At 39.7% G+C, this 121,896-nt stretch overlaps 5 protein-coding genes and 1 long non-coding RNA gene across 14 annotated transcripts in view; 2 read left to right on the top strand and 4 right to left on the bottom strand.

Annotated features, from left to right (window-relative positions):
• Positions 1-2,480: 2,480 nt before the first annotated feature.
• ankrd34bb (ankyrin repeat domain 34Bb) lies at positions 2,481-4,386 on the bottom strand. Its single transcript, XM_031300942.2, has 2 exons — positions 4,090-4,386; positions 2,481-3,978 (listed from the first exon to the last, which is right to left on the bottom strand). Exons 1-2 carry the CDS (start codon positions 4,290-4,292, stop codon positions 2,481-2,483), a joined length of 1,701 nt encoding a protein of 566 aa, XP_031156802.1. The 5' UTR covers positions 4,293-4,386.
• A 13,449-nt stretch (positions 4,387-17,835) lies between these two features.
• On the bottom strand, positions 17,836-27,544 carry gtf2h2 (general transcription factor IIH, polypeptide 2). Of its 5 annotated transcripts, none has more exons than XM_031300923.2 (16): positions 27,485-27,538; positions 26,774-26,784; positions 26,588-26,661; positions 26,426-26,503; positions 26,098-26,134; positions 24,848-24,934; positions 24,703-24,753; positions 23,708-23,762; positions 23,471-23,576; positions 23,294-23,384; positions 21,808-22,003; positions 20,115-20,178; positions 19,888-19,991; positions 19,596-19,698; positions 19,480-19,519; positions 17,836-18,383 (listed from the first exon to the last, which is right to left on the bottom strand). In XM_031300923.2, exons 3-16 carry the CDS (start codon positions 26,641-26,643, stop codon positions 18,273-18,275), a joined length of 1,179 nt encoding a protein of 392 aa, XP_031156783.2. In that variant the 5' UTR covers positions 26,644-26,661; positions 26,774-26,784; positions 27,485-27,538; the 3' UTR covers positions 17,836-18,272. The 5 variants fall into 5 exon arrangements, with proteins under 5 accessions (XP_031156783.2, XP_031156777.1, XP_035852279.1 ...); XM_031300917.2 differs by having other exon boundaries at positions 27,458-27,513; XM_035996386.1 differs by lacking the exon at positions 26,774-26,784 and having other exon boundaries at positions 26,588-26,738; positions 27,485-27,544.
• Positions 27,545-30,508: 2,964 nt separating this feature from the next.
• Positions 30,509-47,694, bottom strand: oclnb (occludin b). Of its 3 annotated transcripts, XR_004896118.1 has the most exons (10): positions 47,554-47,694; positions 46,194-46,258; positions 42,808-43,474; positions 41,435-41,593; positions 36,259-36,374; positions 32,458-32,562; positions 32,056-32,227; positions 31,459-31,500; positions 31,186-31,337; positions 30,509-31,125 (listed from the first exon to the last, which is right to left on the bottom strand). XR_004896118.1 is itself a non-coding variant. In XM_031300916.2 (9 exons), the coding sequence occupies exons 2-9, from the start codon at positions 46,244-46,246 to the stop codon at positions 31,239-31,241; spliced, it is 1,413 nt and encodes a 470-aa protein (XP_031156776.1). In that variant the 5' UTR covers positions 46,247-46,258; positions 47,554-47,694; the 3' UTR covers positions 30,509-31,238. The 3 variants fall into 3 exon arrangements, 2 of the variants coding, with proteins under 2 accessions (XP_031156776.1, XP_031156775.1); XM_031300916.2 differs by having other exon boundaries at positions 30,509-31,337; XM_031300915.2 differs by having other exon boundaries at positions 30,509-31,337; positions 46,194-46,264; positions 47,554-47,656.
• A 1,031-nt stretch (positions 47,695-48,725) lies between these two features.
• On the bottom strand, positions 48,726-73,343 carry marveld2b (MARVEL domain containing 2b). 3 transcript variants are annotated; one of them, XM_035996362.1, is made up of 7 exons: positions 72,929-73,343; positions 66,665-67,979; positions 65,164-65,199; positions 63,660-63,823; positions 52,709-52,880; positions 52,570-52,620; positions 48,726-50,373 (listed from the first exon to the last, which is right to left on the bottom strand). In XM_035996362.1, the coding sequence occupies exons 2-7, from the start codon at positions 67,907-67,909 to the stop codon at positions 50,278-50,280; spliced, it is 1,764 nt and encodes a 587-aa protein (XP_035852255.1). In that variant the 5' UTR covers positions 67,910-67,979; positions 72,929-73,343; the 3' UTR covers positions 48,726-50,277. The 3 variants fall into 3 exon arrangements, with proteins under 3 accessions (XP_035852255.1, XP_031156770.1, XP_031156769.1); XM_031300910.2 differs by having other exon boundaries at positions 66,665-67,930; XM_031300909.2 differs by having other exon boundaries at positions 66,665-67,921.
• A 3,964-nt stretch (positions 73,344-77,307) lies between these two features.
• Positions 77,308-81,215, top strand: sdf2l1 (stromal cell-derived factor 2-like 1). The gene is made up of 3 exons (XM_031300930.2): positions 77,308-77,590; positions 80,289-80,485; positions 80,661-81,215. The coding sequence occupies exons 1-3, from the start codon at positions 77,413-77,415 to the stop codon at positions 80,937-80,939; spliced, it is 654 nt and encodes a 217-aa protein (XP_031156790.1). The 5' UTR covers positions 77,308-77,412; the 3' UTR covers positions 80,940-81,215.
• A 37,038-nt stretch (positions 81,216-118,253) lies between these two features.
• LOC116050688 overlaps positions 118,254-121,896 on the top strand; it is a 16,994-nt gene continuing 13,351 nt past the window's right edge. Inside the window, exon 1 of the long non-coding RNA XR_004105137.2 lies at positions 118,254-118,265. This is a non-coding gene — a long non-coding RNA (uncharacterized LOC116050688). The remainder of the gene's footprint in view (positions 118,266-121,896) is intronic.

Raw genomic sequence — 121,896 nt, 5'->3', positions numbered from 1 at the left:
GCGTGTGTCAAGATAATAGCCTAGGCCTACCGTGCGCATATACTGCGCAAAAGCGCCACTCGCGCCTAGACTATTTAATTGTATAGCCATGTTAGGCTATGTGCAGGGTGTGCCAACTTTTTTTATGAGATAGAGAGACCCCCTTAAAGACAAAAAGATAATTCGAGCACTGCACTGATTAGCAAGCACCTGCAATTTAAAGTAATTAAACAAATTAAGGATAATTCTGGAAGAGTTATTATCGTTGGCTGAAATACAAGGGCAAGAACTAGTTCTGGCTAACATATATGCACCTAATGTAGATGATCAGGCATTTATTATAGATTTGTTGTATAGATCTCTTCTACAGGAGCCAGAAAATATAGAATGGTTTAGGTCTGAGCTAAAAGATTAATTGGCGATCAACTGGTCCTTAGTGTCATCTTCAGGGGTGGCATGGGAGGCCTTAAAGGCCTGTGTTCAGGGGGCACATTATGTATTTCTAACATGCTTCGTTAGAATTAGAAAGTAAAATCAAACACACTGAAACGGATATTAAGCAAGAATGTCGCAGGATGGCCTGAGAAACCTGACTCAATAAAAATACCAATGTAATAATATTCTATCTCAGAAGGTTGAATTCAATTTATTCAGGGCAAAACAACCTTATTTTGAATCGGGAGACAAAGCAGGAAAATTACTCGCTAGATACATAAAACAGGGAATTGGCTTCCACTATTTTTACAATTAGATCCAATTCTAGAGATGTTTTTACAGCAACTGTAGATATTAACAAGATTTTTAAAGAAAAAAACAATATCAGCTACATTTTTATTAATTACAAAAACTGATTGATAGAGCAGGTTTGGGTCTACCAAAGATTACCATGATTATACCTGGTAATTACCAGATTACCAAGTATTATTACCATGCTTTTAATTTAAGGCATCTAGCCCTTGGCCACACCCTGGTATTGCATTGAGTAATCTGTTCTTGCCCCATAATCGCCCTTACAAAGCCTGTCTGTCAAACTGTATGGTAAGGCAAAAACACATCCGATAATCTCTCACTTTATTTAAATCCAAAGTTATGTATTGATAAATCTCCCCTTTTTTGGAGGGATTGGTTGGAAAAGGGAATTGTCACAATCTCAGTGGTATATTGAAATCCTTTGAGGATGTGACACAGCAATTTGGAATCCCTAGGTCTCAATTTTTCAGATATTTGCAACTTTGCCATCTGTTAGTGGGGATTTCTGGATCCAGATCTTCAGCCCCGACAGCACCAGAATGTTTAGCTAAAGTGTTGTTGAAATATAGAAAAGGTAATGAGGCTTCTGGGTATTATTCTATGCTTATGCAGAACCTGGCAATGGAGCCCGGTCAGCCCTCAAGAAGACATGGGAAAGGGATCTGAGTATTACACTGGATGATGAGGAGTGGGATAGAATTTGTAGGAATAGTAAAACTATGTCAAGCGATGTGAGGGTGTGCAGTTCAAGATAATGCATCACTTCTATTGGACTCCCTCCAGATTGTTTAGACTTGGTTCGAAAGATACACCAAATTGTTGGAATGGAATGTAAGACAGAGGACAGCCAATTAATTCATGTCCTATGGTCCTGTGATAAAGAATTTTGGACCGTGATACATGATAACCTATGTCGGATTGCAGGGACCCAGGTTCCATTCATCCCAAGATTATTTGTTCTAGGAGATGGGTCAATCCTAAATGGAATAGATAAGCACATAAGAAGTTGGGTCTAAACTAGTTTAATAATAGCCAGACAGATTCTTTTAAGAGGATGGAGGAATGAAGGGGTGCCGTCAATTCAAGAGTGGGCTTGTGAGATGGCTAGGGTGGCGGTGTTTGAAAGATGTCATACAAACGATTTGCCAGATTGGATGTATCCACTAGAAAATAGGGAAAGTATTTGAGCTTTCTGGAGGGCTCCTAAGAAACTTTGTGCTTTGGCTCTCCAATAAAAAATACCAATGTAATATGTAAATGTGTATCATGGGCTTATGGTGTTGTCATTTATACATACGTTTCTTATGGTTTATAGTTTGTCTGTTTTGTTATTATTTTGTTGTATGGTATGTCTTCAGTGAGGTGTCAGAGGTGTCTGTGAACACCGGAGACAGCTGATCAGCGCAGTGCTTCAGTATACTTAGTTACTTGCCCTTTTCAAATCTTTCAACCACATTTCATGGCCTTCCTTAACGGATTGAGGTGTTCAGTTGTCATGGAGATGGTCCAGTTGTGAGAACAATCTTAAGTATGGAGTTACCTTTTTGTAATTTCCTTTTTGTATGTGTTATTACATGGAGCTCAAACTGTCCCTGGGGCTGATACAACAATACAAAATTTTGTAATGAGGTCTTAAAACAATGCAGGCTCAGAATGCCTAAACTGTATATAGCCTTGAAAGTGCATATGAACTGGCATTAGCGATGACATCATAGGAATAGTACAGCAATGTGGTACTGGTAAGAGCACATTTATTTTCTCCTGAGGCCAAAAGTTTCCTCAAAGTTGACCAGCTGTTTTATCTGCTCACTCTGCATTGAGTGTCGTCTCCACAGCATTTTATTGGCTTTTAGATCCCTTGGGAAAACAGGTGCACAAGGTAGAACAGGCTTTGACCCTGTAATAACGCCATTCAATGTCTTGCTACTTCCACTAAAAGAGTAGGAAGAGCTAGAACTGACCCCAATATTTGGTATAGGAGCATGGGGATTCAGAGGAGGGAGGTATCCAGGGCGAGTGTGGGCGATGTGATCCAAAAGAAGGGCCCCTGAGCCTCTTCGCTCCAGCCCGGCAATGCTTCGTCTCTGGACAGTACTATCCAAGGACTCTCTGGATCCTGACAGAGCAGAGGATCTGCTGTTGATCAGCTTGTGCTTTTCTGCTCCTACTTTAGCTCCATCACTATTCTTGGAGCTATTGTCTCGGCTGCCAAACTGTGGTAACTGAGAGTCAGAACTGTAGTGGTCAATACCAATGTTCTGCCGATGGCCCACATTTTGCAGACTGGAAACATTAAATTGTCTGAGACAGTCAGAGGAATCTTTATCCACAGGACTGGATTCATGGGGAAAGGGGAGACTGTCTTGATGTAAGTTTGGGTGTGAAGCAGAATGTTGTGAACTGTCATATGACATCTTTCTACCAAAGCCTCGTCTTCCACCTCCTCCCCTATTCTCATTTACTGACATGTTCTCTCGTGCTTTCAGAAGCCCTGTTGCATCTTTGACATTGATGCTGTTGTGCCGTGACACAGCTGGAGGTCTTCTGTGGAAGGTGAGGCCATTGACTATGAAGGACAGGTCCTCCTCAGGTGTTATTTCTACCGGCTCCTCTGTCAGAGAGGAGGCCTGGCTCTGCTGGAGCAGCAGGCAAGGACTTTTGGACCACTGCTCTGAGTAAAGCCTCTGAAGATTAAGTTGTTTATCTACACCAGGAACACATAAAGGACTAGGATGTTGGATTGGAGAACCTGGTCGAGATGGGACTAGGCCAGGCCCTGAGCCCAAACACTGGAAATCCCTGAGGCCAAGAAGGGGGCTACCAGGTTGGGAAGAAGCAGTTGCTGTGAAGCCCTGTGAAGGAGGTCGTAGCTGGAGCTCATATGGAGACAAGCAACAAGATGGTGGGGTGTAATGCAGATGCTCCTCAAGGTCTGGAGGTGGAGGAACATTGAGGTATTGCTTTGTCATCTGATGGCCGGATGGCAGTTTGTTGGTGGTGATGATGATTACATCCTTACCTTTGGCTTTACAGGCATCCAGGAGGAGCCTAAGGATGTCCCTGTTGCCTGAATTGACTGCATAAACCAATGCTGATAAGCCTGCATGATCCTCCAGAGTTGGATCAGCTCCACTGCTCAGCAGGAGTGACAGAATTTCAGCTCCAGTTTGTTCGAGGCATGCATGCATCAAAGCTGTTTTGCCTGTCTTATCTTGGATGTTTGGATCAGCACCATTTTCCAGAAGATACCTATTGGGAGTAAAGATCACATTTATTACACAAGGAAAGTTAAAGCTAGTAATCCTCAACAAATCACGTTTTCAAGAATCAATAGTAGACATATATCCTGATAGAACATACCAAACCATCTTGTGTTTGGGCACACTCTGTGAATCTGAATGGTGTGTCTTGCAGGCCACCATAAGTGGTGTTTCGCCATGTTCATTACTCTCGTTTATGTAGGCTCCTCCCTCCAGGAGCAGCCGAGTCAGACGCAGACGACTTAAATAGACAGCCTTCAGCAGAGAATTGCCATCAGTTCGAACCTCTCTTGACTCATCCATTGTAAGGATCTTGGCTGCCTCTAATCCACCTTCAGTGTCTTTGATAAAGGATTGTCACGTTTGTCCAAAGGTACACACAGCCCAGTCCCTGCAATAGAGGAAGAGGAACACTAAATTCTCGTCATTTTTCCCCTCATTAATTACAAACTCTTCCAAACCCATGCCCAGTCTTCACTGCACATAGTTATTCTGAGATCCTCACATACTTGCTTTAAATGTGTAAACAATGCTCTATGAAACCACAAACGTGCTTTTGCAACCTTGTGCTATTCTGGGTTTATGTGTAACATACGTTTTAGTAAACAATTACAAAATTGTAAAATCATGAACAGGAGTAAAGTAGCCTTTTACTTCTTAAACAAAAAATGCTCATATTTAGATCTGTTAATTAAGCTGTGTAAGTTAGTAACCTCCCTTTGTATAGCCCTTAAGCCGCCGAAATCGCTAACAAAACAATACAGTGATAGCAGCTTTAACTTCGCTATTTACATTTGGGCATTTATTTTTATTAATTGCATTTTTGCTTTGATCTGATCTCAGTTGTGCTGCGTGCCACACAGTGAGTGATACTTAAGACTGGAACAGATTGGGAGGTCATGTTGAACATGCATGACCACACTTTCGCTCGTCATTTGACTACCTTGACTACAGTGAGGAAAGACACCGGTGCCTAAAACCAAGAAGGTGTTAATGTTCCTGTGGTAGGCCTAAATGGCACATCAAAACAGCTTCAGGAAGATGTCTGTCATAGTCGTCCCAGTCATTCTTTAGGTGCTGACCATCATGTTGGGCATGGGGAAAACCTTTATCTCCTGGCCATATGCTATAGCTGTTTCTGCTGCTGCCTTCCGCCGCCTCTTTGGCCTTGATGGGGTTTGGGTGATTGATGGATACCACATCAGGGTCCAGAGGCCACTTATAACAGGTGGGTATTACATAAACCCGATGTGACGATACTGGTATCGGCTCATCTCTAAACCAGTTTAAACCAATTTGCGCTCTCTGCTGTCTTCACAGGCAAATGACGGAAGAAGTGGCAAGGGTCCCAGCTGTAACCAGTGGCGGTTTTTGGCACGGGCGACCCGGGCAGCCACCGGGGGCGGCATTTTATCATGAGTCATGGGGGGGCGCAACGAGCACTTGAAAAAAAAATCTTCTGCTCCGCGAAGCAGTTTTCTATTATCTATCATTTCACTGTGTGAGGAATTGGCAGATTGGCGCCCACTGCAGCTGCAGGCGCCCTGCTTGCACCCCCTACTTTCACAATGAAATGAGACTGATGCAGCAAAATGCAAAAAGCTCACAGAGCAAGAGGCTTTATAATAGGCTGCCTTTATCCCTATCTTAGCGAATTGCATAGTCAGCTAGCCTATAAACATGGGTGTGCGTCATGTTAATGAAAACGTGTTTAATAATTTCTGTTTTTGAAACAATTTGAAACAAACGCGATTTCACTTTGTTGTATATGAGAGGTTGTAGTGAGCTCACTTTTGCTGCTAGGATGAAGACTATGGTATTGAATTAAACGGGAAAACATCAGGCATGCATTGGTACCACTCTACATTTAGAGTGGTACCAATGCATGCCTGCTAACAAACAGGGAAGGGGGCTAAATAATTCTGTCTTCCATCAGAGTGTAGTTTTTCCTTGTCTTTCATATTTGCGCCTACTATTGTGGAACTGGCAAAGACCTGGTGGTTGTTTGTGAAAGCTTCAGAGACAAATTGATAGGGCCTAGTCATTTTCATCATTTCACAGCCTTAATATGAATCAAAAGTGTAATATGACATTGACAAAATATTAAATAGGTTATTCAATGCTAATTCTTTAACACAAAGCAAAACATTTACTATTATATCTGTGATGGTTGGGGTCGGCCTGGCTGTGAGTTTTTGTTTATTTTCTCGTTCTGTTTTGTTCTCCACGGTTAGTTTCTCTGTTGGTCCTGCCTCTCTCTGTGTTTCCTCGCCATCCTACCCTGACTATCAGTCCCTCGCCATCCTACCTCTGCCCTCCTGCCCTAGCTCCTGTCACTGGTGTCCGCCTCCCCACTTCCTTCCCTTTGACTATTATCTCAATAAAACTTTGTTTTGTGAGCCTTGCATTTGGGTCCGTTCTGTCTCCACCATAACAGAATGATCAAGCCAACATGGACCCAGCAGGCTCATCTCCCCCCTTCCAACCCCTCCACTTCCCCGCCTCAAGACCTATCCTTCGCTGTGGCCTCCCAGGAAGCGTTGCTCGGCCAGCATGCCTCAGCCATTCAGAACATGGCAGAGGCGCTTCGCTCCCAGGCCGAGGAGGTCAGGCACCTCGGTTCTCAGCCTCATCGCCCCAACCCACTCGATTCCTCCGATAATGTTTCTCAGCCCGCTTCCCCACCCTGCACTTCCGCGGTTAATCCGGTTCCGCCTGCTGTTGCCCCCTCTTCCCTCGAGTCTCCTGTTTCGTTCCCTGAGAAATTCTCCGGCGTGCTGGGAACCTGCGAGGGGTTTCTAGTGCAGTGTGCCCTGGTGTTTAGGAGGCAGACAGCAACCTTCCGCTCCGAGGAGGCCAGAGTGTGCTTCGTCGCCGGGTTACTCCGCGACCGAGCTCTCGCTTGGTTCACCTTGGTGAGTGAGGGGCAGCCTCACCTCCTTTCCTCATACTCCGCTTTCGTGGAAGAGATGAGGAGAGTGTTCGATCGCCCTGTGCGGGGGACTGAGTCGGCTTCCCGGCTCATGTCTCTCCGACAGGGGGATCGCAGCGTTGCAGGGTACTCGGTTGACTTCCGCATTTTGGCCGCCAGATCGGGCTGGAACAGTCCGGCTCTCCGCTGCGCATTCCTGGCCAGCCTCAGTGAGCGGACGAAAGACCTATTAGCCACCAGGGATGTGCCGGAGGGTCTCACTGAACTCATTGAGACTGCCACTGATTTAGATAATCGCTTCTTGGAAAGAGAAAGAGAAACCAAACCAAACCAAAACTGTCCCCTTCCCCGCCTCCTGCTGGAGGTCGTTGTGTCTTGGCAGGAGGTAACGCTTCCCCTGGGGGCGTTGGTCGACTCTGGGGCTGATGAAAACCTTTTGGACACTGAAATTGCCCGGAAACTCTCCATTCCCCAGATTCCCCTGGACACCCCCCTCCATGCCCCCGCCTCAACGGCCAACCCCTCACTACTATTACTCACTGCACCCCTCCACTCCGGCAACCATCATGAGTCAATCTCCTTTCACCTCATTTCCTCTCCTGCATCCCCCATTGTCCTCTGTCTCCCCTGGCTCACTACCCACAACCCCAAGGTGGACTGGGCGCGGGGGAAGATCAGGATTTGGAGCAACCATTGTCACACGTCCTGTCTGTTGTCTGCGCCTGCCCCCGGTAAGCCCACTCAATTCTCCGTTCCTCCCGTTCCCCCTGATTTGACTTCCATTCCCTCTGAATATCATGACGTCGCCCTGGTGTTCAGCAAAGATCAGGCTCTGTCCTTACCCCCCAGCCACCCCTACGACTGCTCCATAGCCATCCTCCCCGGCGCGCCCCTCCCGTCCAGCCAGCTGTTTAATCTGTCGCACCAGGAGAGAGAGGCTATGGAGCAGTACATCAAAGACTCTCTTGCCGCCGACATAATTCACCCGTGACGAGGAGGAAGAGAAGAAGCAAACATTACCAAAGCAACTTCAAGTGATAGAGTAAATTATATTGTGATCACTACAACATGACAGAGGTGGAAAATGACTGTGTCCAAAAGACTTCAGGCTGCTGGTTAACTCCATTAGATATGGCAACATTGCTGACACAGTGTCCAATGTTGCTGGTGAAAAGATAAGAGGTTTTGGGGTGAGATAGAGAAAATTTGGGGTTAAACACCTACACAAAAGTGTATGGTGGGGGTTAGGGTTATTGATTCCTCAAGTAAGAGTGTCAATCAACCAACAGAACACTAACCACACAGTGGGCCAAAAAAGACAAATCCCTTCGTCCATACTAGCGCTAGCATGCTACGGTTAACCACCTCGTTTCTGCTAGTGACGTAAAAAGCCCTGCCAATTTTGAACAGCTCACCCGGAGGCTGAAGACAGGACACATTCAGAAACCCGTATCTCACTCAAAACAGCATGGATGGTTTTTTTTTCCAAGTTTGTATGCATGTGGAAGCACCAGAGACACAAAAGAACACCCCAAATCCCAGAAAAAGTGTTTTTTTCATATATGGGCACTTTAAACAGAAAAAGCCCTGTCAAGAAACAAAAGCTCCACTCACACCAATTGTCACCCCTCAGCCATATGAGCTAGTATCCATTGAATTCTTACATCTAGAAGTGTAAAGGTAGAAATGTATACATATTGTTAATAGCAAATCATTACACGCGTTTTGCACAAGCCTATCCCACAACATCGAAATCTGCTAAAACTGTTGCTGATAAGATATTTAATGATTATGCGCTTAAGTTTGAGTTCTGACCAGGGAGGGAAATTTAAGAAGCAATTATGACAATGATTGATAACAATGAAAGGCATCAATTTCATAGTTATTATTATTTTTTGGTGTTTATTTCCATTGTGGTTCTTGTTGAAAAGTAATTTTAATATTGTTGTTTATTAAAGCCTTTTTTATGAATGCAGTTTTAATATGGTGCATTTAGTTAAAAGGTCTGTGTTTTCATTTCTAAGACACCCGAGTCTTTATCATTTGGGCATATGTATGATCTGAGTAAGTTTAATATTTTGTTGGAGAGTATATATATATATATATATATATGTATAATTAAAATATTGATGAATCCTAAATGTATGCGTAAAATGTTAATTTGCATGGTTTAAACATAGATCTGTGTGGAAACACAGTTTGTAATTGAGGCCGATTGTGTTGTGCCTTCTGCAGCTTATTGTGTGTGTGGCCTTGTGTTTCTCTCATCCAAGTTTGTGAAACTGTCACCGATGACATATTTTAACTGCGTAGGTGTGTGTGTTTCAGTCTGATGTAAAGCATGTACGTAGATACAGCAGAGGACAAGTGAAAGCATTGTAATGTACATTTCAATGTACATACTTACATCTACTTGTACTTCAGTTCATGATTTGACCTATCCTGTATAGTGTGTCATCATGGAAGATAATAAAGATTGTTACCTTCTCTCACTGACTTTGACAACTTTTACATCATCTTCAGTGACATTGACCAACAGTAGCACAGAGCTCCCTTCAACTAAGAAAGAGGAATGTGTTTTATTTCATTGAAGTGGGACTATAACTATCTGACTCACCCTCAGGTCAGGAGCATAATATCAAATTATTCAGAATCTTGTACCTGCTGTTGCTCACGCACACACTCACACTTTTTCTACGGAGGAAAAAGAACCCTCATTCACCACCCAGTCGCCATGAATGGTTCCAGCTTCACTTTCATTTACAAAACCCCAATTACATGCAGGAACATTTAGGAGCTGTCATTCAAGTCCCAAAGGAAGAAATTATTAGTTAGGGTCCAACATACCATGTTATGTTTCTCAAATATTGTGTTGTAGCTTAAAGGGATACTTCACCGATTAGCATTAAGCTTTGTATCAGTAGAAACCTGGTAGTATTTTAGAATGACCGTGCTTCCCTCCCTCATGTCGCCCTGAGACGACAGATCTCTCTATTGTGTCTTGAAAAAAGCCTCTGATGACACAAAAATCGTCATTTAGCGTCATCTGATTTTTGGCCCGAGGCTATTGACTACAGCCATAGTACAGCCAGCTAGTTCAGCATGTTTTCAACTCGCCCATAGGGGGTGGGACTGTCACTACCCGATGCAAGTCGAGTGTCAGCCATCTTGAAGCTAAGCTAACGGCTCTGTCTTTTCAGCATAGATATATAGAGTGGGGCAAAAAAGTATTTAGTCAGCCACCAATTGTGCAAGTTCTCCCACTTAAAAAGATAAGAGAGGCCTGTAATTTTCATCATAGGTACACTTCAACTATGAGAGACAAAATGAGAAAAAAAAATCCAGAAAATCACATTGTAGGATTTTTAATGAATTTATTGGTAAATTCCTCTGTGAAATAAGTCACCTACAAACAAGCAAGATTTCTGGCTCTCACAGACCTATAACTTCTTCTTTAAGAGGCTCCTCTGTCCTCCACTCATTACCTGTATTAATGGCACCTGTTTGAACTTGTTATCAGTATAAAAGACACCTGTCCACAACCTCAAACAGTCACACTCCAAACTCCACTATGGCCAAGACCAAAGAGCTGTCAAAGGACACCAGAAACAAAATTGTAGACCTGCACCAGGCTGGGAAGACTGAATCTGCAATAGGTAAGCAGCTTGGTGTGAAGAAATCAACTGTGGGAGCAATTATAAGAAAATGGAAGACATACAAGCCACTGAGAATCTCCCTCGATCCGGGTCTCCACGCAAGCTCTCACTTCGTGGGGTCAAAATGATCACAAGAACGGTGAGCAAAAATCCCAGAACCACACAGGGGGACCTAGTGAATGACCTGCAGAGAGCTGGGACCAAAGTAACAAAGGCTACCATCAGTAACACACTACACCGCCAGGGACTCAAATCCTGCAGTGCCAGACGTGTCCCCCTGCTTAAGCCAGTACATGTCCAGGCCCGTCTGAGGTTTGCTAGAGAGCATTTGGATGATCCAGAAGAGGATTGGGAGAATGTCATATTGTCTGATGAAACCAAAATAGAACTTTTTGGTAAAAACTCAACTCGTCGTGTTTGGAGGAGAAAGAATGCTGAGTTGCATCCAAAGAACACCATACCTACTGTGAAGCATGGGGGTGGAAACATCATGCTTTGGGGCTGTTTTTCTGCAAAGGGACCAGGATGACTGATCCGTGTAAAGGAAAGAATGAATGGGGCCATGTATCGTGAGATTTTGAGTGAAAACCTCCTTCCATCAGCAAGGGCATTGAAGATGAAACGTGGCTGGGTCTTTCAGCATGACAATGATTCCAAACACACCGCCCGGGCAATGAAGGAGTGGCTTCGTAAGAAGCATTTCAAGGTCCTGGAGCGGCCTAGCCAGTCCCCAGATCTCAACCCCATAGAAAATCTTTGGAGGGAGTTGAAAGTCCATGTTGCCCAGCGACAGCCCCAAAACATTACTGCTCTAGAGGAGATCTGCATGGAGGAATGGGCCAAAATACCAGCAACAGTGTGTGAAAACCTTGTGAAGACTTACAGAAAACATTTGACCTCTGTCATTAAAGGGTATATAACAAAGTATTGAGCTTTTGTTATTGACCAAATACTTATTTTCCACCATAATTTACAAATAAATTCATTAAAAATCCTACAATGTGATTTTTCTGGATTTTTTTTTTCTCATTTTGTCTCTCATAGTTGAAGTGTACCTATGATGAAAATTACAGGCCTCTCTCATCTTTTTAAGCGGGAGAACATGCACAATTGGTGGCTGACTAAATACTTTTTTGCCCCATTGTATACTGACAGTCTGTATATATATATCTATGTCTTTTCAGCAGCATCCTTGCAGACAGAATACTCAACACACTATGCAAGTTTTGACTGCTACGCAGACCAGCACCTCAGCCTGCGGTGACGCTTGATGCCGCTAGCCGGAGAATGGGACATCGAAAGCGGTGTTCGAGAAAGCAGAAATGCGGAACGAGGGCAGGCGTTCGAGCTAGGTGGAAAGCTAACGCTAGCTGGCCACCTGTCCCATCCATCCTGCTTGCAAATGTCCACTCATTAGACAACAAACTGGACTACATCCAACTTCAATGAAACTCCCAACGCGAGTTCAGAGACTGCTGTGGAAACATGGCTGAACAACAGTGTACCGGACTCCGCTATCCAGCTACCAGGCCTGCAAGCCTTCCGCAGATGCTGCTCTGTCGCCGGGTAAGACTTGTGGAGGTGGGCTGTGTAACACGGACACGGACTGGTGCAGAAATGCAGTGCTTGTATCCAACCGCTGGTGGATTTTGTGACTGTTAAATGGCGACTGTTCTACATTCCACGCAAATTCACGGTTGTGTTTATACTCGGTGTTTACATCCCACCAAGCGCTAATGTTACCAATGCGTTACCTGAACTTTACAGAGCCTATAATGAGTGTGCACTAAATGTAGCCTGTTTCGTATGTCGTTTTTATATAATGTTGTTTTTATATATTTTAAATGTGTAACACCACTTGAGCCACAGTGAAACGTTGTTTCGTGTATATGGTTGAAATGACAATAAAACACACTTGATTATTTGACTGCCTCTCTGTAACCGGTAGGCATGGCTTGGGAGTGGCCTCGTAGGGAAGCGAAGCAAGTGCATTCTGGGAGTTGTTGTCTTTCATCCACATGAGCCAAAAACACATTTTCTGTTTTTTCTCGGTCTAGAAGGCAGCAATTTCTAATTATATTTCTACTACATAAATGACCCAATTTAAATACATATTCATCTTTCCAGCGGTGAATTATCCCTTTAATGTGTAGGCATTAGGCTACGAGACCGGCAATGACTTGCACGTCAATCAAACAATTTCAACAAGTTCTGCTAATTTACTTTCAAGTAATGTTCAAATATAATATTTAAAGCAACTGTTGACTGAAAGCAGACTGTGTGGACCATAAACACTGTGAACTGAGTGCTCAATGGGTCTGTCATACAAGTAAGCCCTTTCAGATTACACTGTCATCTGTTTCAGTGTGAAATAAAAAATATCGATTAGTGCAGCTTTTAAGTAAGTACTAATCATGCAAAATGGCTTATTAGATATTACATTATTGGATTACTTGTATTAATTTAGTAGCATGTACATAACAATTTACTGTTGCAGCTGGTTGGGGTTGAGCTTGTTTAAACTGCTGTATATACTGTTGGTGGTTTAATCTATAACATTGAAAGTTTTGAAAGTTGATAAACATTTTTGTGTGTTAAATCTTATTTTGCAAAGTAACCAATAACTATAGTGGTGGAGTAAAAAGTACAATATCTCCCTCTGAAATGTAGTGGAGTAGAAGTTTCAAGTACCATAATTGTACAACGTAAAAAAATCCCTCAGAACTGTATAGTACTTGAGCAAATGTACTAAATTACCACCACTGGAGATTGGAAAGTACAAATTAATTACCAGGCAGGTGCAGTTTATTGTAAAGGTAAAGCTTAACTATTGATTGCATTATGGAAAATGTAGGAATCAACCAATTTTGGAGCTTGACCTATACAAGCAACTAGAAAATATCTCGGCCTCTGCTCAGCAGGTTTTGACCATTCTTCCTTTAATCTGTCTCTTGGAGTCCCCTAACTTTATGACTGTGCAGTGCTAAATAACTGCAGTATTTTTTTTATAATCTGTACAATGCTGTCATGGTTTGTTTGGGAGGACTATAAATGTAAGGAGGTTTTAATATGTTAGCAGCTCTTTAAGGGGCCATTCAAACCCCCATCTGTGCTTCTTTGAGGGGTCAGGCATGGCCTTCAACAAGCACCAACACAGACAGAATAGCTAATGATAGAGGCAGCAGAGAAAATGTCATTTTATCATGGTTTTTCATTTTATGTTCCCCTGGTAGAGACTGAGATAGTGTCATTATTATGACGTTCTGTGTAAAGAATGCTGCTCTACGTATATGTAAGTACATATGTCCTTGAATGTGTTAATACGAGCTACTAATGGATTTAGTCAGGTTCACAGGTAGCACTGGAACATGCTGTCATTTAATCACAAAAGCATAGTTCAAAATATGTGTTTAAGGAATTAAAATATTTCTCTGAACAGTGCAGAAATTACCCTGCAAGGACAAATAAATCAAATTAAAATCTTCTGCTGCCTTTCTTCCAGTGCATAAACATATTTTAAATTATCATTACAGCTATTAGATAAAGCAGATGAATACATCATAAGTATCTTTGTCATTGATATAGGCTACAATGTTGTCGTCTCATACAAGTTCACAAAATAAAAAATGAAACATCCACAGATAACTCCTGTTTCATAGCATACTGTAAATGTAGTATAGGATGCAGAGATATACTGTAACAAATAACACAATATGTTTAATATCATCCCCACTTGACTGTGCTGCTTTCTTTAAATATTAATATTTGTACTTTGATTGTTAAATAGAAACTCTTACCTTAGGGAAATATATGGCACATACAATGCAGCAACAAACTGTTACTAATTATTTCAAACCGATCAACTGAAGTGTAGAAATTCTACACTACAAGTTATTGTTGGTTTTTGCACAAACTTACCTGAATGTGTCTCATTCTTTATCGTGAAAGCTGTCCAAACTGCTGGTCCCTTCCAGTTGATAGAACATTGTCACTGTACAGGCAGAGGAGAAACCAGTAGGGAGAACAGACATCCGTGCAGGGGAGTGACCGATGAAAGGAGGTAGTGAAGACTAATATATGTCAGATGAAAGTGAAAGGCCAGCCTATGGCAGCTGAGAAGCAGGAAGCATAAAGCGAATGACAGTGTACCCTTTTGTGAGCAGCAAGAGCGCAGACATTGGTCTTTAGTAAAGTATTTGCGCAGGTAAGACTCATTGCTTTTCACTTTCAGGTATTCAAACTGTTGATGTGTGGAATGACAATAGTGTCGATGACGTCAATGAAAAGTTCAAGGCTGCAGACAGATTTATTTTGGTGAAGATTGCACAACAGAGAGCTTCACTCACTTTATAGAGAACTTATTATATTCAGAGAGAGGCTTAGTAAATAAGTGACTTGGATGTATGGTTGATTGATAAGGATTATGATTTCCTTCCTGGTAGTAGCATATAATTTTTAAAAGGCAAATTCATCCTGATGTCCTTTTCTATTGCGTGACTGATTATGTCTGTCTGTGTTATAAGAGGCAGTATAAAGTGCTCAAATTTACTGTTCTGGTGTACTATTCTTTTCCTCTTTCTGATTCATCAATTCCCGTTTGTAATTTTCCATTTACTGTGCTTTTGTAGAGTAGAGGTTTTGAAGATGTTGTCCATAAGATTTTCATGTATTTGTCTAGAAAGTAATCTATCTATCAAAAGGTGAGTTAAAATAATGGTGATTGAGCATATATTTGTGCTTGTATTTCCTACTTTGTCAAATAATACAATCTGAGTGTGTGGCGACTTTCCTAAATTTGAATGGAGCACACAGTTAGTGACGCTATTTACGTCAGTCAACAGAAATTGGGAACTTCCGACAAGGAAAGATGCAAAGAAACGGTACATTAATCAGGTGACTACATTTTATTAATACTAACTCATAATGGGGGACCAACAGACTCAATTTTGAGTCCAAATAAAAATAAATAAAAAACTAACCTCCCACACCCACAAGAAGACTTAGCTTATGCTGGCTGAGATCACATGTCAACCTTTGCCACTATGGAATGCCATTTTATTCAATATTAAATAAATGAACAAATAAATTAATAAATAGATGAATAAAAAAATAAATATGCCTTTGAAATACATCATGAAATAAATAAATAAGGCAATAAGTACACAAATAATTAAATAAATGTAAATATTCATATATATATGAATCAATTGGTTAAATAATAAAAAGGTTTTACTTTTACTTATTTCATGGTACTTTTATTTCATAAGTCCACGTTTATTTCAAGAGACTTTTATTTCATAAATCCACATTTATTTATTGCCGTGGACTTTTATTTCCTAATGCCACATTTATTGATTTCCCTCTCTATTTATTTCCAGTTCTTATGCAAATCAGGGGCCGTGGCTATTTCTCACATTCAGAACAGAGCCGTGGGAAAGAAAAGGCTGGCGAAGTGAGAGTGCGGACAAAATGTAAGACATCGGTGGGCTCCGAGATAGCATGCTATCATTAGCAGATCAAATTGATCAACATGGTTTATCAGCAGATACTATTTTGGCATATATTGAAGAATTTTTGGAAATACTAGGGCAGATAAGTGCTCTTCAAGAAATATACACAGACAACAAAGTTTTAAATTGTTTAAGACTGATTGAGCACCAGGTTTGTGTGGAAGATGTCCAAGTCCAAGAAGTCAACGTTACCGCTGGTACTACAAGCACAGGTGCTGGACGCCCGCCTATGGATATTCCAGGCGACATGCTGGCTAACTTTGTGTTGGATTGAATCCAGCACGATTCAGAGGAGATTGGCTGAAGAAGGCCTTAGGTGAGTTAACTTACTTATTCAGCTAAAGAGTAGGCTATGGTGGGCAAAAACATTTATAATACAGGCCGCATCTTACCCCCTCTTATGGGCTGTGGTAGTAGCTGTATATTTTATGAGTGGCATAATGGCTGGCATGCGGTGCTGCCGTGCTATCGCTAGCTATAGGTGGACAAATTCATTAACCCAGCTGCTGTTTTAATCACTGCAGGTTGACACAACATAAGCTGAGGCGTTGTTAAGTGAGCTAGTGGGCAATTGACTGCTCTAATTCACATTAAACTGAACATTTCCGTTGATGGTGAAGTGAGACAAGGTGAATGGGACTTCTTTGGGACTATTTATGTGCACGTTTCTGTCCTCATTCATCTTGTTTCCTTCTTGCACAGCTGCTGCAGTTGACACACCTGTAAACACAATATTATATAAAATAAACAATAAATACAGAAACGTCCAGCACCCCATAACAGCCCGACTCATAAAATATACAGCTACTACCACAGGCCGTAAGGGGGGGTAAAATGCAGCCTGTATTATATATGTATATTTCTTGAAGAGCACTTATCCTCCCTAGTATTTCCAAAAAATCTTCACTATGTGCCAAAATAGTATCCGCTGATAAACCATGTTGATCTATTTGATCTGCTAATGATAGCATGCTATCTCGGAGCCCACTGATGTCTTCCATTAGGTAAAATGCGGTCTGTATTATATATGTATATTTCTTGAAGAGCACTTATCCTCCCTAGTATTTCCAAAAAATCTTCAATATGTGCCAAAATAGTATCTGCTGATAAACCATGTTGATCTATTTGATCTGCTAATGATAGCATGCTATCTCGGAGCCCACTGATGTCTTCGATTATGTTGCACAGTTAAATAACATGAGGGAAATTCATCGCTATTAATCAGACTAATTTTATCTGTTCAAAATGTACCTTAAGTGTATTTGTCAAGTATTTGATACTCTTGTCAACATTGAAGTAGAAAATATGCTTGCTTTATGCAAATGTATCTATATTTATTATTGGACACCAATAATACAACAAAACAGTGTGGTCTAGACCTACTCTATCTAAAAAGTGTCCTGAGATAAATTATGTTATGATTTGACACTATAAATAAAATTTAAAACAATGACAAATATTGTCCAGAAACCCTCATAGCAGTGCTTCCGTTATCCATTTTGTTTCTTCAGGGAAACTCTGTTGAAGTAACTGCATATCCAACATTACTTTACCAATGTTAGGCTTAATGTGACAACATACAAGTACTGATTTATTTTACTGTGACCAGTCCTAGGGGCACCTCTTACCCTAAATTTAGCAAATGCAAGAGTACGGATTTGAAAGTAGAAAATCTGGGTTATTGAATAAAGGCCTGCTTTGAAACAAATGTCTCACTGGTTAAAACATTTTAACAAGTTAAAAAAATGTTTAATTGTAACTGTCATGTCACAAACAGAACCATAGACGGTGTATAAAGTAACCAGAACTGTTTTACAAAAATGTGTATAAACAATGCACACAAACCATTTCTGGCTCATATAAAAAAGTGTGTGATTTAAAAGCAGTAGTGCAGTGGCTCAGATGCAGTTCTCAGAGCAGAGAGAAACTTTAGCCCAACTCAGCACGATCTTAGCAAGAAGCAGCTTTCACCTGTAAACGATATGTATCAACTGAAACGGTCCAATATTTTGTGGCAATCTTTAACAACTTTGAAATGTAACAATCTGGATGGTCTATAGCCTGTGTGCATCATATCTATTCTATCAGAGGTGCACGACACTGATAAAATGGATATGGTGAGTCAATAAGATCACATGACCACTGAGTTTATTTCAGTCTCTGTCTGACAGTTAGCTTCTCAGCTTCAGGGGGCGCTCTGACTGTGAATACAGCAAGGGCAGCAGTGTAGCAAGTCATGGATGAAGAGATCACACTCCACACAGAACACACTGCGACATGATGGACAGGTGAATATCTAGAGACAGACACAGAGAGGGAGAGAGACCAGATAAATCAAGATGGATAATGTGACTAAAGTTGCAATGAATAAATTAATGCAAGTACACATTTTTACATTTAATATTAAAATGTATATATTAGGGCTGTCAAAATGAACGCGTTCATAACGAGCTAACGCATATTTCTTTAATCACCACTAATTCTTTTAACGCGCACACACGTTCTGTGATAAAAAAAAAAGTGATTAATTAAATAATTAAAAATAATAAAACAGCCCTAATATACTGTATATTAATCAATCCAGCAATTTATTATTGCAGTTCCACATAGTTGGGGGACTCATTAGACAGACCTAAAAAAGAATAGTCAAAATTGAAGCAGCAGAGGCCAAGAGAGCTCTAAGACACTGGATTTTTCAGTTCCTATAATGCAACATAATGGTGTCTCTATTAAACCTTCCCTTCCTTGTAAATATCTAATAGTTTATTAGACTGCCATACTACTACCACACATCTAGGTTGTAATGCAGGCATTTTGTTTACTGGAAGATTACTGGCAATTGTGACCGTAAATATGATAAAGATCAGGGTGGCCAAAGCATTAAAACAAAGACTATGGAATGGCAACGTCCATGGTTCATATCTGCCCAGGAACCTGCATGTCATTACCCATCGCTCTCTTCCCTTGTTTCCTGTCATCCCTCTCTGTCATTAGCTGGTAGTAGCGGTACTGTTGTTATTAAAATTAAGGCATAAAATGCCAAAAAACATTATAGTACTAATTTGTAATCCTAGATCAAATGTGTTTAAATCATCTGAGCAACCCCCCAGTACCCCTTGGTAACTGAAGACGTACACTCTGGGTTACATGTATCTCTGGTTGGAAATAACTGATACACCATCATCAGCATTATTTTCTCAGACTTGGAAAAGATCCTTCAGAGTTACAGAAGGTATTTTACAACAGTTTTTTACAAGCTGAATAGCACTTTCTGTGACGAGTAAACAGGACTTTTAAAAATATGGGGAGTGAACTGTTAAAGGGAAAAAAGTATGTTCTACCATCTAAAAGGCCTCTACAGATTCAGACATACACTCAACTACTGTACTTACACTTTTATCTTTCAGCTCCCCTTGACAAGCTTGACAGAACCTGAAACCAAATCACAACAAGTTTAGATACACAGCGGCACAGTATCTGTGTGATTGCGTGAGTGTATCAGAGTCACCTGTCTTCTTGAAACTCCTCCACAGGACTCTCTATAAAGGCTTGGAGGGGGAAGAGGTGGTGGAAAGATCTGGCGAGATGGGGAGCCGACACCAGAGTCAAACCTTTGAGAAAACACACCACACACACCAGTCAAAGCTACTTCTATTGGTTTAAACACAGTATTTTAAAAACGGCAAAAAAGAACTACTGTACTTTTTTGACACCTCAAGAAAATTAACCAAAGTTTCCTCTAATCTTACAATGACATACTGTACACACACAAATAGACTGTATCCTTCCATCACACATACCACAGACTTTACACTCTACAGGAAGCTCTGTGTACTTGGCGTGGCACTGCGGGCAGAAGTATCCTCCCAGAGACAGACCTGGAGCACTGCTGCTGTCCAGATGACTGGAAGACACACACACACCAGAAGCAGCTCATTGCAAAGAAAATTCATTTTACCTTTACTTTAATACACAGCGGCTGCTCACAGTTCTGGCCACAAGGTTAAAATCACAGTTTTCGACTCACGACATGCTGAATGAAGGCTTGGCATCCTGGTCAGTCAGAGAGGCGATGGTGTGCTGAGGAAAGCCTGAGAAAACAAGTGTGTGAGAAAAATATTCAACAGGTGCTCATTCATTTTCTTAATGGTTTGATGAGGAACAAGAATTAATGTATTTTATGGAAGAAAAAAAAAAACATTTTATTGGTGCCTTTATTGTCTAATAAGTAGGGTTGGGTACCGAAACGCGGTGCCAATAGGGCACCGGTTCTGACGTAAACGGTAGTAACGAGACCGAATAAGAACGAAAATTTTGGTGCTTCATATTTTTTACCGCCCCCTGGTGTTCCGGCATCAGTGCCACTACTCAGCACACTTGTTGATCAGAACTGATAGTGAGAGGATCAATGAAGATGCCGAAGGCAAAACGCTCCAAGGTTTGGCTGCATTTCACGTCTAAGGATGCAGACTCTGCGACATGCAACAGATGCCTTAAACCAATGTCATGCAAGGGAGGTAAAACGTCGAATTTGATGAAACATCTGGTGACACATGGGGCTTATTTAAAAGCCGAACAATGCACCGTGTTTGATAACCTACGTGATGCAAGGCCAGTGTCGGCATTGCTGTACAAATTGAAGAGAGTCCCAGCCCTGCCAGTGTGGTGGTGGACATCACAGATGATGATGATAACAGCCGTTTCGGGTAAGTCTAGTAATTTAATGCCAACCGCAAATCTTGCATATCAAGTAGGCTAGCAAACACTGTTGCCATTCAACAGCGTGTGTGACGTGTGCTATGTTCTATAATATGTCCCGAAATAAAAGGGTATTGTTTTTTGACAAAGTGTGTGCGGTTTCGTTTTTTGAAGTACCGGTTTGAGAACCGTTTAAGCACCGGAACCGTTTAAAAAATACAGAGTAGGCACCGGTATAACCGATACCCAACCCTACTAATAAGAAAATGGAGAGGGACTGTTCTTAGTTCAAAAGTGCTTTGCTCCAAACCTTTATCTTTTTCAAATAAATTATTTAAAATTCTAGCCAATTCAGTAATTTCCTAAAACAGCTAGGCACAATAGTTTTTAACAAACGTTTCTCAAACAGGAGAAAATACTACATTTGTTTAGGATTATTTTTAGCGGCGCAACAATCCACATTTTGTGCTTCAGTATTTAGGGCAGTAGGACGGTGCATTTGGGATTGAGCAAAAATAAACTATAGTGTGTGTGTGTGTGTGTGTGTTTTCGTGGTAATGATGGAACACATGGGATTTGGTGACTATAAGAAAAATATTTTATATTGCCAGCCTTATCGTTTAAGAAGAAAAACCAATGCTTTCACCATGTTACCAGTGGGATTTTACATTTGGATCCCTGCAATTAAAATAATTGCCAAATGTATCCCTTTGCGCTCACATTGATATCCTATGCCTACAAAAATCACATGTAAGCAACTTGGAGATCAAACAGAATACAAATTTCTCTTTGACATGTTTACCCACTTTGTAAGACGCAGTCCTAGGTCTGTGATGGCAGCAACATGCTGGTTTGTTAAGCCAACCTTACAGCCAGTTCATAAGTGCTGTTACATTTTTGTTTTTACCAATTGGTGTATAACAGCTCCGATGTGTTTTATGTTTCCAGTTTGTTTAGAAACAGAAGAGGAGCTGATTCTTTACCAAAGATGGAGAAAGATATAAACGCATCTGAATACTGACCCATGCGTATTAAAGAGCATTCAGATGAGGAGCTGGCTGGAGGAGGTTTGACATGCAGCATCAGAAGCTCTTTGAAGTGGCTCTCATCCAGGATAACGTGGTACGAGCCGCCCGTCTCCCTGGTCAATACTGTACACACCCTGACCTCTGCTGACAGGCCGATTACAGACACCCGCACCTTCAGAGACTTTAGGGTCTGACAGAAAAGGAACACGGTTATTCATAACAGTATTTTTTTTTGTATTTCTTTTGGAGCATGAGAGAAAGACAATACATGTGGGGAAAGACAGAGTTACATTAACATTAAGGCATTTATTCCATCTATCTATAAATCGGGATATCTCTGTGTGTGTGTCCTCACACATGTGCAGTAAAGCAGCAGCACATGCGCAGTACAGCAACGGGGGTGGGGAGTTGCTGAATCCCTACAAGGCTCATTGATTGCAGTTCACCAGCTACTGGTGTCAAAAACTGATCATCTGCCAAAAACTCACTCTACCCTACATGCAAATGATGAATTACTGAAATTGTTGGGTCTTTGTAAATTATAGAGTGTGGTCTAGACCTACTCTATCTGTAAAGTGTCTTGAGATAACTCTCGTTATGATTTGATACTATAAATAAAATTGAATTGAAATAGAGAACACGCTGAATCTCTAGATGAGCCGCAGCCGAGCTGATTGAGCCGCGCTGCAACATTTGTTACAGGTTGGGGCTCTCCAGCACATTGTTTTGCTGCGCACATTTCTCCAGCCATTCTGCACGCTGCTCAGCCGGGTTCCCTGCTTCTACCGCCAGGGCCACATCACCTAAAATACCACGATGTGAGACTGCTACACGAAAAAGCAGACACGTTGAACCTTTGCATGAACCGCAGCCTAACCATGACTGATTAAACCTGCAACGTGTTACAGGTTGAGTTTTATGAAACACAAATTACAAAATAACACACATTCACAAGGCGCTTTACTTATGCTATATAAAACCATCTGTGACCGAACAGTGCAAGATCTGCTTTTCAAATGTTTAGTAAGTAAAAAGAGATGGATTATCACTCATCACAATGTACTTCAAGGTGGAGATTTTCATCTCATATAGCATTAATGCTGGATAGTTTAATGCTTCATAATTTAATTGTAGTATTTTGTGAGTAGAATCTGAATCTGCAACGTTCTCCGTACCCGTTCCCGTACGTTTTCCTCTGAAGTACAAGTACACAGTAAGTCAGCAGTATAGGCCTACAGTTGCATATTAAGTGCTTTGGGGTCCTTCTGTAAGTTATTTCAGAGTACAATGGCTTTGAAGAACGCTGCAAGCAGCAATACAGGAGGCCAAGCAATCGGCCCATTCCAAACAGGCATGTTTTGAACGGACACTGCACTAGTAATTTAAATGCCAGATACTCAGTAAGCTTAGCAGCTGAACTGCATATCAACTAAGACTATGACTGTGCACCCATAGTTAAGGGTTCAAGGTGTGACTTCACCTTAATCAGCTCACAGATGTTGGCTGGGTCACATGTAGTAAGGCTGCTGAGGATTATCAGGATCTCCCGGCTTGTATGTCCAGGCATGTGCCTTCATACAAAGACAGACACCAGGTGAGGGACATTCAGTAATATTAAAAGGAACCAATCTAGAACATTAACACCTGCAAAACCTACTTGAGGGTCTGTATGGCCAGGTTGAGAGAGTTGTATATGGATGGCTCTCCTAAACACACAGTGTCCACTGCTTTCTTCAGAGCAGCAGCGTGCTTCTTTGGATTTCCTGGTGGTGAAACAAGACAACACATCAACCGCTGGGTAAAGTGAAGGGGGTTAGCCCCGAAGTGAGCATCTGAAGCAGGAACGGTTAAGGCCATAAGCATTTCAATAAAGGGTGGAACCTTGCATTCTCACCTGCCAGATCAGTAAGCTTCTCAGCCCTTTTATTCTTCGTGGTGATTAGGCCTAGCTGAAAACACATAACACATGATGTTAGGCCACTGGCAATCTGGTGAAGGTCCAGTCCACAACTATGTTTAAACTTACCCATTGCAACAAAATCTAGAGTACCAGTCGAGTTCTATGTCTTTGTTATCGGACCAAATCACCTCAGACAAACCTAATTTTATGTTTAGATAATGTATGTCTGCTTGTTGGAGAGCTAACTAGTGGACGACCAGCTGCTATGATCTCTGTCTTGTTGTAAATTATGGTTTTGAGACCGTCTTTATACATTCATATTATATGCATTACTTTACATTATTTACTACATGATTTATTACTTGATTTTATGAGACACAAGTGATTATTGGTTTATCTACATAATCTAATTTAAAATACTGGCAAATGACACCTGATACCTTGAGATATGCAATTGGTTATACAGAAATTACATTATTGGTTCTGATTTAGTGCATTGCTGATATAATATAGTTACAATCTTGGAAAATCAATCAGTTTAGAATCTCCATCTGCTGTTATCTACCTTCTTGAAGGTTTTGGCATTTGGTAGCCATCATCTACTTTTACCTCACGTGGAATATAATATTCAGGGAGGATTCAGGGACATTAGAACCTGTTAAATGTAATTAATTATACTACGGTAACAACTAATGAATATTTTTATTACGTATTCATCTCTGGATCATTTAACAATTGGTCTTAATTGACAAATGAATTGGCACCATGGCCAAAAGTAGTTGCCAGTGCAGTGACAGGGCCAGGAACCCTTCACTTCCTCCGTACTTACAACATGATGGTGCAGACCTACACTCAATACTTGTATCTTTATACAAGAAAAAAAATGTTCTCCAGTAAACTCACCTGAACCTGCTGTGTTTAAACAAGACCTGAAAGGATTTCAATGCAAGCGTAAAACATGCACAGAACTAATGATTGTATGAACATACCTGACTGATGGGGTTTTGGTCAAAATACTCATCAACAAAAGTTTCCAACAGCTGAAGAGGAAAGAAGAAAGGAGATGGTGCTTTACAACTAATCATACCAAATGGTTGCTGGTAAACAGTGTGATGGGTCTGCTACAGAATTTACCTTTAGAGTAGAGGTGAGGCGGTTTGGTTTCAAGTCCTGGTCTTCCATACTTCTTGAACAGTCAATCACCACATGGAGGTGCCGCATCTAGAGCACATGACATATTTGGTATAAATACATTTCCAAACATGAAATTTTATTTTACTAATAGCAATTTTCCACACACTTGCAATAAACTATAATACGTTTCGATGAAGGTCTAAGGAGACCTTCATCAGGACAATGAGCAAGATTTTTTTTTCCCTCACAAAAAAAAAAATCCCTTCAACTAGCTAAAGCCCCAATCATAATTTTTGTTTACAAAAACTTCTGGATAGAAAACTCCTGTGTCCCATACATTCAATTTAATGGTGCTGAGCAAACAGGGAGGAGGAACAACAGGATATACTGTAACTATAGAGTAATTGTATCCAAAAAGGAAGTTTAGAATGAGGGCAGCTAGCTTCTTCTGAACAACATGCCCAGACAGTGAAAATAACCTCTCACATGGTACGGAAGTACTTGCGTGCAAGGCAGGCCATCTCACTGTGTTCTTATCCATTTCTGCTCAAGGACGTTTGTTTCTGCTAGCCACCCACAATGTTACAGCTGCATCGCTTCATGATTTCCCAAACTACGGAGCGCCCCTAACCCATATAAAAGAACTTGTGTCCGTTAATCGCGCCTCAAAACATTTTGTGGCGTTAAAATGAATTTTCGTTTACTCTTTACTATCGTGTTCATTTTGACAGCCCTAATTATTAGTGGGAATGCTGTTCAGCAGCATTCCAACTATTGTTATTCGGTTCTTTATTTATTCTTATTCCGTACGTTTTTTGGCTCTCCGTAACTTCTGCATACGTTCAGCTATTAAAGACCCACACTCACACAGACACACACACACACACACACACACACACAAACACACATATGCATGCAGACACACACACACACACACACGCAAATACACATGCACACACAGACACCAAAACACACACATATATGCAGACAGCCACACAGCCACACAGCCACAGCCAGACACACAGCCACAGCCCCACACACACACAGCCCCACACACACACACACACACACACCAGGGGGACTGTAGGCTCTTCGCTGCCACTGGCTGATTCGGGCAAAACGCTGTTTTGTTGTATATATAGCAATGTTTTTTTATATGTTGTTTCCCTTTTTGAATGACGAATAGATTTATGTGATAAATGAATTGATTGAGTAAAAAGGTTCTGCATGAAGGAGGAGAACTTACTCACCATTCCAAGCCTTACTTGTCCATGGCTCTCTATCACCCTAAACGTATATATATATAAAAAAGAAAAAGTATGAAGGAAAACACTCCACAGACAATGTAGTAGTACATACATTGATTATAGAGGGAAGAGCGCAAAAAGAAAAATGCATTTCAAAAGTGCAATAGAGATTACGTTATGTTATTAAGTTGTACCTCCAACTGAGAAAAAAAGGGCTCAATTACATATAACAAAGAAGTGTCTAGGAAAATAGAAGAGTCTTAAGAATAATAACTAATCATTCTCACATGTTTTTGTATTTGTCAGACAACCTGCACCCACACATACACACCTTTTCCTTTTGGACTGGAACAGGATCTCTTCCACTGTGGCTTTTAGTGAGCCAGATTCGTCCTCTTTCAGCACCTCCCTGTTGTAGAATACCTACATTTTACCATGCTGCATCAAATGACATTATCTCAAGTTATAAATCTCTATAGTTTACCGGTCTTACCATGTCCTCTCATAGCCACCTTCCCAGCGCTTGGCTCTCTCTGGTTCTTCATCCATTATGTCTGCAAGCTAGAAATGTAACCAGTAGCGAAATGCAGCTTCACATTAATATATAAGTCTACTGCGCAGAGTGTCAAACTCCATTCACGCCCCTGGAATTGGAAGGAGTCACTCGTCATGCTGTCAATACACCTAACTCTTATTTTAATAAAACATTACATTTAAAACCGGTTTGTAAAACCCATTTATCAGAAGATTCCTAAAATACCGCGTTCAATAGTCTAGGCAGTAACGACTAAAGGGTCGTATAAATATTTAGCAAACGGAATCAAAACAACAAACATTTTAGGAGATTCTAGCGTTACCATAAACAATAACGTTAGCTAACAGACTTAACGTTAGCCGAATTATTTGATGACCTTACAGTTAATCAATAACATCATGTACATATGTTATGTCATGTGTGCCAAATACTGTATACATTAGCTATATCAGAACACGCTAATAATTCCTTAAAGACTGTTTTGCAAAAAGTATGGATTAATAGACACAGTTTGAGTTCCAAGTATACTGAATGGAGTTTGGAAAACAGAAAACATTATCGGATAAAATAGCTAACGCTATCCTTGCAGTAACATAGTCATTTCTTGGCCACAAGTGATTTACGTTAACGTTACTCGAAGTTATTAACGTTACCTAAACTTTAACTAACGTTAAAATAAAAGCTAACGTTATAGCTAGTTAGCTTTTATTTACAGCAAGCTAGCTAACAATTCAGTTTAAGAGCATCATTAGAGGTTGTTTAACTAGCTAACATTAATTCCTGCTGCTAACGTGAACCAAGTTATGATATGTATCATCTAGTTAATACCTTAATATTGTGCGTGATACAACTTACTTTCTCACTATGCAAGCGTTAACGTTAGTTAAAAATCAGTTGTAGCTACAATAATAGCCGGTATACAGTGCAACGGCGTTAAGGATCCCACGTAACTTCCACGCAAGTCCCGCCCTACGAAGCAGCTCGATTGGTTGGGGTTAGGCATTGCCCTCGAGTGGTTAAGGTTAGGATAGCCGATTGGTCAGGGGATAGAACCTGTACAAATCATGGACGCCTGGCCAATAGTAGTGTGTGAATGCTGTTGAAGGGCGGGTCTTGACTTGAAGTTGCGCGGTAGACCCTGTCGGTACACGATCCGTTCTGCACATGCGCAAGATAATACTGTTTTACCGAGGATACGACCTGCACGATCTGTTCCACGCTAGCCTATGGCTAGCCTCCACCGGGAAGCTAACGTTAGTTTAACTAACAGCTAATTCGGCTAACCGCTAGCTGACAGCTAGATTCAGTCTAATAAAATAACGTTAACTCAAACGTAATGGGAAAAGCAGGCTACAGTTAAATTAAGACTTCACAGTAATAACAATAAAGACAAGTATTGAGTGATTGTATTTTAAATGAGCACAGTAAAGTAGAACTGACGTAACAGCTGTTATATATGTTAGGTGTTTGTTATATATGTCAACGTTTATTTTCAAGTTTTATTTTGAGGGTCTTTTAAAGTTATTACATGCTGTCTCAGCTAGCAGTTAGCCGAATTAGCTGTTAGCTAAACTAACGTTAACTTGCCTGTGGAGGCTAACGGCAGACCGCTACAATCAGCTAGCGGTTAGCTGAATTAGCTGTTAGCTAAACTAACGTTAGCTTGGCTGTCGACCGGAAGCGTGGAACAGATCGTGCAGTGTCGTAAATCCTCGTACAACCGCGCATGCGCGAACATTTTGCGCATGTGCAGAACGGATCGTGCAGGCAGAACGGATCGTGTACCGACAGACCCATGGATGTATTGGGTAGACCCATAGACAGTAAAAATCTAGTTTAAACTTTGACCTGTGGAGGGCAGTAATACGCTTAGCAGTGTCTACACTGCCGGAATCTTAGAAGAAGAAGAAGAAGAAGAAGAAGAAGAAGAAGAAGAAGAAGAAGAAGAAGAAGAAGAAGAAGAAGAAGAAACGTCTCCAGCCTGCAGTTCAGTCTGGCGAATCTCTGTTTTTTTTCTCTCTTTTTTCCAAATGACTCGCGAAGCCAACAGCAAAGCCCAACTTTACTTTTAATGAAATCAAACAAAGAGAAATGTTCTCACCTCGTCTTAAATGGTCATAAATCGATAATAGTGTAACATACTTCCTTGTCCAGCTGTTGTAATGTGTGTGTGTGTGTATATATATATATATATATATATATATATATATATATATATATAGGCTGCTATATATGCAGAGGAGAAATCAGTCTGCACAAAATCATCTAAGTGTTTGATGTTTATTTATTTGCACTTTAGAATGTAATCACTGCAAAAAAAATTATAAAATAAGCTTTATTAATCTCTCTCTACTGTACTATGACAAATTCAAGTAGCTACAAAACATATTAGTTCTTGTGTTTACAGCTGAACTGGAGTGTGATGTTACTCTTCACTGAATATGACGTGCAATGCCCTGCCCATTTCTAGTACAAGGTAATTACTATGCAATGCTCCCGGGTTGTGACCTAGGAGAATTCTGAATTGTCATGACCAGGGATATACCCATGTTGACTGCCTTGGTTTACATTTCAACAAAAAGAGTTGAACACTGATCACATAACCCTGGCCCAACCCTGGTCATTGGTGTGAAAGAGGTATGACTCTGGCGGTCGGTCTGCGGAACTGGCGTGACCCGCACTAGCTGGGAATCAGACGAATCTGCCAAGCTCATGTTTTATTTGTGGGTGTATTAAGGTTTTATTTCCTTTGGCAGATCATGATAGGCTTTGATGCACTGATGCAAGGCAGGTTAGCTAGTTGCTTTTAGTCTGTGAGATAACCACATTTTATTTGAATATAACGTGTAAATAAATAGAGGAAAATAAAGGTGTACATATAAAATAAGAGTCCACTGAAATAAATAAAAGTAAAACGTATGTTGGGATTTTAACCCTGTGTACATGCTGGATATGTATTGGCCGCTTCAGGGCTCCTAGGCTATTGAACTATATTGACTAATTTATATCTTTATATTTATTGCCTAATTTATTTATTTCAGGATGTATTTCATAGCCATATTTTTGTATATGTATGTAAAGAGGTGCAAAATGGATCAGTTGCTCAGGAAGTTAGGCTACAAGTTTCCCTCAACTGCAGAATAGGTCGCTGTGAAGCGGAAGCTAACTTCAGCGTTAAGTTTCCCCTTTACAGCCAAGTTGGAAGCTTTGAATCGGAAGCTAACTTCAGGATTGTGTCAGTTTTGTCCCATCAAGACTGAGCCATTTTCAGTGCCAAATCTCACATTTCTTGTAGAAAAGCCTCTTGCACCCCCCACTTTCCTGTGATATGCGCACAGAGATTTCTGCAGATGACAGGCCTTGTTTCGCTATGTCTAAAATCACAGAGTAAAGCCATTGGGCTAAAGCAACACTGGTACCCAACAGCACCAATGAAAAAAACAGGCCATTATTCATTTTTTTTTTTGTGATTTTATTTTTTTAAAGGAAAAAACACCTTTAATTAATTTTTTTATTTTGTATTTTGAAACGAAAATCAAACAACCACTAGTTTTTTGTTTTTTAATACTGTTTATGAAAAGAAAATCAAATGACCAAAAGACACTGACCCAAAAAACACCTTACAACCGACTTCCAAGCTGCCAGTAGCCTACCTCAGAAAAAAAAACAATGAGACGAGGTCACTACTGATGACTACGGAACGGGAGGAACCACCAACGATGTAATCCTGGCTGCAATTGTAGCTCTTCAAGACATGGAGTTCTTCAAAACAAAGTTAAAGCAGATCACCCTAACCATATCTAACATGTATGTAAAGGGGGAAAAAAAACAAAGAATTAGAAAAAGAAATGAAACAACTCAAAGAGAAGAACACAGAGCTGAAAACCATAATTTCGTTTAATGTGCAAATGAGTAATGGAATTCATTAAAGGACAAATGTTAATGGAACACCTTAAAAGAAACAGAGCCATCATTAGTCATTTAATTACACTTGGGCTTCTCCATTTAATATCCACCATGACAAAGGTCTATGATAAGAACTTACAATCACAAATATATTTCACCATTTACTGAACTAAAGCACTAAAAAGTACAGAAAAAAAGCTTACTAAAGAACAATAAAAGTTGTATCTAAAGTCTAAAAGTGAACATTATTTACAAGGGATGGTCAGTGATTTAATGATGCCAAGCAAATCTTGTCTCATCTTAGCTGTTCCTTCATTGTAGGCCTACATGAAACTGTCAACATGTTTTTAAAAAGGCTATAAAAGAAGCACAATAAATGCTTCGTAAAAGTAACAAATACTGAAACAAAAACATCTCAATTTACATCTCTCACTTTCTAGCCTAAACATAAAATACACCTGGATTGTTCTTCATGAAACTCACAGAGGTTGAATAATTAATCAAAGATCCTTCAACCCTTATCCTCTGGAGAAAAAAAAAAAAAATCACAGTTGATTGGCTTGATACAGATGTAAATATAAAAGCAACAAACTTTCACTATAATAATCCCACATAGGTTTGTGATACACTCAAACACAATTGGGGGGGAATGCAAATTTGTCTCTGCATTTGTTCCCTGCATAAGGCGGTCAGAGGCGAAGGTTTAAGGCCGGCGGTCGTATTCACTGATCTTTCTCTTGATGTGTGACAGTTTGGACCTCAGATATTTACACCTCTTCTTCTTAATCTGGTAGTCTGGGGACTGCAAAGGATAGAACATAATTCAAACAATTAGATTGTATTCACCAAACCTCTACTCTTTTCAGAGGACTGTATTTCACTGTAAAGAACAACACTGCTAGAAATCACTGCATATGCCTTACCTTCTTAAGATTCTTCAGTCTGGTGTATTCATGCATGGCATCCTGAGATTAGAAAGATAGTGGTCAATGATCTGAAGTGACCACATAGAGGAAACCACCATCCCAGATTCACACACAAATTTGATTCATGATAAGCCAAGGTTTCCTGGTCCTTGATTCATACATTCTAGTTGTCCCCCAAATCAGAGGTATGTGGATTTGGCATACTTTTACTTTACTGTTATTGTATTATTAGTAACAGTAGGGAAAACAACTGGCCTAGACTAAATTTAATTGCTCAGCTTAGCTTTATCCCAATGACAAAAATCTAAGCAATGTAGCACGTTTTGGGTAGATGGCCAAGAACAGTTAGCCAAGAAGGCTAATTTTTGTTTGTAGTCCTTGGCCAAAGGTTAATAAAATACTCAAAACTCACTACCAGGGATATGTGGATTATTTTCTTATCAATGTTGTCATTACCTGACCACTTGTTTTTATCTTATTATCTAATTCTATTTGTAATCATAACCACACATCGTAGACAAGTCCTTTAAAGAAGGGTGGACTGTTTATCCTCACTTCAAGAGCCAAAACTCAAACTGGCACAGCCAAACTCACCAGGAACTGTGGACTGCCCTCAGGGTGTTGGTGTAGCTCTCTGTCCAGGCCAGCCAGGTCCTGGTTTATGCTGTCCAGCTCAGCCTGCAGGCTCTTGTATTCCCGGTGTTCCCGGTCAAATTCCTGTTTGTAGATCAGACGCTCTTGCTCATCCACAATGGAAGGAAACAAACTGCAGATGAGAACAGAATGAAATTTGGGTAATTTATTATGTGAAAACTAGCCATTTTTAGTAATACCCTCTATTAGATACATTTGGATAGTGCACACACAAGATGGAGTTATGGTGAAGAAATGCACATCAATCCCTGTCAAACAGTGTCATTCATTACAACTAAAAAGCAGCTTAATGCAGCTTTTCCTTATCATAATTGGCTATTAGATCGCTTCAAATCGACTCACACAGGTAAGTCCTCCTCCTCCAGGTCATTTCCATACTCCACACCAGTGTCATAGTCCTTCAGCCAGGGCTTTAGGACTCCCACAGAACTGCTGATGTCTGAGTCTCTGCAAATAGTAAGATTGATTTATACATTGTTGTACTGTAGCAGGCAGCTTTGACAAGTAGCTTTTATTTTAAAGCCATCGCTGCTTTGTAAAGTCTTTTTATTTGCATATCTGTGAAGCCTCTACATCTAAATTGACACTTAACATGCATGCACATTTCTCCATCGTTTTTATACAATGGTTATGGCTCTTTCCTAAGTCAATATCATATACACTCCATCTCTTCCCAGCTCACTTTGCAATAATTCTGTTTCGGAATTTTGATTTTGGTATTTATCCAGTAAAGGTTTGCTGACAGCAATGTATTTTTTCTTCTAGTAAAGCTCTGTTCACACTCACAGTTACACACAAACTGCATATAAACTCCAACTCACTTACAATCACTGGATACACATGCATACATTTACTTTAATTATGTTATATAATAAAGTTATCATGTGTTCATGATGGAACAACATACCATTGTTGATCTTTGTGTTTTTTGGCAAAAAGTCAAATTTTTATTGAATCTGAATTGGAATTTTCTGTAATTAGATTGCCTCTTAAAACAGTCAGCTCATCTGAGTCAAAAAGGTCTCAGGCAATTATCCTAGAAAGGTTTTATTAATTTTCAATGAAATTTGAAATGTCCTCTTTTAGGTCTGCCCTCCATGTCTCAAGTCTAACTGTCGATGTTTCTTTAGAGCCAGATTCAAGCCAGTTATATATTGATAAAATCAAACCCCTCTCATTGCAATTGTTTGTTATAATTTATTCTAAGGATGAGAGTGCAGGAATCCCAACTGATTTGTTTTGCATTGAAGAGATAAAGTTCCTCATTTGGAGATATTTATCCCTTATTTATTAATCCCTTCTTTAAATAGGTCACCTACTTTACTTATTCCTTTCTTTGCCCATATCTGGAATCCTGCATACAGCTTGACTGGTTTAAATGAAACATTGCCCCACACTGGGCTGAATTGTGATAGAGAGTCCAATATGTTCCATACATTAAAGGTGATGTATTATATAACATTTAATTACATTTTCAGGTTCATACTTGTATTTTGTGTTTGTACTACATGTTTACATGCTTTAATGTTAAAAAAACACTTTATTTTTCTTATACTGCCGATGGCTGCTGCACCTGTATTCACCCTCTGTCTGAGACGCTCTGTTGGAGCACCTGTCTCTTTAAAGGGTAACTACAGTTTTTTTCAACCCCCATTTCCCCATGCATTTGTGTCTAATAGACTGATGTGACCAAAAATCTTTGAATTTGGTCCAGCATTGAGCGACATCGCAATGATGGGCGGGCGTGAACCAAGCTGCAATGTAACCTAATAGGGCAATTGTGCAGCCTTGCTTTTTGTCCACTAAAAGTTTTTTTATATTTTTTATTAAAAGTGTCTGACAACATTATCGATCTCAGGACGTGACTTTTTGTTCTCAATTGTGTTGCTAAATAGTACCAATAAAGATTTGGACATTTCAGCCCCCAGCAACAAATGCAAGATAAAGCAGAGATAAGTGGATTGGAGGGCATTCCTTATTCCATATAGATTTCCTGAAGAGTGCTGTGAGTTTCTTAAACATTGCTGCAGGTGGCACGAGAGGGATATTTTGAAATAAATACATGAATACAGGAAATATGTTAATTTTTAATATATTTATTCTCCCTATCATGAATATAGGTAAGGGCATTTACCTTTCCATAGATTTATGTACGGAATAAATTATTACTTCATAGTTTGTTGGTGCTATAGTTTTTAAATGAGGTTATTTTGATGCCCAAATATGTAACATTAGATGATTCAATTCAATTTAAATGAGATGAGAGCTTGAAAGTAAATAAGTATTGGTTTTGCTTTATATATTGTCTTTCATTTCCGTTAAGCAGCATTTGTGATGATTTTGAAGCATTTAATTTATATCCAGAGATACTGCTAAACAGGCCGATTAGATCTAACAGTGCTGGTATGGATGTGTTTAATTGTTTTAAGAATAAAATTACATTGTCAGCAAAAATAGCTTTTCTATGATATCTGTTGCCAATTGTAATCCCCTGTATTCACCTACTAGATCTAATTTGTATTGCTAGTGGTTTCTGGACTGCTCTTTAATCTATTTTTAGGTAAGCAGTCTAAAGCAGTAGCGCAGTTTTATTACAAAGCTATAGCTCATTGCAGGATGAGCAGTGTTGAAAATAATGTGTTAATATACAACAACATATCTTAAAAAAGACACAGAGACATAGCTATAGTGTGGGTTCAGGTAAATGATACAATACTGAAAATAAAATAAAAAAAATAAAGGTTTTAATCAACTAAAAACTCTAAGGTAGACAGAATTTTCATTTATTCCAACAATTTGGATTTCTGGTATGTAATTAGAGCCTCATAGAGCTGCTAGCGTCTCTATAGACCAGCCTTGTTTCTTCTTATATTTGGATTCTGCATCCACTTTAGCGCTGTCGGACAATATTCAAAGCCACTTTTTGTGTAGTGTTACGTTTGCTGGCAGGTCATTTTATACCTGTGCAGTGGTGGAGTAGCAGTGGTGGAATGTAACTAAGTACATTTACTCAAGTACTCTACTAAGTAAAAATTTGAGGTACTTGTACTTTACCCGAGTCTTTTATTTTCATGCCACTTTCTACTTCTACTCCACTACATTTCAGGGAGAAATATTGTACTTTTTACTCCACTACATTAACCTGACAGCTTGTTACTTTACAGATTAAGATTTTTTGCACACAAAACACATGTAGGTAATACAATAAGATGTTTTATTATAAATTAAACTACCCAAAAATATATAGGCCTATAAGTACAGCTGAAATTATTAGCCAAATAAACACTTGAACAACAGGTTCATTTCCAGCTTCTCAAATGTGAGGATTTTTGTTGCATTGAGTACTTATACTTTTACTTAAGTAACATTTTCAATGCAGGACCTTTACTTGTAACAGAGTATTTTTACAGTGTGGTATTAGTACTTTTACTTAAAGCTATAGAGCGTAGTTTCTGCCGTCCCCATGAGGAATTCTAAGTAATGACAACAAAACTGTCGGCGCGTCCACATGATACAAGCCTTCCGTGAACGCGTGAAGAGAGTTGTGTGGAGGTGATAGTCTTAATTAGCTTTGTAGCAACTCATTTGGCAATGGCTTGAATGTAACAGAGATTCATTAATATCAAAAGGTTAGGCACCAAAGCTTTAAGTAAAGGATCTGAATTCTTCTTCCACCACTCTGTGCAAGGTATTTTCACATACCTGAAGGTCCCTTTTTCCATATGTAAAAAAACATTTACTTCCCTGGCATTTGTAGACCACATCTTAACAGTAAGCAATTTCTAGTCTTCACTGCATTGTTAACCTTTGTTAAACCTGCTTTTTTAGTTGTCCATCTATCCTGACTTCCTGTGTTTTGAGTGTCACCCTGGGACGAGGACCATCCTGTATATCTAGACCTATCCTTATGATTTTATCTTCAGTGTTTATATTTACATACACAAAACTTGGACTTCTTGTTTTACTCTGACTCATTTGATTTTTTTTCTATTGATCAATCAGTTCAGGTTAGCCTACCTTAGACACACTACCTCAGTCAGTTCAGTGCCAGCAGATTGACCTACAATAAACTCATTTCAAGCTAAGGGGAGTCTAAAACAATGACAGGCCCTTGTGAGATGCACTATATAATGCATAGCTTACCCTGGGAGGTAAAGAGGCTTGTTGTGATCCAGCTGGTCCAGATACTCTCTTGACCCCCTGACTTTGGGATTATGGTCATTCACCAGCACCTCTGGGTCACCAGACACGTTTTTTACCTATAGCAAGACACAAGGTCAGACATATTCTTGTGTTCAAGTTCATTCAAGTTTGACAGAAAACATGGTACACTGTAAATATGAGTTTGAAGTTCAGTTTTGGGCAAATTCTTTGTGGGATGAAATAAAACTTTAATTCTAAAAAGGGACATTACCAATTTCACAAATGAAGATCAGTTTAATAATTAATGGGGGTAGTCATTAGCCCATGAAAACAGTTATATCTCTGTGGTTCTGGAAGAGCTTTGTCAAGTCTAAGAAAATAACCCTGATAATGTCAACAGGGCTTGGGGACAAAAATATAAACTGTGGGCATGAAAGGGGTGAACACTTACCAGGCATTATGGTAAGAGTAACCATTGTTTTTGGAGCCAGTGATTTTTGGAGATTGAGCCATACTAAACATAAACGTCAAAATGTCTTTACTTCACCTGCTTCAATTTTGAACACTCTTATTTTTAAACTGCCTCTCATAAGTCCCTCAACTGTATTAAAGTACAATACTAAATCACTTACAAGGCAGATACAATACCAGGGATTGTGGATCATGTATGTCCCTTGGAATAATTTGACTTAGCCTATTTTTTACACTTCTGTAGTCTTAGAACAAAAAGTGAAAGAACAACGTATTAGAAATATAAATTATTAGACATGTAATGAAAATATTTGCACCACCTCAACACAGAGTACCTATAAAACAATGCAATCAATTCAATTAGCTGCAACTAACTGTACCTAAACAAAATATTAAAAGCAAATCAAGAGAAAAGGGCTTAATGGTGAAGTGCACAGTTATCAGAAAATACACAGAGAAGTGAGAAGTGAAGTGTTACACTGTTTGTGCATACATATGCTAAATAAAACGTGTTTTCTGATTATTTTTAGGGCCCGAGCACTGACGACCGTCAGCCGGTGAAGGCCCGACCGCTTATTCCTCTGTCAAATGAATTGCATTTTTGAGGGTCTTGAGATGCTCATAAACTCACCAAAATCAGGACAAGTGAAATTTTTTATATTTTAAGTGTTTTGTGAACAGGCGCACAAAAATGGCTCGCTAGCAGCCCCTACAAAACTTCAAAGAATTAGCCCCTGCAGTATGTTTCACCTAGATGTAATGTAATTTGGTAGACATATGTATGATGTCCAGACTTACAGAACAGCCACTTGGAGCCATACCCTAAATGTAACAGGAAGTCAGCCATTTTGAATTTACTGTTTTAGTGCAGTTTTCACCATTTCCAGGCAAATTTTGAGCATTGGACAGTTAATTTCGTTTATGTAAAGGAAAACACAGGTGACAATTGAAAATAAAAAAAAAAAAAAGGGCTCTCAGGCATTCTGTATTGCTTTCAAATATTTATTTTCCAGTAGATCAACTTGTCTAATTTAAAGGTCCAGTATGTAACGTGTTTAGTTGTTCATTATCAAAATCTGTGTTGCCCGTTCACAAACTTGTCCTTTTTCATGAATATTTGCCACCACCATCAATTCCAAGTATTCCTTTGGCTTGAAATTTTACATTTGCATTTGCATGAACTGGGGTAGACGCTCCATATTCATGCACCATCTTGAAATACGTTAGACAGTAAGGGATATACAGGACATACTGCTCCGCCTTTCGCATTTTTCGCTGTCACATGATAGCTGCTAATGCTGCTAATGGGTATTCTAGCTTCCCGGCCCTGGCACATTTGAAGAAGGAAACATGGAGGACCACACGTATTCAAAATCCAAATTTCAGGAACAGGAGTCTTCTTCTTTGCCCAGAAAAAGAAAAATGATATTGAAAAGAGCAAGAGACCGGCTTTTTGAAGCGTGAAGGCTACCGTAGCTGTAATACATACTTTGAACTGCGTGGTGGTGCGAGAGAGTTGATTGCGATATGATCTAAACGCTAGATGGGAGAAATTCCTACACATTGGACCTTTAATGTTATCTCTGCTGAGTCAACACACATGTAGGCATAATTTACTCTTCACTCCTCTTGAGTCTTTGGTTGGGGAAATAATCTCTTTATGCATGTGGCACTTATTAATGTGAATGATACAATAATTAATTTTAATTCATTTAAAAAACCCTGGACTTTAATAGCTCAGATGTGTTTCAGCAAGATTTCTGCTAATGTCTGCTCACTTTATGCACATTAATAATATAACTCATTCCATCTTTGTTCTCTGAGATTTGGAGTTGTAATATTTTGAGAAAAAAATCCACCTGCGCTATAGTGTTGTGCATTATGTTAATGCTCTGCTAAGACACAGATTCAGAACATCTGACAGACAATGAGAGCCCCGTTTGGGTCTCTGGTCTCTGAATGAGACAACGTTTAGGTAAATGGCTGAACGCTGCTCTTCATTGGAGGGGGGAAACCGAAACTACGGGGCAGAAATACATGGAGCCCGGACGCAACGTAACACTTCTGCCGCAGCATGCCCACAGCAGAGCGTGTAAATTAACTGAAGCTGCTACACTGAGCAGCTGCACTGCTCATCTCTATTTTTTTTTTTTACAGAGAAAGTGGACAGAAAGTGACGGAAGGGTCTGCTTCAGAACTCTGTGTGTTTGAGCCTGAACCATTTACTGTATACGTCACGGAAACTTAAACATTTGCAATATTATTGCGCACCTTACATTTAAAATTGAGAATCACTGCAGAGTACCCATCTGAGTCCCTATCTGTCATGTAATTAACTATGTTACCACCTGTCCCTTTAAATTACTTTAATGACTTCACAGTGACCCTCATTTATGAAACGTGCGTACAACCTAAAACAGACATAGGACGGGCATACGCCGATTCCTACGCAAAGCAAAGCATTTATCAATTTGAACGTGAGCGTAGGCTGCGATAAAATCTCACGTCTGGTCTGAACTCGTGTACGCAAGTTTTCGAGTCAGTGTGGACTTGCAGCATATAATCAGTTTAACAGGAGAAGGAGAAGTCATCAGTTGATCACTTATCAGCAATGGCAGATCTGGCTCTTTTAGAAGACTTTTATGCGCCGGTACAACAGTGCACACATATGTGCATGAGCCACGGTGGAGCGCTCCATCGGACTGATCTACAGCCTTTAATAACAGTTTTCAGGCTGCCAAATAGTACACACATTAGTGCAAATGAACCTGAGATATCAGGGTTTCAATCTCCACCTCTAAAAAGTGCCACTTCTTAGCCGGATTACGTCTCGCCATGTCGTAAATTGTAGGGGCGAGGCCTTAAATCCGAGACTATATAGGGGCGTGATATTTAAATTACGATCGTTTCCAGCTGCTGCATTTATCAATGTACGACCATTCTTATGCTCTGATTGGTGTGATACGAACGTTTCATTAATCACACGATAAGCCTGTCGTAAGATGATTTCTGCGCTCATATCTGCGCTAGTTTCTACATTAGATTGATAAATGAGGGCCACTGTGTCTTGGAAAGAAAATCGTGTCAAGTAAACATTTTTACAGTACATCTGACCTCACTAAAGCAAAAAAGAAAACAATCTGCAGTTGCACATGACCTTTACTACATTATAACCATTAATAACAATACGCATTATTATAATATATCAGATAAGATGAATATTTTCAACTATGGCATCTATTTTCATTCATTTTTTGTAATTTGTTATATTTTAAAGTATATAGTTATAACAACACATCAGTCTTAGATTAAGAAACTTTAATTTGATTTTCTTTGCTTGACTACAAAGATACCCATTGTTAAAATTCTATTTTCTCGCCTGAGGTTTCAGTCAGGTTTTCCTGAGGCTCCTCTCATACTTGTCCTTGTTAAGGCAATAGGAACCTGTTCTCTCTATATGATAAACATTCTGGTTGTATGCGGAATTCACCAGTTACAACCAGTTCCTCTACTTCTTCTTGCATGCCTGATTACCACCGATACCATCATTATCATCAACAGGAAGCCTGAGACAATGTCTCTCAGCCAGTACAACTGCTGAAATGTCAGGCCTAAATGCATTCCTAATGTTCACACTCCTGGAATAAAATGTATGCTGGTATGGAAGTAGTTTTTATGTTAACACTTTTATTTGTGCCACTGTCCTCGAACGCAAACCATGATGATGTCGTAATACTGGAAAAGTAGGAATATTTGTATTAATGTTACTTTGTACATCCAGTCATTAGGATTTCAAACTGTTTATGTTCTAATAATTCCAGACAACACAGCACATCATGCTGCAACTAAGAGTGGTTTAACAGACCACACCCAGAAACTGCAAATTAAACCATCCTTCCCTGCGTCTCGTCTGACACACACACACACACACACACACACACACACACACACACACACACACACACACACACACACACACACACACACACACACACACACACACACACACACACACACACACACACACACACACACACGTTTCCAGCAGTTATGTAGACTGTGACTAATGACTCTGCTAGCCTGGCCAGTCAAGGTTTTTCAAATGTAAACATCAGAGTGAACACAAAGACCTATGGCCACAATCCTGACGACGTGGACAAGCAAGACCATCTCTGCGTCCATCTCCATCTTTACATCAGAGGTGGCAACGAGGAAAGAGTGAAGGGATAACACTTTACTGGAATTTTTCCTCATTCGGTTTCATTTGACAAAAAAACATTTGATTAAATAAACTGAGTGAAATATTCAAAACCAAGATGCCATGTTTTTTATGCTGCATCATGCTATCAAATAAAAATATTCTACCTAGATTTCTTGTGCATCAATTTACTTACATTTCCCGAAAATGTTTATATATTTGGAAATGTTTTGAACTCTAGACGCTTGTAATTTCTGACCAAGAGGTGGGTGAGTGGGGTTTCATATGTTAATATAAATGTAATTTCAGTGAATTAAATGTTGATTGCCCAATTTAATTTTTAAAATATCCACTTAAAAAAAGTACATACAAATGTTTTATTTAGTTCAGTTTAGTCTTAGTATGTTTAATAAAAGGTACAGTTAGTTGATCCAGGCTTTTGCTCTTACGCAAACATGTCAATCAGATGCCATACACACACATACTTACACAAACACACACACTCACCCACTCCCCGACGCTGTTGTGTAGACCAGTATTGATGTCCTGCTCCCAGAGAATGCGACCCTGGCCCCAGCGCCTGATCGCAGAGCGAGTCTTGACTGCAAACACCAGCAGGATAATGATGGCAACAAATACCAGGAAGCCGAGGACGATAGCTATGGCCTGCAGGAACAACGTGACTCAACATCAGTGGGCTGGAATTACATCCACAAACATAGTTAGTAAATAACACAAATGTCTGAAGGTGGGAGCCCTAGACACGGCTTATAAATACTGGATCTGAGTCGACAAATTGCTGCCTCCACACTGGACTTTATTTAAGGGTTGGTTCGCCAAATTTAGACAACATAATATATAATTTGATTTAAGGAGCTCAAAGCATCCAAAATTACATTTGAAAAACTCAACAGCAACATGTATTTCTAGAAACAATGTCCTGGCTACTAAGAATAATACACAGATAGTTTCCTTTTATCGCCTGCTATGTATCTCCATGCTAAAGGATGTGACTAGTGAGCCTCCAAATATTGTTAGGTGTCTATCACAGTGAACATTATATCAAGAGACATGTTGTTGAGTGTGATAGATTACCTAATGTTTTTGCATGAAGTTACAGACTCTGCCAGACCTACATCATATCTGACAATAGTTTAGTTGGTAACTCTGGTATTCACAATGGAAAGGTGCTCAACTTATTTGTCTGTTAATTTTGCACAAAGAAAAATCTGAAAGGTTGGCTACACATTGCATGAAACTGTAAAATCCTTGTTTCGGATAAACAGTTGTACTGCAAAAAAAACCATCAATTTTAACATAGAATGTAATCCCATATTCAGTTTTCATAAATGATTCTGTGTCTGAGTCATCTGTGTCCAGTGCAATTTACCTTGCTTCAGAAATTTTCAAGAGGTTTGAATCATCATCTTAAAAACTGACTAAACAAGGCTTAATTGCAGCACCAGAATCTACAGTACCTCTACATGCTTAAACAAGTTGAGCATTAGAAACAAGTTAATTCATAATATTAAAAAATAATTTCCTTAGAATTTCACCAAAAAAAAAATCATAAACACAGAAAACTATGGTGAACAAGATGAACATTTTTGTAGTGTTTGCTTATCTTGGCACAACTCAATTCCTTTTTGTTTTTTTTAAATCTTTTGGATCAATACTTTTATTTTCATAGTTGTTCTTAGCTGTTGGTGTAAAATTTCTGTTGACTCTATGGCAAATACTGCATAATCTATCTGTGATATCTGTGTACACAAACCTCCGGATTAATTATTGGATTCCTGTTGGTAGGGAGCTATACAGTATATACCCACCAGAGAATCCACAGACTACCCCAGCCTCCCAAAAAAGCAAGCGTATCACACCTCTTCGGGATCCACCACACAGTAATGGTAGAGGTACTGGTTGAGGAAGATGCCCTGGGCCTGGTTCTGGTTCTGGTATTGGGAACACAGTTGGATGACCTGGCTGTAGTAGACAGATCCCGTGGACTGGGCTGTTGGGTTCACTGCCACCAGGTAGACAATAGTGGCGATGATCATCAGAAATGCCAAAATGGCACAGATGATGATGGTTGCTAGGTAGAACTTTGATGAGCGGGCAGTAGTTTGCCTCGAAATAACCAACACAAATATGATGAGCACAGCTATGAAGGTAATGCCAGCGAGGGCGATGATGAAGGCTTTGCCAGCTTTGGGATCCATTTGTGTTTCTCCATAGCCATAGGATCCGCCAATGCTAGAGCCGCCTCCATATGAGCTGCCACCATAAGAGCCCCCATAAGAGCCGCCATAACCTGGCATTAAGCCAGCTCCACCTCCCATACCCATGAGGCTCATATCGTAGTCCCAGGACAATGTGGCAGCCACACAGGCAAACATAGCCACACACATGACGATGATGATAATACACATTATCTTCATCACACCAGGTGGTGAAGTCCATCTATAGAAGTGAAGCATCTTCTCTCGTTGGTAGTAGGAAAAGGTTGGGTTGGACATGAGCTCACTGTGCCTGTGTCTGCTGCTATGGCTGCAATAGAAGAGGACAGAGGAGCTATGCTTAATGTAGGGCTGAACGATTAATTGCATTTTCGATAATATCGCGATATGTTAAAACGCGATTTCCTAATCGCAAAGGCTGCGATTTGGTCACATGACTCACGAGAGCAATCAGTCTGCACTCCGTAGAGAAAGCATCAACTAGCATGCTAACGCTACACTGTACCTTGAGCTGATTTCTGTCATTCAAACAACTCTGAGTTGTAGGACTTGAGTCTATACATGCAGTTAATGGATACAGGCACACAGAACTCAAGGCTCGGTTGGCAACGATTAGCTCTGATTAGCGGTTAGCTCCGGTTAGCGGTTAGCTCCGTTATAAAGATATGAGTGGAGGAGCTGCCACTGAGAGGGGTAACAATCAGACTCTGATAAATGATGTTCGGGGAGCTTTCACAGCAGCGCGGCCGCAGTGTTTCAACGGTTTTATTAGTACAGTTAATCCCACGGCAAGAACACCAGCAACTAGCTAACGTAACGATAGCCTCTCTGAACAAGTGCACACGGCAGCACGCAACTTCACGAGGGGGAGGGGCTGGAGGCAGCTCCTCTCTGTGCACTGTAAAAAATTTTGTGTGTGTGTGTGTGTGTGTGTGTCTGAGTGTGTGTATATATACTATATTTTTACTTATTTAACTGTCTAGTGTGTAATTGTGTGTTCATACTATACATTATTATATTATTCTTTGTTGAATAATACAGAAGACAAAGAGCTTAAAAAAATAATCGAATCGAAATCGCAATATTTGGGGGAAAAATCGCAATTAGATTATTTTTCAAAAATCGTTCAGCCCTAGCTTAATGTATGTTGTAACAAAACAGACTGTGGAGTGAAGGCCTTTTTACAGTCGCCGCAGCCGACCTGTCGCGCGCCAATGTGACGTCAAAATGATTTAGATCTCGTTGGCGCGCCAGGATTCATAGGCGTAAATCCGAGGGGGGTCAGGACCCCCCCCATCTAAGGGTTGTCCCCCCCCTAGAAATATCATTAAAAACCATGCTGTGTATTGTAAATAACATAATGATGTATACTTAAATCTGTGTAAGTAGTAAAACAATACAAACCCCCAAAAAATGCTTTTTAAGTTTAGAAACATTTTGAGTCCCCCCTCCCTTGCCTCACAGTGGTTTGGTCCACTGCCTGCTTTACACACAAGTCCGGTAGACCACGGAGAGAATGACAGAACATACTGGTAGTTTTTTTCGCTACAGTAACGTTAGTTGTGGAATGTGGTAAGTAGGCTGTTCAAGGCAATTTTATTCACATTAAACATCGAATGAAGTTTTTCTTTTCTCAAATAGAAATGATGCTGAGTAATTAATAAATTAGTCATGACAAAAAAGTTTGCTATGTTAGTGTAATATAATGTAACGTTACCTAGCTTGTTTAATAGCTTGTTGGATAGAAATACACCCACTACAGCTAACGTTAACACGGCGATAAGCCTAACGTTATGTGTGTGAACTGATATTAGGGTTAATATTAAAGATCTACAGTTGTGTTTTGCTCAATATGATGTTAAGTGGCAGATCAGTGGGTTTCTGCAGTTAAATATATATCCTCTGTCCCAGATGAAACCTAATATTTATGTGGAGGACGCAAGATGATTTTATAATTATAATATGACCGTGGTGAACCTATGAACCTAACTCATATTTAGACATCTGATGTTAAAGATTTGTGTTGTTGTTGACCAGATAAAATGACAGAGAAAAAAAAAACAGACATAAGATCTTTCAGTAAACCAAAACGCCAAGTCCTCATATCAATTTGGTAACATCTTCATAAGAATGGGTGCTTATGGAAATACTAACATCACTATGTCACAGGCAAAGGAGACAAAAAGAACTGAGGAACAGGGAGACCAGGGACAGTCAGGTGTAGAGTCTCAGGTAAGTGTGTTGAGCTTAGTTAATATTTTTGGAGGTGTGTGGCTGTCAAGGTTAGCAGATGAGCTTTACCAGTGGCTCACTAATTTACATCATGATTAGCTAATTTAACAAGAGTCTTTATAGAAGTCTTGCTATTTGGTTGGATGAGGTAGTTACTACAAGTATGGAAAACATATTTTTTTTCATTGAATCAAGAGAAACACTGAAAAGGTTTGTCACGGAAGTAAAGGCTGGACTACAATAGAGCTGTTTGGAGCAGTTTGTGAACAGAGTTTTCTCTGGAAGATGTTAAGTCCCTTTGGGGTGGACTTTGGGCTTTTTCACTTTGTAAACCTATAACGTGCACAAAAAGATATATAACACAATATAGGAAAGGGGAAAAGCCAAAAAGCATAATATGAGCACTTTAAAGTACATCTTTTACTGATGATAAAAACTCTTTATTTTGGGGTAATCTATTTTTGGTTGATTGCTCAATAAAAGGAACAGGTTAACATTTTTATGAAATAATGTTGTTGTCTTAAGCCCCATTTGGATGGGAACATTACAAGCGGAGGTTGGGAAATAAATATTCACTGTGCTCCTTGGTAACAACCCAATGTTCCTGACAGCATTTTAACCATGCCAAAATTAAAGGATGTGGTCTGTAATATGACTGTGTAATTTGACTTCCTCCATTTTCACACAAAAATTTAACACTGAGTTGGTTAAAAAAAAAAGGACAATGACAAGCAACTTGTTTTATCCTACATGAGGATGAAAGTATAGTAGTGAGGGATAAATGTAGGTCAACTTACTGTTTGGTACCACCTGACTGGTGCGTAGAAGGCCTGTGTTTATTGCTCGGCATACTGAAATCCAACTGGAACTAACCAAGGTAAAAAAACAAAAAAAACACACATTATTGATTTTTATAAAAACAAGAAAATACTTATTTATTAACTATCAATATCACTGCCTGATCAACTATCTTCCCTGTGGTGTGGTGCCACAAAGCAACACCCATCCATTTTGATATCCATCAGAGATTTACCACCAATCTCAATACATCTGATGCTAATTTTCTGACTTCTGCAACAATCCCAGCAAATGTATTTCTCAAATGTATGTAACTACCACTTGAGACCAATGAGGGGAAAATGGAAAGATGATACAGTTGGTTTAGTTCAGATAGCATGTTTTATCCCATTTAACATACGAGTATAATTTGCATTAGTGTCACTATTTTCCTTACATACATTTTTATTCAATAAAAAAAAAGAAAAACATTTACAGAGACAAATTGATTGAATTAGGGGATACATCAAAGTTTTGGGGTTGGGCAGACTTTTCAAGTTAATCAGCACTTAAAACTGTATTTGATTGGCTACTGAAATGTTGGACTGGTTTTCGTTTGTTTTTACAATAGGCCTACTAGTGCTAATAGGACGAGTTTTGGTATTGATACCAAAACAACAGTTTTGCCATACCTTATTTTCCTACAAAACATTATTTTTTTAAAGTCTAACTTATCAAATGTTATTTTAAGCACTGTGCAAAAACAAGCAGTTGGGCAAAACCTGTAAATAAAAGATAAGAGTATCTTAGTAAAAGACAAGTAAGAAAGACTACGAATCTGACACGATTTTCAATGCCAGTTTGAAGTATTTGTTTTTTAATACTGCGCTTGTTTAAGTGTTATAGGCCTACTCGTGTGAGAAGTAAACTATGTACATTTCATATACAACGTGATGGACAGCTCGCTTCATTAAAAACAAATCTTAAAGTATTAAGGAGATAAGTGGGTGGAGATATACTGGCACACAAACTGAGATATTTTATTCTATAAATGAGCAGCTGATAAGACTAACTGAGGTGGGTTAGCTAGTTTCACACAGAGTGAAACTATATAGCCTACTATTCAGCTAAGCTTAGCTGTTTTTTACATCTAAGAAAACGTAGCTAACTGCTCAACAAACGCAGAAAAAAATTAGATAATTTCCGGCAAAATGTATCTCTAAAATGTTGGGAAAATGGTGTAACTAAACTGTATATTTTCTCATGAAAGCAGTTGTTCTTCATTGGATTTAACGTGTAAATACTCAGAATAGTAGAGGTAATATGTCTCTTATTAGATTCCGCACTTAACATTCGGTTATAAGTTTTAATTTGACCCACCTTGTGTGATGAACCGCCTGATCCCGATGAAGACAGTAGTAACGAACGCAAACAAGTGAGCGCGCGGCCGCATGCGTGCTCTACACTGCGCGAGTACGCGCGCCTACAGGTGTGTATTCATCACGTGGTGGGCTACTCCCCAGTCAACAGGTCTAACCTGTCCTCTTTCCCCACAGCTTTAACAATAACAAGGAAATGGCACAAGCAGCACCGTTTACTCTCCTGGAATCTACATCCCGAGTTCCTCGAAAGTCACGAGTTTCGGTATTTGCAAGCTCTTTTAGGTTTTCACTAAATTGGAATTGAAAAAACGTGTAACTCACAGCATTTATATTAAATTAAGCATTTGGCATTAACCAAAATGAATGAAACAGAGCTCATGCTAATATTTTAGTTTCATTAATGTTAATGTTTCCATACCTTCAATATTTTTTTAGTATAATCAACTTTGTTTTGTTTTGTACAGAACTGTACAGTCAATTCTTTTTTGACTGTTGTTGTCCTTATAACTATAAAGAGAAAAAAGTTACAAAAGAATTTTACCTTAGTAAAGGCTTCTTTTTTTGACAAATGCTACAGAGGTGTTACTTACTCATTCATTAAAATTTAATATATATGAGGCAGAAAGGCTGTCATGCTAATCCATTCTTCCTGAGGAGAATCAACAAGAAAAAGGCCTCCAGTGTTGCAAAACCTGCAACAGTTTAAAAAAAAAAATACGCCTCAGCTTTAGAAAACCAGTCCTACAGGCTGTGTTAGCCAAGTATGTAGCCATTTTAGGAAGGTGACAGAGGTTAATTGACATGGAGCTAGAAATGGAGTTGTGCATGCAGTCCAGTTCATCCCAGTCATTCTAGACTGAAAGGATATTCAGTGTCCCTGAATTTTAGAGAGGTGAGCCACACCTCTTCAGTCGTATGAAAGCCTCCTGGACGCTTACTGATGGATGCATATGCACTATCACTTACCACCACTGCTAATAATAATAATTCAAAAAAAAAAAAAAAAAAAAAAAAAAAATATATATATATATATATATACTTGCTGTCCATTTTGCGCTGTGGTTGTAATCATTGTGATTAACTTAACAATATTTCGCCTCACCATTTTAATAGAGAAAAAAATTTGGACCATTATTTTTTAATAAAGCAAGACTCCGAACATTGGTTTTCCAGAAAAACAATTGTTGCCTTTATAATTTTTGTAACTGTTGGACTCAAACAGTGAATGGCAGGTGTAAAAGAAGTCACTCAAATAGGGCATTAGCTTCATGGTTAAATAAAAAAGGAAAAATACAAGTATATAGAAAGGCGCTTCATTGGCATAAAACAAATTACAAAATATGATACAAAACAATAATATAAACATATCAAACATAATGAGTTTTTATTCACATGAAATCGTACGAGGTACAATTCCAGTGAAATGTAATCCCATCAGCTCCTTCAACTTGTGGACTAGACCCTAGACTGGACTTGTCTGGGAGGGATCTTTAATGATTCTCATAGCCTTAGCACAATATATGTATGCATCACAATGTATCAATTGTAAAAAGAAGAATTTACAATGTATCAATGTAAAAATAATAATTTACAAAAGGAGTGACTAAAACTAATTTTAAAAAAGACCCATCTGTTATATTCCCTATTGTGATTTCAGTAACAGAGTCATAGACAGTTATACATTCAAACTTTTAGTACATACACTCACAGTTTGAGAGAAGACTACTGGACAAAAGAAATGCAATGTAAAAGCAAATTTCTCACAGCATACAGTGAGCATTATGGCAAGCCGCTAAACCTCCACAGTCTGACACATGCAGTACATACAAATATATCCTAAAATAAACTCAAACTAACCACAATGGACTTCTGCTGACACCTCGGTTTACAGCAGTGCTATTACTCTAATATTATAGCCTTCATTAACATTGAGTCAGCGTTGTTTACATCAGCTTCCTTAATCAGGTAGTGTCTAGCTAGCCAGTTTTGAGACCCCATTTACACCTGGTGTTAAAGGAACAGTCATCCATTTTACAAAATGTGCTTGATTGTAATCTTACCCAAAATATAATTTAATTTCTTGTATGATTAATTATGGTTTCTTTCCTAGCAGCTGACAGCAAACACAAGCATCAAAGAGGTGTATTAAAAATGTCTCTTCTGATGGAGCTAGTCTAGCAGTTTCCCTCTGCTTCCAGTCTTCATTGCTAAGCTAGGCTAAACACATAGCAGACTGGACACACAGTGATGGAACTGATATTCATCTTGCTATCTCCAGGTAAAACAGCAAAACAAACCATATTTCCCAAAATGTTCCTTTAAAATGTGATTTGCATCAGGGGTTATATGTATATATAATGAACACCTTTTTGACTAAGCTTACTTTTGCTTTGTCTTACTCTGTATAAGAACATTTCTACTGATTTCCACTGATGATGTGTTGACCTGTGAAAATGATATTCTGTTTGTCATGATGATATTACTAACAGCAGTGATGGCAGGTCCACCTGTTTTAATGTGATAATGGTATATATACAATCAGCAATTGTGGGTATACCATCTATGAGGGCAGTTTTTGCCTGGTAGGGAGAAACATACAGTTCAGTTCCCAGCTCAGTCCCACTACTCTTTTTTTTCTTAAACTGTTGCAGACTCCATATGAATTCCAGGTGAGTTATGAAAGTGTTTCACTGCAGTGGCTTTGCTATCATTCCAGTTCAAGTTACACTTTGTTGTACTCCTGAATCTTCTGTTTGATATGAGAGAGCTTGTTCTTTAGGTACTCACATCTTTCCCTTTTTTCCAAATACGTTGGGTCCTGGCAAGAAAAACAGAAAAAAATTAAAATGTTTTGTTTTCTTTCCTAATGATTACATTACATTCATTTAACTGACGCTTTTATCCAAAGCGACTTCCTTATTGGAAGTCACATTCAACCATGAAGGTACAAACTTCGAACAGCAAGAATCAAGAACAAGTACATTAGCTTCAAATAAGCCAAATTACAACTTCAACATGTAAGTGCAAAAGGTGCAAATCGTAATTGTTTTTTTGTAGCCATCATCTTCTTAGCTAAGGTGCAGTCAGAAGAGATGTGTTTTTAGCCTGTGGCGGAAGATGTGTAGACTTTCAGCTGTCCTGATGTCAATGGGGAGCTTGTTCCAGCATTTAGGAGCCAGGACAGCAAACAGTCAGGATTCAATTCTTATATATCAGAGACAGTCTCCATGATAGTCAAGAGAATATCAAGGAATTTTACTGGTGGGTTACTGCATGGGGAATAGAGTAACACATACTACCCAGCATATTTCAGTAAGTGTTTACTTCTTTAGTTTTTAGTAAACCAGACAAGCAACAACAAACCAGGACATTTTGGGTAATGTTGGTGACATATCTAAGTCACATGTCAAACATAAAATGTACTGTTTGTACTAATTAAAATGGGACATTCCAATGATTTAGTATTACACCCATAAAGTTGGGGGAATTGAGAGACGGATAAGAAAAAGTACATTTAAAAATGGAATGGGATTTTTTGAGGCCCCAAAACCTTGGATCCTCCAAATTACATAATTCAACTTGATAGCATCTCTAATCCCCATGCTTTCTTTTAGGCTCCACAGCCCATGATATCACCAGGGTTAATATTTCAGACTTTACAAAGCCATTGACAACTGTAACTGCTTTCACAGGCTAAGTACTACTCTTCATTACAAGTAAACAGATCCTGATATGTGGAATTTGTAAAGTGCTCCTACAAACAATGTCTAACATACATTTCTCTAGCTTATTGTATTCACTTCTGCCTCTAAGTTATTTGCTATAGTGAGTATTTAATAAAGCTAGTGAGGTACAACATCTGGTTTAATCATAGTTAAAACTCCACACCATTCTAATGTACTGAAGGACATGAGTTCATCAAACCTGCAGATTATCTCAACTGTGTTCAATTCTACTTCCCCTTCTTATAATGCACAACAGGAATAAACAACCAAATGCAGGCTGATGACAACATTGTTACATTTTTAAAGTGTGATTCAATGGTCATGAAAACATCATTGAGAATCCCTTTCTTAATTTTAACACTAAAGTACTGTAACCTGGTTTTGGCTGATGCCACTGAGATGGAATAACCTAACAAGCTCCAACGTTCTCGATGATGTTAGAGGGAAACATTGTACATAATATCATGACTTTCTAAAAAATATATATATATATATATTTATATTTATATATGGCAAGGCACAAGAAGCAAAAGGATTCATGGGAAAGTTGGGTTTCATTTTTCGAAAAGGTAGAATTGGTATTAATACTGACATGAGATGGACAGTAATGGCTTTCTCCACCATTTCACATTTGTCTAATTATACCAAGGTATAGTTGAACATTTTCATAACTGATAATAATAAATAAATAAATATATATATATATATATATTGATATATATATATAAAAAATACTAATTTTCCAACAAATCCTGCCTATGTGTGCCCAACCTTTACATTATACTATACAGTATACTAGGGTTGTAACACAAAGTATTTTTTGTTTTGGGTATTTTTCTACTGACATTTATACCATGTATGAGTGTAGCAGCTCATACAGTATACAAAATAAAACTATTTTACAATCAATCAAATAATAAAGAATTATGTGTATTTTAACCCCGCCTCCAAAAAAAGAAAAAGGAAAACTAAGCCTAAATATAAATTGGTAAAGTGTCTCTGCTAAAGAAAAAAGAGAGAAAGCTTTTGACCAAAAAAGCCACAATAATTGGTTTGTGCATGCAAAGGGAGGTTTTCCAAATGAATATAAAGTTTGTTTGGGGTGTGAAAAACAATTAGAAAGCAATTAGAAAATCTGAAAAGTTTTTTTTTTAGATGGCCCCTAACTTCAGCTAGCCATTCAACTGTCAAGTTGATAGAGAGAGAGCTTGGACTCTCTGGCACAGAAACAGCCACTCAGTGAGTGACAGTGGATGGATCATGAATTACATTTAAAAATGTATACTTACAGCTTTCTTCCTCTGATATTCCATTAATATACTACTGATCCGCTCCTTCTCCTGAAACAAAATGTAAATGTTACTGGCCATAGTTACACCGTGTATATTCAAGTGTGTTTATGTGTGTGTGTGTGTGTGTGTGTTGTACCATTTGGCTGGAAGGCCGGGACGGAAGGTTCTGCATTATCTCATCCATCTCTTCAAACTTCTTGGCCATTGCCTGAACCTCAGCGTGTAGCTCCTTGTATTCAGCGTGCTGGTCATTAAACACAGCCTTGTACTGGTCCCTCTCCTCCTCTGAGCTGATGCTGGGGTACTTTCTGTGGAAACGGGACAGGACAACACAACACATTTTCTTGGGCCGCTGGCTACATTTAAACCACAGCTGAATGTGAAAATGTGTCTCAGTTTCCTAGCAGCAGTTCTTAAAGACAACAACATCAACTGAAAAAAAAAAAAAAAACATCTTACACAACTACAGGCCAGCTTACCACCATAGACCATATACTTGTTTCCTTAATAAGGGATAGACTCACAATTTCTGTTAAAACAAACAAAAATCTGGTGTCCATTTATATATATTGAAACAATCTTTGCTTGCTGTAATCATTCCTCCTGTTCATACTGGACATTAAGATATTCCTTAATAATGTGCTTCCAATGTAAGTGATGGGAGACTAACATTGTTAGTAACACTGCTAACATTGTCGCATGCAGCTGCATGCTAACGGCAGTAAAATATGTATTCTTGGCTGGCAATGTTGTTAAATTCCGGGGTCACATTACTCCTGAATCATTTTCGGTTATGTAGTATTTGGTTTAAAAGCATTTGTCTGTGATTTTTGACTGTAGAAAGTGCTGCCATATTCTATCAGTGTCCACTGCTAACTATAGTAGCTGCGTGCTAACGCCAGGGAAACCTGTAATGTTGGTTGCAAATGTTGTTAATTTCTCCCTAATTTCGAGCCGAATTACTGCTGAAACATGTCCAATTGGGTAGTATTTGGTTCAGAAGCCTTTATCTGCGATTTTTGACATTAGAAAGTGCTGCTCCATTACATTACAATCTAACATTAGCCTACTGCTAACTATTAAGGGTTATGGGCATGCTTACACCAGATAGCTGTAATCTTGGCGGGCAATGTTGGTCATTTCTTCCCAATTTCGGGTCACATTACTTCTGGGACATGTCCGGTTGTGTAGTATTTGGTTTAGAAGCCTTTATTGGTGTTTTTTCAGGGGACAAAGTCCTGCTATATACTCCGTTGCAGTCATTCTCCAGCTGCAACGACTGAAACAACAGGGGAGGCTGCGGAGCAGAGATTCCAGGAGTCTCCGAGATGTGGAAACACTATGGCCAATCAGAGCAGAGTGGGCATTTTTGGAAGGGGGGCTTAAAGAGACAGGCGCTCCAACAGAGCGTCTCAGAAAGAGGGGGAATACAGGAGCAGCAGCCATGGGCAGTATGAGAAAGATAAAGTGTTTTTTGAACATTAAAGCATGTAAACATGTTCTAGTACAAACACAAGATGCAAGTATGAACCTGAAAATGCTATATAATAGTTCACCTTTAACTTAATCTCGGCCACAAATTCCGACCAAGCAGCGCTCAGGCATCGTTACAAATTAGTCGGCTCAAGTATGAAAGAGAGACTGAATGAGTTACGCATATAAGAAGAAGCAACCACCATAATTGTCACTAGCCTTCATGCTGTATCTACTGTTTACTAACCCTGTTTTCCGGCACGACGTTGAGCGTGGGATTAATGTTACCGGCTAGGTTAACTTTCAGCAGCTGTGTGCTATTGTGTAACAAGCCCAAATTAGCTTTAGCCCATTTGTAAAAATTGGATGGCTTGTCTGGCATATTAGCTCTCTTTGTAACTAGGGCTACACGATATGAGGACAATATCTAATTGTTATTATTTTGACCGATATTGTGATATGATTGACAATATTGGAAGGAATGATAATTGTTGTATCATTATTCTCAAGTAATTGTGCAGCCCTATTTGTAAAAATTGTTGGCTATCATCCAACATATTAGTTCTCCGTTGTAAGCAATTGGGAACTTAACCTTACGTCTGGGAGATGAATGTCCGTGTGTGTTATTCAGGTTTTTGTTAAGTCAGGCGTTTTGTAGCCATAGCATCGTGGTTTGGCACTGGTGTAGCCTACTGTTAAGGTTTTGTTTGAAATGATGAGTCAGCTTGTGTTCAGCTAGCTTTGATGTTAGACTTTGTGTCACGGTTTAGGGATATTTCTGTTCCAGTTTGTTCATTTCTGTTGTCTTTATTGTTTATTTGTGCATGTTTCCTGTGTTTGTATATTCTGTATATTTCTGTTTAGTTATCTCCTGGTTTATAGTGTATTTTTTGGTTAATTCCTGTGTTCTGTGTTCTGTGTTTTCTAGTTACTGTGTTTAGTTGATTTCAGGTTTTTGTTAGTGGTTCCTGTTTCCTGTTTTATTTTGATAGTCTGTTTTCTGTCCCGTCATGTCTAGTTTTACCTTTTTGTTCCCGCCTTTGTTGATTGTCCTGCCCTGCCCTGATGTGTTTCACCTGTCGTGTCACCTGTCCCTCATTTGTTCATTACCTCATGTATTTAACCCCTGTGTTCCTTTTGTCTCTTGTCAGATCGTTTTGTATCTGTTTGTGTTCCTGTCCTGTCAGCGTGTCGTAGCCTGTGCCCTTGTCTTTGGATTCCCTATTCTGGTTTTTTTGTATTTTGGACCTTTTTGCCTGTGCCTTCAGGACTTCCTTCGTTGTTTGCTCTCCTCATTTTTTGTTCATTAAACCTGTGTTTAACCATCGCCTGCCTGCCTGCCTGCCTCTCTCTGCGTTTGGGTCCTCTTTCCTCCGCCTCCCCGTAACAGAACGATCTGACCAGCATGGACCCAGCGGAGAAGGTTTTTTTTAAGAAGAAGGTGCTGGAGTTTGGCTGGACTGTGCAGTGTCTGCTTTGCACTGAGCCTGACCGGCACCCTCCCCTCCTGAAGAAGCTTGACATTCAGCAGCAGTGGTTGTCAGAGGGCCATGGGTGAGTCACTTTGTTCCCCAGCTGGAGGATTTTAAGCACTGGCTACACTGTAAAAAAAAAAATCGTAAAAAAACGGTAAAAAGTCTGGCAGCAAAGTTGCCAACACTTACCGTCAAATTACAGTAAAAACCTTACATTATTTTACAGAAAAATTTTTTTTTAAATACAGAAATTTCCTGTAAATATTTTCTGTATTTTTACAGTCTAACTATTGTAGAATTAAAACAAATTCTTGCTATAAAACATTTCTAGAATGTTAAACAACTGTATAAATCTTTATCAAAACTAAGAAATATTGCAGAAATACCTTAAAATTACATAATTTAAATGAAAACTGCTGTTTTCATACGGTTTTCTTTGGTAAATTCACAGATTATTCAATCCATCCACAAGAACTCCCTGTTAAAGTACAGATTCCTGGATGTAAAACACATAAAAATTACGTAAAATGACTTTCAAATACCCTCCTTTAGGCATTTTTTTATGATTATCCAATCTATTTACGGTAAATTCCTGTTTAATACTGGTTTTTTTACTGTACAAAAAAGAGAAGATAATGGGATAATACCTTCCAGAAACATTGTAATAATAGTCATTACTTTATAACAATATTGAGAGTATTTACAAGCAACTCTCCAATATATCTACATACTTTTACCATTAATGTATGTTTACTTTAAATAAATTCATTTATAGTTATAAAAGGCAACTCTCCAATATATTTACATACCTTTACCATTAATATACGAGGTTTACTTTATATACAAGCAAATATCCAATATATACACATAGTTTTACCATTATTGTATGGGTGTTCACTTTATATAAACATTATTTGTCCGTAATAACAAGCAACTATCCAATATATCTACAGACTGTACTCATTATTGTATGGGGCTTACTTTAATAACTGTTCTTTATAGTAATTACAAACAACTATCCAATATATATATATATATATATATATATATATATATATATATATATATATATATATATATATATACTTTTACCATTATTGTACGGGGTTTACTTTATATAAACATAGTTTTATAGTAATTTAGAAGCAACTCTCCAATATATCTACATACCTTTACTATTAATATATGAGGTTACTTTATATAAACATTGTTTTATAGTAACTTAAAAGCAACTATCTGGTATATCTACAGACTTTCGATGAGTTTGACGTTAGCACAGCCCCCCATGAAGTAAACAATATCATTGGTCAAGATCGTCTCTGCCCGGCATGATTCATCCAATGATTGTGCAACATTCAATTATTTGAATCTGCGCGCACTTTCCTGAAGCACATACCCTAGTTTGTATTGAAAGACTCCTTTAAAGTGGATTAACAGCCTTTATGAAAAGCTACTCCTTCAGTTTTTGAAATGAAATCACAGATAATTTCTCAAATAAGCATAATGTTGCAGATGTCCATACTGTTTGTCGGTAGGCATGACTTTCATTGGAGGGGACACACTTTCCTATCAACGCAGGGTGAATTGAACTGTATGAGGGTTGGAACTAGCGGAACAAGTTAGGTTAGGTGGTGTGCAAGTTAGGCAAGCAGGTACATACTGTATTTGAGGTACTGGTGTGCATTAATATTGATTTTCACCCCTTATAAAAGTGTAGATTAGCTGTGGCACAGGCAATCCATTTAACTTATTAATGTTACACCTTAATGAAACACACATTGCCCAATATGTGCATCAATGCCTGTGTAACCATTGCAAATCAGTGGAAATTGTAGTGTAATTTCAGAGGCAAGGGTGGTCAGATCACCGAGGTCTTGGTGAGGCATTTAAGGTACCGGACATGCATGTTCATTCTACCCCACATAAGAGGGAAGCTCATGCTCTGAGCTGTTTGCATGACATAGACAGGAACAAACATCAAAAGCCAGAGTGGACACAGTATGAGACATCACCGCAGACATCAGCAAAGTAAGCAGTCAATGGAAAAAGATGTTGGGCCATGAATCTGAAATACTTCCACGGAAGTGAAATGAGGCAAGAACATCAGATGCCCCCTAAAATATAGGATGGTGAAGATGTAGGCTTACCCAGGCTGCAGGCTGCCTGGCTCTCTGTGTACTGTATCGTCATCCTGTAGGCCTATAGGGTTGGGCCTATGTGATGTGAACTGTGGCTGCACGATTCTTTTGTCAACTAATCACCAGACCAAAACATGATTATATAGTGATGAGCATATCACAGACTTGGACTAAATAGACATCATGTACATCCAAGGCCTGTAGTTTAGGTGACTCTGTCTCTTATGCATTCCCATAACTGAAGCTATGGCTTGTTTCCACAAATATTTAGGTGAAAGAATGTTATTTTTACAAAGACAGATCTAAATACAGCATCTTTGTCACCAGGTGATTGGTGCAGTAGTCCTATAGCTTTTAAGCTTGTGTGCTGCCAAGTTGTTTTACTGTTCGTATTACCATAAATATGCTTGCAAAATATTACAGTAGTGTAGTTTCTAATATAATTACATTGATCCAACTATAATTGAGAACAATTGCTTGTGGGTTTTTGCTGTGGAGTTGTTGAGGCCATGCAGTGAGGGTTCATGTCAGCCTCATTCAATGCATTAAACGGGTATGGCTGGTCCTACCTGTCTCAGTACCTCTGTTAACCCCTCTTCAAATAACTGCAAAGCTAAATACAAGTCCTACTCTATTGCTAGAATTTAGTAGACTTGCATTAAGAGACACTGGCCAGGATGAAGTTTGACAGCGATTAAACACTAACACACAGTATGAGACCACATTGAATAAGCTAAAATGGACCCCTATATTATACCAATATTTACCTCTGAAGAGTCTCTGATGCATATATTGGATAGTTAATTGTAAATATTGTCAAATATTTTACAAAGTAAACACACAGTACATTAATGGGATAAGTCTGTAGATATATTGAATAGTTGCTTTTCACTATAAAGTATTGTTTGTATGAAGTAAACCTGATATATTAACGATTAAAGTACAGTATATAGTTTCTTTTAACACTATACAATATTATTTATATAAAGTAAACCCTTATACATTTATGGGGAAAAGCCTGTAGACATAATGAAGAGTTGATTGAACGTTTATATAAAGTAATGACTATAAAATAATGGTTCTGCAAGTTATTATCACATATTGTTTTTGTACAGTAGAAAAACCAGTATTAAACAGGAATTTACTGTAAATTGATTGGATAATCATAAAATAAACGCCTAAAGGAGGGTATTTGAAAGTCATTTTACATAATTCTTATGTGTTTTACATCCAGGAATCTGTACTTTAACAGGGAGTTCTTGTGGATGGATTGAATAATCTTGTGAATTTACCAAAAAAAACCGTACGAAAACAGCAGTTTTCATTTAAATTATGTAATTTTAAGGTATTTTGCAATATTTTTCAGTGTTTGTACAGATTTATACATTTGTTTAACATTCTAAATATGTTTTTTGATTACAATTCTTTTTAAATCTACAGTAGTTGGACTGTGAAAATACAGAAAATGTACAGTAGATATCTGTATTTTAAAAAGAAATTCTTTGTAGAATAACATAAGGTCTTTTACTGTCATTTCACGGTAAGTGTTTGGCAACTTTTGCTGCCAGACTTTTTATCGTTTTTCACGATTGTTTTTTAACGTTTCTTTACATTAAATTTAAGGTTTAACAGTAAAAAACAGAAAGAGGCCTCATTTTACACACCGTAAAATTAGGGTTTTTTTTGTCTTTTTACATAAAATTCAATGTAATTTAACTTTCAAGGACCGTTAAGCAATGGAATTATCCTGTTAAACAACTATATTATTCATTATATCAATTTACAGACTAAAACCTTAATTTAATGGGGTTTTTTTAAAATAAAAGTATTTTTCTGTATTTTCTGGCATTAACACTTAATGTAGAAAAAACGGAAAAAACTCCGTAAAATTATACAGTGAATTCCAGTCAAATAACTTTTTTTTTTTACAGTGTAGATTATTTTTCCTGAGCCACCTCCAGTGACTCACTCACCAGCCTGCCTCCTTCCCAGTCGGCTAACACCGTGGCCATCGGTGCATGTTTTGTCAACCCTTCTGTTCCGGAGCTGACGTGCAACCCTTCTGTTCCAGAGCTGACGTGCAACCCTTCTGCTCCCGGGCTGGCGTGCAGCTCTCCTGGGCTGACGTGCAGCTCTCCTGACCCTGGGCTGACGTGCAGCTCTCCTGACCCTGGGCTGGCGTGCAGCTCTCCTGACCCCGGGCTGGCGTGCAGCTCTCCTGACCCCGGGCTGGCGTGCAGCTCTCCTGACCCCGGGCTGGCGTGCAGCTCTCCGGGCTGGCGTGCAGCTCTCCTGACCCCGGGCTGGCGTGCAGCTCTCCTGACCCCGGGCTGGCGTGCAGCTCTCCTGACCCCGAGCTGGCGTGCAGTTCTCCTGACCCCGAGTTAGTTAGTAGTCTCCCTAATCCCCGGCTAGCTAGCAGCCCACCTGAATGCAAGCTGGCTAGCAATGTCCCTGAGCCCCGGCTAGCTAGCGATCCCCCTGAGTCCCTGCTAGCTAGCAACCCCTCTGATTCTCTGCTAGCTAGCATCTCCCCTGAATCCAGGCTAGCTAGCAGCCTTCCTGAGCCCCGGCTAGCTAGCAACCTCCCTGAGCCAAAGCTAGCTAGCAACTTCCCTGATTCCCTGCCAGCTAGCATCTCCCCTGAATCCAGGCTAGCTAGCAGCCTTCCTGAGCCCCAGCTAGCTAGCAACCTCCCTAAATCCAGGCTAGCTAGCAAACCCCCTGAATCCAGGCTAGCTAGCAACTTTCTTGAGCCCCGGCTAGCTAGTAGCCTTCCTGAGCCCCGGCTAGCTAACAACCTCCCTGAGCCCCAGCTAGCTAGCAACCCCCCTGATTCTCTGCTAGCTAGCATCTCCCCTGAATCCAGGCTAGCTAGCAGCCTTCCTGAGCCCCGGCTAGCTAGCAACCTCCCTGAGCCACAGCTAGCTAGCAACTTCCCTGATTCCCTGCTAGCTAGCATCTCCCCTGAATCCAGGCTAGCTAGCAGCCTTCCTGAGCCCCGGCTAGCTAGCAACCTCCCTGAGCCCCAGCTAGCTAGCAACCCCCCTGAGCCCCAGCTAGCTAGCAACCCCCCTGATTCCCTGCTAGCTAGCATCTCCCCTGAATCCAGGCTAGCTAGCAGCCTTCCTGAGCCCCGGCTAGCTAGCAACTTCCCTGAGCCCCAGCTAGCTAGCAACCCCCCTGATTCCCTGCTAGCTAGCATCTCCCCTGAATCCAGGCTAGCTAGCAGCCTTCCTGAGCCCCGGCTAGCTAGCAACCTCCCTGAGCCCCAGCTAGCTAGCAGTTCCCCTGAATCCAGGCTAGCTAGCAGCCTTCCTGAGCCCCGGCTAGCTAGCAACTTCCCTGAGCCCCAGCTAGCTAGCAACCCCCCTGATTCCCTGCTAGCTAGCATCTCCCCTGAATCCAGGCTAGCTATCAGCCTTCCTGAGCCCTGGCTAGCTAGCAACCTCCCTGAGCCTCAGCTAGCTAGCAACTTCCCTGATTCCCTGCTAGCTAGCAGCTCCCCTGAATCCAGGCTTGCTAGCAGCCTTTTTGATCCCCGGCTGGCTAGCAGCCTCTCTGAGCCCCGGCTAGCTAGTAGCCTTCCTGAGCCCAGGCTAGTTAGCAACCCCCTTGAGTCCAGGCTAGCTAGCACTCTCCCAGATCCCAGGCTAGCTAGCAGCCCCCCTGAATTTAGGCTGGCTAGCAGCCTCTCAGAGCCCCAGCTAGCTAGCAACCTCCCTGAATCCTGGCCACCTAGTAACCCCCCTGACGCCAGGCTTGCTAGCAGCTTTCCTAATGTCCCAGAGCCCCTTAGTATCCCCAAGTTGCCCAGTGTCCCAGCACTGCCCAGCTTCCCCGAGCTTCCTAGTGTCCCCGAGCTCCCTAGTGTCCCTGAGCTCCTTACTGTCCCCAAGCTGCCCAGTGTCCCAGCACTGCCCAGCTTCCCCGAGTTTCCTAGAGTTCCCGAGTTCCCTAGTGTCCCAAGGCTGTCCTTTATCCTTGATCCCTGGCTGACTAGTAGCTCTCCTGATCCCCAGCTGACTAGCAGCTTTCCTGATCCCCGGCTGGCTAGCAGCCCCCCTGAATCCAAGCTAGCTAGCAGCCCCCCTGAGCCCAGGTTAGCTAGCAGCCTCCCTAGTCCCCGGCTGGCTAGCCACCCCCCTGAATCCTGGCTGGTGTCCAGCCCCTCTGAACTGGCTATAGCCGCCCCTGAGACCGCCCCTGAGACTTTGCCGGTCCCCGGCACCCCTGTGACCGCCCCTGAGACCGCCCTTGAGACCACCCCTAGGACTTTGCCTTTGTTCTGCCCCCCTGAGACTTTGCCCATGGTGGTCAGGCCGACTCCTGCCCCTCGTGTCCTGTCGGCGGTCAGGCCGACTCCTGCCCCTCGTGCCCTGTCGGCGATCAGGCCCACTCCTGCCCCTCGTGCCCTGTCGGCGGTCAGGCCCACTCCTGCCCCTCGTGCCCTGTCGGCGGTCAGGCCCACTCCTGCCCCTCGTGCCCTGTTGGCACCCCAGTCAACCTCTGCCCCGGTTGCCTGGCCACCTGACTCCGGCCCAGCTGACCCGTCGCCTGACTCCAGCCCAGCTGACCCGTCGCCTGACTCTGGTCCAGCTGTCCCGCCGCCTGACTCCGGCCCAGCTGACCCGTCGCCAGGCCCCTGCCCAGCTGAGGACCTCTCTCTGCGTTTGGGTCCTCTTTCCTCCACCTCCCCGTAACACTTTGGCTGGTAATGTGATTGGGTTTTGCTGATTAGCTTGTGGGCATTAAAAGTAATGTGTAGCATACAAGGTTTGGAAGGCTACTTTGGTGTAACGTCCTGTTTTGGATGGTTACTTTTGTGTACGTTAGCCTCCTGGTCTGGAAGGATAATTTTGTGGAGCATCCTGGTTTTGGATGGCTGCTTTTTGTAATATCTTCAATTTCAATTGAATTCAATTTTATTTATTGATTCAAATCATAATAAGAGTTATCTCAAGACAATTTACAATAGGTCTGGACCACACTATAATTTACAAAGACCCAACAATTCCAGTAATTCCCCCAAGAGCAAGCATGAAGTGACCTGTGTACCTGTTAGGTTAGGCTGAATAGACAGGAAATATGGAAATTGATTGGGTATTTGGAGTTCTAGGTCTCAGAGGAGGCTAGGAAGCCAGAACTCATTTTGATTATTTTGAGTAACTGCAATTCAGAATACGCAGCTACAGAACATAAGCATTAGCAGAAAGAACCTCAACAGGAACGTCAGAAAAGATAGGAAGAGAGGGATCATGAAAGGAAGGAGCTTGTTATCCACCTGCTAGGTTAACCTTTAGCAGCTGTGTGCCTTTGTGTAACGAGCCCAGGCTAGCTTTAGCCTGTTTAGCGGTTAATTACTAAGCTATCTCCCCAAATTTCAGAAAATAACCTCTGTACTGTATTCACTGTCATCAAACTGGTCTTATAACATATATGACATATTAATGACAAGTCCAAATTGTTTTACTTTACTTGACGTCAAGGAAAATGTTCATGACATAATTATAATAGACTCATTGCAGGCAATGTGAAAACCAACCACTTATGACGGTTTACTGTAAAGTTAACACATAAAGCTAAATGGTTTCTTTAAGTTTGATAATTAGGCCTGCTATGACATATTTATGACTGTTTATGTTGTTTAGGTTAATGTCAGGTTGTCATGACAAAAATATCTCAAACAATGGCAACTTTCCATTAAAAGTGTCATAATTTACCGAATAATTCTCAATGAACAGTTCTAAAGACTTGACAGCGTCATGTCAGTCTTATGCACACCCCTTTTAAATAAAGTGTTGCCAAACCATCATTACACTTTTTAGTAAAGTTTGTTGACTTAGTGAAGTGGGAGAATACTATGGGGTACTACAACAAAATCAGGGAACTTGATTTTTCCATCAAGAATACTTTGAGAACCTTTCTACCAGAAAGGTTAATTTGTTTGTTCATTCATTCGTTCAATTTTTGGAAAATGTGAAAATAAGGTAATACTCACGCCACATAGTCGGCTATAACGACAGGCTTAGGGATGTGTCCAGCCGGTATGTGACCTCTGAGGATCTCTGGCTCAAGTGCCATCAGAGGAGCAGCTGCATAGTTGTTGTCTGGCTGAATAGTGGGGAGAGGAGTCTGCTCAGAGGCCCTGGAGGCTGGACCCAGCTACAGTTGATAAACAGAGTCATGTGTTCAGATTATCTACACTGTGCAATTCCGTGTCTGCTAGAACATTGCCTGTTTTAGAAGGCGTTACATACATATGTATATGAAATGTCTGTATTGTCACTGCGCTGCATTTTATGAACTATGATAATCTGGTCATGGGTCACATCTATTGCCAGCATCCAGGCGCTGTCTCGACGGCTTACTCATAGAACTGAGGTTAAAGTTACTTTCAGTAACTATTGTTTTTCACCATGTTTTTCACGTTACCAGTGAAAACACTGGTACAAATAAAGGTTTTCCTCTCCTGCTTAACAAAATATACAGCTGTGCAAATAATAGGGGTGTGACAGTTGGGTTTAAAATGGTTACTGCAATCTTTTAATAATCAAACAGAGAATGACCAATTTTCTCTTCAAGCATGATACACATGGTCATGTTCTTTTTCAGGACTATGAGCATGTCCACGTTTTCTGGCAGAATTTGAGACCTTTGGGCACTAACTGTCTCCTGCCGTTGAAAAGACAGTTGAAAACGGCAGCTGAATAACCATAAAACACTCTTTGTGGAGACATATGCTCTTTTCTCCTCTTCTGCATGTCATTCATTGCAGCAGTAAACAAAGAAGTAGCAACTCTAGTATTGATATATGACCATTTTAAGGTGAGGGGAGAACATTTCTCTTTGTTTATTATCATTAAAAGTAAAGTTAGGCTTTGCTGTCGCCTTCCGACTCAATTTAAAAAAGACAGAAAGCCAAGCGAGAGGGAGAGGTACAATCTAACGTTCTAGCACTGGGTGTTACAGGCAGCTTTTTTCTAACTGCAACTCCACTATCGCTCTGCAAAAGTTAACTCAGAGTCAACTTTGGAGAATAGGTGGGGGGATCTTCTATGCTATTTTCAAGGTCAAAGCCAGACTCCGTCATGCTGGCTGCTGGTCTGCACTTGTGTACGGATATCGCGAGACCAGCAATATCGTCACGTTTTGATATCGCGAGATCTCGTCACAACCTCTTCCAAATAACAAACTGTAGGCAATTGTGGCGCTGTGTCTCCCTCCATGTTGCAGGAGAGCCTGTGAGCGAGTGGGGGCTGGGTTGCACAGAGTGTAAGAAGAAAGATACAAACACAGGCACAACTTTAAAGAAGAAATTAATTATAACGCAACATCATTTTATATCAATATTATCTAATACCAATTCTCATTTGAAAATATATCAATATACCTTAAAGTCATTACACGGCCCATCCCTAATTTCACTAAAATTGTACTGTATATGATTTCACAAATAAATTGATTGATTAATTGGCATTTAAAAAGCAATCCTCAATACTTACTATAGACAGAGGGACTGATGATCCAATTGTTTTCATCTAGATTCATGGGAAGAAGAGATGGAGAGGGATTTATTAGATGTTCAGTGTTCAAAGTGTTAGTTAGTCTTAAAGACATTAATTTCTTCAGATGAATACATTTCAGCTTGTTATGGTTGGGGTCGGCTGGCTGTGAGTCTTTGTTTTATTTTCTGTTTCCCAGTGCCCATTTTATTCCCACTGTCAGTTTCTGTTTGTTTTGCCTCGTTCTGTGTCTCCTGTGTTGTTCCCCTCCTCCTGCCTGCTCCTGCCAGCTGATTACACGCACCTGTTCGTCATTCCACCATCACCCCTCCCGCTGTACACACCTGCCAGCCATCTACTATCAAGCCAGTATATGAACCCCGGATCCACTCATCATCTTCGCTTGATCGTTGCTTCAGTCATTCTGGTGACACGCTAACACAAGCGCTCTAAGAAAACATACTTACCTGTCCTTGTCTGTCACTAACTTTTTGTCTCCTCTCTGCAGTCATTCTCTCCACTCGCTTCCCGTACCTCCAGTCAGCTGGCTTCACCGTTCGGTCCCCCTCTCACGGCTCTCCGCTCCATCCTGCTCTGCTCCTGCCCTGCCTTCGTTCCAGCTTCCAGCCACCCTCCACCTCGACTCCCCTCTTCCCCGGACTCCAGTGCCCCCTCTTCGGCCCCCTTGGTCCCGGTTCCCCCGCGCATCCCCGCTAGCTCCCTCACCATCCTAGCCCTACAGTCTCCCTCAGCATTCCCTCACCATCCTAATCCTACAGCTTCCCTCTGCATTCCCTCACCATCCTAGCCCTACCGTTTCCCTCAGCATTCCCTCACCATCCTACTCCAGCCCCAGAGCCCCTTCTCCTGTCCCCGGCGTCCGCCTCCCCACTCCTTCCTCTTCCCTCTCCTTTAATAAAACTTGTTTGTCTGCTGAGCCTAGCGTTTGGGTCCGTTCTGTCTTCACCCTCACACAGCTATTGTCACTGATACTGTTCTGCATGTTAAGTGGAGTAATGTCTGTTGTGATTCAGCGCTACATAAATAAAAATTGACTTGACTAGTGAGATTGTATTCCCACAGAATGGGCCCCTTACTTCTTGCAGATGAGACAGGAAACAGGCCTACATTGAACTGCCTGTGCTCCAAGTCAAGCTTTCTTTTAGGTTTAGAAAAAGACATTTTGGTGTTATGGTGTTGGTCAAACTAAATGTTGGCACTTTGCAAAGTTAAAATAAGTAAAAATCCCATATACTCCTATTTTACATTTTGTCTAGAAATGTAAATGATCACAAATCATTAAATTGATCATAAAATTGGACTGGGGGGGAAACCAAAACATATATACATAAAAAAATGTGGTCTTCTCTGCTGCAACTAAATACTGGATTTAAACATTGTTTTGCCCGTGTAAGTGTATAATTCTGGGCAGACAGTAAACATCTGTGAAAAACTGAAAATCCAATTAAAAAGCAAGACCCTCTGTGTGTGCGTGTCAGACCTCATGTGCCAGCATCTCCTTCCTCATCCTGGATGCTTCATGCCTCCACAGCTTCAGACACACTACTGCACTAATGAAGTAGAGCACCATGGTGATGAAGAGGAAGACAATGGCTGCTGTCTGGCCGGCCTCGGTCCGACAAAATGCACCATTTATTCCGTTATTGAAGACCGGCATGTAGCATAGCCCCCCTCGAATGGTGTCCCTCACATATACTATCCCTGCTGCTAAATACAGCATCGCTAAGACCAGGTTGATGGAACACTCTGTAAGCGGCCACCAAGAAGAGTCTAGAAGGATGGCTCTGTAGTATATGGTCATCCCAACAACGACTAGCATAACAGTCACTATCCACGCAAGGCCAGCCACCACCATGACAAAAGGTGTCTTGGGGCCTGTGTAGTAACTGCCCCCAGATCCATATCCACCAGCACCTCCACCAAGCCCCCCAAACAGCTGCGGCTGGGAGTATCCATACATATTGAACCACTCATTGTCCTTATGAACATAAGCACAGACACATGCGAACACAGCAGCTCCCAACAGCAGCTGCACACAGCCCAGGATCCTCAGTAGGCCAGCCCAAGACTTCAAGTAGGCATAACGCTGGTGGTATTCTTCCACCCGCTCATGGTAGGTCAGGGCTGAGAGATTGGTGGGCACTGCAGATGCCGATTCGAAGGCTTCAGCATCCAGCAGCAGCCGGTTTTGCTCCTTCTGAGAGGTGTAGCTGCCCCCAGAGCCGCCATAAGGGTCCCGATAGGACCCTAGAAGGGACGGAGATGGAGGTGCGGAGTGGGGGGGTGAGCAGGGGACTCCTGCTGTGGTGTGGTGGTTGCCGCTCTTACTGGATGAGGGGGCAGGGAAGTAAGGGGCAGATAGAGGTGGTGCAGGAGGGTCTATGGCCCAACCTTTGCTGCCACGGTTACCGCTGTTGCCACGGAAGAAGTTCTTGACAGAGTCGGGAATGAAGCGGTGGACAGGCTCAATGTCCATGACGTCACTCTTGGCCTCCATTGGCTCACTATCGTTGGGGGGATAAAAGGATTCAGGGCCAACAGCTGGCTGTTTAGGTAGAGGGGGAGGGGGAAGGGGGTCTAAGCTTACGGCCGGCACTGTTCCATGCAAGGACTCCGGGGGCGAAGGAAAGTCCTGCCATAAGGAGCCCACAGGGACCTGGTCATAATGTGGGATCTCCCGCACCCGGTCGCACCTGGTGACAGAACCAACTCCTCCTGAAGACATTGGGCCTGGACTCTGTGCTCGCTACAGAGAGAAAAACAGCAGATTAAAACCATCCAGTCAACAGATGTACCTACAGTGGCTTTAAATGATAATTCCAGATTATTAAAACTTGGGTCTTATTTTCGTGGGTTTTGGACATAATTTCTATTGGTTATGAAAACATTGTACTTCCCACTATCATTGCTGAGATCTCAGCAGCAATTTTTCTGTCTTATGACAGTTTGGCTTTCTTTTTGTTCTCATTGCCAATTACCTTTTATTTCATCCATTTGTTATAAAAAATATTACATTTTGGTTAATGTCACATTGTCACTTCTACTTGACATTTTAAACAACAACATTAAAACCTGGATAAAACTATCTACATATCAATGTTCATATAAATGTTTGTTTGTTTGTTTAATTATACACCAACCATCAAGGCAAATTCCTTGTAAGTCTAACTTACTTAAGTTACTTACTTTATGATTCTGATGAACAGATATCACAAGAGATAGGTGAATAAACATACTGATTCAATTTCTGGATTTCACAAAGAAATTGCATCTTCAAAGATGAATAGAACACCACAATAGCCAAGACATCCTGCCATCAAGGCTGTAAACTCTGAAAAAGTGAAATTGGCAAACTAGATTCCACTAAAACCTGACTAAAACCAATAAACAGTTAGCATCGTAGCTTCAGTCAGTTGGAATGTACTCAGTCCTCCACAATGACACACATTCCCAAACTGCCTATTCATAGTTTTCAGTCACGTGACTGTCACAGAGAGTGGAGGGCAAACAAACTGGGAATTCCATAGAGCTGTCACATAAGCCTGTCAAGTTTTCCTCTTTTAAAACCCACAATTGTTTAGATCACCTCTCAAAAGAGAAAAAACAAAGTTATACTGTATATACAAACTGCAAGTCTTAGGCACATTTGACCCATATACAGCACCCACTGCAGGTTTCAATCATTATGTATGTTCACAGTCTATTTCAACTAGCCTGTGCGTTAGCTACCTAGCTACGCTGCTCATGCTGCTCATCAACTCCTCGATCATTACATGATAGACTATCGTAACTTTCACCATTGCTCACTTTGTGAAGGCCGCTGAAGAAAACGTGTCTTTGTTTATGTTATATAATGTGCTGTTGTATTGCATTTTATTATGCAATTCTGTCTGCCATCAGACACGATTCAGGGGAAAAGATGGCTTGCTAGCGCGCTAATGTTAGCTACGCCATCTAACATCGGCAGTCAGAAACAAACATTTGTCATCCAATGTCTTTTTGATAATCTACACGTTTTCTTTCTGGCCTTTCTAAAATAAGCCGTGGTAAAAGTTACTATAATCTGTTCAAAGAGTTGATAAGCAGACAGCATTAGCTAGCTAGTTGATGGTCTTGCTTTGCCAGACTCTCCTACAAAGCGCCCTGGAGATTCTGGCTACTCCACATAGCATTTGGGGATGGGAGGAAAACGTGCTCTGGTGTATTGGCATTTCTTTAAACCAATCACAATCGTCTTTGCCGCTGCAATATAGGCTCGAAAGGAACTTGTTTTGGTGGAACATGTGTACGTTTAAAAGCTGTTTTAGTCATGCAACAGAAAACTCAAATTGGACAGATAGTCTAGCTAGCTGTCTGGATTTACCTTGCAGAGATCTGAGAAAAGGTTAACCATAGTCCTCATAAATCTACAGGAGTTTAAAATGCCAACACAAAAGAAGCCCAAGGCAACGGATATCCGGCCTAAATGGGTGAAATCTGGCGGATTTTCCAGTGGCAACGGAGCAATCCCGGAAGTGGAATGTCAAGGAGACTAGCTAGTTGAAAACGTTAAGTTGTCTACTTCCACTTTATAAACACTTACGTTACGTCCCTGCCAGAGCTGTTGGCTACTTTAGCTATATATTAACATTAGCAATATATATTGTGTAGAATCCAGGACCGGCAGAGCAGAGGGATGTGCCAGGGAGCAGAGTAAAAGTATTTAATGAAATGAGCTGGTTTGTACGGTGGCCGACAGGGGCAAACGCCCTGCAACTTAAGAAAACACATGCAAATAGACAAAACACAAGCAAATTAAGAAAACAACTTCATTAATTTGACAACAAATGTGCAGCATTCAGCAAACGCGCTGCAAATACCACAACACAACCAAATACATAAACGCACTGCAAATATGAAACGATGCAAAAAGAAAAGCACGCAAACCCCGAAAAAAGAAGCGATGCAAAAAGAAAAACAACTTCATTAATTTGACAACACATGCGCAGCATTCAGCAAACGCGCTGCAAATGCACACAACACAACCAAATACATAAACGCACTGCAAATACACACAACACAACCAAATACATAAACGCACTGCAAATATGAAACGATGCAAAAAGAAAAGCACACAAACCCAGAAAACAAATGCAACAAAAAAACGCAGCATCCAGATTACACAACGGAAGTTCTCCAGGCCTCTAGAGGGAGCAGTTAAGTGGAACAGCTGGATTTTCGACCTCACGGGGAGAGAGGGAGAGAGGGAGAGAGAGAGAGAGAGAGAGAGAGAGAGAGAGAGAGAGACACTGCATAGATTGTAAATATTAAATCTATGTTTGAGATCTGTTTTCTCTCGTTTGGTGGGTGTGTCTCGGCTCAGGTCACAGGTGATACTCAATCAGCAGAGACGTCTGTAAACTCGTGGTGATAAAACATTTAAAACTGCATCAGCGTTTAACGTTGACGTTTGTTTAAGTCATATGAGAGGGTTTAATTTCGAGGTCCGAAATTACTGAAGTGTAGGCCTCCTCAAGTGTAATATTGTGATTATACAACAACGGTTACCAACAAAATAAGTGATCAATCTGTATTCATATTGTGGAGCAATTCGCTCTTGAAATACAAAAACCAGACAGGATTTCTAGTCCCTCCCTGTTTAGTAAACCAGCCAATTTACCGTGGGATTTATCAAACTGAATAAATCCCGCCCGCACATATAAACACAAAACTGCTTTGCTAACTCCAACGTGTTGTAAGTAAGACATCTGCTGAAAAAGTTATTGTATTCATTAGCATGATTGCCGTACTGTTTAGTTCACAAACACCCAACACACCAAAGTACAAACACATAGCGGACCAGACGCGAGCTTTTATTTTGAAAAGCCGAAGCTCGGGGACAGCACCAGCCGGGAGGGCATGAGACGGGAGCATAGACTGTATAGTAATAATATATTATGTTATTAATAATAATAATAATAATAATAATATGAATTTAATATTGGTTAATAACGGTCGAAAATCCAGCTGTTCCACTTAGCTGCTCCCTCTAGAGGTCTGGAGAACTTCCGTTGTGTAATCTGGATGCTGCGTTTTTTTGTTGCATTTGTTTTCGGGGTTTGTGTGCTTTTCTTTTTGCATCGTTTCATATTTGCAGCGCGTTTATCTATTTGGTTGTGTTGTGTGTATTTGCAGTGCGTTTATGTATTTGGTTGTGTTGTGTGTATTTGCAGTGCGTTTGCTGAATGCTGCGCATGTGTTGTCAAATTAATGAAGTTGTTTTTCTTTTTGCATCGCTTCTTTTTTCAGGGTTTGCGTGCTTTTCTTTTTGCATCGTTTTTTATTTGCAGTGCGTTTATGTATTTGGTTGTGTTGTGGTATTTGCAGCGCGTTTGCTGAATGCTGCGCATGTGTTGTCAAATTAATGAAGTTGTTTTCTTAATTTGCTTGTGTTTTGTCTATTTGCGTGTGTTTTCTTAAGTTGCAGGGCGTTTGCCCCTGTCGGCCACCGTAGGTTTGTCCATGGAGATGGGAGATATGGTTAGCTTGACCGCAGTTGTTGGTTGCATTGGTGGTCAGTTCAGTGTAACGTTAACGTTAGTCCACTAGTGCGGCACGTATAAATTGTACAAATCCACAATGTACCTCTCTGGGTTTTCATTCTGAGATGTGATTTTGTAGAAACACAACCCAGGCTTGTCTCTCTTTGGTTTGTGCGTCCAATTGAACAACAACTATATTTACGATATGGTATGGCTACACTGTGGTAAAAGTTGAGCTGACTCATCACGGACAATGGTGGGCAGGCAGCTTCTTTTTGCCCTCCAGGTGGGCGTTCTCATAGTGCTGTGACATCACGTGAAAACTATGAACTGCTGTTGCTGCAAAGTATTCCTAAAATATTCTACAGTGTACCATGGGTGTGTAGACAAAGGTTTGACTCTGCAGGTGAAAGAATTAATTATCGCCTCAGAAAACTGTCCTGTATTGAATTGTACCTTTCTAAATTATGAAGCAACATTGAGGAGATTATGAATTGTTAATTAACATAAAGGCCACATAAATGAAATTCTGTTGTACTCAATTGTATGAAAAATATAATTACATTTTTGGTGAACTGACCCATGTCTCTGGCTAGCCTGGTTGCAGACTTCTGAATACGAAGTGGGTAGGTCAGTCTAACACATGAATGTTTATGTTTATGTTACCTGATCACATGACTGAAACTGATAATTAAATTGGAGTTACATATTATGGAAGCCGAAGTCTTCTGAGAAATCACTATAGATTTAGAGATAGACATTCGTTTACACTGAGGGATCACAAGCCAAAAACAAATCTAGGAAGTCGCCTATAATCAGACAAAGTCCTATAGGTCCCTGGGACTAAATATTCTGCGTTGTTTTATGTGTTTAATTGAGCCCCTCTACCTCAACGTCTAGCGTTTCCATTTAATGTTGACCAGTATGTTTCGTTTACTGTTCAAACAACTTGTACAAACATCTACTAAAAATGTAAAAAGCCTGGTAAAATTCATTAAATTCATTAAAGTAGCCTACTTTTAGCACTGGTAAACAGGCGTCCCTGCATGTAACGTTTAAGCCACTTCCATTGTAAACCGGTAACAAATTGATAAAATAAGTAAAAACATTGAGAAACACAACAAAGGCAACCTATGTTGTTAGTCTGTTTTACACGTTAAAATAAATATCCCTGTCATTAAAAGCGAAAATGACACAACATAATTCGATATACACTGGCTTACCTGCTGACAATTCTCCGTCTATTTTTTCTCAGTGAAACAGGTAGCAACAACACTGTCTGTCACCCTCCCTTTGTTCTCCACTCTCACACTGATCTCAGGTCAGACATCACTATGAACTCCGGGTAAACTGAGGTTAGTTAGCGGAAGAAAACTGATCCGAGATCCTTGCCGCGGTGAAACTCACCTGGCAAGTCTGACCAGCCTCACGATGCGTTCATAGTCTCCTCTAACACCCGATTTCCCAGTTTCCGATTCTTAAAACAAGATTCGTTCATTAAATTTGTGTGTTGCTATATATCTCGAACGGGAAGGATAATATTTAACTAAGAGTTATTACTGTTTAGTGGCTGGGTTGGGGTCAATGGGTAGAGCAGGCGCACATAAACATAGAGGTTTATTCCTCGACGCAGAGGTCTAGGGTTCGAATCCGACCTGTGACGATTTCCTGCATGTCTTCCCCCTCTTTCTCACCTAGCTGTCCTATCCATTAAAGGCGGAAAAGCCCCAAAAAATAATCTTAAAAAAAGAGTTATTACTGTTTTTGTTGCAAGCAATCTCTCGCTCTTTATTTTGTCATTACTGTTCTTCTTCTTTTCTTTTCCTTCTTCTTCTTCTTCTTCTTCTTCTTCTTCTCCTACATACAGCTAAAAACATGGTTCCAATTTTCATATTTAGCATATTTAGAAGATTATTGCATGTATCAGCTTGTTGATATATTCTACAGTATTAGAAATATTAAATTGTATATGGGTATCTTTTAAGAATTATTATTATTATTATTATTATTATTATTATTATTATTATTATTATTATCTCAGTTAATTATATAAAGAAAACTGCCCATCCCTAGCGGTGATAGTCACCCCGCCAGTCTGACCGGGTTTTATTAGGCCTATATGTCCATGGTCTGACCAGCCTCACGATGTATTCACTGCCTCCTTTCTTATTTGACATCTCTATTTACAATTCTTAAAGGTCCACTATGTAATACTGACAGCTAGTGTTTAAAATGGTTACTGCAGTCCAAATTCAAAATACTGAAAAGAGTCCTCTCCCCCGGCCCCTCCTCCCCAGCATCAAAGTTCACGGTAGTTGCCAGGTTGATAACGCTAAACCCAACGTCACACAATGTCAATGTTAGCTTGATGCGGGTCTCGCATTGCCAGGAAGTAATGTCACAGTAATCCACAGCGCAGCGGAGTTGCTAGATGCTGCTATGTTGACAGTTATTAAGCCTGTGCCCTCACGGAGTTCTGTACCTAGCTGACAGTCACCTTTTATCGACTAACCATAACAACGACTGTTAAAAAGACCGCGACCTTGCGGAGCTTTGTGCCCGATGGTAACGTTTGCCACAATAACATAACATAACGTTACATACATTGCAAAGCGACCTGTAGAGAACACTGTCCCAATCCAACAATTCAGGCTACAGGGTGTATGGCCAAAGTTAAATTGCATGTTTCCATTATGAGGAAGTCAAACTTGCAGTCTCTGGCATATGTCATGGATCCTACGTTAGCAGTTAGCATGTATTAGCATGGCGATGTTAGCACCAGTCAGGATCACTTCACCGGCTGTGTCTAAATAATAGTAACTAGCGAGTAACTAACTGTAGTACTCTGTAATTTAAAAAAGCACATGAATGTTGAAATTAATGAAAATGACTATCCCTATGTTATCCGTGATATAAATGACTGAAGTTCAACGCTTAGCTACCTGTTTAGGAGAAATTAGTCAACTCGGTGTCCTTTTAGGCTCTAAGCTCTAAGGGTAGAATTAATCTATCTCCGTTGATCCCGTTCGTTTGTTTGCTGTTTCCATGTCTGTACTACAGCTGTAGCGCGCTGGGTCTGCATTTTTACAGATATATCTGGCAACCCAGCCCAGCTGTCAAAATAGGCAGCTGATACCAACACACAGGCCAAAACACAAACAGACATTACGTCATGGAATGGAAATTTCAAAAGGAGAAAATACTGGCTTTAGCATTGTTGTCAGAAAACATAGTATTTCAACTTAGCATGTTTCCTTGATTATTCAGCTGATGCTTTCAATTGTATCGACTCACAATAAGTGCATTCAACAATGTCGGTACAACCCCAAAAAGTGCTGGTGGCTAGCTGCTAGCTAGCTGCTACTTAAAGTAGTGTAACGTCAGTTGACGTCACATCTGCGCTGATAATCCTCTCTGTATCATTCCAAGTTAGGTAGCCTACACGTGCTGCATGTTGTAACACACTATACCTCTGTTCTGCTGTGTGGAGCACAGACATCTGCATTCAGAATCCTGTCCTTCCAAAATACAAAGCTTATCCAATTATTATTCGTATCCAAATGAATTATGCTTGAAACTGCATGGCATTTTATGGTTTACCTGGGCATTGTCCAGTGTGACTTAGTTATGCCAGACTTAGATCCCGCAGTACCGAAACTAATCGGCATGTGAATAGAGATAAGGGCTGTTTCTAGCTATTGGTGGGCCCTATGCAAGATGCTGTTTGGGGCCCCTATTTTGTCAAACTATGATGGGGGGGGATTCAAACCTTTAAGATGATCCATGGAGATGCATTAATCTGTTACACTTTAGGAGGAAAACAGGCTAGATTCGTAAAAACCTCTCTCAAATTCAAATTAAACATCAAGTTTGCTTGGGTCAACTCAAGTTGACCTAAGCAATTTAAACCTACAGATAATGAAAATAAAAAAAGTTAACAATGAGGCTCCTCTACATCAATAAATGCAACAGATGCAGGATTTTCCTCAAACAGGTTTATTTAAAAAGAATTATAACAAAGAAGGCTACTTGCTAGTGGCTACAAATAAAGACAGGTCATTTTATTTCTCCCTAAATATGTTGAGCGGACTGAACTTGCAGCTTGGTGGCCCCCTAATGGCTGCGGAGGCCCTATGCATCCACATAGTCTGCCTATAGGAAGAAACAGCTCTGACTGGAGGCTGGGTTTGTGATCTTCCTGTGGATTGTTACCTGCTTTGACTGAGTAATGTGAGTAAGTTTGATCTAATTCACGTAATTTAAAAAAAACACATATTATTTGGCAATGGACACATTGGAAAGGCTAAAATAAAATGCCACGCTTGTATGATAACAACTCGTGAAGCTATTAATCTAAATACATGACTTTTTATTTTTATCCTGCTGAGCTCTGGCGGCTGAGCTCTGGTGGCTGAGCTCTGGTGGCTGAGCTCTGGCGGCGGAGCTCTGGACTCCAGAGAGTTAAAGAAAACGGCAGCAGCTAGACCCAGCACCGGAAGTCTGATCCCCAACCACCCCAACTCTGCCGGATCAGCAAACTCTGGCGGCAACAGAAAAATTGCTGGGATCAGACTTTGGCGCTGTATAGCCGTGAACTGAAAGTCTATCTCCGCAGCTGGTAACCACTCTCTTCAAGGCGAAGTTGTCTTTCAGCGGCAGGGAAAGACGGAGAGACAGAGAGACGGAGGGAGGCAGGAAGAGGGAGCACTGCCGATCTGAGTCTGTGAGATAGCCATGCCCCTTCATTTGAATATATTATAACGTGGTAATGAATAGAGGGGGGAAATATGTAATACTATGAAATAAAAGTTCCCTGAAATAAATAAATGTGGACTTATGAAATAAAAATGTATTTATATATTTATTCATTTATTTAATATTCAATATAACGGTATTCCATACCATCCGAGGAGTGCAGCAATATTCCTTGTTTACCACAAGGAAATTTATAAAGAAGGAAGAGTCATAGGTCTCTAGAATTTTGCATCAGTGCCAGACTTTGGTTTCGGTTCAAGTTAATGGGGCAGGCATGGCAAGTCCCACTATAACCCATTATATGTGTTGTTTCACCTCTGAGTGAAAAACACTTCCACAAAATACATTAAAAAAAACAAAAACAAAACACGTGATGTTGTTGTCCTTGTTATTTAAAGAGATCATGACTCTGTCCAGCAGCTGCATATAACTCAACAAGCCCCTGTTTGGTCCAAGATAGCGGCTATATATTGATACATGACCAAATGGGCCAGGTCCGACACATAAATGATGACAACAATTAAGCTAGAGAGGATGTAATAGGCTATAACATTTTCTATCACCCACCAACACTGACGTTTACACACTCACGACTATTATTTCTTATTAACAGGGTTTAAATCTCCAAATGAATGTAGTAGCTAACGTTAGCCCTCCTAAACATGATTACATATCATTAACAGTTTGATGGTTGGTTAATTGTTAATAACAAAGACGCTATATTACAATCAAATACACGTAGAATGGTAGGCTATGTGAATAGTTAGGACTCTTCCCTTTCCTTGTTTTGCTTTGACCAATCACATCTCGACATGTACTTCCGTATTTTAGGACTTGTCAAGCTGTGATTGGTTGACAGTATATTACATCCATGGTTGACATCAGCAGTAACGTTCGAAAGTGACTGAATTTGCTGTTCATCTTGACAGTGTCAGAGAACAAAGATACAAAGATGGAGATAATACACGCTGTCCATGTTTTTGTCAAATCACTGCTGTTTCTGCTGCTGTGGTCAAACTGTGAAGGAAGAGAATCGGAGCACAATCATGTTACCTGCGGCTCACTGGTCAAACTGCTCAACACCAGACATAACGTCCGCCTGCATTCCCACGATGTCAAATATGGCTCAGGTAACTTTACTCAAGATAGCACATGTATCTATACTTGCATAGAGATACATTTACATTTTAAACGCGCGACAACACAGGACGAAGTGCTTTGTATTTGTGGAGGGGTGTAAAAGCCTATATTTGGTGGCCTGGCACGTTCTAATGCCACTATTCCATCTTGTGCGTTTTAGCCATCATAAATAAATAACTATTAATATTTTAAACCAGGCCAAATCAAGAATCATTAGACCTCAATTTATTATTTGTTATTTATTTATTAACACTTTTAATGTAAGGTTTATCAAGACATGCCACAATGATGTATATAGACTATTGTTTTACTAGAAATATAAATGCACTCATATATTCCTGCAGGAAGTTCCATTTTATCATGTTTTACTTTTAAAACATGATTTGGGGCATCTGACATTAGTTTGCATAAATGATCAGTGGGGAAAAAAATACAAATACACTCTAGGAAATTTAAAACTGTAAAATTACATAAAATTACAGACAGTGTTTGGCTGCATTTTCCTCATGACATAGGCCTGTTACTTTGACAATTTGCAGTTTTAGTGTGTGCAATGCAGTGGTGTAGTCTAATGTATTATAGTGGGTATACTGTACTGTATATAAATATATTGGCCTATATATATGGGCCAGAATCTGCCTTTGGAGGAGGGGGGCATATCATAGTAGGGGGGTCTGTCTGTCCTCCCCCAGGGTTATTTTGAGTGTCAAAGACTTCATTTCCTGCATTCAGATAACTTTTATTCACCAATTTACCATAGAAATACCTTTATTTAGCCTATGCGAAGAAGAAAAACACAGATGACAATTCAAAATATATCAAAAATATAATGGAAAGTATGTTGTTGCGTGTCATTAGGCTTTTTTAAGTGGGCATCAGTAAATCTTGGAGCTTTCTAGACTGCACCACTGGTGCAATGTGTCTAAGAGATAGTCCAGCTGTAAAAAGAAGACTATAGATAGGCTAATTCATTCATTCATTAAACCCATAAACGTCCTGTGGCATATATGAAAATGGAGTGCTTTCAGAGGACTTTTGAATGCTTAATTGTGAAGTTTCTGCCAATGGTGTTTCCTGAAGTAGCCTGTCTAAAAAGAATGTTACCTGTCTGTACAAACAATCAATGCAATTCTTAATGTGTTTTGTAATCAATTATTTTGCTAATATTTGTCAAACACTAACGACGACTCTCAGCTGAGCATGCCGGACTGATACAGACAGAGGCTTGTTTCTATCATCATGCTCGCATTGTTTTGAAATGGAGGCTAGTTGAAGTAATCTCTTGGTGGTTGCTTTGCCGGCTAAGCAGGAAATGTATGAAATTTTCATTTCTGACAATGTAGCAGGGGCGATTTTAGCCTTTTTTTAGGGGGGCTAAAGCACCCTCTATACTTGATCCTGGCACTGCTAAAAAAGTCTGTGTTTGACGAGCTCCCGCAAAATAAATTTTTGAGCCACAGTGGAGATTCCGATATTAGCTGAAACTGCACATCCAGACGATCAGATAGGTGCCACTTAAGCTAGCGTGTTGGGAAGTGGTCGTAACATGCTTTCAAAGTCGTGAAGCTGTTTAAAACCTAAATGGGCATGATTATTTTCAAATGGGTCCATTAAACTCTCACATCAATATATTGAATCAGCTGTATTTGGCTTTGGTGAGAGTCATTTACAGCCATGTCTGACACATGTCAGCTAGCCTAGGTAAGTTAGGTTCAGAGTTCTGCATGAAATGAAAAAAATAATGATTGAAATATTGAAAATATGTTAATATTATTATCACCTTTTTCCCTTACCTGTTTCTGCATACTGTGGTACCTATGAGTCTTGGCATTGTAGAAATTGGATGTGACTAAATACTGATCCTAAGAGTGTCGACAGCATTATTTTTATTATTTGAACTTGACAATACTGTATAAAATTATCTATTAGAAAATGATCTAGCTAAGGAGTTCTGCTCTATGAAAATCACACAATCGTGAAACTAAACCAGGAATCTAGATTTCTAGATCATTCATAAAAAATTCTGAGGCATTTTCAGAAAATAGTGCTTGTCAGCCTTAGTCAAAATCACAAAAATCTCTAATTGTCAAGTCTTTCTAGTTACATAGTTCAGTGTTTTCCCTACCATGATGGTCCAAAATGATGTTAAAATGCATCGTTAGCACAGTAGAATAATGTTAAAAGGGTGCCAGGCAGCCCTAAAGCTTTGTTCCTTGAATCGCCCCTCCAATGTAGTTTGACATCATGTTTTCCCCTCGCATTATAGCAGCATACAGGATGGCAGCTAATGCCTACCATACACTAAAAAATACTAAAGACTGACACCATCTCACATCTAAAGACAATCTGTCTTAATGTCACTGAATGTCAGGCGAGTACAAAATGAATGGGACTCTATGGAGCTAGACGGCTAAATTTGTCTCTTTCGCCTGATTGTCGTTGAGAAATCTCAGATTTGATTGTAGTTTTTGCAAGTTCAACATGGATTATAGGTCGAAAGTTGAATGAACGAGTATTGGATCAAGAGTGGAACTGCAACCAGTTCAGAAGCCGGAAGTAACGAGAGAGTGGAACTTCTTCCCTTATTAGAAATTCTTTGCTAAAACTAAACCTACTATACGTTAGAGTTCCATTTTAAACAGAGGTGTGTGTGTGTGTGTGTGTGTGTGTGTGTGTGTGTGTGTATAGGCAGTGGACAGCAGTCTGTAACTGGAGTGGAGAACGCAGATGATGCCAACAGTTATTGGCAGATTCGTGGGAAGCCCAACCGTCCTTGTCAACGCGGGGCAGCCATCAAGTGTGGTCAGGCCATACGCATCACACACATGAAGACCGGTCGAAACCTCCACACACACCACTTCAGCTCACCGCTGTCTAATAACCAGGTCAGACAGTCACACCCACTCTCACTGTTATTTATTGTACATGTGTTTTTTATAGTTTTTGGACAATGGAGCTCTATGGCACAAAGGAAGATAAATCAGGCTTTGGATATAAACATATTTTTTATTAGTAGGATACATTCATTGTTCGTTTAGGTCTGTTCTCTTTCTACTGCAGGAAGTCAGTGCCTTTGGAGAGAATGGCGAGGGTGACGACCTGGACGTGTGGACAGTGCAGTGTGATGGCATCCACTGGGAGCGCGATGAGGCTGTGCGCTTCAAACACGTTGGCACTGATGTCTTCCTGAGCATAACAGGCGAGCAGTATGGCCACCCCATCCGCAGCCAGCGGGAGGTGCATGGAATGAGCACTCCTAACCAGCACAACTGGTGGCGCTCCATGGAGGGTGTCTTCCTCCAGCCCAGCCAGGTGCCGCTGCGCCACGATGAGCTCTGACATCATCACTGAGAGGCGCAAAGCATGTTGATTCCTGTTCATGTGGGGGTTTTACAAGTCTCCTGGACCAAATGATGTCATGTGTGAATGATGGTGAATATTTGACTGATAACTCATCTCTTTACATGTGAAGCACTCAGGGTGGTCTGAGACAAGGGCGATAATGTTATTTTTGAATAAAATCAGTGATATTCTATGTAGTGTAGCCACATGGTCTATATATCAGTTTCCTCTTTGGAGAATTTCATAAGGGAGAAAATGCTTTTTGTAAAAAAACATCAAGTGTTCGGGTTGGGTCAGTGGGTACAGCAGGCGCACATATACTGAGAGGTTTATGCCTCAACGCAGAAGTCCAGGGTTCGAATCCTACCTGTGACGATTTCCTGCATGTCTTTCCCCTCTCTCTCTCTCTCTCCCCTTTCTCACCTAGCTGTCCTGTCAAATAAAGGCAGAAAAGCCCAAAAATAATCTTAAAAAAAAAGAAATCAAGGCACAACATATAACGTTAACCATAGATCATACCATATTTTATCTGTCAGTTGATAGAAAAGTAATCCGCAACAATAAAAAAAATGGACTACCTGTAAAAGTCAATTATCAAGCATAATACCAAACATTGGTGCTTGTTTGAAGATTGTTGGTTGGACAGAAAAAGCTGTTCATGTGACATCTTCCAATTGTGAAGGGAAGTCAGCTTGATGTGTCTTTCATCTGCTGTTTCCTTGGCAAACTACTGCGGTTTAGGTGGTCAACCTTTGTCCTTGTGCTTCTGCAGAAGAGCTTGGGAAGACAATTTGGAAACACCTGTCTGCCTTGAAATTTCTGCCTGTAAGCGACCCTTCCTGACACACCTTGTCTTGTTGCTAAGTTGACTCCCCCTGGTGTAAGAATTTTTTGATTAAACTGTCTTCAGCAATCTCACCTTTTAGTATGGCTGTTCCTCACCCAGTTTTATTCCTTCTACACCGTTTCTGTTAATGATTGTGGTTCAACCTACATATTATGTTGTTGATCATTAATACAGTATCTGTTTGGTGTAAATGTAATGTTTAGGGCTATATACTGTATATATTGTTTATTTGAAAAGTGGTATGTTACTTTGTTACTGTCTTTCTTTAACAGCATACAAATATCTCACTATTTGCAAAAGGAATGTTTTGAAAGAATTTCATTTCCATAAGAGAAAATCAATGCTGCTTTGACAGAGAACTAAAAGTTAAAATCTACACTTCCTACAATGCAGCTTGATAACTTTCATAGGACCCTCCCAGCTTGATGAATGGGCACATCTTTCAAACTCCACGCCCAGTTTGTTTTTGCAGGCTCTTTGTAATCTCCAACTCCAAGCGGAGATAACCCTGATGACATTGCTATAACATCATCAGGGGTTATTTTCTCAGAATTGACGAAGCTCCTCCTGAGCCACAAATTATATAAAAAAAATGTTTACAGGCTGAGTAGTGCTTAACGTGATAAGTAAACTGAACTTTGTGTGCTAAATCAGTGGAGTGCCTGTTTAATGAATCAACCAATTAAATCCTAATCACTGGAATAATACATGACTGGTTGGTTTCTGGGGCCCTAGGAAAAACATAATAAAGCTGTTATCTCAAATCAGCTGGGTGCCCCAGGCCCCCCTAGTGGTTTCAAATCTCCCTGAAAAGTAATTTGAACTCTGTTCATGTAATGTCAAATTCTAAAATAAAGGCTAATGAGTCAAAGTAGTCGTGTGCTGACCCGGGCCCATTGATCACCATCAGCAGATAGAACTTTCCTCCTCCTACAATGTCTTCAATTGCTAAAGTCTGTAACTGACAAAAACTAAAATGGCTAACAAGTTTGAAAGTACTCCACAGCCACACTCTTAAGAGTGTGGAACTTTGGACAGCAATGTAAACCTGGTCTGAATTCTCTCTTAAAGGTGCCCTGTGGAGTTTTCTGTTTGATCTTTGTACAACTTAATCCACACACCAGCCAGCCTGTACTGATAAATTACATGACTTTTAGTTGTTTATTAGTTCTATTAGCTCATAGTTTAGACCAAAACAATAGTCTGGCAACAACTATGGCATGGTCTTAATCAAAACCACCTTGACTTAGCATATTCAAGGGTTATTGATTAACATTAAGTTTGCTGTAAAGAACTAGGCTATATAATTATGGTCACAGTGTTCAATTGGTACACTTCTAAATCAATTCTAATTAACCTGTGTAGTCTAGAGAATCTTTTAGGTCCGGTGAATATGCAAAACTAAAATATATTTTTTCTTATCAATTAAAGTTGATAATAAATTAATAGAAAAATGAATCAGATACAATTCTGATAGTTGAGTTATCGTTTAAATCACTTTTTTAATCAGAAAATATTAAGCATTCTGATAAACCTGACAGGAAGTGACTTGGTTTGAACATCAGCTGCTTTACACGTTTGTTTGTTAAAAAATGGTAAATCCTATTTTAGTGGAATTAGTTTCTTCCTAAGCAAGGAGCAGCTGTGAAGCAGGTTATATTGTGATGACTTGTCACATCATGTGTTTTAAAGCTCAGATTCATCACCTTAACAGAAAAAAAAAAACCACAATCAACATGATTGTGTTTTTTTTTTCTGTTTCTCCCTTTACAACAATTTCATTGTTTTATTTTTCAATCTCTGTACATATAATAGATTCATGTTAAATGTTAATTTGCATTTTTAAAGTGGGGAATACAGGGTTTTTTAAAAAGTAGACATTTGTCAATCAGTTTTTATTTTGAACATAACGTAGTTATGTTTATTATTTCAAAGTTGGTCCATGTCATGTTGCACTGTGGTTTTTACTGTATTACTGCATATACCCTGAGCTCTACACAGTGTTATGGCCAGATAATGATAATAATGACAGATAATGCTCATGAGTCAGTTTCCTAATTCCTCCTTATAGAGCTTTGGATAAAACCAGCAAATAGCATTGTACTTCGTAGCCTACTTTTTCATCTACATCCATTTCAATAGATATTTTCTCATGTAGACACCTAAAGTAGCTATTACAGTTTTTCCTATACTTTGTGCAGACAAAACTTTTTAACAGGATCCATATGCAACACTTTTATTAGATTTCTAAGTCCCTGTTTGTCTTTTGGATTTAGCATCAGTTACATGTTTTTTTTTCTTCTTTTTTTTTCACATTTAAATAAACAGATTTAAAGCACTAAACAAACTTTTTTTTGTCCAGCAGGTGGCGACAAATCACAAAGACCCACAATTTTGGGGCAAACCCCTATGTGTTACTGAGCCGTTACAACTCCTTGGGTCATACATACATTGTTTCTATGTACTCAGGAGGACTCACTGGGCAACAGTAGGCTACAAAGTCGATTATCCTGGTGAAATAAAGTAAACTTACCAACCAATGTTGGGTTGTAAAAAGTTAAAACATTGGTGATGTTTTAGAGCAATATACTTTTAGGTCAAAAATGTAACTTAATTAATGTAAACTGCTGTGAGAGTGAGTGACACTGAAACTGAGCTGAAAATGATTGTTTCAGGGTTGGGGTGACTGCCTCACCCCAACCCTAGCTTCTAAAGAACTGAATAAGTCACGTCTGTTATTTAGCATAAAGGTAGAAGCTCAAGAAGACCTATTGTTTAATCAACTTTGAGAGCCATCCCCTGTTGGGCCAGACAAAGAATGAGTATTCCTGTAGTTTGGAAACAATTGACACTGACTTGGTAAGATCCTGTGGCCAGGTGTGGCTACAAGACACATGGATTAGGAACACCTTTTCTTTTGAAGACCAATCTGACCAATCCGGAGGGATTTAATTTGAGGAACCACCCTCAGCTCCTTAGGATAAATTTGGAAACTTCACAATGATTCAGGACTGTTTGAATGTGTCTCACGAAGGGGAGGCATGTTTGGCAGTCCACTGCTGGCAGTGTTTTATTGATGTATTGTTTTGTATAGTTTGGACTGCAAAATTGTGACCCCACAAGGAAGCATGCTTGCAGTCCACTGCTGGCAGTGTAACATTTGTTTTTGTCATGTCGTTTTCACCATGTTGTTTATTAAACCTTTTGCTTAACTTTCAGTTGGACCCTAGCCTTCTCCTTCGTCCTCAGGAATCAAACGAACACGTCGTCTCTTTTAGATTTTCATAACACCAATCAGTAAACTACATGTAGATGGTGGTGGAAAATGATGCTAATTTAGTTTAGATAACTGAATAAAGGGTAAGACTTTAGTGACCTTCAGAGGGGAAATTCCTGTTGCACCAATACATTTGGGCTTAACTAGTAGGAACCCAAGACATAAGATGACATAACTCAAATAGAATAAGAAATTACATTTAAAAGCTATGCGCATCAATTCCTTAGACAATCTGTGCAGAAATAATGAGTCTAGTAATGCAGCTCTCATAAGCCTTATTGGAATTGTGACTAATAAGAGTTATAGCCTACTGAAGTAGAGATAGATGTTTGATACATCATAGGCCTAAATCTAAATAGTTAATAAATAGTATGAATAGAAGAGAATATATTTCAATATAGTATGGAATATGGAACGTATACTATTACTATTAATAATAATAAATATATTAATAATTAACATAAATACCATATTTACTCTGTTGGGGTGCATTGCATTACATGTGTCAGCAAAACCTTTATAAATCCTTGATACTAACCATCACACAGATGTGTAGCAGCACCTATTCCAGCAGAAGATATGAGTTTTTTTTTATTTTACTACAGTGCAAATAGCTACTAGCCTAAACATTGTATTCAAGATGTGTATAGGCCTACAATATACAATGTTCCAATGCCATATTATTTATCCTGATGTCAAGTAAATCTGACAAGTATCCCAACTTGACATCATGATTTCGCGTAAAGATACACGCCACTTTCTAAAGCCAAATGGCGTGTTATCTGTGTGCATTTTGAGCTATCCGCGTGTATGTCTACACCGTATTGAGAATGAGGACATACGTCATGGTAGCTTACTGTCACATGACGATATGGGAGGTGTCTGAGCCCGCCCATCATTTTGGGGCAACAGTGTAAGAGCGACACAGAGACGGAGCAGGAGCAGGAAAGATGGCTCGAGGAATTAGCATCACGGCGAACGGGTTGGGTTTAGGAAAACAATAACGGGGTTGGGTTTAGGAAAAGAAGAACTGGGGCACGTTTCAGAAAACAGGTTTAGTGAAAACTCTGAGTTTGTTAACACTGAGATGAGGGAAACTCTGGGTTTTCTGTTTCAGAAAGAGAGGTAACTTAACCTCAGAGTCAGTTACTATGGTAACTGTTTCTTGGATCACATGACTGACAGGCTGTGCTCTGATAGGCCAGAAGTCGGTTCGATTGCATGCAGGCTCAAGTGACCAGAGTTTGACCAATCGAATTTGAGCAACCTGAATCTATATATGGTTTTGTTTATTCTAAAAGAAAAGTTTTTTTTGTATCTGAATTTGTGATCATTGAAAAGTATTTATTGAAATTCAGGTTTTTGAAATGGAAATCAAGAATTTTTATTTTTAATTTTAAAGAGGTGAATTCAGGCACTCCAAACCACTTTCAACTAATCTTATACACCCCTGCACCACTTAGCCTATAAGAAGCTACTCTTTTTATGTCTTATTCGGTTACATGTTTTCACATAAAAAGGAGCTTTACACATAATTGATGACTGCAGTGTTATACATTTTAAGTAGTCTTGATTTGGGTGTTTACAGTGCTCATTTACATTTAAAAGGGTTGTAAATATGGTTCTTCAAGTTAATTGAAGTCATAGTCAACTTTATTCAAATAAAACGTAATTTCCCACAAAATAGTGGCTAGTGAAAATGCTGAGTGGCTAGTAGCTTTGGAAAACCACTAGCCACAGCGGCTGATGAGCAAAATGGCGTCTATGTCAAGGTTAATGTCAAGCCCTGAATGCAACTCCGGAGTTTTCAAACTAAAACAGGGGCAGCAGTGTTTCCAAACTTCTCCGTCTGGCTCTGAAACGCCAGAGTAGTGTGGACGCTAGGCGTAAAAATAGCAAAATATTTGTTTTTAAACCAAAAGTAGTAGTGTAGATTCAGCATTAGCATTGTTGCTGTCAACATCCCACAATATCACAGTCAAGCACAGAATAAAAACACAAATACCACTTCTTCATTTGATGTTGTCTTTATTGAAGTAGTTTTCACAGTAATCATCCTGATAAGAGAACAATTTGGGTAAGAGGCAGTAAAAAGTGTGAGTTACCCTAGGGTTGTGGTGTCTTGCTCAGAGGCAGGGTAGGGCAGGGTGAAGAGTGTGAGGAGGAGGCTTGGCCCAGCTGACCAATGCCCTTTCATTATTGCACTGCTTGCTGCAGCTCCCACAGTAGTGCAACAGGGAAAGAGTGTCAAGCAGAGAGCGTATTGCAGCTGTTGTCCTGGGTAACTCAAAGTGCAACCTGAAGAGCAGGATTATCTCAACCATTTATCTAATTTTATGCAAATTTTTAATTCAAACATTACATTTTTCAACACTTTGTTGAGTAATTACCACACTATCAGCAAGTCGGCTTAGTCTGCTCCTAGACTAAGCTGATTTGTATTTCACAAATAACTGGGTGACAACAAGGAAAAGAGAGGAGACAGCTTTTAGATGGCAGTGAAGGTCAAAAAGGTTCAACATTTTTTAAATAATAAATAGTAAAATTAGGAGTATAATGATTAACACCACTGCTTCCAAAACTGGAAAGTGACGTCATCAAGAGGCAGTTTCTAGCCTTTATAATCTTTTTATAAAAGCCTTGTGTTGGCGACATCAGTGCAGGAGAACAAATTCTTAAATAAACAGCAGCTATGTGCCATGCATGACGTGATAACTATCAGCAAGCCTTACAATTTGTAATAGGCCTTCCCCTGTTAGTCAGGCCAGGCTTGGAAAGTTCCATAGTTTGTTTAATTTTTAGGCAGTTTTACATAAAACAATAAAAAGTAGTCTCAATTTCAATGAACAATTAAAGGAGCTGTACTCAAAATACTGAAAAACAGCATGCTAGGAGTGCCTCCATACGGCTTTCACACACCATTCCCCAATACATGAAATACCTACATTTTGTCACAGCGACAAGCCGTGACAAAACGTAGTAAGTATGTTTAAATTATTTTTCAAAAAAGCAAATTAATGAATCAATAGTCTTCAAGGTACCAATAACCTCCTGAAAATGCAGTTATACACTAAAAATCAAACTTCATTACGGTTTTGAAAATAAAATAAACTTTTAGGCGAATTTACATTAACAAATTTTGAAATTACTTTATATATAATATAACTGACTGAGCAGGAGCACTAGCTAGGCAGAACAATGCCTGTGTGACATTATCTGCATAACACACCAGAGGACGAAGATCATCCCTCATAGTCAAGACCCTATAAGCAATATTGCACTACTCTGTTAACTCTAGTGAAAGCAGAGGCAATATTGATAGGGTCTCGTCTGCAAGGTGACATGGAAGAGACATACTTCTTCTCAAAGAGGGGAAGTTTCAATCTAATGCCATAGGTGACCAGAGGAGAGAGAAGAGGGAGGTGAACTACAAATCCATGAACAGTAGAAGAGGACTGAAACATCAGCATCTGGACCTTATCTTACATTCTGCACAGTTAGATTTTTGGCTATGATGTAGTAATGTTGCGAAGTCGACTCTTAAAACAACTGCCAGTCCCTCCAGGATTACGCTGACTTTTTCTGAGATTGTTGCGGCCCAAAATGCCTGATTTTGCAGGAGTTTTTGTAAAAAATTGCGATAAAAGTTGCAATGTCTTTTGTATTTTTGTTGCAATGAAGTTGTGAGAGACAGTGGAAATTGTCCGCTGCAGATAGCCGACAGGATTGAAACAGCAGCAGCTTTCAGTGACTTTATAGAGTGAAAAATCGTTACAGCGTACATTGATGTTAAAATGTATATAGGTTGGCAGGACGGTCTGAAATGTTTTGCACGGTCTTTCGCTGTACGTTTTGTTGGTAAATGTGATATGTTCGAGTCACACACGTCTCGTCTTCATATTAGAAACAAGGAAATGAATTTGGTGACGTACGTGTGTTACGTCAACCCGTTCTCACTCCTGCTTGGTCAGTGGCTCTCAGCGTCACATACTGACTCAAAGTCTGGCAAATGAAACTGCTGTGATTGGTTGAAGTCGCGGGAAACTCCGGTTATTGGTCAAATTTGCAGAAAAGTTGCGGTGATTGGTCAAAATTGCGAGTCGCACCGAATTCACGGTGCTTGGTTGAATTCACGTGAATTGTTGTGATCGCGACATTGCGAAATCCTGGAAGGACTGAACGGCGCTGTGCTTCTGTAGGAGCCATCAATCTAATGCTGATGTTGTGAAGAAACTTTTTTGGTCTACCATAGAAAAATTTACTTTTTCAAATTGCCATTTAGCACAAGTATTAGAGTATTAACGGAAGCAATTAAAAAAATTATTAGAAACCATGTGTCTCTAAAAATGAGACAAAATGTAAAATATGTAATTTTTACATAATTGTGATTTTTAACTGTTAATGAAAAGAAAAATGGAAATTTTATTGTGAGGATGTATACAGCTCATACCCACATTTAAAAATTGTAAAGAGCTAACAAAACCCTCTAAAACAGCAAACAAAAACTCATCAGCTAATGTTTACTCTATTCAGATTTTTTTTTATAAATAGATAAAGAGGTTGTATTCTATCTTCACAAAATACTTGAGTTTAGTCTGATTGTTTGGACTTGGAATTAAAATCATATGTTTTTGCAGAATAACACATCACGGAGAAAATTGTAAGGATGTTAAAATGATCAGTATTGCAGATATATGGTAAATCATTTCTTTTTGATTGGCTATTCCTGCTCTGATTATACATGTGATTAATCATGTGATCAGGAGGGTAAGCAGCTTGATGAATGTATCTTACTCGTTACTGTCAGCAAAGAACTATTTGACTTCCAAGTTGGATCTTTAGAGCATTCTTAGAGGTTTGAAAAATACAGGCCCTTATCACAATATTTCTGATATAGAAACTTTTTGAAAATGGGTCAAATTTGACCCGAGAACAACAGGAGGGTTAACAGCCCTAAAGTATTTTCCAGGGACTGTGGTCAGAAATGCTGCCACACCTGTTTTTCAGTTTTAGTTCAGTTTTTGTGTGAATTATTTTGGCAGTGTTTGGAGTTTTGTTGTTCCGGTTTTACTTACAATACTATAAAAATGTCCTAGTTAAGTCCACATGGTCAGCTGTGAATTATTTTGGCAGTGTTTGGAGTTTTGTTGTTCCTATTTTACTTACAATACTATAACAATGTCCTGGTTAAGTCCACATGGTCAGCTCTATTTTGTATTTTTCTGGATACATTAAAGTTTGGAATTTCCTGTGCGATCAGACTAAAGGAGGTTTGAAAGTTTTGACAGTTCCAGTGTTTATAGTAGGTCTGTTAAGCTGTTCAGTAATTTCCCAAACCCCATTTGCACGTAGTTTAATGCAATACCCAGGCAAACAGCACTAACTACATTTGTGAGTTTTAGGGGGTAAAGGTCTATACTTAAAATGTCATATTAATGTCCAATTTTATTCTGAGCATACGTAAAATGATAATTCTCACATTTACTAAGTCACTAAGACACTGCACCTATTGATTAGTTTAGACATTGAGTATTCTACTGATTATTTCATCGATTAATCAAGTAATCAGATAAGACATACGTTTGCTTTATTAAAGAGCAATAGTAAAAAGTTGTTTGTTCGGCTAAACAATAGGTGGTGCCCTACCCTGCCTAAAGGATATTTAAACCAAGCACTGCAAGAAAAAGGCCAGGAAAATTATTAAAGATCCAAACCACTTGTGTAGCAGCCTTTTGTCCCTGTTGAGGTTGAAGAAACAGAGAAGAAGGTACCGGATACACCAGGCCAGCACTGAGAGGCTCAGGAGGAGTTTATACCCTCAGGCCACTAGGATCCTATGAGGACATGCCTGAGACAGACTGCAAACCCCCACCTTACAAATACAGTATATTTATTATTATTACACTGTTTTAAATGCACAAATTCAAAATCAAGGAACTGACAGAGTTACATTTCACCGGAATTGTATTTTATATGATTTCATATGACAAATAAATTGATTGATTAATTAAATAAAGAGAAAATACGTCAGGTCTCCTAAAATTAACTAACCCAATCAGCTAACCAGCTCTGTGTCCCTGCAGTGTGTGGGCTCCCTCATCCACCAAGTAAGATAACGTTATCTTGTGTTGGGACCACTCCGTGAACTAGGTGGTAACGTTAGACTGGATGCTTTCTCCTGAGATGCTGAAGCATAGACTTTTTGCTATTGTGGTAAGCTAGTTCGGTTTTACACACTGTACAGAATTTTCATTTTGTCTCAGCTTGAACTCATCCCAAACTTTGGACATTTTCTGTCGTTTTCTCTGGCCTGTCTCTTCCTTGCCCCTCGCTATTTCCTCTCTCTTTTTACATTTTGCAATCCCCATATATATATATATATATATATATATATATATATATATATATATATATATATATATATATATATATATATATATATATATATATATATAGTTAAATGGTTATACGAATAGGCTCAAGAAATCATTTCAGCCCTATAAGACACAGCTCTATTTTACTATCTATCTATCTTTTGCAGGACATTACATTAAAGTCTCTGCCGTTCACCATGTTTCCATTTAATAGGATTAAGGAAACAGTTGGGTCATATTAAACGGAAAGAGCGTCTATTATTTTCAGTGGCAGAAACGCTGCACTCTGACCTTCATTAAAACCAAAGACTTTGACAAGAGGCGTGCTAAATCCCACTCTTCTTTTTTCCACCTTTTTGCTCTTTTAGAAATGGTCAGGGGCCCCAGCACATGTCTTTGATCTGCTTTGTATCCACCATATAAACAGTTTACTTCAAGGATTAAAAATAATTCTTTACTATGCTGTAAATTAGAGTAACAAAAAATGACAAAATCTAATTTTAGAAATCTGATTCTAATTTTTCATACACATCCATTCAATAATACATTTAACTTTTATGCAATGTTATATCAAAACTTAGCACTACACTAGTTTGTAGATGGGCTTGCCTGTCCTTTCGTATTCTCTTACTGGTGTTTGAGTTTTTTTTCAACTGACTGCTGCTCTCCCTGTGCTTCCGCAAGCTCTATTTGTTTGTTGCATTGTTGAGAAGCAAGACACTGGAACTTTACTTGGGTTTTGAGGAGCTACAGCAATTATCCATGAACATGACACTGTACATTTACTACCACTTAACAAGTAAACTGCTTATTTATTCTCTGCTCTGATAGCCGACAGCTGTCTGCTCTGAGCTTATTCACCGTCACTCTCTCTCTCATGTACACCCCAAACACGAAGCAATCCCTAAAGGAGCTTTCTCGGTCTTAATACATCGATAGCCTGCCAGAACTTCCTGTATTTGGTCCGAAAATCCAAACCATCCAAAAAAGCTTTTACACTAGGAACGAACTGGACTTTGGTTCAGTTTGATCCGGATCGAGACTACCTCTTTGGGTTGGACTAAATTTCGGCTGTTTGGTCCAGACTGTGGTCCAGGGGAGGTTTCACACTTGTAATTTTGGTTCGAATCAAACGGAAAAGTCTGAAAGTCCGGACCGAATGAGCTAGGTGTGAAAGTTTACATGGCTAATGAAAATTCCTTAGCAAAATAAATATTCCATTCCCATTTACATGAAGCCGTGCAAAATGGGATTTTTTCAAAGTTTTCCACCGGTGGCAGACATGTTGGACTGTGCAAACTCCCTCTTTCAAAAAAGGCCTTATTCAGAATGTCCTAACAGATATATGCTGTTTACATGACCCGTATCAAATTCAGAATATCGTCATATTCAGAAAAACTGTGAAATATTAGTGTGCATGTAAAAGTACTCAATGTTTTTTGTTTTTTTTACAGCTATTAGCCCAAGGTATAGAAGCCTTAGAATACTACACAGAGGATGTTTAACCTTTTATATTTGGCCTCCTGCCACTTAGTGCCAAGCTAGTGTACAGATTAATCACCAATTATTTTCTTGATTCATCGATTAATCATTTGGTCGATAGAACAAAACAGCACAAAAAAGGCCAGTGCAGGTCGAATAAAAAATTACTTAAACAATTATTTGATTTAAAAAAATACTTCTGCAGTAAAAAATCAGCAGTAATCACACTACTTTGCATATCTTTTCACTATGAATTCCTTAGCAATAACAGTTTTTTTCTCTAAAATTGCAAACTGGGCCTATCAAACCATTTCTGCTTTGTTTGTTCATCATGGTAAGTGCTTTATAATTTGTGATTTATATTTGCAGCTAATAAAAGCTGGAGGAAGACACGATTTATGTAAGAAATGGCAGTGAAACAGGATGTTGTGCACAACTAGTAATTGTGGCCATCACTAAAACAGCAAATGTGACAAGGTCTATGAATGATGTTTTGTATTGACATATTGTTCAAAGCAGATTATTGATGTTAATGATTAACCGTTGAAACGACAATGAAATTTGGCTGAATTATTAATACTATGCGTTCAAACAGTTAAAAGCAATATTATTAAATCAAAAATGAAAGTATGATAAAAGAAAAATAAGCTATAGAATCTATTTCTTAATTGCTAAATCACTATATCGATGAGGACTAGCGGGTTCAATTGGCCGTGCTACAAACAGACAGGTAGACACATAGCTGACAACCTCGCAGCTGGATGCGGTGTAGACAGGCTCAGACATACACGCCGTGGATCGCTGTGGACTTGTGTCAGTCACACAAGTGGTTCCAGGAAAATGGCCGCATGTGTCCACATAACGTTGAAAGTATGTCCGATCCTCCCGGATGGTTGAACTGGGAGTTTTTGGCTTGTTTGTCGGTTTACGGTCAATGATCGGTTAACGGGTCGACTATTGGTAAAAAAAAAAAATCTAAATTAGCATCCCTAATACAGATGCATTTACACTTAACAGAGCTCTGAACATGATGAGTCTCACATGGCTTCTGGAGGTAGTTTGAGCGATCGGACAACTGTTTTAATGTGGATTAGGTGCGTTCACACCTGAATCTACATATTGTTGAGTATGATAGGGTTTCATTAAATAACATTTAATGAAAGCTGCAGTATGAGTCCCTCCTACATGGACCGTCCCTATCGGCTACATTTCACATAGATCCAGTATGCTCTGGTATTTGCCTGCCAGCACAATGACAAAGACAAGCTTCTACATGCTGCTGATCCAAACTCTCCCATCCGCTCCATACTTCAGCATTTTTCAGTCATTCTTATTTGATGACATGCCAGAATCACCTGATGGAGCAGCAGTGGTTGAAATAACAGGGCCTGATATTCCAGCATGGAACCCACGGTATGGCTGCCTACAAATACCAATGTTCAATAAAAAAGGACCTAAACTGAATGATCATAATGAGACAAACCAGTAGCAGGGTTTCCAGCAGCACTTTGCAGTTAAGGCGGCCGCCCAAACAACACACGTCTGCCGCCTTAACTACGTCATCAAAAAAAGTGAATGATCTAAATCTAATGAAGCAGAAACACTTAATGTCAGATAACGTCCATATTAATTGGACTTTGGGTTAGATTTTTTGACAGTTTTCAGTGGTTATGAGGAGCAATATCAGAGAGAGATTTGGTGATCACTGATCGTTGTTTAGGTACATTAAACCACATTAAGCTTTTTCACATTAGGACTTATAAAGCCCATGAGAACCGTGGAGAGTCAACCCACAGCTGCTCCGCTGCCCTGCTGAAAATGTGAAGCAGAAACACTTAATGTCAGATAGCGTCCACAATAATTGGACTTTGGGTTAGATTTTTTGACAGTTTTCAGTAGTTATGAGGAGCAATGTGTCGTTTATTCACATTTAAAGGGATAAATCGCCATTTCACCATTGTGTGCGTCGTTTGTGGGAGTTTGTCAACAAATGTGCGGGCAGCTGGGGCATGCCCGGGCAGAGACGGGGTGAGTGGACTTACCAGAGCGTTGGCATATGGCAGGCAGAGAGCATTTATAAACAGTATGTATCTCTGTCCTGTTCTTCACATCAGTGAGGCTTTCTTCTCTTGTTTCAACAAAGTGAATACATGACGAAGTGACTGGAACTATTCTATACTATTGAGACACAGCCGTCTGTTTTTTTTTCCATCATTACACGCTATTACGGTTAGTTAGCGTAGTTAAACACTACACACAGTGAAATTACGTGTCCTGTTTTTATTTCACGCATACTATCTGCTTTGAGTGAGTGAAGCTATGGGCTGAGCTCTGTTATCTCAGAGCTGTTTGTTTTGGGGAAGAGTTGTCAGGCGAAGTGGAAGAGAGCGTGTAACGGAGGATAATGGGAGCCATGCGAGTAACACTGTTATAGCACATGGTTTTTAAATAGTTTTTTAAATAGTTTATACCCCACCCTACCACCTTAACTAACAACTTTTCTGCGGGAAACCCTGAGTAGTACATAAAAATGAAATCAATTTAACAAATTTTTGACAAGCTTTGTTTTTTCCACAAATACCATTATCTTCATATTACGTGATTAAATGTACGTGAGCCTAAACCTGCCAATAAACACATTATTACCAAAAAGATAGTCCTCTCACCTTCTGGTGGTTTTTATCCTCCACTCCATCCCTTACTACAACACTTTCCCTCTTAAGACACAACAAACAGCAAATTCCACAGTCGCTTGCAAAACAGTGGCTAAATATGACGATACAGGCTCCAATGCTCCACAGCATGCGCACACAGACAGACACACACACACACACACACACACACACACACACACACACAGAGCAAAGGCAGTAACCCCCAGAGCAGCCCTGCCCTCCACATTCCTTACAAGTAGCCCCATCCCCCCTACGACCTGCCCCAAATAGGAAACTTACCCAATTTTTCCCACCCACACCGTGACTTCAAGCATGCACACTCAAATTATGCTTTCAAAAGCCGACTGGAAGAAGAAAAAAAGAGGCCTATGCTCTATACACACACACACACACACACACACACACACACACACACACACACACACACAGCGCAGCCATAACAAAATGACTGTAGCGTTCACCTACAGGTTCACAGTTTCATACAGTTTCTCTTTTTATCATGGAAAATAACAAGTTTTCACTAATAAAATGTTTATATGCAATACACCTGAGGGTTTTACACAGTTTCAACCAAACTGTATTCCAAAGTAAATATTTTTTAAGAGATAGTTGTGATTCTTATTTTACATTATTATTATTTTTTACAAAGCTAATTTATAAAAGGCCTGGTTTGTATATTCTGATAAATAATTAGCAGTAGTAAAACTGTGTAAAAAGTGCTGCATATCATTTCAGTCATACAATCCAAAATCATCACATTACAAATAAATCAATTATTTTTACAGGACAGTCCTTCTATTCATTTCCTGTTCCTAAAATATTTACCATTTCTATGTAACTTAAATCTGTCTGACTGGCTTCCATACACTGACTTTACACTATACATTTACAGTAGGTCATTAAAATGCATGCTACATGTAAATAAAAATAAAATCACTTTTGCAAACAGAAAATGGTTCCACTTAAACCCTGATCCTGATTCAATCACTGCCGTGTGATTAAATCAGAATCATGATATTCACCTTATTATCTTAAAAAGCCTTGTACAGCAGGATAATTTAGGATAAGCTTGATCCAGCATTTAAATGAATCACACTGTGGGCCAGCATATAGCAACACATTACACTGCCTAACAAAATGTGTAAAAAGTTGTGAAAGTTGACCTCAAAGCATGTTACTTAATCTGACACGTGGTCTGCAATGCAAACCAAGACAGCCTCTGAAGTTCTGTGAACAAAATGTTCTTTTTTTAGGAGGCGTGGTCCTGTAGGCCTATATCTCCCAGGGTAAAATACAGCCTAATAATGCAGCTTGTGAATAGAAAAGCCACAGACTCTTTCGTCATAAGGACCTCTGGGCTTAGGCATAGGTTCCAAAACTGCGGACTGGGGACCTCCAGCGGTCCTTGATGGAGTTTCCAAAATAGAGGATACCTTTTGATTTCACTCAGAATTGCTAAGTTGAATCCATTGTTTTAGCAAGAGCTTTCACTGAGTTTAATAGACAGTTGAGATATATGAGAAAGCCAAACAACACTAAAAACGTGTCTTCATAATTAAGGTAAATTGTGTCTATGTGGATCTATGAAATTAAGAAGTTCAAGAACTTATTATATTAGAACAGCCTCCCAATATAAGCCCCAACTGGGTGTAATTGTCCGAGTCTAAATGTAATACAATATCTAATGGAATTTAAATTTGAAAGTCATGTTACCAAAATCAGCTTATCAATTCTCCTTCTAAACTTGTTAGTGTGCTAAATAACACACATATCTTGTGTCAACAGTAAATGCTTACACTTGCCCCCAGAAATTCACTCTGTTCATAATATAGGATTTGAAGACAGGCCGACAATTTGAATGAAATTTAAGGATTTTCCCCAAGTATTACCATGAACTAACACTTGGCCAGCTAGGTACAGTTGTGGTAAAATGGCTACATTTTACTCTAAACCTGTGGCCTGTGTCATATAGTTTGGTGCTGGAAATGTGTGTGCCTGTGTGTGTAAATCTCGAGGAAGGTGTGGGGGTGGGGAGGGAGACTGCCTTTCACTAAGAACCTACATTGGCTCATCCATGGTTTATATAGTCTATTTTCTCCATTTAGCAGCATTCGTCCTTCCGCTGTACCGCTGCTGATGTGTAAGGCGAAGGCCGAATGCTATGACAATACTATTGCACTGCTTTAACGGATGGTACAGTAGTGCAACATCGTCAAAGCAGCTGACCTCTGCAAGCTGGGAGTGGGACACACACTAAATGTGAACAGCGGTTTACGGCAGCCATACCACACACATACGCCACACTAGAGCTGACCACAACGACAAACTGATGTGTCGACATAAATTAAAGGTATGACACAGCCATAGCTTTACATACTGTGGATACGGAGACGTTAAGTCAATTTAGGTCTATCAGAGTACTGATTTTATATTTTCTTATCTTGTTTACATAAGATTTGTGAGTAGAGGAAGTGGGAGACAGAGGAGGAGGAGGGGAGCGTGTTGTAAGGAGGGTGGGGGGCTGGGGTGTCAGCCAATGCCCTTTTAATATTGCACTGCTCATCTGATTTCACAGTAGTACAACAGAAAAAGGGCTTTGGACAACACGGCTGCTCTTCAAATCCGCTCAATTTCTATTCAAAACCCAGCATGGACACAGTCAGCTCCAATGTTGCAAAAATTTGTAGATGGTATGGGGCCTAAATTTGTGGGCCTACCATCAGACAACTTACATGCTGGAAGACATATGCAAACCAGCAGCCGTGAAACAACCGAATAGGCTTATTAGGATTACAACACAATGTAGCCTATATGGCGTAAAAAGCATAAATAGGAAAGCATATAATCTATGCAAATTGGAAAGGATTTGTTAAAATGCGCAACCATTTACTTGTGAAAATAAAACTATATTTTTTGTTGTTAGTGGTATTTAATGTGACTCCCCTCTGTAGGTCTGACGCCTTTCCTGTAATTTGTTCCGGTCAGCATGGACTTAGGCTATAAGACTGTCGGGTGAAACATTTACTAAAATCAAAACCAAAGCTATTCCTATGGGCTGTGGCCTCGCTGAAAACAGGCAGTGAACAGGACTTCGCCTGAAGGAAACGAGGGTGGAGAAAACGTATATAGGGCAAAGAGCACATTCCGCCATACAATACCAGAAACCCTCATTTAATATCTGCTATTCCTGTCCCTTTAGCCAAAGTAGCTATTTGAAACCCTCCTCGTTTAGAAAACCGAAGGGTGGGGGTATATGAGAGGCTTTGTTATTTCCAGTGTTCAGAGTTTACAATCATCCAACGTGCTCATTTTTCCTGCCAAAACTGATCAAAACACATGCACGCGGATCAAAAAGCAAACCGCCAAGGCATGTCAAACTCAAGGCCACAAGCCTACCAGCTTGCCAAGAAAACTTTTCAATTTTACTTTTAGTTTTAATTTAAAAAAAGGCTCAAATATACCTAAAGAAATTCCTCAAAGTGTGAGAAATATGTGGTGTTCTTTTCAAACAGAATAATGAGGCTACACAATTGTTCGAACGTCGAAACGTTAAATAAAGTAGTTTTCTCCATATTTTCCGGTTAAAATATTAGGGTATGCTATTTTGAAAACACTGCAGCTATAGCTTACCAAGAACATGTCTACAGTAAGAAGAACAGCTAAACCGCAAGTCTTACAAACATAAGGATATGTGGCTTGTGGGTAAAATGCTATATTAAGCTGCCCAATCATACATAAAGCTGTGTATAATTTGAAGCAAGGCTTAGTAGCCTATTGGCTATCTAGGTCTGGTGTGTGTGGTCACTATAGCTCACAGTGATTTAACTCTTGCCTACATGTTTCTTTAGTAGCTACTTTTATGCAAAAATAAAACCACAGCTTATAATCCAATATAATCAACTAATTTATTTGGAAAGATTTTAGGGCAATTGTTAATAATAATTATAATATAAATGTCTACTGAAAAAGAAACCTGCGATTGTAGGTAAAAGAAAAAAAACATGAACGTTAACTATAGGGTTTATGGCTGGATTATTATATTACAGTGTAATTAATGACTCATTTGTCGTTTGCGATCAACTGGCAGCATGGTTGTCCCTCTACCCCACTTTGAAGCCTGTGGATTAGCTCATATGATAGTAGCCTACTTAGTTTTGATATATCAAGTTTGCAGCCAGAAATAATCATTTGCATAGGCACTTACTTGTCAATCACTCCCTCGCGTGTATGCGCGCTCTTTGCCTCCACGTCTGTCTGTCTGTCTGTCTGTCTGTCTGTCTGTCTGTCTGTCTGTCTGTGTCTCTCTCTCTCTCTCTCTCTCTCTCTCTCTCTCTCTCTCTCTCTCTCTCTCTCTCTCTCTCTCTCTCTCTCTCACACACACAATAGCTGCAATACAGTTCTAAGCAACGAAAGCTCGCGGAACCTCTCCGCGGTCAAACAGACCCACCGACATCCAAGTCTGCCTGCGGCGCAACGCAATCCCCGACCGTTGCAGTAGCGCTTTCCTCGCGCAGTCAGAGGTTCTGGTGAACGGTACCTGGCGGAGGCAGGGCCGGTCCCTACAGCTCAACACACCGAGGAAGCACAGCAGGGCAGTTCCCAACTTTAGCGAGGAAAAACGTCCTGGCTTTTACCATCTATCTACCACACATACGTCCGTTTCTACCGTAGTAACGGTTTGCGAGGCGTAACAGCTACTCGGTTATAAAACGGTATTTTGTCCATTGGCAACCTCACGGCCTCCCAGCTCCGGACTCCATCTTTGACTAGTTGACATTCAGCTCTTGCCGAGACAAATTCCTTATTTGCATGCCAGCCTGCCATTGGCCCGTTTCTGTGCTAGTCTCTGCTCTCATTGGAGGAAAATGTATCTCATCACCTTCATGATTGGTCACATACCAAAGGAACGTCATTGTATGGTTTAATTTTAACAATGAACACAAATTTTCTCTTCCATTCACAAATTTCTCATTATCTGCCTTTGAGGTGCTGTATGGTGTAATTTTGCTTCAAATGGGAACAATACATAAATCAGCAACTTAATCAGCTACAGAAGTCCTTTCAGTAAAACATAAAATTGCAACTGATGATAGTCTATCCTGTCCACACTGGAGACCACCCTGATTTTAAACAGTACATGTGGATAACATTTTTGAAGGCTAAGTGCTGTGTAGCCTACATCTTACTCATCTTATTGTTTTTCATTTATTGTTAGTTGCCTTCATGGATGAAAATATTTTCCAAAATGCAGGAAACAAAGTAGACTGCATCTGACAAGAAGACTCCAGTAACCTCCAGTCTCAATATATTAGCGCTTATTAAAAAGCCACTCCTAATGCATATGGATGCTGTAGCATCAGATAAATGTTCACTGAAGGAGAAGGTGGTCCATAGGTCGCAGTAACACTGTCAGGGTGGTGTAGAGGATGGCTGGGGTGGGAAAAGGTTAAAGGCGACAGGGCTCTCTGGAGGTGCTGCGGTCCACGCTTGGAGGAGGGCAGCAGCCTGTGAAATCTGGCATTCCTGACCAATGGAGCTGAAATAATTGCATTGTCCGACGAAAAAGACCCGCTTCCACACCAGCCACCCCTTTCTTCCTCTCCCCTATGTTACGGCAACTGAGGGTGTGATGCTGCTTGTTTGGTTAGAGAGAATGTGTCCAAAGATGATTTCCCATTTTCTCATAATAGATAAATAATAAAACTATGTGTTTACCTAGTTCCATTGTTTTAGTTTCTTCCCATTTTAACCTATAGCCTGTGGCTTTGGCTATCTATTTTTCTAATGTACTATTTCTAATACTAGACAAATTCATTATCAGGAGAGGCCACTAAAGCTTGCATAATTTGAGATGAGGGGAGAACGCTTCCTCCCCACTTCTCTGCCCCCTAGTTCAATCCAGTGTAGTAGGCCTACATTTTATTGTCAAGTAGCTTAACTCTAACTCACCTAGGCTAGGTGACTATTTATTAGGCTACATCACTGAGAACACACATTGGGTGATTTAGAAGTGTGAAGTGTGAGTTCTCTCTCTCTCTCTCTCTCTCTCTCTCTGTCTCTCTAATTACAGCCAGTCATCTTCTTTACTTTCTTTACTTTGCCCCCGAGTTTTGAGGGAAAAACCTGTGTGCCATGACGTATGTTAGATGCTATGCAAGGAATGTGTGTTCACATTCACGTGCACTTGTGCATAACAGTGCTAAGCGAAATAGCCTATGTGGGGCCACAGGAAGTACTATGCCCATATTTAGTCGTGACGACTGACTGATCAGATTGACATGCTGTCCACACTAAAGAACTCTGTTCTACACTTCGGTATGTTGTTTTTCAAAGCAAACTGTTTCTAAAATCTGAGATTTCCTCTAAAAATATATACAGGATTAATTGACATGTTTTTACACGCTAAAACACATTTTCCCACAGCTCTTGATGCTATGTTTCTTCAGTTTGTTCAACTATTCAAAGTGTTTTTAATTAAACGTTCTTGTATTGTCCTCTGGACAAATCGCTGCTTTTTTCTTAGCAATTTTTTTATTAAGACCCCATATTAGGCCACATCTGCACAGGCAGCTTTACAGGCAGGATTCTCTATGGAAATACTTGTTGATGGTGTAAAATAATAATTCTCAAACATTTTTAATTGGGATAATTTCTATTGAATACATCACATCAATCAGTAAAATGCCTTTTTTGGCGGGGAGTATAAAACATGAACATGTAATGTGGCCAAGCAATGTTTATACACACAGAATTAAATATTAGATTATTTTATATATCTCAAAGTTTCCAAAACTTATAAATATCAAGTTCAATTAGAAATGTTAAGTAGAAGTGAGATTAGGTTACAAGTAAGATTAGGTTAAAAAGATTGTTTCAAATGGATTGTACACATTCTATTGTAGTGCAATGTCAACATAAATACAGTACGAAAATGTACAGTGTGAATATAAGTAGCAGCAGTGAATAAATAACACCTTTGCACATGTAGCTGAACAATCATTGCACCAAGTAATTATTGTACATAATTGTCCAAGAATATTGAGATGTGATGTGTAGATACGTGCTGTGAGACCACGCATTGACTAGACTAAGTCGTTTATTGTTTTAAGAAGAAGAAAAATTGTGATGGCCTGATGACACACTACTAAGTTTAATTAAATTATATTTATAGTGTCAAATCATAACAGAAGTTATCTCAGGGCACTTTACAAATGGAGTATAGGTCTAGACCAAACGCACATCATTTACAGAGACCCAACAATTCCCAAGAGCAGGCATTTGGTGCGACATCGGAAAAACGTCCTTTTAACACTAAGTTTAGCCATTTTTTCAAATCTTTGGTTCACCTGGTTTCCTTGTGTAATAATGCTTGTATAACTTCAACCCTGTTATGCACAATCAAGTTATAGACATCATTTTTCAGGGCAACCTGGGCTATCAGGATATGTATCTTGCAGGGATGTGACATGAATGTATACATTGTTATATGACTATAAACACAAAAGAAAAAACGGAGATGAATTTCACATAAATGTATTGAAATCACATGGAGAATAATAATGAACAAGAATTTTGGCTTTTAGGTTAGAGTTATCTATTGGCTGAGCAAACTGCCTGTCTCCTGACATGACCTTATGTGACTGATCGACAGAGTCAGTAGTCAGACAGTTGATAGCCAAGATGGCGGTACAGTAAACAATACATTTTCATACGAAAAGACGACTAATTTCAAGGCACAATCCACCTATTGGTTTGCCAGGCTGAGGTCGGTGTGGCTTGCCTGCGTTCCAGCAGCTGCTGAGTTTACAAAAGTGGAAGTTGAGAAGACTAAAAGAAAAGTCGGAGAGGAAAGACGTGTTTCTGAATGTCGTGACGGAAGAATCCTCCCCCCCCCCCCATCAAGTTGTGTAACTATAGTTATTGTCCACGTCTTAAATGTCTACAAATGAAATGTCAACGGAGCATCAAGGCTGATTAGCCCCGGACCAACAACTTAGTAGGTCAAAAGATGGAGCAAAACGGTGCTGGGGCTTCGACGAGGTAGGCCATTCCACCATTACCTTTTAGCCTGGTGGCCTAGCGCTTGCTTTGTTTCATATGCCCGGTCTGCCAAACTTCCTGAAGTCCTGGACTAAAAACAATAGTATAAAGTTTTCCCAGGGTTGTTGTTATGCCGTGACACTAAATATCCGTTCAGTTGTGGATTTATCGTATTGGAATTATTATGCAAAGTCTCAGAAAAGTCACTGAAGTTCCAGGCTGTTTTACTAAGCTTCTGGAAGGGCTCGCACTGAAGCCCTCTTTGGAATGATCCTGGTGTTAGCAATAATGCTAAAATCAGAAAGATGTTAGCTTGAAGCGATGCGGAGATATTGGAGATTACATGACTTGATTTTTGGATTCATAATTATATATTTATTTTACAAAGATACTGTAATTCCATGATGATAAGATTCTGGACGGCCTACAATTGCCTGGAGGACCTTGTTGAAACTGCACATTTCTCTGTTTCTAAACAAAAAACAAAGTAAGTCTCTGCACTGTATTAATCTGGAGATATTGAATATGATATAAGGTGATGCATCGTATACGACACCGGCAAACTCTGAGGTTTCAGACGGAAACCTGGCTCTTGGTGGGTGGCCATCTGACATGACCGGTTGGGAGACAGAAAGAGAGCGGAACAGAGAGAGAGAGAGCGAAAGAGAGAGAGAGAGAGAGAGAGAGTTACAGAAATATGACTCATAATTATAGCAGTGGGTACAATGGAATGACATGATGATCAGTGGCAAAATATAGTAACAGATAATAGAACTATGACTAATAATAGTAGTAGCAATGCAGGGTTTAGCAGGGCGTCGAGCAGGACCACGGCAGTAGCTGCAAACATGATCCAGGTTCCACCATAATCCAAGGAAATCTTCAAGGGGAGAAAGCACAAGGACCCCGAGAAAGAAACTAAGTTTTAGAAACATGCATTAATGGGACATTAGTCTCGCATTGCCAGACCTATTTCCACAGCGCTGTGGAGGAAGGTCTGGCCCCTACACACATATATGAGAAAAAAAGGGCAAGGGTTGTTTGCACTTCTTTAAACCAATCACAATCGTCTTGGGTTGCGCTAAGCTCCAAATGGTCTGGGGAACGAACTTGTTTAAGTGGAACATTTGCACCCTGAAAAAGAAAACGCCAAATACAATTTTAAATGAACTTAACTGTTACAATACAGTAATTTGCTCTTACCAGTGTATCGCAAAATACTGCCTGAAACACGATGAATAAGGAAAATTATGTCATTTAGGGATAGGTACCAATACCCAGTATTAAACGGGCCTCGTAGCTAAAGCTAGTATTTATCATGACGCTACAACTTCTCCCCTGCTTTGTGTCGGTGCTGAGCTCTTCCACATTCACACACAGAGCGAAGTCAGCGGGTAGCACATCAGGTAGGCCGTGGTGGAGACTTGTACTCGATACTGTAGCCTAAGCAAATGCAATAAAACCTTTGGGAGAAAATAGCCAGTACTCCCTGCTATTCTCCTGGAGTTTTAATTCCTTTAATTTTTACATGATGAAATATCAAAACCTGCCCAATCCACTATATTATTTAGAAATAGCTCAGTGTCACTGCTATTTGGGATTGTGTTTTTTCTAAATTACATAGGCCTAATTGTTTGCCTACTGACCGGTTGATATTTCCCTAGAAAAATGTCTAAATTTCTAGACATTTTGCTGCACTGTGTGACGCTATCATGCACTGAACCTTCATCAACAATAATAATATTATTTTTGCTGCAAGCTTTACATTAAATTAACTTAAGATACTTTACACAAACCTTAGCAACTTAACATGTTTAGTATTGAAGGACACACAGAAGATGTGCTACATTTTGCTGTGAGTGCAAGCTATGTCATGCATGGCTAGGGTCCAAACTTGTTTGTCAGTGCAGGCTGCAGTAGGTTAATCTTTACTGAAAATTGTGCAATAGATCACAGAGCCAAGTCAACATGGGTAGCAGCATTGTAACTCCCCTTTTACTGATGCAACTGCACACCAGTCTGTTCATCAGCCAGAATTTTTATTACATCTTTTAGACTTTTTTGGACATGTTTAGACTTAGACATTTATTTAGAACAACCAGGGACTATTAACCTACAGCATATAATCTTTACACGCAGCACTTTGCACTGCAATTAAAATAGCTGTCACTGAAACTAATTGGACAGTTTGCTGTGTGAGAGGATCAGAGTGTTCAGGAATAGCTAAAATATTTGTGAACAGCATGGCAGAATATTTTTGCTTTACTCCAGGAGAGGTACCCTTCCTTTGCCCAGACAGGCCTCTGCAGGTCTAGCTGTGGAGATAAGGGCTTACAGTTCCTGCACGATGATGGAGCACATGCTTGAAATAACCATGATGATGTTCAGGGGGGCTTGTGTGTCGAAAAGATCGGTGGCAGCTAAACACATATTTTCCATCCACTGTGCTTTTATGAGTTGTACTAGTTACAGACGATGATCCGAACAAAGTTGTCACTCATCTGGCGATAGCAATGAACTTTACTATGCTGTAACAAGAGTGTGTGAATCAAACATTAAGTTGTTGAATTTTATTAATTTAGTGGCCCGCCGGCCGGCTGGCTAGCTAGCTTGCTTGCTAGGGGGCTTAGTTTTTAGTCAAGCACCAACCACGGAAAAGAGGAAGAGAGGAAGCGAGAGACTCACAGAGAAAGCTGAAGTCTTTATATTAAGTTTTACAGTATAAGACTCAACAGTGACAGCCCACTTTTTGAATGGTTCTGATTTCCCCCATTAAACTGCTCCATTGACGTTTAATGAAATGCCTATAAAAAGAGTTTAAGGTCTGTAACCAATCCAACTAGCTACGAGATGAATCATGCACATATAACATTTTATTCATTAAAAAAATATTGAACTGCAAAACTGCCAAAAACAGGTGAAGGGAAAAAGACTGTATACATAAGCGATCATAGACTTCAGTGGTAGCAGCTAGTCGTTAGCGGGTTTGCGTTGTGGTAAAGATTTCCATGGTAACAGTGAGCTCCAGCAACCAACGATGTCACTGTTATGCTTAGGATTGTGGGAAGCTACTTTTCCATGATAATGCCAATAAAACATGTTTTCCTTTTTTCGATATTTTATTAAACAGGGTGGTCAACTTTCAATCCAAATGCAGTAACAGTAACTGTCTCCATTTTCATTACATGTTTTGTTTTTAAATAGAGAAAATAAAAAATGAGAAGAGAGTGTGTCATCTCACAGTCGTTTGCTTGCTTCTCACTACTGTTTTTCTTCATGTGCACTTCTCTGCTTACGCTTAATTGCCAATCAAATGGATTCCTCTTACCGACATCTCCGACCATAGACTATATATAGACTGTGCAAAAGTGAGCATCTTGTAATTTTGGAGCCAGAGACCAGTAGTGAGCAGCTAGTGGAGCCGCAGCCTGTTTAGATAAGTTTATAGGGCAATGACCCAACATCTCAGCGTTTGATATTAATAAACTGTGAATAAAACTAAGCAATCGCACAATAAATGTTGAGGGATAAAAAAAACAGAGACCTAAAACTTGAAAGACTTGAAAATTAATACCTTTTGTATTTATTTCAATTGTCATATTTTGTGAGTAAAATCTGCATCTGCAATGTAACCAGTAACATTTGTCTGTCAGGTAAATGTGGTAGTACAATGTTTTCCTCTGAAGTCAAAGTTCAAAATAAGCCAGTACTAAATGGTTGAGTTGTATGCTGCTGCTGTTATGAATGGACTGTAATGGACTATATTTATATAGCGCTTTTCTAGTCTTAACAATCACTCAAAGCTCTTTTACATAGTACAGGAACTATTCACCATTCACACACATTCATACATGTGGCCGAGGCTGCCGTACAAGGTGCCACCTGCTCATCAGATAAACATTCACACACCGATGGCGCAGCATCGGGAGCAATACGGGGTTCAGTGTCTTGCCCAACGACACTTCGACGTGTGTGTGTGTGTGTGTGTGTGTGTGTGTGTGTGTGTGTGTGTGTGTGTGTGTGTTTGTGTATGTGTGTGTCTCACTCTCGCTGAGACATAGCTGAGAAGTCCAGACAGCCAAAATCACCATAAACCTGGATGTTTCATTTTGAAATGTGTTTTATTTTGTAAAGTATCCGGCCTTCCTGTATGTGATTACCTGCCTAGCTTAACACCGAAATGATTGCTGTGACCAGGCTAGGCCGCACAGGTATTCATTTTCACATTGGCGTAGGCTATTAATCACCGGTAGCCCGCTGTGGAAGACATGCCTGACTAAAAGCCTTCAAGCTTTGAAGCCCCTTCCCCGCAGCTACACACAACTCGTTTTTTTTCTTTTCCTCAACCTTTATTGTGCCATCACTTTTTTTTACAGCTTCAAATATTCAATGCTGCTGCTCCAAATCCCAAACGCTAAGTTTATTGGATACCCAGCAATACACCAACCACGTGTAAAGTAGATTGGATGAAAGTTTTCTAGATATTTAAAAGACAATGGACATACACACACACTCGCTTTTATAGATAGATAAATATATTTATCATTAACAGTACTATCTTCTGTCTTTATCTTTTAAGAAGCCTCTCACTGGCACTTTAAGGGAAACTCGTAGCTTTTACCTCCTCCCTCCCTCCTCCCACTCCATCTGAACTGTGACCTCCAGGGGTCAGCAGCCATAGAGAAGCCAGATGTCAGGATGAGGGAGTGGTGACTCGAGTGAGCTCTTAGCGACTCAAGTTACTCTGGGCAGCATGGCGCCAGAACAGAGAGAGAGAGTGTGTGTGTGTGTGTGTGTGTGTGCGTGCGTATGGTGTGGGTGGGGGTGGTGGTTTTGAATGCTCCACTGGCAGTTGTCATTTGAAAATCTGCATGAGAATCTGCATATAATTCTCAGCCTCACCCTATTACCTTAACTGGGTAAACAGATATAGGATATACACAGTTTATTGTCTGCCTCCACTTCAGGTAGTCAGCACTAATTGGCTAGCTATTTCAGCCTCTTTTTGTCACTCAAACCACCAAACTCTGACCAGTTGTGTGCCTTACTGGAGTAAGTGACTAAGGACTGGCAGTGATGCAGTCTGTAGGGTTGGGAACCGGAAGGTAGCCTGCTAGAGACGTACGGAGCGTGGCTGGTAGCTGGAGAAGTGCCAGTTCACCAAGCCATTTTAATAGCTAGACTGGATATTTATTGTAGATATCCGTAATACAATTCTTCCTAGTCAAAAAGAACAGATATCCACAATGGCTGCGTTCGATCAACTACATAAACAGTTCTCCCTACTCCCTGCTCCCTGATCAGGGAATGTTGGTTAAGGGAACTTCACTCGACAAAATTCCATTTGGAACACCCTGCAACGTCACTAACGCAGATATCACTTCCTTCATGCATTACCCTGGTAATGTAAACACCTTGGATACGTTGCTGCTATTGTGGAAATTTTAATCTACTGAACTGAAATATTGAAACAAAAACTGATACCATTACAAAACGTATTCTATTGAAATGTATGTAACTTGTGAATAAATGTGTTTTGATTAATTTAAAAGACGTACGCTGTCGTTTTTAGCAAAGCGCAATGACTGATGGGTAGTCTTGCTTATGAGCTTCAGGCGAAGTGATAAACCATTGTTCAGTTGTTCCCTACACAGTTCGCAGTTCCTTTTTAACTGAGCATGTTTGCTCCCTACGGTTTGGAATCTTACTTAACATGGCGGAATACCCTATGCAGTCCATTTCGCAGGGAACTACTAGTGATCGGAACGCACTCAAATGACATGCTTCCTATCCAGAATGAACATTCTAGATATCTGCAATAGAATTCTTACTAGGAATTTTAGCTAATTTTAGCTACAATCCAGATGTTACTTCTCATAATTTTAGATATCCAAAATGAAAAACAGATACCCACAATACGTTTATGAATATCTGCAATTTCATTGTTTCTATAGTTCTAATATAAGATAAGATATCTGAAACTGCATTTTTAATAGTCGTAATGCCAATTGTGGATAGCCGTTATTACGTTTGTACTAGTCAAACTGTATTCTAGATATCTAAAATAACATTATGGATATCTGGTCTGGATTTCCATTTTTCACTTTTCAATGATTTAAAGATTTAGTATCTTGAAATACAATTTCTCCTAAGAAATGTTACTTATATATACATATCTTAGTACTAGTACTAGTAAGAATATAATTTTGACTAGGAGAAATGTAGTTGGAGCAGTGCCCATGTTTTTCTGGTGGAACAAATTCAGAATCTGACATAAATGTTTAGGATGCAAATTTTCCTAACCAACACAGTAGAAGTAAACTAACCAAATATACAGGCAAAGTTCATTCTTAAAATACAATGTTAGTGATTAAGTTCCTAGTTTAAAATAGTCCACCTCTTTAAGTTACTGTAACTTAATTCACGGCATAATGACTAAAATTAACAACACTGTTGGACACGGACAGAAGGATTTATTCAAAGATCGTTGCATAGGTAAGAACAGATATTCTTCCTCTGGTTGAGACAGTCACACAGAATAATTCAGTGTGGAAAGTGAGTCCCATTCATTTTGCTACTGTACATAATATAATAATTTTCCATGAAATGCTTTTTACAAAACCAATATTCACAATATTCAGGTGTACAAATGATCTAAATTTAGAAGCATTTTTCAATTTTGATGTGTCTAAGTTTGCTAACTTTGTCTCAAAATCTTGATGGATTGGTTAATAAGTATTTCTTTTTATTTCTCCTTAAGTTTTGTCAATTATCTGTGAATTTTGTTTTTGACATGACTGACAATCTGATCAAGTTGGTTTTATTTAATTTCGGATTTGTTTAGGCCTACAGCATTCTCTGTCTGCGTATGAATTTGTGATGTACAAGACAATGCTAACTGGCAAAGTTCTGTGCATGGCAACTTAATTTGGCTGAATCTTTAATTTAATTTATATTTATTTATTTTATATTTTATATTTATAACATGTTTTTATTGGGTTGTTAATCACCTGCTGTAGATTGTAATTTATTGACCATTTCTTTACCACTACATGTGTGTAAAATACGTGCAATCTGTGACGGCCATATAAGAGATATACCTTATGTGTGTTGATGATAAGTATTGGATGGGTTTCTAGGCTTTCTGCTGCCATGCAGGTTCATAGTCATGCCTGCCTCCCTCCATGCTCCTCTCCCAGCCGTATGTTTCTGAATGGTATTCCTGCAGAGGGTTAGGGTTCGGCCTTTTGGCATTCCAGAGGGCGGGGCCTAATGTTGGAGTCCCGTGCTGCATTCATGTGAAATTGGATATGTAGAAAATCCATGACATTGGATACAATACCTTTCAGTTCAGTTTCCATCTCCAGCCTCCTGGCAAATAGGCTTCTCAACAAAGCTTTAATGGGTCAGTTACATAGAAGACGGTTTTCATGTTGATAAATAAAATAGGCCTACTTAAGAATATACTTTTCCTCTCAGCTTTCATTTGGTAATTAAGTAATACACTTGCATTCAGTAGATTATTACATATAAGTTTCATAACAAATAGTACTGAAACATTTTGTGATTGTACAATACTATGTAATAGGACACAATAATTCATTTCTATTTTGGTTGAGGTCAGCTCAATGGTTTTGCTCTAAAACATGACCTAAAATGTAGCCCCGGTTATTGTCACTGTTTATATATATATACATATATATATATATATATTTATTAAGTGCAACAACACTAATCAGCTTACTAAAGTCAGTAAACTTCTACCATGTTTTTAAACACATCCGCTCTTCTTAATTGCAGTTCATAATTTCAAAGTTTCCGCAATTATTCCCATGTTTGCAGTAATAACCTAACTATCAAAACATATCAGTCCGTGTTGTCTACATTCCAACTCAATTACAGACGCATAGCATCTCGTAACCACAGCAACATGCCAAAATGGCCTATTTCTGTACCGCCTAGGGCAGGGGTCTTCAACGTTTTTTAAGCCAAGGCCCCCTTAACTGAGAGAGAGACATATATTGTATAAAATTAAGTTGCATATTAAACTGGGCCTACAATAACGTGTGGGCTGCCTAAAGCCTTTACACATACTTTTTATACTTTTTTAGTGTATAGAATACTATTAAATTAAAATAACAATTGTTGGCATGATTTTAAAAATCATGTTTTAATATTAAACATTGAATTGAAAGCACAGTGAATCCTTAGGATTAATTGTGTCTGTGGATGGCTACCTTAGTGACTACCTTACCTAAAGGCCAGTAAGCCTATCATCAATGTGTTTTTTCACAGATAGGCTGATCTATATTTGCTGATAATTGGATTCATAATTTGAAAAAAAAACTTTATAGTATGGTTGCCCCCCTGCAGTAACTCTGAGGACACCCTAAGAGTCCCGGACCCCCTGTTGAGGATCTCTGGCCTAGGGACTATATTTCTCAGTGGAGTGATAAACTAAAGCTATGTCAGTATTAAATAACTCTGCATACTTTCTAGATATTTAAAATAACATTATGGATATCTGGTTTTAATTTTCATTTTTCACTTTTCAATGATTTAAAGATTTAGTTATAGATATACTGCATACTTTGCGTCATTGCGTGAATTAAACTGATTGGTATAGTTTTGCCTGTTTCTGTATGTGAATGACAGTGAAATAACAACTTTCCTTTCAGAGCCGTGCCACCAATGAAAGGGTTAAACTCAGAAGCTACTGGACCACACATGTTGGAAGGAGCTGAGCACTGACCAAACCAGTTTAAATCAACCAGAGCTTCATTTAGCTTGAGACAGGCCAAACTAATGCACTTGACAGGATTAACGCAGTGAATAAAACAATAAAAGGGCAAAAAAAGAATTCCTATACAGCTTCCTCAGCAGGGAATTTTGGTGTCAATATGTCCGATTAAATTATTTTTAACGAATTTTAAAAGACCAAGCCTGGTTCAAATTATTTTGCCCAGATAATATTCTAACATTAGGCCTAGTATTTTTTAACCTCCGGCTGAATAAATCAAATACAATATGAAGATCTTTGTGGATTATTACAACTATTTTTATGCCTTTATCAGATTTATTTTACATTGTTAATACAGTGTAATAAAGATGTTTGTTATTTTTTGCTCAGTTAAAGTGAAAGATTAATCATTTTATTTAAATAATCCTTTCTATAGGCCTTCATGCCTAACACAAATTATTAAATGACTACCAGGAGTAAATAGCATTCAAATTATGTATTTTTTTGATGACAGAAATGCTACTTATACTTTTCATATTTTGTGTTAATTAGAATGAAATGAGTACATTCATGAAGAAATTATCAACAGGCCTATCATCAATGCAGTCTGTATCGAACAAATACACACAGGAATGGGAATGTGTGGCTGTGTCCTGAATACTCGTTTATTTGAAAAGGTCAAATTAGCTTCTCCATGCCAATACAAATAAGGGTTATTCAAACTAAGTGATCAGTTGCCTAAACATGTATTAGTAGATTTCATCAGAGGGGTCATTCTGATATCTGATCTGATCACACATACTCGGGGGTCTCATACAAATATCAAAATATCCACTAAAGCTTAATTTATAATTTTCTTTTGTGAATTGATAAATACAGTTAGATCCTTGATTTCAATTAAAACAGTTCCTTATATTTCCTCATCCACAAAATCTGAATTAAATATGAACTATAGGATATTTCCTATACTTGCAGACTGTTGGAATGATGAATCATTATTCTTTTTTTTATACACTTTATTTATTTTCATTTTCTTTTCTTGCAGAGATAGAGGGCAATATAAAAGAGATCAGTACAGCAAAAAGTACAATGCAAACAGCATTAACAATAACCCTCCATCATCCCCCCACCCGCCTCAGACAGCAAACTACAAGATGATAGTAATAGTAGTGGTGGTGTAAAGTATAACATTAATTTGAAAAAATAAAAATATTTAAAAAATAAATAAATAAAAAAGAGAAGAGAAAAAATATATACAAAATAAGTTAACAAAATAATAAGTATATAAATTAATGAATCATAAAAAAATATATGCAGGGCATGCTATGAACACACGTTATGTTATGTAACCTTAATAAGGCTGCAGTGCACCTGGTTGAGTAGGGTCTCGTAACGTAAGTAAGCTTCAAGTATGGGCATTGTCTCTGAGAGAAGGTCTATTGTGTAAAAAGGTTACAAAATCTCCCCAGCATCTGTCAAAAAGAGATGGCTTCTTCTTGAGGTATTTTCTGAAGGTGTGTATGATGACAGCTCTTTGAGCCACATGGATAACCCAGAGGGCTCCTCACTTTTCCAGCAAATGGCTATACATTTATTAACCGCAATAAGGACTAGTCTGAGAAAGCGTGTATGGCCCCTCAGTTCGATTGGCAAAACTGAGTTGTCCCCCAGCAGTGTCAGCCTTGGGTTGGTTGGGATCTCCATCACCACTACTTTTTTAATGGTGTCCATGACAGAGAGCCAATAATTCTCCAGGCACTTACATGTCTAAAACATATGTATAAGAGATCCTGTTTCAACTTTACAACTAGGGCAGTGTTCTGAATAGTTACTACTTATTGTATGGAGGCGTTCAGGCGTATAATAAACTCTGTGAATAAGGTTGAACTGTAGTAGTTTGTGTCTACTATTAAAAGAGAATGATTGAGAGCTACCACAGATCAAGTTCCAATCAGCATCCTCAAAAGCCTCACCAATGTCCATTTCCCATTTAACCTTTGCACTGATAGCTTTATTTTCCATAAGGGACATGAGCCTCTTATAGGCAAAAGACAGAAAACCTTTAGGATCGTGTTTTTCCTGTATCATAATGTCTATTTGAAAATCTTCCAGATTGACCAATTTCCCCGCCTGCTGCACTCTAATATAGTTCCTGACTTGCAAGAACTTAAAAAAGTGACTAGAAGGAAGCCCGTAGGAGGATTTCAGTTGTTCAAAGGACTTCAAGTGATCTTGCTCATATAGGTGCCCAAATGTATAAATACTTCTATTGTACCAGTCTTTTGTGATTACATATCTCAATGACTCTGGTAGAGCAGGGTTAAAGTGGAATGGGATAGCTCTATATATATTCCGGACACTTTGAAGCTTTATTCTAATATCATGCCATATTTTGGTTGTATGTTTAATCACTGAGTTCGTTACAATTTTCAAACTATGGTAAGAGGAGATAAATGGAATACTTGACATTGCCTCTGTTGTACAGGATTGTTCAATTTGTTTCCATGCTGGAGGGTGATCTAGGTTTTTGGTCCAAGTCCAAATAGCTTTAGATTGGGCAGCCATATAGTATAAGTGAAAATCAGGTAGGTTAAGCCCTCCCTGTTCAGTGGGGCGACAGAGAGTTTTGAGTTTGACTCTTGGAGCTTTACCGTTCCAAAGAAATCTAGTGACATGGCTGTCCAATTTTTTAAAGAAGGCTTTTGGAACTGGTGATGGGAGAGCTTAAAATAGGTAAAGAAATTTGGGTAGGACATTCATCTTTATGCTATTTACCCGTCCAATTAGGGAAAGAGGTAGGGACTTCTATCTTTCCAAGTTGACTTCTACTTTTTTTAAGCAGGGGGCCATAATTGAGAGGGAAGATCTGGTCTAATTTGTTGGGAATCTGCACTCCTAGATAACAAATATTATGGGGTTCCCATCGGAATAAGATGTTCTCTCTTGGTATTTGTTGGGCCGCAATATTAAGAGGTAATATCATACTTTTGTTTATGTTTATTTTGTAGCCAGAGACACAGCCATATTCCTCTAATAAATTACAGAGGGAGGCGAGTGAGGATGCTACGTTAGTGAGGTACAGCAAGATATCATCGGAGAGAGAAATGACATGCTGTTCCTGCTCCACCACGAAGCCCTCAATAGTAGTGTGTGCTCTTATAGCGATTGCCAGAGAGAAAAGCAGAGGGGACAAGGGGCAGCCCTGACGTGTCCCTTGAGCCAGGGGAAAGAGAGGCGATAAGCATTTGTCTGCTGATGGATTGAAATAGAGTATCTGAATCATTTTGATTAAGTTTGGACCAATGTTACTTTTTTCCAAGACTGCGAAAAGAAAGGGCCACTCCAGGCGATCAAATGCCTTTTCGGCATCTAATGAGAGGGCAACTACAGGGGTATTGATGTCCTTAGCGCAGTGAATTATGTTAACAAATCTACGTATGTTGTCAGAGGAAAAGCGATTTTTAATGAAACCGGTCTGATCCTTATTTATAAGACCAGGCAATACATTTTCCAATCTAGTGGCTATAACCTTGGTAAATATCTTATATTCTGATGATAGAGGGAAATGGGTCTATAGGATCCGTACAATTTTGGGTCCTTGCCTGGCTTCAGCAAGACTATGATCAGGGCTTGTTCTGATGTTTTGGGTAGCTGGTTAATCTCAATTGCATGCCTGAGCATGTCCATCAGGGGGGTAATAAGGTCGGATGCAAAAACTTTGTAAAAGTCCATAGGAAAGCCATCTGGCCCTGGCGATTTCCCGCCCAAAAGTTTTCCTATTGCATCCAGAACTTCCTGATTAGTAACCTCTGCCTCCAGATTGTCCCGTGTCCCCCCAAGCCACCCCCGGCATAGAGATTCCCTCCAAAAAATTATCAATTTTACAAATGTCCACACCCTGAGAAGAGTATAAATCCACATAGAAGTCCCTAAAGGCCTCGTTGATTAGTTTAGATTCGTGGACTACAGTGACACCTGCCTTGGTCTTAATTGAGGGGATACATCTTGAGCTTTCCTCTTTTCGGATCTGCCAGGCTAACAGTTTTCCACATTTGTCCCCATGTTCATAATATTGTTGCTTGGTTCTGGCCGTAGCATTTTCAACCGCTTGTGATGTTAGCATGTCGTATTCAATCCTTTTGTTACTTAGAGTGTTGAAGGTCTCCCCATTTTGAGTCTGGAAATGTTCCCTCTCAAGAATCCTAATCTCTGATTCGAGTGATTTGATTTTTAACAGATGATGCTTCTTTTTCCATGATGCATAGCTTATGGTCACACCTCTCAAGTAAGCCTTTAAGGATTCCCACACAATGGATGGTGAAGCAGTCCCCTTATTAATACTTAGGAAGCTGCCAATATTATTCTTGATTTGTTTGATATAGTCTGTGTCATTAAGCAGGTGTGTGGGAAATCGCCACAGTCTTAGGCCCTGTTTACACGATGACGCTCGCGGGTGAAAACGAAAAAATATTTTATCGGATGTGCCTTTCGTTTATACGGCGACGGCGTTTTTGGGGCTTAAACACGCAAAAAAGTGAAACAACCCTCCAGAGTGGAAATCTTAAAAACGCTCCACCGTCGCGTTACCGTCTAAAGGGTAAAAATGCAAAAGTCTGAAGACAACGGTGTGGAGAGAGACCAGAAAAAGGCGTCCAGGTAGTCTGTTGTTACGGAGTAGGCTACAGAAATGATAGGCTCCTGTATGTAATGGCTCAATATTTAAGTGATTTTGACAATGTGGAAAAGGTTGTTACAGTTCGATGACCTAGGCTATTAATTTGAGCCAGAGTAGGCTACAAAATTGCGGATGAAGAGAAAGAGAGAGCGCGAGTGGCAGCGGGCAGAGGAGGGTCTGGATATTGGTAGTGCTCCCGTGGGTGCTGTGCTGTGGTTTATCACGGTCGACTGTGCCAGTCATCATCAGACAAACATGCAACTCCACCTCCTCGTCTTTTCCACACAAGCTTTGTTATTTTGGTTTCGCGCTACTAAGGAGAGAAGTAGAAAGAAGGTTCTATGTAGGCGTGCGGCCTTGGTATTGTTGTGTGGCAGTGCCACCTAGCCGCCTAGCGTGCATACTACACCGAATTTCACACACTTTTGCGTCACCATATGCACGCAGATCTCCCCCCCAAAACTCTTGTCTAAACGCGGAATAAAAAGTGAGAACGCAACATCACTTTTGTGTTTTCTCTTCAGATCGTTTCCGTCTAAACATAGCCTTAAACTCCTTGAGGTGTTTTTATAAGCTGGTCTGAATGAGTCATAGCTAAGTATTCACATAAATCTATAAGGTGGATTTTTTCACTATGAGTAAGAAAGACATCAATTCTGGAGTAGCTATTATGAGCATGTGAGTAGAACGAGTACTCACGTAGAGTTTTATTCATTTCCCTCCAAATATCTACCAGTTTGAGGTCAGTCATTTCTCTTTTAAGTGCCTTGGCTGCTTGGGTTAGATTTTTGGGGTTAGAGGATGATCGGTCCTTTTCTGGGTTCAAAACTAAATTCAAATCTTTTTCAACATTATCTACTTGCAAAGGCACATTTTTACCAATCAGAGTGGCAACTCCCCTTGATTGAGACATATAGGATGCATAAAACACCTGTCCTTGCCATTGTCGGGTTAGTTTAGCGTGTTCACGATCGGTCAAATGTGTCTCCTGTAACAGAGCTATATCTATTTTATGATTTTTCAGGAAGTTAAGCACCTTTTTACGTTTTGATAATACATTGATGCCATTAGTGTTCCAAGTCAGATACCTAAGAGCTGCATTTGTCATTTCCCCTATCCGTGTATCCAGTATGGCCATGTTACAATAAGCCATTTAACCCTGGCCCCTGCAACCCCTAAATAGGTTATCATTATTTTTATAATGGAAGCCAATGTAGAGGTGGAGAGTTACACAACCCGTGCCAGCATAGCATAGTAATGATAAACAGGAGTCAGAAAGTGTAGTCAGTTTTTGGTCCAGTAGAGCTTGAATTCGATTGAACACTTTGTCCATTTCACTGGTGAACCACGGTGGTGGTGAGGTAGCGACCTGGCTATCGCCATGGCTAGCATAAGCATCAGTCGAGGTTTTGCAAGCACGGTTGTCGACAGCAGACTGTTTGTTTTTGTCGTCCTTGAGTGTTGGATCTTTTTTGGGACCCATTTCCCTCTTTAAAGTTGTAGTTTACGTGAGCAAGGATAATGTGTCGTATCCTCACTGGAATAGGGATAGAAATTAAGGGTTTGCACGGGAGCTGATTTCACCGCGTGTGCCTTCTACGCCGCCATAACCGGAAGCCTGAATTCTTATTCTTGAAAATAAATCGATAAACACTGCCAGGAAAACAAGAAAATAGTTTATAGGATGAGATACAAGAAAATGTTTTTGTTAGTTAATTCGTTGGTTCCTGCAATCACAATTTAAATATGTATTCTATTTTAAATTTTAAGTATAAGCAGTCAGTATCAAAAGTTAAAAAGTAAAAATTCACTTTCAGGGAGGTAACTTAGAGGTAATTTATTGATACATGAACAGCAGCATTTTAATCTTGTAGCTGATGCAGGTGGAGCTGAGTCTGACAGCTGTTTTAAGCAAAATCTTGTGCAGTAACGGTACGGCTATCAGCTAAATGCAGAAGAATAAAAGTATTAAGTTGCACAAAATGAACAAACCTAATATCCTAACAATGCAGTTATGTGGTGTTATTTCCCCACATTTGCATCACAGCATAGAGCCAGTTGGAAAAACTACTTAAGTAAAAGTAGGAATACCTCAATTTATAAATATTCCAGTACAAGTAAAAGTCATGCATTCAAAATTTTACTTTTAAAGTACAGCGGCATTTTGAGCAGCATGTGCTTCAAATACCCTTTTTTTAAACATACAAATACCTGTTTCTGGGCCCTGTCAGTGTTATATACATTGTAATTATTCTTTAAATTGTTATGATTACTGACATTCTATGTCTATACTCTACATTCTATGTCTATACTCTATTCTATTTTTTAGCTGGTCGAGGTGGAGCTCATTTGAAGATTGTTGTTGGGTATAGCTATAGGGCTATAACAATGGATCATATTTTATAAATTTGTCATATGTTAAAATGAATATTAATAAGTAACTATAGCTCCCAAATAAATGTACTTAAGTAAAAGGTACAAAAAATCCATGTAATGCAAAATAAGTCAAACGTAGCATAAAAATGTGTGTGCTTAAGTAAATAAAGGAGCAATATGTAATACTGACAGCTAGCGTTTAAGGGGGCTTTCACACATGCCTCATTTAGTTTTTTTGTTTTTAGATTTCTTTATTTAAAGGTCCAATATGTAATATATTTACTGTAATAAAAACAAAAATGACCCCACTGCGTCATCAGATATTAAGGAAACATGCTAAGTTGAAATACAATCTTTTCTGACAATAATGCTAATGCCAGTATTTTCTCCTTTTGAAATTTCCGTTCTGTGACGAATTTCTGTTTGTGTTTTGGCCTGTGTGTTATCAACTGCCCAGTTTGACAGCCAGGCCGGGTTGCCAGATATACCTGTAAAAACGTAAACCCAGCACGCTACAGCTGTAACGTTAGTACAGCCATGAAAGCAGCAAACAAATGAACAGGATCAATGGAGATAGATTCTAACCGACCTAAAAAAAACGGCATGTTTCTAACAGTTGCGTGAAATATTGGAGATGTATTTGAAAGCCCAAAAGGACGCAGAGTTGGCTAATTTCCTCCTGAAGAGGTAAGCATTAGCTTCAGGCTAATTTATCACGGCTACAAGGGACGTGCATTTTATGTCATTTCAACATTCGTGTACTCACATTGAATTATATAGCTAGAGTACCCAAGTTGCAGCCAGTAAAGTGATCTGCTCCACGGCTGTTTACAACGTGTAGCCTGTTCAGCGGCCGTAGCTGACAACAGTGAGTTATTTAAGCCAAGAGAGGGGGGCTGAAAATCGTAAAGAGAGGGCCGTGAGTTTGCTGTGTGTTTAGTGATTGTTGCCGTAATTATAAGCCAATAAAGTGTGTTCAGTCGGGTGGAGAGGACAGCAAGGTAGTGTTATTTTTAGCGGTTCCTACCGTAATTCTAAGCCGAGGAAGTGTGTCTGTCCGTCGGGTGGAGAGGACAGCGAGGTTGTTGTGTTTTTAGCGGTTCCTACTGTAATTCTAAGCCGAAACAGTGTGCCTGTCAGTTGGGTACAAAGCTCTGTGTGAGCACAGGCTTTTAAGAATGTCAATATAGCCAGCATTTAATGTTAGCTACTCCGCTGTGCTGTGAATAAAAAAAGAAAGAAAAAAGTAACGTCTGGCTATGTGAGACAAGCGTCTAGCAACATTGTTGTGACTGCTGTTGTCTCAGCCTGGCAACCTCTGTGAACTTCGAGTCTGGGGAGGAGGGGGGTGGGAGACGACTCTCTCCAGTATTTTGAATTAGTACTGCAGTAACTATTTTAAACACTAGCTGTCAGTATTACATATCGCACCTTTAAAAGGGACAACGCACATTAATCAACATCAGCACAAAGTCCAACATGTAAATGTGCCAGATTTAGCAATGCAGGCTGATTTTCATCTCCAGTCCCTAGCAGGTTGATGGTTTAAAACATTAGATAAGCTACAACAATACATAAGCATACAACAAGAACATATGAGCATAGACAAGTAAAATGACACAACCACTTTTCCAGGTCATGACAGCTGGCTGGTTGATGGCGTGAGAAAAACACAACACAAGTAGCATATACAGTAGACAGTGTAAAAGTGCATAAACACATGTCAGAAAGTGTAGCCAGGCAACTAGTATTTTCTTATTTTTATTGTATATAGTGTGGTGTTTTGCTTTTGGTTGTGTTTGCCTGGCATAGACACTGAGGACTCCTCCTAGCACACCTGAGGCACATCTCCTAATCAGGGGAGATGCTGGATTGGCACGAGGACGCTCTCCAAACACACCAGTAGCGCATCTCTTAATTAGGAGACATATGTGTTCTGAGGCAGAGAACAGGAGGGAAATGTGGAGGAGACCTGAGTGGTGCGGGGCTAGTGGGCGCTCAGGAACTGCGGAGGCCGACGTGCAGTGGGACTGGCTTGAACGGCGGAGCTGGCCGAGGACAGTACCTGAGGTGGTGCTAGTCTAGATGGCGGTTGAGACCTGAGGTCAGGACCTGCGGAAATGCCCTTTGGGAGTGCAGGACGACGCGCAGGATGACGCGCAGTAAGACGTGCGAAGGACAGCGGAGCTGAACCAAGGATAAAGGGGCAGGCTGTCGGACCGCAAGAAGTACGCTAGGCCACCAGCACTGTATGGACGCACCGACCAGTAGGCGAAAAGTCAAGCCTGGTTCACACGGCAGGATAATTAGGCCGATTTTAGCCCCGATTCACCCCTTCCGACAATCTTAAGGATGCTCCGATTATCGTAAAATAATCTGATCAGATATTCCTGCCGTGTGTGGTGTGTTAAGACTGCTCTCGTCTGCTCGGAAGGACGTCGGGACTGCTCCGATCTCAAATCGGGGAT

The sequence above is a fragment of the Sander lucioperca genome, chromosome 2, assembly GCF_008315115.2.
Source record: "Sander lucioperca isolate FBNREF2018 chromosome 2, SLUC_FBN_1.2, whole genome shotgun sequence".
Lineage (NCBI taxonomy): Eukaryota > Metazoa > Chordata > Actinopteri > Perciformes > Percidae > Sander > Sander lucioperca.
Note: the sequence above shows the minus strand (reverse complement) of the source record. Positions and strands in the feature narration are given on the sequence as shown.

Bases quoted from the DNA above. Each gene is read 5' to 3' on its own strand.
- oclnb (XM_031300916.2), bottom strand. From the start codon at position 46,246: ATGCCGAGCAATAAACACAGGCCTTCTACGCACCAGTCAGGTGGTACC. The intron at 41,594-42,807 runs GTGTGATACGCT...TTGTTCCTGCAG, and splicing joins GTGTGGTGGATCCCGAAGAG to GCCATAGCTATCGTCCTCGG. The intron at 32,228-32,457 runs GTGAGTCGATTT...TCTCATCTGCAG, and splicing joins GAGGAGGAGGACTTACCTGT to TTTGTTTCCTTCCATTGTGG.
- ankrd34bb (XM_031300942.2), bottom strand. From the start codon at position 4,292: ATGGATGAGTCAAGAGAGGTTCGAACTGATGGCAATTCTCTGCTGAAG. The intron at 3,979-4,089 runs GTATGTTCTATC...TACTCCCAATAG, and splicing joins CCCAAACACAAGATGGTTTG to GTATCTTCTGGAAAATGGTG.
- marveld2b (XM_035996362.1), bottom strand. From the start codon at position 67,909: ATGTCTTCAGGAGGAGTTGGTTCTGTCACCAGGTGCGACCGGGTGCGG. The intron at 63,824-65,163 runs GTAAGTATTGAG...TATCAACTGTAG, and splicing joins CATCAGTCCCTCTGTCTATA to CTGGGTCCAGCCTCCAGGGC. The intron at 50,374-52,569 runs GTAAGTATACAT...TTTTCTTGCCAG, and splicing joins AATATCAGAGGAAGAAAGCT to GACCCAACGTATTTGGAAAA.
- gtf2h2 (XM_035996386.1), bottom strand. From the start codon at position 26,643: ATGGATGAAGAACCAGAGAGAGCCAAGCGCTGGGAAGGTGGCTATGAG. The intron at 24,754-24,847 runs GTAAATTCTGTA...TTTCCTCTTCAG, and splicing joins GCCTCACCTCTACTCTAAAG to CTGTTGGAAACTTTTGTTGA. The intron at 23,577-23,707 runs GTGAGAATGCAA...TTTCACCACCAG, and splicing joins GAAGCTTACTGATCTGGCAG to GAAATCCAAAGAAGCACGCT.
- sdf2l1 (XM_031300930.2), top strand. From the start codon at position 77,413: ATGGAGATAATACACGCTGTCCATGTTTTTGTCAAATCACTGCTGTTT. The intron at 77,591-80,288 runs GTAACTTTACTC...GTGTGTGTATAG, and splicing joins CGATGTCAAATATGGCTCAG to GCAGTGGACAGCAGTCTGTA. The intron at 80,486-80,660 runs GTCAGACAGTCA...TTTCTACTGCAG, and splicing joins CACCGCTGTCTAATAACCAG to GAAGTCAGTGCCTTTGGAGA.